Raw genomic sequence first — 121,896 nt, forward strand, 5'->3', positions numbered from 1 at the left:
GAGTAAGTCTAAGGCAATGCTTCTTAAACTTTTCTCTAAGGACAGAAGAAACTGAACCCATCCCCACAGAGCCCATAAGCATAAAATTTCTTTGAAGTCTTTGAATTTTACCTAGAAATTAGTGTGAATATTACATTCTCCATATATCTTCTGTTTAATATAAAAACACTTTTTTATCCAACTCTTCACGTGAAATTGATGACAACTCCATGAGTGTGTGCCATGTTCTGTGACGACAGATTTATCTCTTGGCACATTGCAGCTTATCGCTAACACTTCTATTTGAAAAGCAAAGGTCAGGGGGGATAAAGTAAGCTATTTCTTGATTATTCAAAAACCAATGATGCACACTGAGGATTATTTAACACCAAATGAAATTCAAGTAAGAGTTATTGGCCATAGCCTTATTTTCTAAAATATGAGAACATCCTACTGAAAGCAGGAAAGCAATCCTGACCCACATAGAGGGAGGAAACACCCTTTTCAACATGTCACCACAGTAATAAAGAACCTCTGCCACGGAGTAAAGACGCATCTTAATAGTTTCCATGAGCCTTTTTAAGGCCACTGTAAGGCCCTGGACCTAGACATGCTAAATAGATCATGCAGAAAATTTTAATTAGCCATGTCAATGCTTCATTCTGTTAAAAGGTAATCAACAGATGCCTTAAATTTTTTTCCAAAGTGCTTTCAAATACTTTATTTTGTTCAACTTCAGAGCTCATTCCCAGACTAATACAATAGCAAGTACTATCATCTGGAAATTAAGTCAATAGTAGGGTAAGTAGCTCTTCCAAGATTGCAATCAGTAGCAAAGGGAAACTTAAATCCTAGAAATCTGATTTCCAGCTTACTGAGCTACTGAGGAAAACTGCATCTTTTCATACTTATTTTGCAGCATATATCAAAGCATATCACACACTATTTAGTAAGTAACTAACTGATAAACTCGATTTCACAAACAGAAAAAGAGGCTGAACACAATTATGTAACTAGGAACATAAGATAGTACCCCTGCTCTCTTATGATACATTCCTAGTACTGACTTAAAAAAAAAAAAAAAAAGAAAAAGACAAGAATTAGGAAGTGGGAGGGTGGGAAGAAAACGGGTTAAAATTCCTTCACAAAAAAATTACATATCCATAATGGCATCAAATTCAAGTGTGTGTGTTTTTCCCCTAACAATATACTGTTATGGCTTAATTGGTTGGTCACTAAAATAATTTTTCTTTCCTGTGTGGAAGCAATCTACCCACTGAAACCTAAGGTAAAACTGTTCATTACATTTTCCTCCTAAACGAGACCAAAGAATATGTCATATAAAGAAAAATGGGCTCTTAGGCGTTTCTCCTTTCTAGTAAAATTTCAAGGCAACACGTACCAACACTGGAGACAAAAAAAAATTCTACTTGGATTTACTGTGAAGAAAAGGTTTATAGCATATTAAAGCCTACATGTTAATCTCTGTGCCATTAACTTCTTGAAGCATTCTAAGAAGTCCGCAGCAAAGGGAGGGAAATAAGTGTTAGGATCACAACCTATGAATGCGGGTGGAACAAAGACTTCTCCCTTCATTATGCAGAGAGAACCAAGTTGCCAAAAACACTCTGCTCAGATACCATGCGTGGTTACTGACTGCACCTCTGGGTACAGAAAAGAAAAAAATCAAATGCTGGTCAAAGGCCGCCCCTGCCTGCCCCCGCCCCTTTCACCCAAGGCCTCGTGCCAGAGCTGCAGCCCCAATCTCTTTCTCCCCAACATAAGAAAGCGGCTTAACCCTAAGAGTTCTACAAGCTCCAGTTCCCGTGTCTCCTACGCAGACGCCCCCGGGGCACCGGTCCAACCCGAGTTCCAAATCCAGTCGCTGCCCCCCTCCGCGACCCCGCCCAGACCCCCAAAACCCTGCTGCCACTGACCACTGACGTCAGAAGGGCCAAACCCGGCCCCCGCGGGGCTGCCCCAGCCCCGCAGCGCTCTCCCCTCCTCCCGGCCAAGGCGTGCCCAGAAAGGGACGCGAGCGCGTCCCTCGGCTGTCGCTCGGGCTCGGCAGAGGGGCGAGGAAGGAAGAATCAGCGCAGTCAGCCGCCCTCCCGCCCCGCAGCAGCAGCGAGGTGGGCACCAACCCTGCGCTGGCTTACTGCTCAGGGGCGGGCGGTGCCAGGGCGAGGGCCGTCGCTCGGCCCCCGGAGCCGGGATGGCAGCGAGAGAAAGGTGTGGTTCAGGAGCGGCGGCTTCCCGTCAGGGCCTGGCCCCCATCCGTCGGCGCCGGGGCCTCACCCACGACCCCAGTCGCCACCCAGTCAGCACCCAAACCTACCGAAGACCCTTCTCCGGGGCCGCGAACGCCGCCCTTGGGGGTCGCCACGGTCGCAGCCCTGTCAAGTGGTGACAGGCGGTGACGGGTGACCATGGCAACCCGAGGTGTGCAGCGCGGCCCGACCCCGCCTCCGCCTCCGCCTCCCGAAGTCGCTCACCTGAGGGCTCCGGGACGAGCCCGGAGAAACCGCGGAGGAGAAAGCGGCGCGGAGGCCGGAGGACGGGGCCCCCAAGCGGCGGGCTCTGGGCTGGAAAGGGAGTGTGAGGGCGGCGGTCTGGCCTCGGCGTCGGTCCTGCCTCCAGCCGCCCGCGCGTCAATCCATCAGCTCGTCAGTCTGTCTTTCCTCCCCTCTCCCCCTCCCGGGCCGGCGACCGTCCGCTCTGCCTCTCACACACTGCGGTTGTCAAGCGGCGCTGCAGCCGAGCACCAGCCCCGAGCCGCAGCCAATCGCCGCGCTTCCCCGAGGCGCCTCAGGACCCCGCCGAGCGGGGCGGCCAGGCAGGTGCCTGCGTCGAAGGGAGAGTCGGCTGAGCGGGCGCTATCCCAGGGCACGGTGGGGACTGGTCTGGTGCACCGGCTCACCGCTAGCGCTCCAAGGACCAGCTGGACTCGAAGGAAAAGCCGGTGCGGCGACTGCGTGAGAGACCAGCAGCCGGCACGCAGACCCTTTGGTGGCTGGTGACCCCGCGTCCCGAAATAGGGCGGAGGGGGTTGTCTCCTCCGAATCGAGAGTCGTCTGCGCATTAGAAGTGACTCTTAAGACTCCTCCCTGTTGATCTATTAATAAGGGATAACGAAATAAATCTCACCGCCTTCTCCTCTCTCTGCTTTTCCAGGTCCCACTTCCTCCCTGAAGACTCCAGCAGTTTAATTCCCCCTTCTTGATGCTTGAAGTATTTTTGTTATTTAACACTTAACACATTCACTGTTTTCCATCACCCGTTTTGGTTGTAAGCCCCATGACAGCAAACCTCACTAGTTCCCACCCTATCGGTGCAGCAGCATTCCACAAATATACCTGATGTTCAACCGAGCTGAATTCAGCATTCAGGGGTAAAATCATGTAGAGCTAACGAAAGAATACAGGACACAAACCTGTAAGAACTTGGTCCTCACGAAGGCTAAAAGCCAAGAGTAAGTGGGGCCTCCCAAAGTGAGGGAAATGTAGTAAAAGGGACTGTAATAAACATCAGAAACATTTCTGGAAAGGAAGAATTTGACCAAATTCAAGATAAAAGAAGCTATAGCTTGAGGGAAAGTTTCTAAGAAAAATATTTACAAATTGATGGAAAACAATTTAAGCACAGAAGCTTAACTGCAAAACTTCAATTGCTTAGCCCTGATTAACTCCTGGAAGAAAGTCTTCATTAAGAACGCTCTCAGAGATAAGTGACAGAAAAATAAATGTAAACACAAGTTAATGTTACCCAGGGTCTTGACGTTAAAAACACAGCAACAACAACAAAAACTTTACAGAACATATAAAATGAAAAAGTGGGCAAATATGTCTTGAAAATAAATAGTCTGTTGATTATTTTACCAGTATAGTTTACCTGACAACTCGCTTCTCAATCTTGATTCTCAAACAATAGCAGTTACAAGAACCAGCATCACTTAAATCTTCAACTAAATCTAGAAACAGTTACTAATCAGGAACAATCTGAAAAAATTTGACCACCTAATAGGGGCAGAGTGCTATAAAAAGGAAGAAACTGACCTTCTGGCACTAGATTGGTTTTGGTGTTCACTACCTACAAAACAAAATGCTTTGCCTATATTCTCATTTAAGCCTCACAATCTCCCTTAAAGTGCCTGTTAATTATTACCATTTTAGAGATTAAGGGAAATAAATCACCCAAGGTCAAACAGCTGATAGGTAGCAGAGCCAAGATTCTAACCATTCTGAATCTTATAAAACCTTCTTAATCTACTCCACCTCACTGTGTAATAACTGGAAATTTTAGCTTGAAGAAAATGGACTTTATTCTGACAAGGCAGAGGGAATAAGAGGTCTTGTTCATGTTTACATCCCTCATGCCCTAGGGCATAGTGTTATTTGCATCTAAGTTTTCAGTAAATAGTAATAAGAATTATTGGAAGCAGAAGCACAACCATTATAGTTCCAGAAAAGGGGGATGGGAGGAGGAAAAGAACCAGGCACTGAAATACAAGACATCTGGTACATCTTATCACTTGTACACTGATAAATGCATTGACTATGCATTTGCTTCCTAATGTAACATCAAGTTTTACACTACAACCTTAATAGCTGTTAGTCTAAGATATCACCTTTCCTTCTACACTCAGCCACACTGGTTAAGATTAGATCTTCTTGTCTTTCACTCTAGTTGCTGTAAAGCAGCGAATTGTTCAGAAAGGACAAGCCTTTCTTAGATGAAGGGCTGTCCTCACATCCTGAGGTACTGCCTCAATCACTCACCAAATATATAGAGTGCCTCCTCTGGATCAGTAACTAGGCTAGGTATCATTTGAAAATGCAGGTTCTAACTTGACGGAATGATTCATGGTGCCTTGTGACTCAAATAAGCCTATAGGCTAAGGTGGACCCGTTTTAATCCGATTCTCAAATCTCACTTCCAAAAGGGAGAATAAAAGGTTTTGGTGTTTCCCCAAAAGTAGAAAGGAAGCTGAGTACAAACCTAAGTAAGGAAACCTTGCCTCAAGTTGTTCAGGGGAAGATCAGTGGGTATAAGGGAATTTGTTTTAAAAGCTCCACTGTCATTAGAATGCATACTCATAAATATACACACCAAAGAGCTGTGTGCTTCAGAGCCAGCAGTGCTCTGGCTCTGGGAAAACAAAGTACCACCACGCTGCGTCTCCTTCAAACAGGTTCAAGGATTATGAAGGTAGAATACTGGGTCTACCAGAGCTCCTCTCCACAACCCTAAATAAAAGCTTAAATTCTATGCGGATGGTTGAACCTAGTAAAGAAACATACCTTCTTGTTTCAACATTAAAAAATGTATGATTTTATTTATATTAAGTACATCTCTTAATGTTATATTGAAAACAAAAGTAAAATAAAATACTTGTTTTGGAAAGAAATACTCAACCTATTTAAATTAAGTCATTGAAATAGTTCAACAATTTGTTAAAACTAGAAACTATGTGTTAGGAAATGTTAATAATATGTTGGTAAGGGGGAAATCTCCCCCCTATCCTTCTTGAGTTTTTTTTGGCTGGTCTAATGATTAAATTGACACCAGACAGATTAACAGGAGAAATAAATGAATTTAATTACCTATGTGTGGGAGTCCATAAGAATATGAGGCCCTAAACCAAGTTAGGCAATTGAGGCTTACATGCCATCTGAGAAAAGGAGAAGGGGTTAGGGATTTAGGACTCCAAAGGGGAGGAAAACACTTTACAGTAAGATGGGGAAATGTTTGGTAAACAAATGTTTGCTGGGCTATGCAGAGACAATGGGACACAAAGAAGACACTGGTCTCCAGGCCCTGAAGAGTTCCCCTTACCACTCTTAGTCCATATTCTGTGTAGGTATCTCTGGCAATGGTGCTCTTCCTGGACCAGGCCCTTTATCTAAATTCTTTTAGGCAGTTAGGGGGAGGTAAAAAGAAAGACTTCCTGAGTCTTTTGTTTCTTAAAATAAAATAATGCTCATGCCAAAGAGAAACATTTTAGGGAGGCACATTTTGCTCCCCTACCGTCCCACCTTTAAAACTTCCGCCAAGAAATTTCATAGTCCAGAAGCTGAGTTGGAAGATTGTTTTATCTCACTGAACCAGTCTCTTAGTCCTGACAATAGATTAGTTCAGTTAGACTCATTTTAGGAGAAGGTGATTCAGGTGGGCTCCCCAAAATAGGGCTGTGGTGCAAGCAAACAGGCATTTAGTGAGGCATTTCTATGGGGACAAAATAAAACAATGGTTAAAGACTGGAGCAGACACATAATCCCAGTTCCTGGGATCAGAATGCAGCCAGTGGAGATTTCTAGATGTCCGGCTTAAAGCATATTCAGATGGAATAGGGCAGGCAGTGACAATTTGACAGAATTTCCTGGTTTGTCACTTGAATGTCTTTGGTGATGTCATCAGGTATACCAGTAAACTTTCTGAGTGGCCCACATAGCAAGAGGCACAAAAAAGATTGTCTAAAACATGAGCAACTGTGGTGATTTCTCTGAAGTTTATATCAAGTTTTCTAGTTTTAGTCTGCAGGGCTTCAGGAGAAAAGGCAATTCTCAATAATTCCAAATCAAAAGGATGAGAAAAAGCAGACATTAGTTCAGAGAGTTGTAGCTAGATATGAGGAAACTAGAAGAATTGAGGATCTAGTCCAGTTTATAGGTAGAAAACAAACCTCAAAGACAATGGACAGTATTAGAAGCTAATATCCACAGTGTATTACGGAAATATAAATTTCCTCTCTAAAATCATGTTTTTATACGTTTATTTATTTATTTATTTATTTGGCTGCATTGGGTCTTCGTTGCTGTGCGCGGGCTTTCTCTAGTTGCGGCGAGCAGGGGCTACTCTTTGTTGTGGTGCGCGGGCTTCTCATTGCGGTGGCTTCTCTTGTTATGGAACATGGGCTCTAGGCGTGCATGCTTCAGTAGTTGTGGCACTGGGGCTCAGTAGTTGTGGCTCGATGGCTCTAGAGCACAGGCTCAATAGTTGTGGCACACGGGCTTAGTTGCTCGGCGGCATGTGGGATCTTCCTGGACCAGTACTCAAACCCGTGTCCCCTGCGTTGGCAGGCAGATTCTTAACCACTGTGCCACCAGGGAAGTCCCATCACCCTAATTTTTTACCAAAGGTAGTCAACTTAAGACAAATTTGTTTGTAAAATAAGTTTAGTTTCAATAAACTTGGCCTGTTTATCTACTTAAATACAGCAAGAATTGCAACTGACCATGTAGGCCCTCCTAATCTGCTTTGTTGGAACCTTTCATAAGGAATTTCAGACTGGACTTTTTTTTTTTCAGATTGGACTTTTAAATGCCTCTTGAGGCCAGAAAGTCAAGCCAAGAACTTACCATCACAACTGTCTGTAATACCTATATACTGGGGTGAATTCCTCTCTTCTCAAGGTCCCCCAAATATCCTGAGGTTCCTGCACCTGTCAGGAATTGACCTTCCTTACTCACCTGGTAAGTTTGCTGGGAACCCTGTAAGCAAGGTACCAGTCTGTTTCTCCAAGGGATTTTATTGGCTACATAAAATCAACCTTAGTTCCTTAAAGTGTTCTGGTCATATTTCTGAGTTTATGCATGTCTCTCTCAAATATGACAATCCAATCATAGACTTGGTAATATGACCTATGTGTCTAGGTGTATCCTGTTACAATAAAAAGATTCTTACTGAACTTATGAAAATAACTATTGATACATCGCCATGAAAATAAGAATACTCACTGAGAGTTTCAGAATCCTGGAGGGATCAAGTAGGGAGAAAAATTTAAATGTTTCAATTCTGCTTACAAAGGTATAACTTACCAAGTTGCTCTAAGTCATAGTTAGCTTAAGAAGAAAGGTTTCTTTGTATCTGGGGGAAAAAAGACTAAAGAACCAGCAATATTTCAAATAAAAAGTCATAAAAATTATAATAATAAGTTTATTCAGTCCCATGGAATTAATTCTGGTTCTGTTGATCTTTTGTAAGACAGTTTATGAAGGCATCATTTTCTCCATTAGGGCCCTATAAACTCTTATCCAGTCGGTGGTATGATTTGAAAGTTATCAGAAACTTGATTCTAGAATACTTGTTAGATTCCTTCCCATGAATTTCTCTGAAGGTGAAACACATTTGCAGGAAGGTTTTGTAAAATCACCTGAGGAAAACAATAACTATCTGTAAATGATAAAAGACTTAAAAATTATCATTGTTAGAGTTCATTTGATAAGGCAGTGTAGGTTTTTTTATGATGTACAACATTTAAGATAACAACCAAAATTATGATGACATTATACCAGGACATATCATATTTTTAGGAATATCACATAATTTCTGGAACACATAATATATAACTGTACAGACACAACAAAAAGAAGGGTTAATGTTACTTATTTGACAATGCTTCCCATGCAATTTAACATATCAAATGAGACTAATTAATTTAACATTTCCCTTTTTATAAGGAGAGAGGACAAATCTTTTGAAATGTCCTAGGGTGCCTCTGGAATATTTCAAAGTTAGATTAAGGTCAAAAAGACTTCATTTAGAATTTAATTTCAGGAAGTTTGTCAAGAATACCAAAAGGTTTTAAAACATTTGGTCAAGTAGGATTACAGGTCACTGTGAAACAATACTTAGTTATCCATTTAACAATAGTGACAAAGATTTTGCAGGCAGATATAGAAAATTACACAGTTCTGAACAAAACTTAGTTCTTTTAGTATCGAGAAAACTCAGTTTAGTTAAGTAACCAAAGACCTGATGAACACAGAAAATACAGGAAATTATTTGGAAAAACGCAGATTATTTTTAATTTAATGTGATTATTTTAAATTTAATGTAATTATTTTTAATTTAGGCAGATTATTTTCTTTTTTTAACACCTTTATTGGAGTATAATTGCTTTACAATGGTGTGTTAGTTTCTGCTGTATAACAAAGTGAATCAGCTATACGTATACATATATCCCCATATCTCCAAAGCCTTTTAGAATTTCTTATCAAGAGCAGACCAATAGTCCAATAAAACTTTGTTCTTTTATCAGAGAGAAAACCAAATTCTAATTTTGCACAGGCTTACTTTTGTATTAAAACTCATTTACTTAAATAAATTTATTCCAATCTTAACCAGTCCTGACCACACATAAAATTTCTTCCCAAAGATCCCTTTTTTCACCATTCTTCTATAACTTTCTATGTCTATTTTAGTTTGTCTCTTGTTCTCTTCCTCATTTAGAAATAATCAGTTTTAGGACAAAGGCACTTTCATTTCCCTCAACAAAAATGCATCTCCATATCTCATACCTTTTCTTAACCAAAAATACATCTTCTTTTTCTTGCATACAGAATTGTTTTCCTTATTATTTCTAGCAGCTTTAGTCACACATGTTAATTAGAAACCATAATTTCTAGTGAAAATAAAGAAGTAAACAATTGTGAATGGTATTAGCATTTTGTGACTTGGTGAATTTATAAATACCTTTTATAATTTATAGAAACATGTACCCTTGTATTTATTTTTTAACATCTTTATTGGAATATAATTGCTCTACAATGGTGTGTTAGTTTCTGCTTTATAACAAAGTGAATCAGCCATACATATACATATATCCCCATATCTCCTCCCTCTTGCATCTCCCTCCCACATTCCCTATCCCACCCTTCTAGGTGGTCACAAAGCACCAAGATGGTCTCCCTGTGCTATGTGGCTACTTCCCACTAGCTATCTATTTTACATTTGGTAGTTAATTTTTATTTTTATTTTTATTTTTTGGCTGCATTGGGTCTTGGTTGCTGTGTGCAGCCTTTCTCTAGTTGTGGTAAGTGGGGGCTACTCTTCATTGTGATGTGCAGGCTTCTCATTGTGGTGGCTTCTCTTGTTGCAGAGCACGGGCTCTAGGCGTGTGGGCTCAATAGTTGCGGCAAGCAGGCTCTAGGGCGCCCGGGCTTCAGTAGTTGTGGTGCATGGGCTCAGTAGTTGTGGCGTATGGGCTTAGCTGCCCCTCAGCATGTGGGATCTTCCCAGACTAGGGATCAAACCCATGTCCCCTGCATTGGCAGGCAGACTCTTAACCACTGTGCCACCAGGGAAGTCCTGTACCTTCTTAAATAGTGCAGTCTTTCAATGTGGCACAGGAAGTGGTTATTAATAGACACAAATTTATGTTTACTTTCTCTGCAAGAGGAAGATAAAAGTAGATAGACATATATTCCATAACTAATATTGTATTACTTTATCTTATTTGGAAATGACCTAGATATTCAATGAGTTTCCATCATTTAATTTAACTTAGCAAAACTCTAAGGTTTCAAGTTACCAAAAGAATTCTGTAAAGTACTTTTAAGTACACATACCATGACACATAATTATTGTTAACAAGTTCACCTAAGAACTTTTTATCTTATTTGCATCTATTTAATTTGGCTTAATTATTATACCTAATGCTGATAATGCTAAAGACATGTCTGTTTTAGTTAAACCAATAACCTTAAACTTGCTTTTATTTTCTAAAGATTAATCCTAGATCATGTGAACCTGAAAAATATTTGGTTGAGTTTCTATTATATTTTTGAGAATTTTATATAAGCACTTGTTTAAGCCAACTGAATAGGGCTCCACTGGTATAAAAATATCACACATCTACAACATACATATATAGACTCATACACGAATATATAGACAGATACAAACAATGATCTTATAGCTTTCATTTAAAAAAAAACTTTAGTCATTAAATGGGCACAATGTTACAAAACTTACTAGTTTACAGAAGAACATTTGGATCCAAATTTTGTTTCAGCAGCTAGAAAAAGTTAAGTTTATCTGTAAACTTAAAGGTTTTTTACTAATACTGGTGGAGAAGACACATGAATTTTCATTCATTTAAATTTTCAAATGCCTTTTCCTCTTTTTGTTATTCTTCTGATAAAATGACCTCCCTTAACCCTCCTACACTGTTGGTGGGAATATAAATTGGTGCAGCAACTATAGAAAGCAGTATGGAGGTTTATTAAATAACTAAAAAATTGAGTTACCATATGATCCATCAATCCCACCTCTGGACATATATCCAGAGAAAACTCTAATTCGAAAAGATACATGCAATGTTCTTAGCTGTACTATGTACAATAAGCAAGACACAGAGATGAATGGATAAAGATGTGGTACACACACACACACACACACACACACACAATGCAATACTACACTACTCAGACATAAAAAAAAAAGAGTGAAATAATGCCATTTGCAGTAACATGCATGGACCTAGAGATTATAATACTAAGTGAAATAAATCAGAGAAAGACATATACCATATGATATCACTTATATGTGGAATCTAAAATATGATACAAATGAACTTATTTACAAAACAGAAACAGACTCACAGACATTGAAAAGAAACTTATGGTTACCAAAGGGGAAAGGGGGTGGGAGAGGGATAAATTAGGAGTTTGGGATTAGCAGATACAAAGAACTATATATAAAATATATAAACAACAAGGTCCTACTGTGTAGCACAGGGAATTATATTCAATATCTTATAATAAACCATAATGGAAAAGAATATATATGTGTGTGTATGTGTATGTGTGTATATATATATATATTTGGAACTGAATTACTTTGCTGTACAGCAGAAACTAACACATCATTGTAAATCAACTATACTTCAATTAGAAAAAAGAAAAAAAAGCAGAAAACCTCCCTTAAGTTTCTGGAACATTTACATCCCAAAGGCACAGGAAAGGAATGCAAGTTCTCCAAGGAGTTGATTTCCTAAGGCTGGAATACTTACACACCTTTTGAGATAGATCAGTGAAGTTAGTTGCTTATCATAGCAATGACATGCCCATCAACTTATGTTGGAATGTTTTTCTTTCTATACAGATACATTTAGCTTAGGGGAGAAGGCCTAAAAAAATTTCCTATTATGCTCTGAATTTGAGTTATGGTCACAAGTTCAGTCAGACCGGTGGCCTCCCATCTTATTTTCTGCCTTTTACAACAAATCTTTCAATGAAGGTATTTTGAAATTTGGAGGCCTTTTGGCAGCTCCTGCATACTAATTACAGTAGGTATCCAATTCTGTTTGCTTGATTTGTAAGCCCTTGCTTTTTTTTTTTTTTTTTTTTTTTTAATTTTGGGCTGCATTTGGTCTTCATTGCTGCATGCAGGCTTTCTGTAATTGCCGCGAGCGGGGGCTACTCTTCGTTGTGGTGCACAGGCTTCTCACTGCGGTGGCTTCTCTTGTTGCGGAGTAGAGGCTCTAGGCACATGGGCTTCAGTAGTTGTGGCACACGGGCTCAGTAGTTGTGGTTCGCGGGCTCTAGAGCGTAGGCACAGTAGCTGTGGAGCATGGGCTTCGTTGTTCCACGGCATGTGGGATCTTCCCAGACCAGGGCTCGCACCCCGTGTCCCCTGCATTGGCAGGCGGATTCTTAATCATTGCGCCACCAGGGAAGTCCCAGCCCTTGCTTTTAAGTACACTTTTTAAATGCTCTTATCTAACTGGAACATTCCTCATAATGGCCATTGTCATTCTAGGTTGTAATTTCCTTGAGGACTGGCAGCAGTTTGGTAGGACCCTAGTCACAAATGGAGTGTAACCCACATTTTCTTTCTTTTTTTTTTTTTTTAATATTTTCTTGGCCGCACCATGCTGCATGTGGGATCATAAATAAATAAATAAATATTTTTTAAAGAAAGAAAGCAAAGGCCTTTGTTGTCACAGGTGGTAAGAATGGTGTACTGCAGTGTCTCCAGTTTCTCATGAGAACATGAAATGCCTCCAGTCAAAGACCCACTAATCTGTGACACCTGGCAGGTACTACTGGAATTGGACTTTTCCAGCACTAACAAAACAACGAAGGTTGAGAAGACAAAGGCCCCTTATGGACTGGGACCCTTATGATAAATTCCCCTGAGAGCTGGCACAGTTGGAAAAGAGAAGCCAGTTGCAAGGCTAGATTGTTACCTGGGTTTCTGACCAACAGGCTACAGCTGCTTAGAATCCCAGTCTATTTGATTGACTGACTGCCAAATGCATGCTGATACATGCACCTTCCTGATGGTGGAGACCAGAGAGAATATTCTCACTGGTCATAAAGCTAAGCTCTTAAGACATAGAACAAGACAAACAACACAACAGACAGAGACAAAGAAAAACAGTGACCATCTCTGGGAGGGTAAGGATCAATAAAAACTGAGAGTACGCATTTACCAAATTTTTACCAGAGTTGTTGTGCCCAAGGGACTTGTTCCACAAGCATTTTCTCCTGCTAATCTAAATTTAGAAAGAGAGAAAAGGGGCTCTCACCACTTTTGATTTCACTGGACCCTGCAGACAGAGATCTGGGAGGCTGACATGGTGAGAAATTTTACCTTCTGCTGGCTTTTATCAGACGTCCCAGGATCTCATCTGTAGCAGTTTTGGGAGAAAGTTTCCAGCCAGTGAAGATTATCCTGACTACACCAACTGTTGGGGAGGGGGAAATCTCCCCCCTACCCTTCTTGAGTTCTTTTGGCTGGTCTAATAATTAAATTGACACAAGATAGATTAACAGGAGAAAAAAAAAACCAAATGTAATTACTACATCTGGAGGCTCCATAAGAATAGGAGGCCCAAAACCAAGTTAGGCAATTGAGGCTTATACACCATCTGAGAAAGAGAAGGGGTTAGGGGTTTGGGACTTCAAAGGGAAATAAAACAATTTATAGGAAGATGGGAAATGTTTGGTAAACAAATGTTTGCTGGGCCATGCAGAGACGGTGGGACACAAAGAGAACTTGGGTCTCCAGGCCCTGCAAAGTTCCCGCTACCACGCTGAGCCCATATTCTGTGTAGACATCTCTGGCGATAGTGCTCTTCCTGGACCAGGCCCTTTATCTAAATTCCTCTAGGCAGTTAAGGGGGAGTTAAAAAGAAAGACATCTTGAGTCATTTGTTTCTTAAAAATAATCAGCCTAAAATAATCCTCATGCCAAAGAGATACATTTTAGGGCGGCAAATTTTGCTCCCCTACAAATACATAAAGCACACTAAGCAGCATAATTTCAGATGGGTGTTTCAGGATAAAGTTAGTAAGTTTCTAGTAATAAGCTTGAGAGCATGTTTAGTAAAACTTGCTATAAAAATGGTAGAAAAGCACAGAGATTCACCAAAATCTAGGTAGGTGTCTTATTGTAAGTTCATGTGTCCCCAAAATACCTTAAAAAACCCAATTTCAGGGCTTCCCTGGTGGCGCAGAGGTTGAGAGTCTGCCTGCCAATGCAGGGGACACGGGTTCGTGCCCCGGTCCAGGAAGATCCCACATGCCGCGGAGCAGCTGGGCCCGTGAGCCATGGCCGCTGAGCCTGCGCGTCCGGAGCCTGCGCGTCCGGAGCCTGTGCTCCGCAACGGGGGAGGCCACAACAGTGAGAGGCCCGCATACCGCAAAAACAAACAAACAACAACAACAACAAAAACCCAATTTCAGAAGTATAGTGTAGTATTAGTATTCCTTTTAGAGTGTGGTCAGTAACTAAGTAGGTTCTTTCCTAATAAATTTTTATTTATTTATCAAAAATGGCCATACAAAGGCAAATGACAAAACGATTTATGCTTAAGCTATTGTTCTTCCTGTTCTAAAAGAATACCCCCAAGGATTTCATAACAGTTTACCAGGCTTTCTGTGTTAAGTATAATAAAGCAAACATGTGCATAGAAGTCTCAGAGCTACAAATAACATATGAATTGGGATTTTATACAAAAGTTCAAACTGAAACTCTTATCAATCTACTGGTAACATATAAGAAATCTGCTCCTTACTTTATTTCTATAACTTTAGAATCCCAATTATCCAGATACCATATAGCAAAATAGTATGTGTGCTATGCCTCAAGCATAATAGGTACTTAATAAATACTTGTCTGATATATCAAAACCTTTTCCTTGATCCTATCCCACAACATAACAGTCTGACTAGCTCATGCAGCCATTTACCAGGACTCAGGAAAAGCAGAAGCCTCAACAACGCTTTTAACACCTTGCTCACTGGTCATCCACCCCTCAGTCTCTATTTGTGGTAAGAAGGGAAGCATAGAGACCCTAAGAAAATCAGGCCTAGAGAACTGGGAATGTTTTGGGACACAGGGAGAGCTCTTAAAAAGTTCATTTTCAGGCCCAATGCTCAGTGTTGTCAGTTCTTAGGAGCAACGATGAAGCTTCCCTGAAGAACTTAGAAATAAAATTGCCCTCTTTGAACTACCTCTGAGATGAACATTTAAATGAATTACAGTAGAAACATGCAAAGTCACTTTAAAGCTGACAAACAGACAATGCTTGGATGGGTATTGTCAATGGAAGTGGAAACTCAAGCCAAGTTTCTAGTGACAGTAACAAGGCAGTCTTGAAGGAAGATACCCAGGAAACACACCCCTCTGTATTGCTTCAGGCCCTGGGGAGCCATTTTTCCTCTTTCTGTATCAGCCCTAATCTTATCTTACCTGATGCTCTAGGTAAAGCATTCATGTAATTCCCCAAATTCTGATTTACCCTCATAATTAATGCTTCAGTTTCCCACATGTCTGCCTGGAGAAGGGAAGAATTTGATGCAAGTTTTACTCTACATCTGTAAATTGGCATCCATTTTCATACACTGGTCTCATGAACTTGGTTTCTGTGAGTCCGAGTCACCCCAAGAGATGGATGTGCTCTCCATTTGCTGATGAAATCGGTTTCTGAGCCTGCAATGCTGCAAATCAAACTCTGGACTACAATACATTCTCCCAAGTAATTCAACCTCCTGAGGCCTCTTGGGAAGCAGCCAAACGACTCTCCAGACAACACCTCTCTCCACTGATGAGAGGCCAAGTGAATTATTTCCCCTCATTTAAAAATTTCTACACTTAGAATTAATATTACAGTTTTTACTTAAGAAAACCAGCTTAAATACAGTAAAAAGTTTCAAGTGAGTCTTAGATAGCTATTAGACACTCTGCTTGAGCAACTAATAAACATGCTAGCTAAAAAAAATAGAAGGTATGAATTTCTTCAAAGAAAGAGCTTCACTTTCAACAAAATGGGTGAGGGGAGCTGTTAGAGATTAAAAGAAATTTAGACACACTCACCAAATGCAATGGGCGACACCTTGTTTAGTTCCTGTTACAAACTATGGCAGGCAGAATAACAGCCCCCAAAAGATGTCCATGTCCTAATCCTCAGAACCTGTGAATGTTACCTTACATGGTAAAAGAGACTTTGCTGATGTGACTAAGTTAAGGACCTTGAAATGGGGAGAGTAGCCTGGCCTCTCCAGGTGGGTCCAATATAATCACATGGGTCCTTAAAAGCAGAGAACCTTTCCCAGCTGGGGGTTAGAGGGAGCTATGACTATAGAATAAGCATCAGAGAGATGCAACATTCCTAGCTTTGAAGATGGAAGGGGACCATGAGTCAAGGATTGCAGCCTCTAGAAGCTGGAAAAGGCAAGTAAACAGATTCTCTTCTAAAACATCCAGAAAGGAATGTAGCTATATTGGTACTTCGATTTTAGCTCAGCTAAGACCGTTTCAAACTTCTGACCTAAAAAGCTGGAAAGAATGAATTTGTGTTGTCACTATATTTGCAGTAACTTGTTATAGCAGCAATAGAAAACTAGTACACAAACTCAAAGATATTTTGAGACAAATCAGGAGATTTAAACAGGGATTAGATTAGATGGAATATTGAGGAATTAAGGTTAATTTTTGCTAGGGTATGGTAGTAGTATTTGGGCTTTTTTATCCTTGTAGAGATACATACTGGAGTATTTATAGATGAAATAATACAGTGATATCTGGGATTTGCTTTAAAATAATACTGCCCCTCCCAGCAGGTAAGATACTAAATTAGCAAAAGGTTGGTTAACTGTTGAAGCCTGGGGCTCAAGATACTATTTTACTGTTGTATATACTTGAGATTTTTCATACTAAGTTAAAAAAAAAAGTAAATTAATTTAGGAGAGTGCACCTGAATACTATAGATCAGCAATATCTGAAATTTTCTATAATAATGGAAATGTGTTGGTACTGTTCAGTGCAGTAGCCACTAGCCACAGGGCTACTGAGAACTTGAAATGTAGCTAGTGTAACTGAGGAATTTAATTTCAATTTTATTTTAATTGGCTAAATTTAAATACCCCACATGGCTAGTGGCTACCATATTACACAGTGCAGCTCTAGATATTGGAAAAGAGCCATGCTGCCTTACTGTTAGAATTCAGTTAATAAGTAAGCTCATGAATCGAGTCAGTGTACACCTGTTATTTCTATCTGCCCAGCTTCTCTTTCCCTTTCTTGCTAATAGTAGTACCCAGCTCCCAGCCCCACTCCAAGCCCTTCTTCACCAAAGAGGTGGGGCATGAGACCCAGGCTACAGTACAACTTCTTCCTGGCCCAAGAATAATGACCAGAGCCAGGACAACCACACTCCTTGCTTGGAATCTTCTGTATTAGGAAGTAAAGTAACTCCCTTGATCAGGAGTTGTATGGATGGAACCCTAGAACTGCTAGCCATCATACTCCCTTGACACATGATGAGACTCCTAAGAGAGTAAAACCAAAATAAGGATAAAGATGGGCAGAGTCTTGATTCTCTTCAAGTTCTTAGATCCAGTCAACTGTGGAGTCAACTCCATCTTTTCTTTCCCTTCTTTCAGTTGGAGAAGCCAACAAATTTTTTTTCTTTTTTTTTTTGCTTATGATATTTTTGAGTTAACTTCTAACAATTCCAACTTTACAAAGTTTTAATACAAAGTCCCATAAAAAGCTTCTTAATGCCAGGATCATTAGCAAAATAGTAAGACTAATGGCACTGCTATAAGCTGAACTGTGTCCCCCTAACCCCCATCTGACTATATTGGAGAAACAACTTTTAAGGTGGTGATAAGGTTAAAGGAGGTCATAAGGTGGAACCCTTATCTGACAGAACTGGTGGCCTTGTAAGAGGGAGAAACAACAGAGGTCTCGTTCAGCCATGTGAGGACACAGTGAGAAGGCAGTTATCTGCAATCCAGGAAGAATCCTCACCAGAACCTGACCATGTTGGCACCTGGTCCCAGGCTTCCAGTCTCCAGAACTGTGAAAAAATAAATTTCCATTGTTTAAGACACCCAGTCTGACATTTTTTTATGGCAGCCCAAACTGACTAATACAGGCACCCAGTATAACTTGCCTAGTGGCAGTTACTACCAGGTCCTTCTTCAGGGTGAAGTAGACCCTGACTAGCAAAAATAGTGATATTGATCTTTTGTTATTCCACTCTCAGTCTTGATTTCAGTTTAGACTAAAGTTGCTTTTTAACTGGTTTTTACTTTTTCAAATAAAAAGATCAGCCCAGCTATCTTGAATCTCATTACCAATTCAGAAGCATTACAAGAATAATATGGAAAAAAAAGTTTTTAGTGACATTAAGCAGCTAGAGTTACATTGGGGAGAAAAGCTGATAAATCACATAGTCAAATTCAAGTATTAATCTTTTTAATTTTTCATACTTTATTCCTTATATTGATAGGTTAAGAAAGTAAAATTTTCCTAAGTACTGATTCATAGATAATGTTTAGAAGCAGCACACAAAACATTCAGTTTCACAAACAGTAATATCCAATGATCCCCTTAAATGCAATTTTAAATCCTTACTTCAAGCTAAGTGCAAGAATAATACAATAAGTTAAATACACACAAAACCTGTATATGCTGAACTACAAAAGTGGTTTCCATAGCCACACATGGTCTTAGTCAAGTACACATTTCCACAATGAACAAGTACTAACAAATATGTTAATAAAACACCACCCCAAATGCTTATCCTACCATCAGCTTTTTCAGCAATGCCATTCCTGCTACTGAAAACATTTATATTTAGAAGCTTTAATTTGACCTGGGAAAATGAGTTCTCTTAAAACCTGACAAACAGTATAAGCCCCAAAGATTTAAAATCAAATAGGTCTTCCAACACAGAAGCATTCATAGGAAACTTTTAGTTTCTCAAAGAGTAAAAAATTAAAATCAAAAAAATCACTTGTTATCTAAAGAAAACAGTATTAAAACAAATTATCTTAAGACAAATAAACACTCTTTAAAAAGGCTGTATTTTCTATCATTTTCTCCTTAAAAGAAACACAAACCAGTTCACTTTTTTTTCTTTTTTTTTTTTTTGCGGTACGTGGGCCTCTCACTGTTGTGGCCTCTCCCGTTGCGGAGCACAGGCTCCGGACGCGCAGGCTCAGTGGCCATGGCTCACGGGCCTAGCCGCTCCGCGGCACGTGGGATCTTCCCGGACCGGGGCACGAACCCATGTCCCCTGCATCGGCAGGCGGACTCTCAACCACTGCGCCACCAGGAAAGCCCTCACTATCTTTTAATAACTTAGACCACTGTAATCTAAAAACTTTAGAAACATGAAACACATGTCTTAGCTATCAAAGGTACCATTTAGATTTCACATATTAAACAGCTACAGTACAGCCTACAATGGCACAAAATCAGAAGGAACTGAATGGTTTGCAAGGTACTTTGACTTACATGTGGTCATTAAAATCCAGTAAGTAATTCAAAGTATGGTAATATAATGGCAGGCAATTAAAGGCTCAAATATCACTCTAAAATTGAAGACATGAAAATAGACTGAAAACTTTGTGGTTCTCTATCTTTCATTCACATGGCTAGATATCAGAACCCTACTGTGGAAAATATAGTTATTAAATATGGTTTCCCCAGAAAATAATGAAGCTTCAGAAAGTACAAAAGGTGTCAAGATCCATAGTTTGCTTCATCAAATGCTTTTCTAGCTCGTTTCAATTCTTCATTCATAGTAAGCAAGTCTTTAACCCTAGCAAACTTTCTTGGGTCCTTTCGAATCAAGAAGACGATATCTTCAACTTGTACCCGACCTTGTCTTCCAATTGACATTGCCTTGTGAGTCTATTACAAAAAAACATATTAAATTCAATTAATTTTTAAAAAATCTAACATTTTATTCTTTTAACTTGTGTCTATTTAATGCTGGTGAGTTTGAAACTTTCTCTTCTAATTATTATAGCTATTCACTTATGAATTGTCTTTCTATTAATGTCCTTTGTCTACTTTCTACCATTATTATTATTATTAGCAATGTTTCAGTGCTTTATAGACATTTTAATATTAAGGACATTGCTCTCCCTCTTGCGTCTCCCTCCCACCCTCCCTATCCCACCCCTCTAGGTGGTCACAAATCACTGAGCTGATCTCCCTGTGTCATGCAGCTGCTTCCCACTAGCTATCTATTTTACATTTGGTAGTGTATATATGTCCATGCCACTCTCTCACTTCGTCCCAGCTTACCCTTCCCTGCCCCTCCCGTGTCCTCAAATCCATTCTCTACGTCTGTGTCTTTATTCCTATCCTGTCCCTAGGTTCATCAGAACCTTTTTTTTTTTTAAGATTCCATATATATGTGTTAGCATATGGTATTTGTTTTTCTCTTTCTGATTTACTTCACTTTGTATGACAGACTCTAGGTCCATCCACCTCACTACAAATAACTCAATTTCATTTCTTTTTATGGCTGAGTAATATTCCATTGTATATATGTGCCACATCTTCTTTATCCATTCACACTGATGTTTCTTTCTGTGTGTTTTGATATATGTAGTTTGTCTTCATTTGCATAAAATAATTTTATAATTTCTTTGTAACCACCTGCTTCATTTAAACTTTGTATCCATTTCAGTAGCTGATAAATATTGGTGGGTTTCCTTAAAATCAAATCTCATCCCCTACCATTACATATTCATACTGAAAAAACAAAAATTCATCACAGCATTATTTCTAATGACTGAAAAAGGGAAACTAAATATTTAATAAATTGAACAAATTTGAGCACACCTAGTCAATTAATATTGTGAAGCCATCAAAAATATTAATTATGCGGTGACACAGGGAAAATGTTGTAGACTTACCTAAGTGAAAAAGCAGGTTCTACGACTATATATACTGTATGATTTCAATTTTATAAAGTTTAAAAATATGTGTAAAAAGACAAAAGAATATTCACCAAAATCTCAGCATTAGTTATCTCTAGGTAGAAGGATTACAGATTTTTATTTTTTCCCCTGCACTCTTTAATACTTTCTAAATTTAATCAATATTACTTTCATAAGCAGAAAAATATTTTAAAAAATGCACTCTCTGACACAGTAATTTTACTTCTATTATTCTTTACGAAGGAAATAATCCAAAACACAGGGTAAAAATTCATAAGAACTGAACACAAACAAACAGTATTCCCATCCCTGCAAACATATCCAAAGAAGGGGGAAATTTCATGAATATGGTCATTCAAACTTATCTACTCAGTTAAAAATAATATGTAAATAATTTCAATAGGGAAATGGTTAAGTATATTAGAAAATAATTTGAATGAATTTTATGCAGCTACTAAAATAATTATGATTAGAACATAGGAAATATGTATTAAAAACTTTGAGTAAAAAGAATGTTTACTATGATCAACACTATGTAAAACACTATATCTTTACATAAATACTGGAAAAGGGAAATTTATGTTGGATGTTGGGATTATGGGTAATATTTTACATTTTATTCAAGGATCTTATAATTATGTCCTTATAAATAAAATTCAGAGGAGGGGGTAGAATATATTGTGTGTGTATGTGCGTGTGGGTGTTTGTGTGTGTGGGTGTATACACCCACACACACTTATCTCTATCCTTCATGATAAATAGTAACCAGTAACTTCCACAAAACAGGCACTTAAATGGCACTCAAGCTTATTTCAAAAGGATGCCATAGTTCTAGTCTTATCTAAAAGTTAGAATTTCAAATCTATTCCTTAATTGACTAAGACCAATTACAAAAAAAACCTTACCATTTCAGTGATGAACTCTATGACAAGGTCTTCAAGAATATCTACTGACTCAGTATAAGGATTCTGGTCATCCCCAAACCCATACATCATACACCGTACTGTAAAAAGAACAATCATTTTTGTTTAAACAAACTTGACCAATACTTTTTCAAATTAGAACTGAACTAAGCTATAGAAGATATTGGTATGAAAGTATATTTACGTTGTATTTCGTGTCTCCAAGTATGGATTTTGGTGTAAAAGGTATTAACCACTAGCACATAACCACCTGTTCTTACCTAGCTTTCCCTAGGTAGGAACTCCCCTTCCCTCCCAGCTACTGAACGCCTGATATCAATATTCCTTCCCTAATCTCTATTATCTACTCACCAACAACCCCAGAATACCTTTAAGTAGGAAACTTCATAGCAGGAACAGGATGAATAGCAATGGTTTAGCCTTTACTGGGAGTGCTTTCAGGGGGTGAGGGGGAGGTCTTGGAAAAAAAAAGGCAAAATCCTTTCGGATACTACCATAACGAAGAGGACATGAGAGAAAGTGCTCCAATTACCTTCTTATAGGAAGAAGAGGTTAATCAAAAGGAGAAAGCAAAGGGCTTACTATACAGAATCTTGACATTTTATTCCCTGGATCAAAGCAACTGCCAGCAAAGCCCTTTCAGTCTTCATCTGAAGGAACCATAGAAAATGCAAAAGAGAAGAAATGTCTACAGAGTAATGAAAATAACTGCTAGTAGCTAAAACTTATATAGCCCTTACTACATGCCAGGCACTGTTGTAAGCTCATTTAATCCTCAGGACAATCCTCTGAAGTAGAAACTACTATTATCCCCATTCTACATAGATGAGAAAATGGAGGCACAGAGTTTAAGTGATTTACCCAAGGTCACACAGATAGTGAGATGGAACTTGAATTTGAACCCAGATGATCTGGCTCCAGAGTCTATACTCCTACCCACAACAGTATTACACTTCTTGGTAATTTAGGGCAGATGGGATCCATATGGCTTCTTATGCTATAGCCTATAAACTCCCTATCAGTCCATGGACAAGCTTTGAGAAGTCCTGGAACCCTACTGAAATTCTATGTAAAAATTTTGTACATTATTTGTGTGTGCATTTTTCTGGGAAGAAGAATCAACTCTTAGCAGATTCTCAAAGGGGTATATAAATACTAAGAAACTCTGTCATATGTTAGAAATGTTTTGTATCTTGATCTGACTGGTGGTTACAAGTATATGTATACATGGAAAATTCATCAAGCTGTTCAATGAAGACTAGTGCAATTTATTGTATGTAAGTTTTACATTTAAAAAAAAGGCACGAACTCCTAGAACACTTCTAAAAGTAGGAATGAGTACATTAAGAATAATTTCTATTTAGGAGAAGCAAAAGCAGGCAGAACTAAGAAGACAGTAGACCAGGCCTGCGGAAGAAAAGAAAAGAAACGGGTGACCTGGAAGCCAGACTAGGATAGAGAAGTATCCCTAGGGTTTATTCTGGCAAGAGCTTTTAGGTCCAGATACAGGAGGGAGAAAACAAACACAGGAGCCAATATTTTCTCCCCTCTCTCTTTTTTGGATTCTGAAATTTTTTTTGTTTGTTTGTTTTTTTGGTTTGTTTTTAGATAATTTCAGACTTAGAGAAGAGTTGCAAAAATAGCACAATGTTCCCGAATCCTTATATCCAGTTTCCCCTTATATTAACATCTTACACAACCAAAGACAGTTCTCAAAACTAAGAAATTAACTCTGGTACAAATACAGAACTTATTCAGATTGTACCAGTTTTTCCACTAGTGTATCTTTTCTGTTTCAGGATCCCACAATATTTAGTTGTCATGCCTCCCTAGTTTCCTCTGTTCTGTGACAGTTCCTCAGACTTTCCTTGTCTTTTTTTTTTATTTATCTATTTATTTATTTATTTTTGGCTGCGTTGGGTCTTCGTTGCTGCGCATGGGCTTTCTCTAGTTGTGGTGAGCGGGGGTCACTGTTTGTTGTGGTGCGCAGGCTTCTCATTGCAGTGGCTTCTCTTGTTGAGGAGCACAGGCTCTAGGCGTGCGGGCTTCAGTAGTTGTGGCTCGCGGGCTCTAGAGCGCAGGCTCAGTAGTTGTGGCGCACGGGCTTAGTTGCTCTGCGGCATGTGGGATCTTCCCAGACCAGGGCTTGAACCCGTGTCCCCTGAATTACCAGGTGGATTCTTAACCACTGCGCCACCAGGGAAGCCCTTCTTTGTCTTTTATAACCTTGACACTTCTGAAGAATACTGGTCAGTTATCTTGTAGAATGTCCCTCAATTTGGGTTTGTCTGATGTTTTCTCGTGATTAGGTTGTGGTTATGCATTACAAGAAACGGAATCACAGTGTACCACTTAATGCATCATATCAGGGGTACGTAATGTCAACATATATTACTGGTGATCTTAACTTTGATCACTTGGCTAAAGTAATGTCTGCCAGGATTCTCCACTGTAAACTTAATATTTTTCCTTAAATATTTTGAGGGAGACACCTTGTCATTAACATTCTGATGGGGAGAATTCATCAGTAGGGAAATATACTTCACTGGAAAAGCAAAAACATATTAGACAGGAAGTATGTGAACTGCATTTGGTTAAAGGGTCTGTAAAGACATAAACAAATAGAAGTGAATGCTTTGAAATTTTGTGTTATATTAGAAAAATTTTTTTTAAAAAAGAAGGTCTAGGAGAACAGATCTTGGTCAGTAAGGCATAGGAAGTTTCAGGTAAGACAAGGAAAAGGCTGTGAAGATTCCAAATTCTTGTCATCACTCTGGGATGCTCTGGTGTAGGAATCCCCTTCTTACGCCGACTTAGGTAAAACCATGTACAAATGGAGTAAATAACATCAGAGATGGAATAAGTAGTGGTCAACTTAAGGTGAGAGATTGAGCTACAGGAAGGGATTTGAATGGCAAAAAAAAAAAAAAAAACATTGACTCTGGAGTTTCAAGAGCATTTGGGAACTGCTTACATCGGAACCAGCATAAATAAATCAGGTGATGTGTCGCCTTATCAGGACTGGGAGATGGAGAGCACTTTCTCACGGTGCCTTTCAGGGGCTGGCCTTGATCATCAGTAGTAGCAGCAGCTCTCCCTGCTGCTGCCACAAAAGGTCTACTGAGGGAACAGACTAGACAACCAAAACCTTATAATCTCTATGCCACTGGACTGCCTCACATTGTTCATCATCTTCCTGCCTTGTCCACTGCCTTAGTCCAAAGCCCCAACTTAATTCCTAGCCTCAGCACCTGTTCCAGGATCCAAAAGAACCTTCGGCTTACAGTCAAAGGAGTCCCTGCTCCTACTGCTGAAAGGTAAGGGACAGAGGAGGTAACGGAGGTATGTTCTTAGGCCCTGAATTGAAACACTGATCACATCTCTTTACTTAAAAAAAAAAAAAAGTATGGGTGGGTGTGTGTGTGTGTGTGTGTGTGTGTGTGTACATGCATATATATAAATACATAAATTGGGGTTAGGATTATTACTATCTATGATTCACAGGTTAAACAGAATTTATGCACAAGTCTGAGAATATTGTCCCTACAAGGAAACACATTCAGAACAATAAATCTACTTTGAACCGACATACCCAGAAGTTTTTATCTATAAAAAATCATTGTCAAATACTACTTACATTCTTTAGAAAAAAGTCTCTTTCTTTTACCCTGTCCACCTTCTGCACCTCCTCCAATTTCTTCATTTTCTTCCTCAAACTAGAAGTTAAAATGTATATACAGATACGTCAAGCACTGCTTTTGACTTTTTAATAATTAACATTTTTTTCCATCTTCAACACTGATATCATGTCAGAGAGCCTAAATAAAGCAAGCAGCAAAAAACCATGAAAACTTAGCATTTTAGGGGCCTTACAACTATCCTGTCCAACTTCAGACTCACACAGGAATGGCTTCTACAATGTCCGCAACAACTGTACTGCCTCTCCTGGAACAGTTCCAACGACCATACATTCTTTTTTTTAACCAACAAAGTTGGCCTATTTCTAGACAGTTTTACTATTAAAAGAGTTGATATTGAATCAAAGTAAGCAAAACTAGTATTTACTAAGCACTGCTTACACAGTGCTAAGAACTTTCCTCAAGTAAGACTTAAGCCTATTTTATGACATGAAAACCGAGGCTCAAAGTTAAATAACTTTGCTCACAGAGAACAGAGGTTTTGAAACCCATGTTCCCCGACTTTGAGTCCATTATTTTTCCACTACTTTACAAGAAGTATATAGTTTTGTTAGCAGTTGAATTGTTGGTTCATAATGAGGGATAACAAATACTAGCTTTGTCCTCTGATGATTCTCTAGGTGTTTCAAAGGGTGTCTGGCAAATATGGACCAAAAGCAAAGGGCAGGGGACCACACTCCTACTCTTCCTGCCCCGCGACCTACGATTAATCAGAAGAAAAAGCCTAGCACGGGGTGAAGCCCCCGATTCTCTCGGCTGAATTCACTAAGGAAAACAAACCCGATTCTCGGCCTCCGCTACGATGCCCGAGGGAGTGAATAAAAAAGTGGGTTGGAACAGAGGCGGTCACTCACCGTGGGGTCTTCTTCTTCATCTGCCATCCCAGCAGCCAGCCACCTCCAGAGAGCGCCCGCCTCCCACGGAGCGGGTTTTACTACTTCCGCTGCCTCACTTCCGGTGACGCGAGGAGGCGGGGCGGGGCCTAGTTGGAACCTCGCCTGCGGAAGTGGAGCGTGCGCGTCCTGCCCAGCGGTGGAAACACAACAGTACTAAAGGAGGGAAGGGTGATGTCTTGGCAAGAAGGAATTAAAAATTAGCAACGAAAAGGAAATCACGGGCTAGGTGCCGTGTATCTCGCTGTCACCTTGAACTTGCTTCTGCGTATCAGATCACCGCTTCATTATTCGGGACTGCGAAGCTTTGGATCATTGAGGGGCTAGCCAGGGGTGTATTTAAACAATTTCAACAACTTAGAGTTCCACTATGATTTATTGCCAAGCTTATTCGTTATTGGGGATATTGTACTTCGCTACCAGTTCTCAAGGGAATGTTATCTCCCTTTAGACTGAGGATTTAATTTTTGTGAGATTGTTTGTTGTTTTTTTAATCAGAACAGTGCTTGGGAAAACCAGGGACATTAGAAGGTTAAAGCTAGGGATATAAGGTGTTCTGCAATGCAAGAGATGATGTCACACAAGGAAAGATTGTTCCACAATACACTATTTCTGAATGTCCTAAACATTCCTGTGAGTGAAAAAATCTGTTCATAATTAGCTGGGCCTAGAACATAACTTTGTTAACATATAAACACAAAGCATTTTCCTATGCTTTTAAGGTACATTGAATTTTCTAGGAATGCAACTGTGTGATAGTAGAAAGTATATGTATTGGTCTCTGCTCACCCACCCCACCCCTCTTCCTGGCACAGAGCTCCTAAAACCCTTGTAATTTGCTAAGTGATAAGAGCACTAGGGCATCTTTTGTTCTAATGAGACAACTCTGGGTGGGCTCCTGGATGGCTCCTGGATGGGGGCTGGTCACCAGAAAAACCAAGCCATGATTAGAAGCTTGGAATTTTCAGCCCTCTCCAGAGCAGGGGGAGGAACTAGAAATGGAGTTAGTAATTAATCATGCCTATACAAGGCATAACAATTGCCTTGTATTGCCTACTAATTCCAATAGTAGGAGGTTCAGAGAGCGTTCAGGTTGGGGGGCACATCCGCTTACCTGGAGGGTGATGCACCGCCAACTTCATGGACGCAGAAGCTCTGTGCTCAGGATCCTCTCAGACCTTGCCCTATGTGTCTCTTCATCTGTATCCTTTACCATACCCTTTAATAAACTGGTAAACGTGTTTCCCTGTGTTTTGTGAATTGTTCTAGGAAATAGCCAAATCTAAGGGGGAGGAGGTCATGGAAACCTCTGAATTTTAGCCAAGTCAGACAGAAGTTGTGGGTAACCTGGGGACCTACTACTTTCGGTTGGCATCTAAAGTTGGGAGCAGTCTTGCGGGACTGAGCCTTTGATCAGTGGGATCTAACACTATCTCCAGGTAAATAGTGTCAGTATTGAGTTAAATTGCAGGACACCCAGCTGGTGTCACAGAATTGTTTGGTGTGGAGGTGGGTAGGGGGGACCCACATATTTGGTCATGAGAAGTGTCATAAGTGAAGTGTTCAGTGTGAAAGTAAAGGAGAAAGATACACGAGAAGGAAAAAGCTGAGAGTTTTCCCCCAAACAGTAACTACCCTGAAATTGGAGAGATATAGTACTTTGTTTTATTTGCAACTTACCAAGAGCTGTGAAACATTTCAGGAAACAATGTCATGAAAGGCTGTATCACTTGTAATAGTTTGGATAGCCAAAACTCACTGGAATCAGTCTGCATTTTAGCTCCTGCATTCATGGTGACTCTACATTATAGGTGCAAGCATCTGAAATCATTATACCCCCTAGTGTAGTCATACCTGAGCATTTACATATTGAAACACATATTAGTATAATTTACTGCCTTTATTTTACTTTACATTATAGTTAGGACATTATCTTTTATAGTTATATGGGTAGTTAGGTTAGTTATTTATCACTGTGAAACAAATTATCCCAAAACTTAGTGGTTTAAAACAATGAACATTTATCACACAGTTTCTGTGAGGAATCTGGGTGCAGTTTAGCTGGATGCCTCTGGCTCAAGGTCCCTTATGTTGCAGTCAGGGTGTTGGTTGGGCCTCAGTCTGATCTGAAGTATTGATGGGGAAGGAACCCCTTCCAAAATCACTCACATTGTTGTCAGCAGGATTCAGCTACTTCAGGTTGTTACATTAAGGGCCTCAGTTCTTCACTGGCTATTGGCAGAGGCCTCCCTCCATTCCTCGCCATGTCAACTTCCTAGGGCAGCTGGCTTCTCTCAAAGCAGGTGAGGGAGAGAACCAGGAAGAACACCCAAGAACACAGTTTTTTGGGTAACCTAACCTTGGAAGTGACATCCCATCATTTTTGCCCTACGCTATTCACTAGAAATCAATAAATGCAGCCCACACTCAAGAAGAGGGGATTACACAAGGATGAGAATACCAGGAGGGAGACATCATTGGGGGCTATCTGAGAGGCTGCCTACCATAGTAGGTTATATTATTTGTGAATTTCATTTCAGAATAATAAAGGAGACATTATATTTGTTATTTAAGGAGGCTTGTTGGGTCTGAAAGGTTTGAGAACTGCTATGTTAGGTAGTAATGAAACACTGGCCTTGTCCAGGGAATCAGGTATAAAATATTCACAGTGTCCATTATCAGGGGAATGGATAGGTAAAATGTGCTGGATGTACACCAAGGTGTACTATACAACAATCAGAAGCAATAGACTAGCAACATGGATAGAGCTTAGAAACATAGTGCTAAATTTAAAAAGTAAGAAATATGAGATCTATAACAAAAGACCGTTTATATATATTAAGCACATATACATACAAAAAATACATATTTTACAGGAACATATAAAAAAGCATAGACATCAAATACATTAGGAAGGTTACAGGGTAGGAGACATAAGAATAGGGATAAAGAGAATGCATAAGATACATAACAAGTGAAGGACTTGGGAAGGGTCAGTTACAATAGTATGGCATGAACAGTGGAGTGTGAATAATTCAACATTCTGAGCCTGAGATCCAAAATGTAAAGGGAAAAAAAAAATGCAGTGTTGTGAGCAGAGCAGAAATAAAGCCCAGAGAGTGAAAAGTCATGGTGTGCTTCTAGAGGATGTTTCAGGTGGGTTGCCAGAGTCAAGTTTGGGTGGAGATGCAGAAAATGAGGCTGGAATGAAACTGGAGTTTGAGTTTGTGAAAGGCCTTGAATATTCTCTTCAGAAACTGAACTTCATTCAAAGTGCAGAGGGCCTGGGAGGTCTTTAAGCAGAAGAGTCACATGACCCATCTGAAAAAAAAAAAATCACTTCAGCAGGGAGACCACCTAGGATGAGAGCTGATTAGAACATGAATTAAGACGAAGGAATTTTAGGAGCAGAAATCACAGGACTTTGTGTCTGAATGAATCTGAGAGCTATGGAGAGAGAGGTTTATATCCAGATGGAATGCTATTAATATGAATTGGAAAGTAAAATGGAAAAGCAACTGGGGAGGGAAGGAAATGAGTTCAGTCTGAGTGTGAGAGTCTAGAGGTGTCCTGTAGACAGATGGAGGTGCAGGTCTGGAAATCCAGAGAAATCAGGACTAGAGAAAATGGCATGGGAGACATCAACACAGGGGCAATAGTTTAAACACTGCACAGAAACAAAAGTGAGAGAAGGGAGGCAACGGGCAGATCCTCAGAAACAGTACCTCACGGGACAGAGAGAGAAGAAATGGTCCAAGAGGCAAAAAAAGATAAAAGAAGAAAAAAGAAGAGGAAGTGAGGGAGGAGGAAGGGAAGAATATACAGTTGACTCTTGAACAACACAGGTTTGAACTGTGTAGGTCCACTTATATATGGTTTTTTCTTAATAAATACCTACTACAATAAGCTACTTTTCAGCATTACCTTCATGAACTCTATAATCCAGTTCCACAAGGCCACTTTCAATTATTCATGCAACAAATATTTATCAAGCACCTGAACAGCACTTACTATGGGACTGTTGATAAAATGATAACATAAATACACAGTTCAGGGTTCATAAAGCTTACAATGTAGCAGGGAGACGTGAATAAAATAGATATAGTATGCTTTGGAAGATTATGATGGCGAAAGGGGACCCAAGAAGGTCAGAGAAGACTTCCTTGTGCAAATAACATTTGAGCTGAGACCTGAGAGATGAATGGAGTTAGGCAGTGAAAGAGGAAGGGGAAAGTGGGCTGTGCCCCAAACTTATACCATCTTCAAGCCTATGGTTACACTACTCCTTTCCCATTAGGATACCTTTCTTTTCTGTTGAAATGCTACATGCCTTTCAGGCCCAGCTAACATGTCTGCCCCTCCATCAAGCCTTCCCTGAGTGCCCCAGCTGAAAGCACTTTCTGTCTTACACTCCCACCAGCACTTACTTTTCATTTTCCTTCAACACTTCTTTCTAATGTATTTTCTGATTACTTATACACACAGCTTGTCTCGTACCCTAAATCTTAAAACTTACTAAGAAAAGAGTCTGTTTCTTATTCACCTTTGAGGTCCCAAAGGCTAGCACATTCCTCAGACTCCTGGAACAAATATTTGTAGCATAAATTAATGCTTGTTTGACATCCCTTTTCAAATATGTTGTAATTCAATGAAGCTATTGTTGCAAGCTGTGCCTTTGGGACTGAACTTACTCTTTGGTTAAACCACAATCCCATAGTCATGGTCCCCATGACTGATTAGTGTTTGCCACAGGGACTGCAACAACCCTAACAAACGGGCAACTGTTCTTGACTGACAGGCGTTTGGCAACAACTGCCCATCCTCCAGTGGAGGCTGAAATGAACTGACAAAGGACTGTCGGAATTGAGTCCCCATGCAGTGGGGCTCTATTTATCCCTTGCATTTGGGCTGCAAGAGACAGTGACCCAGGCTTTGGCGTGAGGCTTTGGGACTTTTCAGGACAACAGAAACACTAATGCTTGGAACAAAATCGTCAAAGATCAATATCAATGGACAGAATCCTAATTTGAGGCAGTGTGATAACAAGGGGAAGGGAGCTTTGAAGTCAGACAGACTAGCTCTGTGATCTCACCCATGTGCCTTCTTAGAGCCTCAGATTTCTCACCAAAAAACTATTCTGCAAAACAGTTGTGAAGATCAAAGATAATGTCTTTACACATACAATGCCTGTGCTCTACTAAAATGTGTTTATTCATCTAACTTCGCCAATATAGTTTGTACCCTGAGGGAAGGGACTCATTTTTTGCCTCTACGCCTGCAAAATTTAGCAAAGTGTGTAAATATTTTTTAAACAAATGAACAACAACAGTGATAGCTAAGATTTATGGAGCACTTACTTCATGCCAGATATTGTTGTAAATAGTAATTTATTTAATCCTTCAACAACCCTAGAAAGGAGCAACCATTATGACCCAATTTTACAGAAAGAAAGCAAAGTATAATTTTTAAAAATATGAAATTCTTGGTATAACTAATTTTGAAATAAAAATCTGGTGAGACTCACTTTAATCAATAAAAAAGGTAAAAAAAATTTTTTTTTTTGGCCACGGCACCCGGCTCCCCTCGCCCTTGGCGGTGAAAGCGCAGAGTCCTAACCACTGGACCACCAGGGAATTCCTGGTAAAATACTTTTTAAAACCTGGAAATGAAAAAATACAGTGGAAGGAGAAAGAAGGTAGGAAATAAATGTAAGAATGGGAAGAAAGAGTAGGAAGAAGAAAGAGAGATAGACACATGGAAAAAGAAGAAACAGTAAGATACTGTGGACTATCACTGTCCTTTGAAATAATAAGTAGACAGCTAATCACTCTTCCCAGTTCTTCAACTGTGATTTCTTTATTCTTAAACTCCGAGAGTGACAGGGGATGAAAGACTTATCTTTCAGAGCATGACACAATTGGAGTGGTTTCCATCCAGTGAAAAGACGAGGAGACAAAGTTATCTCCAAAAGAGGATGGCATGAGCAAAATGTGAAAGCAAAGAGTACATTTGAAGAACACTGAACAGTGTTTTCACAGCTAAAGCTTGAAGTCTGCCTATGGGAACAGTGAAAAATTCTGCTGGAAGGCCTTGAATAGCAGGGTAAGTAGTTAGACATATGTTCAGCAGACAGTGGCTGCTGTTAAAGGAAACAGCAGTTGTGGTCTGGAGCAAAATGTTCTAGTTCTGAGTTCAGAAGACCAGAATTATTGTTCCAGTCTGATACTGGTTAGTCCTTACCCTAAACCTTAGATTACCTCTAAAATAGGGGTGATAAGGCAGTTGTAAGGATTAAATAAGATATTATGACAAGGTGTGTTCACTTTAAAAAGTAAAAATGTTATAGAAAAGTAAGTTTTCACTGGACTTCCCTGGTGGCACAGTGGTTAAGAATCCACTTGCCAATGCAGGGGACACCAGTTCAATCCCTGGTCTGGGAAAATACCACATGCTGCAGAGCAACTAAGCCCGCGAGCCACAACTACTGAGCCTGTGCTCTAGAGCCCGTGCTCTGCAACGAGAAGCCACTGCAAAGAGAAGGCCACGTACTGCAACGAAGAGTAGCCACCCCCCCCACTGCAACTAGAGAGAAAAGCCCCCACGCAGCAACGAATACCCAATGCAACCAAAAAATAGAAGAAATAAAAAAATGAATAAATTGAGGCATAATTCAGTTTTAAAAAAAGAAGTTTTCACTGTTGTGAGGATTTAATTGATGCTTGAAGACTGAAATGGTAAAATTAATAAAGTGATGGATGTAGAAATGAAAAGGGGGCAATTGGAACAACATTTTGGAAAAAAGGAGTTAATCGATTCAAAGATAATTTACAAATTCTAAATTCAGTGATTAGGGGAAAAGGAATATTAACCATAGAAATGGAAATCAGAAGTGGGTGAGTTTGGTTTTAAACATTTCAGATATCAGAAGAACATCTGCTAGAAATGTAGGACTGGAGCTTGGGTAGGACATCAACTTAAGACCTCTGCACGGGGAATTCCCTGGCGGTCCAGTGGTTAGGACTCCACCCTTTCACTGTGGAGGGCTCGGCCACTTCGCCAAAAACAAAACCAAAACAAAACTCTTCGTAGAGGTGGTAGTTGAAGCCATGGGACATAATAGGTCACCAAGTAAGGGTTAATAATGAGAAAAAGAGGGTGAGGGTATCTTAGGAACGTCTATGTTTACGTGGAAAAAGAACCTGGGTAAAGAGAACAACGAAATGCGGGTCAGGGAGGATAGCACAGTTCCATAGTATGTAAGAAAGGAGAATTTTTTTAGATGAAGATGAGCTACGTGATTCAGTCTAAATTAGGGAACATGAATTTGTTTAGGACCTGGTTAGAGTAGCTTGGGGCTTTTATTCAGCTTTGGTGCAGGTAATTAACAGTTGCCAGTGATGATACTAGTACTGATACTGTTTTAGATAACTATTGCTGAAAAGTTCAAGGGCCAAGACAATTAGGAATTTTTTATTGTCTCATTTTGTTTTTGAGTAGTCCTTAGCAGTTCTTTTGGGCAGGGGGATTCATCTGTGTATGTATTTGCACACATTTATTTGCTTTGTCTTATTTTGTCCTGTATGTCTTCCCTGTTTTTTGTTTGTTTCTGCATTTAAGCACATTTTCACAAGGAGTCTGTCCTGCATCAGACTTTTTTTGGCTTGTCTTTCTACTCCAGCTCCTAGGAGGCTTTGGTAGCTTTTCTTCTGCGTAACCAAGCAGGCCGCAGCCAGCAGATGGCACTATAGCAAGAGGGGCAGAGGGTCCCTTTAGGACATGACAACAACTGCGGACTAGTAACTTTACAGTTTCAGCATCGGACGACTCAGTTGCACTTTAGACCGGACTCTAATAAAGCAGGTCAAGCTGTGTGCAATTAAGAATTTCAATATACAAAATGCGATCTGCGGCTTTGTCTCCTCCATCCTGCGCCACCATTAAACTGAAGGTATCGTCAGGTTGTGAAAGTGTTGTGAGAAGGGCTGTCCCGATATCGCCGTTTCCTGGTTAAAGTGGCCGAGGTGACCCCACTTTAACTAAATACAGGAGACAATCGAGACTATCCTGATAGTTTAAAGAAAAATTCATACAAATAGGCAATTACCTAAGCGTTTCCCGACAACGTGTAGCTTTAGCATATGAAATTCGCGACTTGTTTTTGTTACAATGTTCCTAATTTCATTTGAAAGTGCAGACACAGCCTCACTATCCAGATTTCCATAAGGAGTAAGAAAGATCCGCTGCAATTCCGGAGACCGCAGGGACGGCCTCTAGACCCCTATTGTCCGGGTTCTCTTACGTGGAAGCTTGAGACGGAGGCCTCTGTTGCAGGTGGGCTGCTCCTTACAGACACACCAAATGCACACACACAAACAGAGCAGCCGCCATAGCGGAAAACAAAGTGCAAATATGCAAGCCTTGGACTTCCCTGGTGGTGCAGTGGTTAAGAATCCGCCTGCCAATGCAGAGGACATGGGTTCGAGCCCTGGTCCGGGAAGATCCCACATGCCACGGAGCAACTAAGCCCGTGCTCCACAACTACTGAGCCTGTGTGCCACAACTACTGAAGCCCGTGTGCCTAGAACCTGTGCTCCACAGCAAGAGAAGCCACCGCAATGAGAAGCCCACGCACTGCAGCGAAGAGTAGCCCCCATTCACCACAACTAGAGAAAGCCCGTGCACAGCAACGAAGACCCAACCAGCCATAAATAAATAAAATAAATTTATTTAAAAAAAAAAACAACTGCAAGCCTTTACCTTTTCAAACACAACAACTCGAGCAGGTCAGGTTACACCCCAACACTAACTCTGCGGGGGCACCAGAAGTGATTGGTTACCATGGCCACGTAGGAAGCCTCCCGGATAGCTCTCTTAGCTTTCTTCTTACACACAGCTACTCACGCGAGCTCCACCCACGCAGGTCCCTAGCTCGGCAATCTGCTAGCCACGCCTGATTGCGTTCTGCGCTCGCCTCTCTGCCCTTGCACCTGCGTACTACGGCGCCTGCCCTTCGCCGCGGCCCGGATCGGGAAGTGTCAAGCGGGAGCTGGGTTCCCCCGCCTTCGCCGTTATCACCGCTGACCCCCGGACCCCAACTCCAGGCCCGGGTCCAGCCGTCATGACGAACGGTGAGAACTAAAGCCCAGAGCCGAGGATGGGAGTGCAGTACGAGTGGAAACCTGGCGGGCGGAGCCGGGACTGACGTGGCCGTTCTCCCCGCCCCCTCCCAGCCCAGTCCCCCTTTGGCCTCTCGGTGCCCCAACTCCTGTCCCCTATACTCCTCCGGGGGTTCCCCCGTTCCGTGCCCATCTAGAACCCCCAGTGCCTCTTGTGCCCACACCCGTCGTTCTTGGTTCCCACACTGTGCCCTTCTCCCTTCCTAGAAGTTCGTTCTGACCCTTACAAGCCACTTCGCGAGGCCAGTCCTGGTTGAACTATTGCTTTAGCACCAGGAAAAAGAGGATCCTCCTCACAGCCCTCTGTGTTCTCAAACTTTTGGATAGTAGGCTCGTTGGGATGACCGATAAATCACACAGGATTTAAAACCCCATACTTCTGGGGGGGGGGGGGGTCGGAGGTGAATGTAGATCCTAAAAAAAAAATGTTCTCCTTGTTTTGTTAAAATGTCGGGAAGCTTTCTCGTATTTGATTCTAAAGTCTTGCCTGGGCGATCCCATCTGGAGACCGTGGCTAGTGTTGCAGGGGTTGGATTTAGACACTGCCTCTTCTAAAGATGATGTGGCAGTTGCCACCCTGTTTATCCTAATTTTCTAGATCTCTTCAAACACTTTATAGACATGATTTCTGAATTCCAGGGAAGGGCAGGAAACGATGACTTTGTGGTCTTTAGAGTCAATCTTATAGGAAAAAAGATGACAAGACCTCTTAGGCAGTATGATTTGAAGGGCATAGGACAGCATTTCTCAAAAGTACCTTCTCTATAAGCCTGGTAAAGTTTCAAATTTCATCTCCTTGTGACTTTTGGCTTTGCAAAAACTTACGGGAGAAAAGACTAGCATGTATTGTTCATCATAAAACTTGGTGTATGTATTAATTTACTGGACCCTTTCCTGTGTGACATCTAGTTGTGAGATAGTTTTACTGGAGGGAGAGAGGGAGATGGAAGTGGCCCAGAACTGGCAGATGCTAGTTGTGTAAAATATCCTTTTGGAGCTTCCTGGGCAGTCAGAGGTCTGAGGTTAGTAGGCACAGTACAAGAAGGGACATCACCCGGAGGAAGAAATAATCTGAACTGAGAAATAAGAGAGCAGTTGGACACATAGTAATTAATAAATAAGTTTTAGTCACCCTTTCCACTTTTGTGTTCTGATTTTTTTTTCCACTTAGGTGATTCTTTGCACTTACAAGACATAGCTTGGTTTACAAATGTAAGAAATAGAACTAATTGTTCAAAGCTTTTTTCCCCACAATTGTTCCACCTTGTCGAAGCCTCAGATCTTTTTTTGCTTGTTTGTTTTCAAGAATCTGTTAACTCAGGCAGAAATTTGGTTTGTAAGTAGAGTATCATGCGTGAAGTGTAAGATAAGCATAGGAAAATTGTAGTCATATGGATTCTAACTCTTGGAATTTCCATTAAGCTTTACTTTTGCCTTAACATATTCTTCACCAACAGATGCAGATCTGAGAGACCTGGCCAAATATCTACCTCTCCTTTATCACATGAGTGATTTATAGGAAGAACATGTTTCATTCTCTCAGCTCAGGCTCGAAGGATTCTTATGCCTCTCTCAACCTATTGCCAACACTGGCCATTCCTGGTAGGCTGATTCCACATAAAGTGATGCACTCTTCTCAGAATTTATACCTCTTGAAAGGAGAGGAAAGGGGGCAGTGAAATCTTTGTAAGGGGGTTGCCTACAAGTGATTTGGGGAACAGAAAGGTAACCTTGTTAGTCCCAGGACCTTGGCTTCCTCTTGTCAGGGCTGGCACTGCAGTTGAGGTTATCATCTTGATATTTTATCACACTCTGTTCTCCAGGGAGATCACCTGTCCCAAGCTGGATTAGCACCAAAGGTTTTCTTCTCTTTCTGTAACAGTGTACTCCTTGGATGGGATTCTGGTGTTTGGTTTGCTCTTTGTTTGCACCTGTGCCTACTTCAAGAAAGTACCTCGTCTCAAAAGCTGGCTGCTCTCAGAGAAGAAGGGAGTTTGGGGTGTGTTTTACAAAGGTAAGATCATATCTGTTCAGGGAGAGGAGATTGCCATCTCTGGACAGTGAGGTGCTGCAAAGTGGGGGTGGGATAGGCTGGAATTGTATGTGGTTCAACTTTTACATAATTGTTTATTTTAACTCCAAGGTAACTTTTGTATTCTCCATGGAGTAAAACTATATAAATTAAACAATTTTAGACTGGACTAGATTTGTTGGAAGGAATATTTTCCCAGTGAAAAGTTTTTTTCTGAATTTCTGGAAAGAATATATTGGAGTCTCTTTTAAGTATTGATGTTATTAACTCAGATGCTTTTTTACTTTTTATTTTGGGCATCTTCATCTGGAATCCTACTTACCTAGATCTTTTTTCAAAATAAGGCAAAATATAAACTAACAATATATTCATCTAGAACCTAGGGCTTAAGGATAGTATTTAAATACATTCCTGGGTGGGTTCTTGAGACCCTTGATAGGTCTCTTCATCTGTGACTAGAGATTTCAAATCTTGAAAGTGAGGACTTATATGAAGGGCAGGGTTTGATTTCTTTTCTCGTTTTATTTTTTCCTGCTAGCTGCTGTGATTGGAACTAGGCTGCATGCTGCTGTAGCAATCGCCTGCATTGTAATGGCCTTCTACGTCCTGTTTATAAAATGAATTCCAAAGCATCCATTTCATCAACTGCCAACAAAGGGGACGAAGGTGAAGAACCTGTCAGGAGCCTGGGCCCAGCGTAGGAGAGTTCAGCTAAAATCATCAAAGTCCCCAGGATGACACCACAGCATCTGCTCCTACCTTATGTGGGGAAAACTCCTCGTGGTTACAAACATTACTTATGCTTCAGGGGACTACAGAAAGCCAGCTTCCTTTGACCTGTGTGTAAATCAGTCCTCAGCAGAGAGCATATAACGCCCAGATAAATTCCACCCCTCAGTGATACGGTTACATACCTCCTGCTTAAAAATCTGTCACCTATTTTGTTCTTCAGCCCCTCATCAGGAACTTTTCACACTGAGGCTTATTAGGGGAGGATATAAACTGTATTCAAACTTCTTGGAAGGAGAGATAATTTTCAAGACTTGACTTTTTTTTTTAGTGTTTGATTTGGATTTGGCAAATTGCAGGGGGCTGGGAGGCTGGGGTGGGGAGCCTGGGTGGGAAATAGGAGTTAAACAATGCCAAGGAATTTTTTGGCTTTGGAAATTTATCTTTCATATACCCATCTGGGAACATAAGAGAGAGGCATGATCCTCATTGCAAAAAGAGAACAGACGAAATAGCTGTGCCATGTGCTGGTAGCCAGAGAGTTTTGCCAAGAGAATCTGGGCCTACATAAGACTTGGAAATTGTCTGTGATGAGACCAGAAAGGAGTAACTTAGACAAGAAACAATGTTCTATTCACCAGTATTCCCAAAAGGAAACTTCACCCCTCAAATGGTATATTGAAACTGTTGCTATTTTCCTAAAGCTTTTTAAATATTTTCTAAATTGCTGAGTGCTAAACACTGTTACTCAGTTTTAAATGCCACCACTAGGGGAAAAAGAAACTACTTAAGAAATAATTTGCAGTTGGGGTAGAAGAAATAAATAAATCTAGTATATTAATTCATATACTAGTAAAGTCATCTAGAATTTATTGTGATGTTAGATGGAAGTTCTGTCATGTTAACCAACATACAAACTTATTCTTTGTTTAAATCTGGGTTATTATGGCAATTTTCAGTCGATTACTTGTGTTTCTTGGCCCACTTTTAATTTTCTTCATATTGTAGTATTCTTTAGCTGTCTCTTGGAAATTATAAGAACATGGGAAATTTGAATGAGAGAAGTTGATGGCATTCATAGGCATGTTTGGACAGTTCATAAAATCCATGAATAAAATGAGAGTGTTTTCTAAAGTAAAGGAAAGCAGAGGTTTGCAATTGAGATTGATGGGCTTTTCCATGGAATATAGGAACTCGTGAGCAAATCATTTTAGATGACTATATTTGAAGGGAAGACTTCTCCATTCCCTCCCCCTTTTATCTGCAAAAGGATCAACTGTTGCATTTATGAAGCCTAGAACTTCTCTATTAAAAAAAAAGAGTTGGTCTAAAATTAAATTATTGTAAAGAGCAAGCAGAGACATAGGTCTACCATTGGAATTGTTCGCTAAAGTAAAACTTGACTGTGGACAAGTTGGCTGTGGTTGACCCCAGTGTGGCAGTAAATTGTCTTTTGTCTTATTCCAAAAGAACAAAAGCTGCTAGGAAGTTTAGGTTCTGAAACATTCAGTTTAGTGCTTTGATGGTTCCTAGAAGTATAGAAAGTCATCACGTAAACACTACATGTCTAATCATCTCAGAGTTACCGCTGTTATCTCTTCAGGAATTGGTCCACAGGGTAAATTTCAATGATTCATATATTTTTCATTGTCACTTCTGATGGTCTTTCACACAAGAGAAAGGAAAGCTGGTGGAACAGAAAGAAGAGTTACACCTTGTGGGTGTGAGTTTGGAACCTGTTGGCCAACGGGAATGTCACTCTCTGGAAATACAGGTTCAGCATGTTTTGCACTTGTTATTTTGTAGCTTTAATGACTTTTGTTTCCTAATAGGGCTAATATCTCTAAGCTTGGTGTTTAGAGCTTCTTCATATTTTAAACTAGTCCCATTTCACAGTTCAGATCAATTTTTACAGCCTCCTGGGTGGGTCATCTTGACCTAAGCTCTTGAACTGTTATATTTTGAGATGTTTTCGTACCAGAATGTACCAAAAAGTACACAGAGTGAAGGTAATTTACAGCAAGAAACAAATACAGCTAATTTCATTTCTTGACTTTAGATAAGCAGAAACTTGTTTAATTCATTACTTTGGTTGATGTGTCATATATTTTTGCCTGAAAATTGTAGGAAGTTGTTCCTCTAAGGGAGTCTTAGGGGTGGAAGAAGGGGGATAGCAGTATTGCCTCAGATTCAAACTGGCGTCACCATAAACCCTGTATGCCAGGGTGGAATGAAGTCAGCTTTTTATAGTTGAAATAAGACTTTTTATTCACCATTGTCTGCACAAATCCTTGAAAATAAAGTTTCTTTCCCTACTGTTTTTGTCCATTTTGTCACATGCATGCTGAATTATTGAACTTTGTTCAATATTCCCCTGGGTTCTGCCCATAGTATACCTTTTTAGTTTATATTAGTGAATATCATCAATCCTGTTAACCCCTTGTGATGGTCACTGAATGTATGATATATGTATGATATAGTTCAGAATCTATGAGGGTATAGCTTTCTCCTTTGAGGGAACTAATTTATATATATACACATTTTGAGGTGTATTAAACAATGTAGATAACATTCTCCAATGCATTTTACCTACTACTACTATTAAAATAAAAGTATCGGGCTTCCCTGGTGGCGCAGTGGTTGAGAATCTGCCTGCCAATGCAGGGGACACGGGTTCGAGCCCTGGTCTGGGAAGATCCCACATGCCGCGGAGCAGCTGGCCACGTGAGCCACAATTACTGAGCCTGTGCGTCTGGAGCCTGTGCTCCGCAACAAGAGAGGATTCGATAGTGAGAGGCCCGCGCACCGCGATGAGGAGTGGCCCCCACTTGCCGCAACTAGAGAAAGCCCTCGCACAGAAATGAAGACCCAACACAGCTATAAATAATTTTAAAAAATAAAATAAAAAAATAAAAGTATCAACTGCCATTACAAGCCATAAACTTCTTCAGTGAAATGAGGTTATCAGGTTACCTAGCCAGATACCTAGAAAATCCTTGGGCTTCTGGTGCATACAATGGACAGTTTTCCCCAATTTGTTTATTCCAAGTACATGGTGGGACTGGCACAAGTACAAATGATAACTTAACAAAATTCTGATTTGTCTTCCCCCCTCATGTATTTCTTGAAAAAGGAGAAAGAAGGAACTGAGACATTCAAATTGTGCTTTGTGATGTGAAAGGAGCTAATTCTAACTTACATAATTATTCCTTTTTTTTTTCTTACACTCATTCTTGAAAGATTTATTTTAGCGGATATGAAAGTAAATGAAGATTCAGCAATATGACTGCCACAGCAAGTTCTGGGTAGCAAGAGGGCTCTGTGGGGACAGGGATATGTCTTCCTACCTTATTATACTACTACTTAGTGTATATTAGGTAGTATATTAGTAGTATATATAGTTACTATATTCTAACTACCTAGTCCTTGGACTTAAGTAATCTATTCTCACCTTTCCCTTTGGTAAAATGATGTTTGCCTTCTCCCATGGGAGAAGGAGCTCCTAGGGAAGCTGATGTTGGTAATGACCAGAATTTGCCTTCTCCCTGGGAAAGAAATCATTCACCTAGAGGTCTCCTGAGATTGAATCATCTTATATCCAGAACTTGGATCAAAAGAAAAACTACAGATACGGATATAAATGTGTAGCTGCACAGAGGTCCAAAGACAATCACGATTCAGTATTGTGGGAATTTGTCCCGCCTTTACCTGGGCCCTTGGTTCCCCTCCGAGCCACGTGGGGGCGGGAAAGTGCGCACTCGGTGAGGGCCTCTGCTTGGTTGTTCTTCCCAGAACCCTCCGGGGCGGAGGAGGGGCGGAGGGCTTTAAAGAAGCTTGCGCACTTCCGCCTTTTCACCGGAGGGAGAGCGGCGTGGGTTGAGGCTGGTTAGAACTGTGGCGAGGTGTTTGGAAGGCGCCTGCGGGCTGAGTGTGTGAGTGGACGCGCGAATGTGTGAGTGCGCGCGTAGTGCGTGCAAGGCGAGTGCATGCGCCTGCCCCCGTTCCCCTCCCCCGGCCTACACCTTGATCTTATTTGATCGGGTTGTGACCCCAGCCCCGCCGGACCAACCCGAAATGAAAAGCTCTCCTCCTGCGAAGCCCCTTCTTCGGGGCGCTGTGCAGCGAGGCCCCTTGGGCGGTGGCAACGCCGCGGTCCCGGAGGTCCCGGAGCTGGTCCTACGAGGCCCGGCGCTCAGAAGTGATGAATTGATCAGATAGACGAGGCTGGGCTTGTCCTGGGCCACTGATTATCGAGGCGATTCTGATCTGAGCCCGGGCCCAGGGCACGGCTGCCCGTGGCGTTGAGGCTAACGTGTCAACGGTCGGCTGCGGGCCCCGGGCGCTGGCGGACGGAGGTTGAATGAGCCGTCGCCCCGCCCGCGGGAGTGGGAGCTGAAAGGATATGGAGGCCTTGTTCCCCGCTGCAGTTTTCTTTTGTAGCCGCCTCCCTTTTTTTCTTTAGACACGACTTGTCACGATGACTCTTTTGTATGGTACCAACACTGGTGCCCCCGGTCTAAAGGCATTATACAGCGCCTGCCGCGAAGGGATATATGTATATATGCATTTCTGTATACGTGTATATATCCGTAAGATTACTTGGAGACCTTATAAGAATTCAGATTCCAGGGCGCACCGGATTTACTGAATTAGGATTAGCGGGGGGGGGGGGTCTAGGAATCTCTATTATTTAAAGCCTCCATGCATGGATCACAGTGATACATTTTTTGATGTTCAGTATCAACCCACATGAGGTGATTATCTCAGAGAGTCAACCCCTCTGCCACTTTCAGCTATTCTAAATAAAGAGAACTGAAAATATTGCCACTTGGCCGCAAACACTATGAACAAATTGGAGTATCTCGGTGGAAGAGGGGCTGTAATAGTTTGGTGGTATTGACCCTGCACCTGAGTACCAGGAAGAAGCCCTTTCATATCTGATTGATTCAACAATGCATATGCTGTCCAATCTTAGAAATGGGAACTTAGTGTACAATATTCTAAAAGGTCTGCCATTTCTTGCTCATTTTAACAGCAGGCTCCTGTGAGTGGCTTGTAATTTTAGAAACCACATTACTGTATCAGTTTTTAGGTACCTTCAGACCCTAGGATCAGATTGTTGAAAGCTGTTTCCAAGAATAGGGGGCTATATATCACAGCACAAATCAAGGCAAAGAAAAAAGAGAATTGACTCCCAGGCAAGGAGACAGTAACAGAGTTAAGAGAATGAACAATGGCAAGGAGCCAGGGAGATGGAGCCCTCATGGAAAAGTAGAGCTCAGCAGATGACTAAATCCAGAAGGTCTGAAATCTAAGCGTGACCTCAGCATAAGTGTTAATGCCACAAAGAGCTACTAAAATTAGTGTTTGTAAGCTCAAGAGAATGGACTATGTCCATTCTTGCTTTCCCAACACTTAGCTCAGTACCTGACACATAAAAGTTGGCAAGAAATGTTGAATGGGTATGGTTGGAATGACTCCAGTTCACAAAACTTGAATACCTGTCTCCTGCCAAAAACAGTTCTGGTCTGTCCTAAATCCGTATCTTTTCAGCAAGATGACTTTCCGAGTTGCAAATATGCTGAACGGGACTAGTTTCTAGAAGCTGAGAAACTTCCGTATTTTAAGAGTAGTCATGTGGCAACTGGTAGTCCATGGGTAACAGATAACTCCAGGCTTCATCTTACACAAATCTATTTAATGGAGGTGGGCGGCAGGATGTTCCACTATGATTAATTAGTCCAGGGGCTTGTCAACACTTAGGTGGAGAAGAAGCCACCATCATTCTTTCGGGAATACCCTCCATTGCTGGCTGCAGTGTGAGGAGACACTGTGGAGAAAAGAGAAGAGGGAGTGGGCTGTGAATTTCAGATCCTTTGCCTTTTCTGGGAACTTGTCGCCCATACATTTATGGGGACAATGGGGAAGGTTCTAATAGTCGAGGAAACTGGCATATAGAGGACCGATGGGAGGTAGCTATAGGTCTTTCGCTCCCCGGTTTCTGCCCTTTGCTGAAAATTTTTGTCCCCTAGACGTAAGGCTGAGGTAGTGGCTCTGAAAAACTGAATTCATTTCCTAGCTCTACAGTCAGCATGTCCCCTGGTTTTAGTATGATATGTGCCAGACTCTCAGTTATCCCTGATGTTCCCTAATAGCCAATCACCTCAACTCCCTGATTCCTGTGACCATTTAGAAAAACTCTTGCACCACCCATCTGCCTCCCACCCCTCGGTCTTCTGACCCTTACCTATGGATCCCTGGATGCTGTGAATAGACTCCTTCTTAGGGTTGATCCAGTGTCTGATGTTAGCTCGGGAAGTGATGGTGGGTGGCTGGGGAGGGGATAAAAATTCTCCAGGGAATTGGATCTTGATTCTAGAAGACGATGTGGGGAAGAACATGGGAGAGTGAAATCAATCAGGAGAAGAAAGGTAAGGAGGGAAAGAGTTGCATGCAACCTTAAAAATAAAGCAGCCGAAGGCCCTTTTTACCCTCTGGAGTTAACCAAAGATTTTGTGCTACAGATGAGCACAATCTTGGAAGATCTCTGTTTATTTTAGAAAATAAAAAAACAGAACTTGTATTACAGAAGTAAAAAATACAGAAATCTATAGAAACAAGAACCTATTGATTGTTATTTCCCAGGTGACACTTTACCTTACTTGATTGGCATTGTCCTTAGGGAGAGGCTCCGCCTCCACCACTTACCCATGGGCATCCTGAATGGTCTCCTGCTGTATCAGTGTCTCACTTTTGCTCTTGAACGTCCCTGTGTGGTGGTTGTACAAGGCTGCTAATCGGAAATCCAGATCATCCTTCGGTATCTACGGAGGAAGCCAACCCCGCCACCCCCAGGGTTAACTTGCCACATTTGCACCTGCTCTAGTCGGGTTCTGTTGGACTCTACTCTTCCCCCAGAGCAGAGTGAACCCCTTTTGGGCCTGAGATCCACCAACTCCCTACATACCAAATTACTATACATGATGACTTCTTAACCCTTGTCCATAATAGAATTGTCTCATGGTTAGGTCTAAGGAGTGGGGAGCTCTCCTGGAGACATGAGAACCACTATATTGTCCTTGACTTGAGCTTAATGGGCCTTACCTCATTCATGGTTATAATGAGAAGTCTGGTGAGAGAATGATTTGCTCCAGATAATCAACTGCAGCAAAACCCAAGCCTTCTGACTTCCCAGAGGAAGTTGATAAGTTGGTATTTGGTTTTAGATTTGGTAGGATCTTGGATTGGGGACAAGATAAAGATGCTAAGGTAGTCAGGGACAGACAACCTTTCAAAATAGGATATTAATTAGTCCTAAGTGGATATAAGGAGAAATAGCATTTCAATGCTAGGTACCTCAGGATCAAAAAAATAAACATCCTGCCTCATGGACGTGATTGTGGGAGTTGAGCTGAGTCGACACCAGGGTTCCTGTTTCTGAGCAAGGTGAGTTGGGTTCTTATATGGCAGTTTCTGCAAAAGAGAAACCACACCCACCCCTGGTTACCGGAGGCCTTGCTGATGTGATAACTTCAGTGACATCCATCCCCTTATCCCATCCCATTTTAATTGAATTGCAGACATCTAAAAGAGAAGAACGAAATGGGGCAAAACTCCCAGGCTTCTGATCCTCCTAAGTTTTCAATCTCAGAACTGACAGAAATGGGCCAGGAATACAGGGAAAGGGGTGAAGTGGGACAGGAGGTGAAGGGTGGGGAGCAGAGAGGCAAGATGAGCTCAGGTTTAGAAGTCCTGAGCTTGAAGAAGAGAGAAGATATCCTAATGCAATTAACAGGTAGGAAATTGGAAGTGTGCAGTTGTTGGAGGAGAGCTCAGAACAAGTAGTAGAGATCTGGGGGTCATCCCCCTGAAGTGGTGGTTGAAGCCTGCAAAAAGGCGTCTGACCAACAAGGAAGAGGCGGTTCATGAGGACTGCACAATACTATAATGGGGGTGGTGGTGGGAGCAGTCTGAGACAAGAGAATCAGGAGAGAGCAATGTCTAGGCAGGTGAGAAAATTTCAGTAAGCAGGGAAGGGTCATTGTGTCTGCAGGAATGTCAAAAAGTTCATTGGATGTTCAGTCCTCTAATTAAAACCCCACAAGTACGAATATGAAAAGCACACAGCTGATTTCTTCATTACATGTAAAATGCCATACTGTTCACCACCGTATCCCCAGTGCCTAACACAGCGACCTAACACATGGTGTTCTAAAATGAAATATTGATTGAATCAATGACTGAATTCCAGTGAGTACAACTACAACCTAGTAGAAATCTCATTCAACCTATCCGATGTAGGAACTCTCCTCCTCCCCTGTATATAACACAGTGCTGTGTGACTCAGCTCAGTTAGGCATTAATTGAATGGTGTGAACCAGGCACTATACTGTCACAAAGAAAGATGAAAAAGGAAATGGGAAAACTACAAATACATATGATGCAAGCACAGGCAGCTCTCTTCCCATTCCTCGAAGGCTGAATAAGCCTCATCTCTATAAGCAGAAGGCTGAGACGGTCTTTCACTGAGAAAGTCAAGGCTGTCAAGCGTGAGTGCCATCTTCACATGCATTTTCCTTCCATCTCAGAGAAAGGGAAGTCCCTTTTATTCAAGAATCACCCTTCCCTGAACCCAGCCCTTCCTGGTGCTTTAGGGCCCTGTGCTATCCTGCCATCCCCTGTACCCAGCTTATCCTCATTCCTTTGTCACTGTCTAGCTAGCACTCCATGACCTTCCCTACCGAGCCAGCCTTCTTAAAGAGTCAACACTTGCCACCTCCACTTCCTCCCTGTTCCCATTCCCTCTTCTGCCCACTGCAGTCTGGCCTCTGCCTCAAGCACCCACTGAAATTACTCTTGCTGGTGATCACCGACCTTTGTGGCTAGGTCAGGTGGATCCTTTCCAGTCCTGACCTTACTGACCTCTGCGGTTTCTGCACCATGACTCTGATTCCACAAAATGTTCTCTCCATCGTATGTGGGTCCAGATCCTCCCGGTTCTCCTCCTGCCTCTGGCTATTACTTCTTAGCTTCCTTCTCAGCTCTGCTTTCTTTCTCTGTCCCTTAGTGGTATTCTCCAGGGGGTTTGTCTCTGCCTTTCTGACTCTCACATTCACTGGATGAGCTCATTCTCTCCTATAGCTTCAACCACCAGATGAATACTGTGGCTTCCAGACATCTTCAACCCACAGCTCTCAACCAGGTTGCCTACTCTTCATCTCTATGGAAATGTCCCACAGGCACCATGAAAACAATAGCTACATAACTGATCTCAACATCTTTCTCCCCAAACCTGCTTTCCCTGGATGTCTCATTCAGTAAATGGTATCAAGTAAGCCCTCAGAAACCTGGGAGCTCTCCCTGGCTCATCCACTCTCTTGAGCCCATATCCAGTCAGCCACAAAGTCCCATCAGTCCTGCCCTTTGCATCTTACCGCCATCCCCTGCATCACTGCTCTACATCCATTACTCCTCCTGGAGATCGCTGCACCAGCCTTGTAGCTGATCCCTCTTGTCGCACTAACATCCTGTCCAATCCACTGCCACTTGTGCTTTCTACAACACCCATCTAGTATGCCACTCCAGTGCTTACAGTCCTGAGATGATTCCCCAGGATGAAAACCTAGCTCACTAGCATTCTGTAAACACACACCCAGCCCAGGAGGGTCACCTCTCCAGCTTCCACGCTCTCCACTCCTCCATTTCACACCAACGCTTCAGCCACTTTGGACTCTTTGGTCCCAAAGAGGCCACCCTCATCCTCCTCTCCATGTATGTGCACCTGCTGCTCCCTTTGCTTTGGATGTCTGGTTCCTGTTTCCTTCCTCCTAACTTACATTCCACCTCCTCCCTCCCCTGGTCCAGCTGACTCATATTTGGATGTCAAAACTCACCTGCTCTGGGAGGCTTTCCTTTAAGCTCCTGTGTCCCATGACACACCACATATAACTGTCACAACACATGTGCTGTTGTGCAAGCATTTTTGCTGTTGCTGTTGTCAGTCTGGCTTTTATACTAGATTTCCCTGAGAACAGGAGCTAATGTGTCTATACATCCTCAGTTTTTAGCAGAGTGCCCAGCATACAGTAAATAATAAATGTTGAATAAACAAAAGGGAGTGCTTTGATTTTGTTATTAAGCCACAATTACCATTTAGTTCACCTTATTTTTCACCACTTCAAACATCTCAAATACTTCTACGAGAAAAGTAGAACCTGGGCCTGGGTAAGCCCCATTATAGCAATCATTGCTTAGGGCTGTGAGTACCTCTTGTTCCTCTGGACTAGAACTCCACTTGCCTCTGCTCAAAAGCACCTGTGAAATGTTGGCAGACCTGAATATGGGGACATGGAGGAAGGCAGAAAACAGACTTCTCCGGTACCTGACTCAGTGTCCTCACCAGAGACCTTTAAGTTACCATCTCTTCCTGTCGCGCCGACAGAAAGAAGAGTGCGGTCGACCCTACTGGGAATCTGTACAAGAAACCTCAGTACCTCGGAAGCCCGCAGTTTTCCAAAGTAGGAATCATCGTTATCCAACGTAGGATTCTGGAAAGGGTCTCGGGTGAGAGCCATGGTAAAATGCCGAGCGAGACACTCTTAAGAGTGATGAGAGGCCCGCGCAGCCGCACACAGTCTTGCACGCGGAGGAGCCGGGCTCCCAATTGTTTGGCACGCCCAATTTCAGTTGCTAGGCAACTACCCCGCTGTCTATGACTGAGGCGAATTCCCTCCGAGAAGGGCGCCACCTGGCGGTCCAACGCGGGAGGCCCCTCGGGAAGAAGCTCCTGGGAACGCAGAGGGAAAGCGCCGCTGAGTGTACCGGGGAGCCCTGGATTTGCACTCGGTGAGACTTCGGTGAAAAACGCCGAACAGGTCTTCTGCAAAAGACTTCAGTTAAAGAAAGAATTCCTAAAAGGTGGGCCAGAAATGTCCTTCCTCCTGGCATCTAACCAAGGGATTTCTCAAAGCGATGAGAGAATGGGAATGTCAAGAGACAGAAGAGCCCAGGTGTCGTGCTTGGAAAGTTGCCGGCTAAGGCAAACTCTCCTTGCTTAAACGAGTCTCGGGGCTTCGCATAGCGCCGGTTGTAAAGGCACAGGTGGATTTGGCTGGGTGGAAGTAAGATCTCCAGAAGAGGCTGTTACAGTAGGTGACACGTACCGGGGTCACTCTTCCAGGCTATAAGCTCTGGAGAAGAGACGGCACCTCAATCATTTTTCTATCGCTTCACACATAGGAGGTGCTTAATAAGTATATATAGAACGCCACGTCTGCAAAATTAGAGGTGCTCATAAGTAGCCGATGGCTAGGAAATAATGAATTTGGTGGCGATGGCTTGGAGGTTGTTTCCACCGCGTTCTTTACACGAGCCCTGTGCGCGCCTGTTGGGACGGTTGCAGACCCTGGGCACTCGCATTCCCACGCCGCGCGCGCCAGTGGCAGCGGCTGCCATGGCGACCGGCAGGTGAGCGGCAGAGGAGCGAGTGGTCCCTTCCCCACCCGCGCGGAGGGAACGAGGAGGCGGTTGCCAAGGCGACACCGTGGGTAGGAGGAGGAGAAGAGGAAGGAGGGAGGAGGAAGGATGGGCGGCCTAGGCGTAGCCGCAGGGAGGTGACTGGAGCGAGCCCAGCCCCTTGCATCCTCCCCCCTGTGAATCTCCCTCCCCTTTTTTTCCTCCTTCTTCCAGCAGTAGCTGCCGCCGCAGCACCTGAACCGCTGCTGCCGCTCGCTCAGAACAACACTATGGCTGAGCCTGGGCACAGCCTCCATCCCTCTGCCAGGCGCAGGGGAAGAACTGAGTCGCGCACACTCCGGCTTCTGCGGCTGCTGCTCTGGGTTGGGACCACCTTCCAGGTGACTCAGGGAGCGGGACCGGAGCTTCACGCCTGCAAAGAGGTACTCTCCTCCCGACCCGACCCCACTTAGGTCAGAAAAATCTTGGGTCCCGGCGGGGATCTTGGGACCCACGCACAGACAGTTTCAGAGGCCACGGAGTTTAGGTTTCTTTGGGGATGGGGGGTGGGGAGGAAGAGGAGTAGACTGGCGTCATAGAGAAGCCAGCCCACTGGAGGACTCACGAAACAGATCAGCCTCACAGCTTGGGCTGCTGAGCTCAGGGGAAAGGTCCCAGCTCCAAGGACCTCAGGAGGGACCTAAGTCCCTGGACTTGGGAATGAAGGAAGGAGAATACATGGGTTGTTTCCCAGCTGGGATGAAATTACCTTAAAAGTGGTTGAAAACAAAAGATTATGTACAGAGGGGCAAAATAGAAAGTGGGAAAAGGGAGAATGGGGTAAGAAAGGAGTTTGGAAGGCCAAAGGAAAATAATAGATCAAAGTGGGAATCCTTGTGATTTTATCATGGCTTCAAGAAAGTATGAAAATGGGAGATCTGCAAGGGGGACTGAAGGATCCCATCACCTCTCTTCCCTTGGTATTAAACATCCAGTTACCTTGTGGGCTGCTAAATGTGGATCCTGTTTATAGTTTGCCTCCCCCAGTGTGCTTTCTTTAGTGTACCTGACAGTGCATGACCCACCTTTGGCCAGACTTTGAGTTCTGTAGTGTCTCACTTTCAGCCAATCTCTACTTTCCTTTTCTGGACTTTTGCTGACATATGTCGTAAGTCTTTTTCAAGGTGTTTCTAAAACGTTGCCAACATAATTCAGAGAATAAGTAGTGAATGTCTTCCAACCAAAAATGCCTTTGAACATTCTTTTGGAGGGATACAAAAAAAGGAGTAACAAAGCTCAGTAGTTTCTATGGTATTGAAATAACAATCATGGGTTGTGTTCTGAGTAACTTTTTCAAAACCATATGGCAGAGGCAGCAGCAACATATTTACAAGAACTTCATGGCGGAAGGCAAATAAAAGTTGTTATCTACGTGAAATGTGAAAGACTTTGTAATACATTAAGAGTCTAGCCCTGTACAATTGATCTGAAATGTCATACTTGGCTAAAGTTTTGAGAGGTTGAAATATTATTTATAAGTTGTCATTGTTAACTACTGATTAGCAACCATAACCCCGTCCCATATGGAAATGTATTATTATGATGGTATTCTAACCATTAGACCATCTATAACAAAACAGATCATGAAGAAGTGAGGGGGGTGGGAAGAGAGAAGAGAATTTTTGTGTGAATAAAGATACTTCACTTCATTCATGAATATGAACAAGTGACCCCAGTCAGTGGAAATTTTTATAACTTGTATCAGTCCCAGCAGTGTCCTGCCCTGGGCCATCCACATTTTCACCCAGCCACTTTATGACCTGTTTTAAAGATGGCTGGGAACAGGATGATTTTGTCAGTGAGTGTTGCTTACTGGCCTTGGTGGCCTGTGGTCTAACCAACCAAGTGAGCTCCATCAAGCAAACTCACTTGCCTAAGAATCCAACATGGGAGTCCCCTGTGTGGAAGGTAGCAGTCTTACAGTTCAACTACCACTTCTTGTTGAGATCTTTGTCCACTATGGAAAATATGAGACGTTTAAGAAATAAAACACTTTGTACCATCTTGCTTGGGAGGAAGGGAAGAATATTGATACTTGAGAGCTCTAACTTGTGTAGAAATTTTGCCTTTAGTCCTTTTTAAATGATTGGCATTTGCCTAAGCAAAAGGCCTTGCCACAGAGCATAAGCTGAGGGCAGTGGAAAGCTGTGGAACTCAACATACCAGGGTTCCAGTCCCTGCCTGTTACTTACCACCCAGTTTTTGGATCTGTAGAATTGGTATTTCAATAACACCTACCTCAAAAAAGATTGCTTTGAGGACTGAAAGAGAAAATACAAATAAAACACAAATTAGAGTTACCTAACTCTCTTTCCTATTCAGCTTCTTCACCTTTAGATCCATACCCCATGCCAGAGTGAAAGTGGCTTAAGAGTCATCTATGTTGGCCACGGGCGTCAGCAAGTCCTGTTTACACTCTTCTTGAGCAAACAGTGGCTAGTGAACACCCTCGACTCCAAAACAATAAGGGAGAGAATAAACCCATTATTATAGTATTCTTTGTTTTGCAGTATGAATTGACCCAATAAGTTTTAGGGGCTTCCAATCCTAAATGGTGAAAAAAACAATTCAGGGTAGACTAACCCTTCCCTGTTCTTACTCTTCATGTGAATTTCTTGTGAGTCTTTGCTGGGTATTAATGGCAGGGAGTCTTATCGGCCAAGGCTGACCCTAATGACAACAATGCTGTTCCTGCCTTGTTTCTGAAATCTGAGGCATCCGTCTGGATTGAATCAGGGAACAAAGAGGTTTAGGGTAAAGCCTAAACTGAGGAGGCAGAGAGCTGGGAGTTCTAGCTAGATTGCTAAACTTGTGCTGGGGCTTGGCGTTCCTTTCACAGTTTTACAATAATCAGGGTCACCAGTGGAACTAAACATCCTGTGTGGTGTTTGTCTTCATGAATCATTTCTTTAGTCCTGTGCTAGCCCACGCTAAGTGCCGACTGAGAGCCAAAGGAGCATTTTCTATAGCACAATGAATCTAAATCAAATGAGAGAGGAAGAGAAAACTGCCTTTCCCAGATCGGTATTACCCTGAGGCTTCAGTGCTAATTGCCCCCAAAGGGACATCCCAATCTATGTTGAAAAGCCCAGAGGGCTTAGGGATCTGGCAGACATGGATTAGAATAAAATTTGGTGAATGAATGATGACTCTGCCACTTAGTAAGGATGCTACTTTGAGCAAGTTAATTAACTTCTGACAGCTTCAGATTCCTGATCTGTAAAATGGGGTGGTAACACCTATCTCACAAGGCTATTGTGAGGATTAAATTAAATTGGATAACACATGTAAAATGCCTAGTATGTATCCTTGACATGTCAGAGGGGCTTCAGAAATATTGGTAGGCAGAAAAGATAAGTCCACAAATAATGACGTACAAATGATGACATAATGTTAACATGTGGTAAGCAATTCGGGAATGGCAATATAGAGGCTGATAGGAAAAGAAGAAAACATATTTGAACAGTTGACACTTGACCTGCTTCTGGAATAATCAGCAGAATTTCAACTGGCAGAGATGGAGGGAGTATGATTTCTAGAGAGAGAGAGGAGACCAAGGAAAAGATCCTGAGAATTGCAAGTAGACCACGTGGCTGAAATGTGGAGTAGGTGTGGGGTACCATAGAAATCAAGATTGGAAAGTGGGAAACTAAGTGGAGAATCTCTGAAGGATTCTTAACAGAGGTAGTGGATTAGCACGAATATAAAGTAAATAAGGTTGAGATAGGCCAAAAGGTGAGAGCAGAGAGATGGGGGCAAGAAGACCAGTTCAAAAGATCTTACAGAGGTCAAGGAGGAGGTTAACAAAGGGACTGCACTGGGATGGTGGCAGTGTGATAAATAGAAAGGCGTGGGTATGAAAAACATGCTGAAGGTAGAAGTTAGAGGATTTGGCAACTGATTGAAGGAGTCAGGTGGATCATTGGGAGAATTAGGCAAGATAATGCTTAAAGTGCTTTGCAAAATGCAGAGCATAGAGTAAGTGCTCAGTAAATATGCTCCTTACTGTTTTATGATCTGCTTTTAGAAAACGTAATGGAACATCATTCTAAGTCATTAGATGGCCTTGCATAACACCATTTTAATGAGGAACCAGATGAACTACCTATCCTGACTAATCCCTAATGCCACCCCTTTCGCTTTGACCATCCACACTGGACCCATCCCTTCTCACCTTCTTCTTCTTTTTTAAAAAATATTTATTTATTTGGCTGCACTGGATCTTAGTTGTGGCACGTGGGATCTGTTTTTTTTGTTTGTTTGTTTTGTTTTGTTTTAGTTGCAACATGTGGGATCTAGTTCCCTGATCAGGGATTGAACCTGGGCCCCCTACACTGAGAGTGTGGAGTGTTACCCACTGGGCCACCAGGGAAGTCCCCCTTCTCACCTTCTTAATGTAGGTCAGCAAGTCTTCCCTCTCTCTGGAGTCATCCATTTTTCCCATCTACTGAATCATTCCTATCAATCTTCAAACATGCTATTATTTCTATCTTAAAAATAGGAAAAAAACTCCAACTCAACAACTTCTCTTGAGTGTCACTTCCCCCTCCAGCTGCCACCCTATTTTACTGCTCCCCTTTGTAGCAAAATCCTTTGAATTCCTGTAACGTCTATGATCACTGTCTCTACATCCACCCTTTCCCTTCTCTTTTGAATCCACTCCAAGCCGACTTTCATCCCCACAACTCTACCAAAACTGCTCTTGCTCAATCAATGGTGATTTCTCAGTCTCAATTACACTTCATCCACCAGCGATTGGTAGAGCAGTGATCACTCTCACCAACTAGGAACACTTTCTTCTCTTGGTTTTCAGGACACCAACTCTCTAATGGGTGGTTTATTTTTTTATGCCCCTGGTGTCCCTTTCTTTGTCCCCTTGATTGATTTTTTTCCCTTCATGTCCCTGAGTTCTAAATCTGGCAGTTCCTCAGGAACATCTATTATCAATCAATCAATCAATCAATCAATCTATCTATCTATCTATCTATCTACCTACCTACCTACCTACCTATCTATCTACTTATCATCTCTCTTTCTCTCTCTTTCTATCCATCGTCTTCTATTTTCATTCCTTTGGTGAGCTCATGCAGTGCCATGGCTTTAAACACCATGTGGACATCAACAACTCCCAAATTCATACCTCCAACCCATATCTCATCCCTGAACTCCAGACTTGTACACATAGCTGCATACATAACTTCTCTATGTACAAATTTGATTGGAAGCTCAGATTTCCCATGTCCAAAACATTTGATTTCTCCATCTCCATCAACAATGTGCTTCCCAGAATCTTCCTCATCTCAGCTAATGGCAACCCCATCCTTCCACTTGCTCAGGCCCCAAATCCTGACCTCCCTCTCTTACTCGCTATATCCAACTCATCAGAAACTCTTGTTAGCTCTACATTCAAAATGTATCCAGAATTTGATTGCTTCTTACACCTCCACTGCTAAACACCCTTCTCGAAGCCACTATCACCTCTCATCCAGAAGATTGCAAAAACTTCCCAACTGGTTTCTTTGCTTCCACCTTGCCCACATATTGTCTAGTGCTCAGCCAGAGTAAACTTACTGAAAATAAGACCGATGTTGCCCCTCCTCTGCTCAAAACCTTCCAAAGGCTTCCTGTCTCAAAGTAGAAACCAACTCCTTACACTGGCCTACAAGGCTGTATGTACAATCTTCACCTCCTCCTCTGCAGTCACACCAGCCTCCTCACTTTTTCTCAGACCTGTGGGGTAACCTGCCCCCTCAGGGTCTTGGCAATTGCTGTTTTCTCTGCTTGGAAGCCTCTTTCCCAGAATATGCAGCTTATTTCTTAATCCCCTTCAAGTTTTTGTTGAAATGTCTTCCCACTTCCTATCCCATTTTCTGTTTTATTTTCTCCAGAGAACCTACCGTTTTCTAACATGCTCTATATTTTATTTATTTTACTTATTTCTGTCTTTTCCCACTAACACATAAGCTCCACACAGGCAGGGCTTTTTGTGTTGCATTTCATGCTGTGTCTCCAACACCCAAAATAATATCTGGCACATTGTGGGCCCTTAATAAATTAATGTAATAGATAAATAATATTCCACTGATGAAATTTATTTAACCCATCCCCCATCATTGAACATATATGTTAGAAACATATGTTAACATATGTTTCTAATTTTTGACTATTATAAACAACGCTAAGATGAGCCTCTTTTCGTGTGTTCTTTCCAACACATCTGTCATTACTTCCTTGGAATAAATTCCTAGAAATAGAATTGCTGGATGAGAGAGTAAGATCATTCAGTTAACTCCTTAAGTTATATTTCTAGAAATGGGGATTCCTTGATCAAAAGTCACATATACCTTATATTGTTCCATATTATGAGATCCTCTTTTGGAGAAATTGCATCAATTTTGCTTCCCATCAACTTTGCATGTTTTCTCACATCCTTGGCAAACTATCAATCCTGGGCTTCCCTGGTGGTGCAGTGGTTAAGAATCCACCTGCCAATGCAGGGGACACAGGTTCGAGCCCTGGTCCAGGAAGATCCCACATGCCGCGGAGCAACTAAGCCTGTGCGCCACAACTACTGAGCCTGTGCTCTAGAGCCCGCAAGCCACAACTACTGAGCCCATGTGCCACAACTGCTGAAGCCCGCATGCCTAGAGCCCATGCTCCGCAACAAGAGAAGCCACCACAATGAGAAACCCGCGCACCGCAACAAAGACCCAACACAGCCAAAAATAAATTAAAACAAACCAATTCTCAATCCTTTCAAACTTTGATAAATCACTAGACAACACACACACACACACACACACACACACCCCTTCATTCTTGCTTGGCTCATAGTGGAGGGACCCTGTGTGTTTCAAGGAGGATCCCATCTAGAGCTCCTAAGTGACCTCAGAGTGTTTTGGGAGGCTCTTACTGTGACTGAGAAGTAAAATGCTTGCTCATTCTATAGCAAACAATATAAAAGTCCCTACAGATCATTCTTATTCTGAATTCCTTCTCAGCTGCTTCCCTCTCCACCTAAACTGGAGTGAGAACTCTGCCCACCCACGCTATGCCTGGCTTCCCCTCTCCTCTCTTTCACATTTCCCCACCTAGGTGGTCACTGGGAAGGAGTTTTTTTGGCTTGAAAAGCAAAGTACATATTCATAAATAACCACCCCAGCTGACCTATGCATTTGGTTAAGTGCTATGAGAGAAAAGGGAAAGATAGGCTGAGAGATTATGAGAGGAGATCTGACTTAGATCAGGGAGGTTGGAGCAGGACCCTCTGAGGAGTGAGTTTAAGCGACAAGCTGAGGATGTGGAGGAGTTTGGTGGGTGAAAATGTGCGGACGAGCTTGCAGACAGGAAAGAGTCTGGTGTTTTAGGGGATGGCGAAAAGGCCAGTGTGGCTGGACCACATGATTTTATACTCATAAATGAAAAAGTATATCCCCATTTCGAAGTTTCAGAAACTACTAAAGAGAGAGGTGAGATTTTAGTCAAAGTTTCCTGGGGGCATGGGTTTGTTTAAAAATTATCATTTACTTTTACATGCTAAAGTAATATATGCTCATAGCAATAATAATAATTCATATTTATTGAGTGTTCTAAGTGACCAACATGCATTAACTCAGTTCCTACAGTTACTCTATGAGGAAGGTCCTATTAATATCCCACCCCACACCATTACCTCTCCTCTTTCCTGTTTTATTTTTCTCCATAACACTCTTTACTATCTGACATATATTTTACATATGTACATATGTGTGCGTATACATACATATATATGTATATTTTAATTGTCTATCTCTTTTGACAAGATTGTGACGTCTACGAGGGCAGGTATTCTTGTTTTTGGTACTATTCTTTTTTTCTTTTTTTAAAATTTATTTATTTATGTTTGACTGCGTTGGGTCTTTGTTGCTGCTTTAGTTGTGGCGAGCGGGGCCTACTCTTCGTTGCAGTGCTCGGGCTTCTCATTGCTGTGGCTTCTCTTTGTTGCGGAGCATGGGCTCTAGGTGCATGGGCTTCAGTAGTTGTGGCACACGGGCTTAGTTGCTCCGCGACATGTGGGATCTTCCCAGACCAGGGATATTCCTGGACCAGGGATCGAACCCTTGTACCCTGCATTGGCAGACGGATTCTTAACCACTGCGGAGGGCAGGTATTCTTGTATGTTTTATTCATTTCTATATTTCCATTGCCTGCCATATAGTAGATAGATACTCAAAAATTGCCCTGAGTGAATCCCCATTTTTATAGATGATGAAACTAAGGCAAAGAGAGATTAGCCTGCCCAGGGTAACTTCGCTGGTAAAAGAGCAGGAACTCAGGCAGCTGAGCTCTTAACCACCATATTTCCTGCCTGTCCATGTTAACAATCCAAATTGTGCAGAGGGTATAAGCTGAAAAGCACAAATTTTCCCTACCGCCTGCAAATCCCCAAAGGCTAACCTCTGTCAACACTTGCTTAAATATATTCTTCTTGAAATGTTTTTTGCCTATACAAGCACATCCGTGTATTCTTTTGCCCTTCCTGTACAAATCAGATCAAAATATTTGTCCTATTCTGTATTTTATTGTTTTCATCACTTAGCTCTACTGCGATTCATTATATATGTGTACCATGATTTATTGAAACAGAAACTTGATGAATAGGTTGATTCTAGCCACTTATATGGTAACATTGCTGCAGTGAATATCCTCCTACAGGAGTACATACTGATGCATACTTATTTGAGTCTATCTGCAGACAAATTTTTAAAAATGGAAATAGTGGGTCAGAGTCTAAGTGTTTAACATTTTGATTGATGTGTGTCAAGTTGGTAGCATGGATTTTCTTTTCTTTCCTTTTTTAATATTTATTTATTTATTTGGCTATGCCAGGCCTTAGTTATGGCAAGTGAGATCTTCGCTGCGGCACATGGGATCTTTAGTTGCCGCATGCAGTATCTTCTTGTTGCGGCGTGCGGGATCTAGTTCCCTGACCAGGGATCGAACCCGGGCCCGCTGTATTGGGAGGGCAGAGTCTTAACCACTGGACCACCAGGGATGTCCCAAGCAGCATGGATTTTCAAAGAGCATTAGTCTTCTCCATCTGCAGTCAATGGAGGAGGAGGGAGGCTTTGGCTGTGAGGATGGCCGTCAGAGTTTACTCTCACCCGGGAATCAAAAAGATCTGGAGGGCCCTGCCGGAGAGACTGTCAGCCTTACCAAGCTTGCCAGCTGGTCCCAGGCAGGGCAGCCGGGCCTGATGTTAATTCTGCCAAATTTTCTGAAAAGAAGTTGGGCAAACTCATAGCTTTTCCTCAGGCTGTACTGTCCCTCTGGTAAGTGATAAAAATTGGGCCATTTGTCACACTTCTTCTTAAGCTTTCCTTCTATGTCATAGCAGATAAAACACAGAACAGATAATTATAGTTAGCACTTGACAGCTGCTGAAAGAAAATATATTTATCGTACTTCCTAGGCTCTCCACTTTTCAAATTCCTTGAAGTCTGAGAAGCCTAATATGAGGTTATCACCTATTTTTCGTCTTTGATTTGTCATGTACCATGAAAGGCATGTAAAAAAAGACCCATAGGGGCCTCCCTGGTGGCGCAGTGGTTGAGAGTCCGCCTGCCGATGCAGGGGACGCGGGTTCGTGCCCCGATCCCGGAGGATCCCACGTGCCGCGGAGCGGCTGGGCCCGCGAGCCATGGCCGCGGGGCCTGTGTGTCCGGAGCCTGTGCTCCGCAACGGGAGAGGCCACAGCAGTGAGAGGCCCGCGTACAGCAAAAAAAAAAAAAAAAAAAAAAAAAAAAGACCCATAGAACTATGCTGAGTGACAAAATAAATAAATTGAGTTTCATAGGCCCAGAATGTGATTGTCCAAGTCTGATTCTTACTGATGATACAAAATAAAAGGCAAAAAAATATATGGACTTTAATAAGCCTGCATGCTAACTGGAGCATCCGTCTTCTCACCCCATGCCAAACAATAAAGGAAAGCTGTTTCTGAACTAGAAGGGAAACTGAAATTGGCTAACTTTCTGCTTGAAATTGATTACTTCAGTCTCCAACTCGAAACATATGACAATAAAAGGGTGGCTAGTAAGCCACTAAGAGAAAAGATAAAGGGAGCATCAGTTATAGCTGTTCATCTGACTTTTTCTGAGAAACCATGCTTATAAGAATTTTAAGGATGGTTCTGACTCAGAATAGCACTTGAGAAAAGTCAGCATGTCAAGCACTGTGCTACACACAGACTAGATGCTCCATACATTTTGAGTTAATGGATCAACTTATTTTCCTTGTAAAGAAATTTTAAAAGATTAGGGCCAGAGCCTCCATTTGCAAATATTAATTCAGCTGTGTAAATCATCTGTAAAAGAAAAGAAGGAGCTGTGCCCAAATATAAAATAAATAACAGGTTAGCAGGACATGAGAAGAAAACAAAGAACTATGGTGGGGGGGAAAAGTCAGATTTTAAAAAGAACATACAGACTTTTAGTCCTGGACTGTCTAAAAGGCCACCCCCTGATTCTTGTATTCACCAGCTTATTTTTCCCATGTAGAGACAGATCATGTATGATTTCTGAGGAATGTGTGATAGTGGCCAGTGCACTTGATTGTCTTTGATGCAGGAATTGCTTATACATTCTTACGTTAGATGATGAGTAGCTGAAGGGCAGGGTCGTGAATGAGTATGAGCAGATAAAGGTGATACCACTGAGAGGATGCAGATAGATTCTCAGGAGCTTCTCTGCAAGAGGAGACATCCTTTTAATTTTCAGAAAACTGAAAATCTAAGGTTTTTAAAAACCTTAGATTGCTATCATCCCAAATTTATTAACTCTTTTTAAAATTGAATTATAGTTGATTTACAGTATTGTGCTAGTTTCAGGTATAAATCTTAATTTGATACTTGCAGAAACTGAGGACCAAGTAGATCCTCAGAGGATGCAAGGAGATCAACAGGTTGGTGCAATCTATGTCATTTAGATATAAAATTGCGACCTTGTAAAGTGCTGGTGTCAGGGTGGATCTCAGTGATCATTCACACCTAAGGCATCTTCACCAGCTCCCTAACATAGCGGAGCGGGTGCCTATCCTCAGGTGGGTTAGGTTGCCTAACAATTACAAATGTTTAAAAAGGAATACTTTGGGGAGTTCCCTGGCCGTCCAGTGGTTAGGACTCGGCGCTTTCACTGCTATGGCTGGGGTTCAATCCCTGGTCTGGGAACTAAAATCCCGCAAGCCACGCAGCGAGGCCAAAACAAAAACAAAAACAAAAACTTTTTACTCTGGGTAGTGAGAAGCTCACTATTTCTAGAGTTAAGCCATATCATTGGGCCACAACGTATTCTTTTTTAAAATTTGTAATTGTTAAGCAGCATAACTGGTTACCTATTATAAATGTCATTATTTCTGACATTTAGTTCCTCCACCCTATACCCTTTCTGTTTTTTGTCTCCCTTAGGAATATTCACAATGCTGTCCATACTGATACCTGGTTCCAGAAAGCAGGTGTCATCACAGTACTCACAGTCTGAAAACATTAGTGACAGATTTCCTCTAGATTGTGGGCTACTGTTACATTTTCTGCACCAAATACTTATTCTTTTCTCTTTTATTTAATTTTCTTAATCCACTGAAATTTAAAATAATTCATTCATCAAGTTTTATTGAACATAATGGACTGAAAGAGACACAAGAATTATATACAAGAAACTAACACTGATGCACATACAGCCTTTAAAAGGACAAGCAGTCACAAATAGAGATCAAGTGCATGATGCAGTGAGGCCAGATAGGAAGGGGCAGTGGGCAGAGCACATGTTCATAGCCCAGGTGAAGTTTTCCTGGCTGTGGGACTCATTTACCAAATGAGCTAATCATATTTAATTTGAAGGATTGTCGTGAAAATGAGGAATGAGAAAGAAGATGTGAACATTAACTAGTTGTGTTAGTTTGCCAGGGCTGCGGTAACAAAGTATCACATGCTGGGTGTTTTAAAGCGGCAGAAATTTATTCTCTCACAGTTCTGGAGGCTAGAAGTCTGAAATCAGAAAGTCAGCAGAGTGCCGTGCTGTCTCTGACGGCTCTAGGGAAGAATCTTGCCTTGCCTCTTTCCAGCTTCTGGTGGTTGCCAGCAATCCTTGGCGTGCCTTGCCTTTGCAGCTGCATCTCTCCAAACTCTGCCTGCATTGCCACATGGCTTTCTCCCTGTGTGTCTCTCTGTGTCTTCACATGGCTTTCTTATAAAGACACCAGTCGTTGAATTTAGGGCCCACCCTAATCCAATACGACCTCATCTTAGCTGATTACATCTACAAAGACGCTATTTCCAAATAAGATTACACATTCTGAGACAAATTTTGGAGGGACACTCTTCAGCCTGGTACACTGGCACATAGTTAGGACTCCATAGGTGGCAGCAATTATAGTTATCAAGTGCCAAAGTATAAAGAGAAAAATTATTTCAGTGTGGGCTGGAGTGGTTAAAGAGAACTTTGCGGGGCTTCCCTGCTGGCGCAGTGGTTGAGAGTCCGCCTGCCGATGCAGGGGACGCGGGTTTGTGCCCCGGTCCGGGAGGATCCCACATGCCGCGGAGCGGCTGGGCCTGTGGGCCATGGCCGCTGAGCCTGCGCGTCCGGAGCCTGTGCTCCGCAACAGGAGAGGCCACGGCAGTGAGAGGCCCGCGTACCGCAAAAAAAAAAAAAAAAAAAAAAAAAAAGAGAACTTTGCAAAAGAAGTGAGAGAGTCAAGCAGGGCTTTAAAGCAGTGGTAAAATTAGGTAAGAACTGAAGACGTAATAGGGTGTATCAGGTGAAGAGAAGAGCATATCAGTATTTTAACATAAGAGTTATTAACCTTGTAAAATCAGGAATCTCCTTTGGTCCAACAAGAATTAAAAACTATACCTTTTTTTTTTTTTGGAATGGATTGTTATCTATTATCTATTAGGTAATAGCCTTATAATAAATTACCCTAAAATTTAGTGATTTAAAATAACAAATTTTTTTTCTCACAGTTTCTGTGGGTCAGGAATTTAGGAGGAGCTTAGCCGGGTGATTCTGGCTCAGAGTCTCTCATGAGGTTACCGGCAAGATGTCAGCCAGGGGACTTCCCTGGTGGCGCAGTGGTTAAGAATCCGCCTGCCAATGCAGGGGACACGGGTTCGATCCCTGGTCCGGGAAGATCTCACATGCCACGGAGCAATTAAGCCCGTGTGCCACAACTACTGAGCCTGCGCTCTAGAGCCCGCGAACCGTGACTACTGAAGCTCGCGCACCTAGAGCCCGTGCTCCGCAACAAGAGAAGCCACCTCAATGAGAAGCCCGCGCACCACACGAAGAGTAGCCCCCGCCCGCTGCAACTAGAGAAAGACGGCGCGCAGCAACGAAGACCCAACACAGCCAAAAATTAAAAAAAAAAAAAAAAAAAGGATGTCGGCCAGGGTTGCAGTCACCCAAGAGCTTGTTTAGAACTTGAGGATCAGCTTCCAAGAGGCTATTGTCAGGAGTCTATTCCTCGCATATGGGTCCCTCCAGAGGGCTGCTTGAGTGTCCTTATGACAAGGCAGCCAGCTTCCTCCAGAGCGGGGAATCAGAGAGAGCAAAGAAGAAGCCACAACACTATTTATAACTTAATATCAAAAGTCACACACCATCACTTTTGCCATATTCTTTTCATTAGAAGCAAGTCACTGAGTCCAGCCTACACTCAGGGGGAGGAGAATTAAGCTCTATTTTCCTCTTGAAGGGAGAAACATCAGAGAATATGTGGACATATTTTAAAACCACCACATCACAGTGTATCATGAAATCATCCATTCCATTAGCTGTTGGACTAGTTTTCCTGAATATGATGTTCCTAAATCTCCATATTATTATTATTACTTATTAATACAGTAATTATTTTGAGCACTCCAAATGTGTCAGGCACTGTGCTTGCAGCTGCAAATGTGGAATGAATTGGCCCAATGCTTGCCCTCAAGGAGTTTACAGTTTAGTGGGGGAGAGGGATTATGTCCATAGAATGCACTTATATAAGAGGTAAAACTGACTATAAACAAAGGGCTTTGGGTTTGCACTATAAGAGGGAAATTGAAGAAATCAGAGAAGGCTTTGGGGGTATACTGGTGGCATCTGAGGGCCTGTCTCAAAGCTTAGTCCTCACCCCAGTATAGAGTAGATCTTGGGCAGGTCACCAGGGAAAGACATTTGAGGCCAGGAGATGGGATTATGCAGGGCTTGTATGGGGGAATTTCAGGTTGTCCAGGGTGGCTTTAGTGGAGGGGAGAGGAAAGGGTATGGGCAGGTGGACTGAGGCCAGTCTTGGAGGCTCTTATAGAATAGACTGTGTTAAGGAGAAAGATTGAACTTGATTCTGAACACACTGGAGAAGTTTTTTTGAGCAGCGTGGTGATATGCTTAGATACATGCTTTGGAAAACTGAAAAAAACTGAACCAGAGAAGCCAGTGTGTATGTATGTATGAACTCAGTCATTCAATTCATTGCCTTTCAACAAATTTTATCACAGACCTACTATGTGCCAGGCATTGTTTATAGAGAACTTATAGTTACATATATATATATATATAGCTGTATTTATATCTGAAATATAAATCATATATATATATATATATAGAGAGAGAGAGAGGGAATGAGGATGTTAGTTTTTATTTATCTTTTTTAAAAATAATTTAAAAATATATTTATTTATTATTTTGTCTTCGTTGCTCTGCACGGGCTTTCTCTAGTGGCGAACGTTGAGGTGCATGGGCTTCTCATTGCGGTGGCTCTAGGCGTGTGGGCTTCAGTAGTTGCAGCTCGTGGGCTCAGTAGTTATGGCGCACAGCCTCAGTAGTTGTGGTGCACGGGCTTAGTGCCCCATGGGCTTACTGGCCCTGCGGTATGTGGGGTCTTCCCGGACCAGGGATCAAACCCTTGTCCCCTGCATTGGCAGGTGGATTCTTAACCACTGCGCCACCAGGGAAGTCCCAAGAATCTTAGTTTTTAAACCAATTTCCTTTGGTCTCAAATTGAAATAGCCAGGAACTTGATGTCTAATTACCATCTATTAATCATTATAGAAGTTGGCACAACTCAGAGTGGGAGAAAAAAACGAGACAGTTTATCAGTAGGTATAAAAATAAAGAAGTGGGAAGATTTGTCCTATCTCCTCCTGTGACTGCTGAAAAAAACAGGAGGATCATCTGAGGTCTTCCTGAAACTTAGAGAGAATGGCATCCTGCCTTAATTTCTTCCACCAAATTTCACTCTTGGGCTCAGGCCATTTCTGCTTTCACAAAGCAAGAGGTGGTGATGTGGATTCTGTTCCCAGTGATGGTGCCCCAGGCTGCCCCAGGGGAGCCTTTGGAAATGACTGTGTGTGGTGGTTGCCAGAGCCTCTGGCACTGTCAGGTGCCTGGCTGTGGGTGGAGGACGTGGAAGGAGCCGGAGGAATGCTGAGACCAATTTTCGTAGCACGTAAAGGAGCATTTCATTTTTCTATCTTGTAGAAGACACCCAAGAAAGTGAACTTAGGCAAATGGCTTGAAGTTGAGCATTCTGCTTTAGATCCTGTTCTTTCTTCCAGCTCCTCTTCCCCCATTGCCACCTCCCCTTTTGACAATGGATGATATTACAGTTTCCCAAAAGAGAACATTGCTGGCGAGTCAGTGGCACAGTTCCCTCCTCTTGCTTTAGCTGCAAAGCCTCCCAACCTTCTCCAGGCTGAGCCCAGTGGCAGAACCCTGGTTTGGGCCTTACGGAAGCCTTCACCTCACAGGGCTCCAGGCCTCTCCCCTCCAACTGCCATCTAGCTGCCACCCTCTTCTGCCATCAAGATCCTTGGGAAGAAAAGTGCCATTCTTTAAGAAACAGGTCATTCTTGCAAACGGTTCCTGAGTCCCAACCCTCCATCCAGTGAACAGCTGGCTTAAGATTTATGACCGTGCCCTGTTGGTTTACAGATGAGAAATGGATATCTGCTCAGCCAGCTGCTGCACCTGCTGCTCTGGTCTCCTCTTTCATGATTGTGTGGATGAAATTCTGCAGAGATGAGTTCATTCCACCTTCAATTACTTCATTCACCTTGGAAGCCCTTTGGCAGCTTTCAAAGCATCTTGCTAACTTTATCCTCGAGAGGACTGTCAGTGTTCTTTTCTGGGTGAAGCTGAAGCTGAACTTGAGAGTTCTCATGGTGTTTTCATCTGAGCTTCTCCCAGGGTGTCTCATCGTTTGCAGCAGAGGAAAGAAACTGGAAGAAAGAGTTCAGATTTGAATACTTACCTCTGGACACTCCTCTCTCTTTCCTCCCTCCTTTCTGAAAATAGTGGGGTAATGTAATCTTTCAGCATCAAAAAATAATAACAATGGTTGGAATAGAAGGTAAGGTTTCTGGAAATCCTGGAACTGCATAGGCAACTCAAAAAAAAAAAAAAAAAAAAAGACCAAGTCAGTCTCTAAGGTCACACCTACTCTCAACTTCTCCCAGTTGCTTCCTGGTTTAGCACAGGGGCTGCCAAACTGCAGGGGGTCACCTGGACGGCTTGCTAAAACCCAGAATGCTGGCCCCATCCAAGAGGTTCTGATTCAGTGGATCGGTGAAGAGGCCTAAGAATTTGTATTTCTTTTTTTTAACTTTTTTTTTTCATACAGCATGGGTAACTTGCAACTTTTTATTTATTATATTTATTTATATTTTTAATTTTTTAAAAAAAATTTTGGCTGTGTTGGGTCTTCATTGCTGCGCACGGGCTTTCTCTAGTTGCAGCGAGTGGGGACTACTCTTCGTTGCAGTGTGCGGGCTTCTCATTGCAGTGGCTTCTCTTGTTGCAGAGCACAGGCTCTAGGCGCACACGCTTCAGTAGTTGTGGCACGTGGACTCAGTAGTTGTGGCACACGGGCTTAGTTGCTCTGTGGCATGTGGGATCTTCCCGGGCCAGGGCTCGAACCCATGTCCCCTGCACTGGCAGGTGGATTCTTAACCACTGCGCCACCAGGGGAATCCCTTTGCATTTCTAACAAGTTCCCAGGCACTGCTGGGGCTGCTGGTCCTGCGAACATACTTCGAGAACCATTGGCTTAAGTGTAATGGAAATGACATGAACTTTGAAGAAAGGCAGGCTTGGGCTTGAGTCCCAAGCCTGCAGCTTCCTTACCAGCTGTGTGACTTTGGGACATGTGTCTGAGCATCTCTGCACTGAGTTCTTCATCCTTAAAATGGAGGAAATAACATCTACACCACAGAGTTCATTGACTCAAAAAATGTTTGTTTTATAACTGTTGCAGCACCAGGTTCTAAGCTACACAGTGGGGATATGACAATGGATGGGACAGTCTTTGATGTCAAGGAATTTTGGGTGGTTGTGAAGACTAAAGAGATGAAATTTGCAAAGTTTGAGGACCATGAAAGATGCATAATAAGCATTAATTTTATTTCCCTCGAAGGAGGCAACATAATTCTGCTTTTACCTTTTTTTTTTTTTTTTGTCCAAAAAGGGAAATTTCTCAAATTTCACAGCATGGAACCTAGAGCTATGAGTCTCTCCTTGTCTAGATGGAAAATCTGAGGCATGGGCACTGTTATGGGTTGAATCGTGCCCTCCAAAAATTCATGTGTACCTTAGAGCACCCCCTGTGTACTCTACCACCTCAGAATGTGACTTATTTGGAAATAGGGTCTTTGCAGATGTAGTCAAGTTCAGATGAGGTCATTAGGGTGGGCCCCAATCCAGTATGACTGGTGTCCTTATAAAAAGGAGAATTTTGGACTCAGACATACACAGGGAAAATGCCATGTGAAGATTGGAGTTATGCTGCTACAAACCTAGGAACGCCAAGGATTGCTCGCTGGAGAGGCATGGAACAGATTCTCCCTCACAGCTTTGGAAGGAATCAACCCTGCTGACACCTTGATTTCAGAGTTTTAGCCTCCAGAACTGTGAAAGAGTGGATTTCTGTTGTTTCAACCACCCAGTTTGTGGTACCTTGTTACAGTAGCCCTAGCAGATTGATGCAGGTCCTGTGATGGATAATATGGCATCATTCATGGGTGCAGTGAGGAGAGGTGAAGGAGGACATTTACTTTTTATCCATACATCTCTCTGTTATTTGAATTTTTATATAAACATGCTGATAATTAAAAGATTTTAAATTAACTTCAAAAAATAAAAAAAGATTTTAGTGTAGGTATAATTACTGCTAAATAATCTGAAGAGTACACTCCTCTGCCTCTAGATCTTTTGAATCTCTCAGTTAACCAACCTCTCTAACCATCCGTCAGGTCACTCAGGGATGTCTGCACCAGGTTGGAGTTTAGATTAGTAGACCTCACTTCAATCTACGATAATATGACATTTTCCAAAATGCCTGGGGAGTGTCTCTTGCAGGCAAAGCACAGTTATTCATTTAGGGGTTGTGACACAGAAATATGAGTCAGAGAATTTACCACCTTATTGGGACCAGGTGAACTGAGAAGTAACAACAGAGCAAGGCAGTTGATGATCATCACGTCATGAGTGGTGTGAAGGATGGAGGTCTCACCTTCTAGAAGGATCGAGACTGTTTCTTGAAGGCCTGGGAAAGGGTGCTTCATGTGGGACTGGAGGGGTGAAGAGGGTTAGGCAGGGCATTCTGTGGGGTCGGAAGAGACAGTGCAATGCTCTCTTCTGACTCTTTTATTTTGGAGATCGGTTGTAAACCCAGGCCACTCTGAAGAAGTAAGTGACAAAGGCAGGGTGATACATTTAAAAAATACTTTATTTTTAAATTTATTTTTTTGAACAGGTAATACAGCCACATGGTAAGCAATTCAAAACATATAAAGGGCACACGAGAAAGATCTGCATTCTCTCCTTCACATGTGTACAGACTTGTCTGATTTCTTAGCTATTTCTAGAATGAAGATTAATTTAACTGAGGCCCAGGATGACTAGATTGCAGCTTTATGGGACAGGGACTGGAGTCTGCTGGTACAGAAACTTGGTCAGCTGCTGGGAGTCATTTCTAAAACCACCTGCCCCAGCACATTTTCAGCTACCCCTGCCCCCAGATCTTGACCCCGGGCTGCAGCCAAGTCTGCTTAAGCAAGAGCCAACATTTTGTTTGCTTTTAGGATCAGGTTGAACAGAGGAGGCCAGACGTTCTAGAGCTGATTCTCCGCTCACCCATCTCCAGGTTCCCCAGTGATGGCAGGAGGCTGGGTCAGAATCTCTGTTGGTGAAATGTGGCAATGACCTAGGGTGAGACTGTCTTAGAGAAGAGCCTGGGATTTTTATTCACAACTTTTGCAAACAATACATCCACAGGTACACCAGTCACCAGCACAGTTTTCATTTTACAGGACAGGAGGCACCTGCCCAGGTGTCTACTCAGCCTCTCTGGTTCTTGCATTCACACACCACACACATCAGTGCCCATAGCTGATAAGATCCCTGGGTGAGACACAGATAAGACATCAAACATCATAAAAGAAACTGTTTCCGTCACCCTCCCTCCACCAGCAGGCTGAGACTTCCTGATTTCCTAACTTTTCCTCTAAAGAACATTTTCCCATGGGTCAGAGAAACACAATGACAATGTCAGCTCCAGCCCAGGTGGTAAAATATGGCTTCAGCCTCCACTGCCAAGTCCTCCCTACACCCCAGCTCTAAGAATCCTGACCAAACAAAACAAAAAAAGCCCCACTTCCCTCTAAGGGAGGCATTGCTTAAGAAAAAAAAAAACTTGATTAAATTTTTTTAGCAGGTAATTCACCCACATGGTCATTCAAAAAGTTTAAAGGGGTACAGAATAAAAAGTAAATGTCCCTCCCACCCTTGTCCCCCACCACCTTGTTCTCCTGCCGGGAAGTGATCCCTGCTGCCTTCAGACTTACTACTGAAGTTAGGTTGCACTCCTGGGGCAGCCTGTAGCACTGGTGGCCCACAGAAGGCATGACGGCAGCACTGACCATAGGCTTCTCTCTCTAGCGGAATAAAATCAGGGGCATGAGAATGCTCATGGACCAACATGCTGGCCACAAAAGCAAGGTATCATGCAGGGTTCCTTTAAATTAATTTTAATTATTCAGAATGGGACCGCATGCCAGATATTATAAACCAGGAGATTATAGACATGGATTGGAGGGAAAAAGATAGCTAGGAAGCATTCAAGAAATCACTTCTTTTTTAGATTCTTAAAGCATGTTTTTTCTCAACTGTCACTTTCTCCCTGAAATTATGCTTCTGTATAGATTTAGAGTAGTCTTACTTTGTTGTATGTATTTTATACACTAGTACCTTAGTAGACTATTATGTGAAGAGCACTCCCTGGGATTGTGCAGTGTCCAACCTATTCAGCTGTACACAGTGGTCCTTATAAATGCCAGGACTGCCTTGATCATATCTGTATCCCCTCACCATATTCTTAGCGAATATTTTTGGTTGAATTACTTTGAGGTAAAAAGGCACCATCTCAAAGTGTTATGGCTTTGGGCATAGAGCAGGAATAAACCGACAGATGGCTGGAGAAGTAAGCAGGGGCCAGGGAGTGAAGGCACTTGTATTTATTTTTATTTATTTGTTTGTTTGTTTGTTTATTTATTTATATATTTTGGGCCACACCGCATGGCATGTGAGATCTTAGTTCCTTGACCAGGGATCGAACCCACACCCCTTGCGTTGGAAGCGCAGAGTCTTAAACACTGGACAGCCAGGGAAGTCCCTGAAGGCACTTGTAGACCTTGCGAGGAGTCTGGTGCCCACCCTGAGGGCAACAGTGGGGCAGTAATTCAATCTGATTTGCGTTTCAGATGAGTCACTCTGGCTGTAGCCTGTAGAGTGTCTTGGAGGAGAGGAGGGAGCAAAGCCTGGGAGAACAATGAGAAGGCTCCTCTAGGCAAGAAGTCACTGTTTTGACTTCATTAGTAGCAGTGGGGGTGGGAGACTGATGCAAGAGATATTTTGGAGGTGGAAAATAGATAGGGTCTCAATGATTATACACAGAGCCTAAGAGAGAAAGGTGTCAAAGACGTGGTTCCTGGCTTGAAGAGATGCTAAATGTAGCAGTCTCAAAACTACAATGAGATATCACCTCACACTGGTCAGAATGGCTATCATCAAAAAATCTACAAACAATAAATGCTGGAGAGGGTGTGGAGAAAAGGGAACCCTCTTGCACTGTTGGTGGGAATGTAAATTGATATAGCCACTATGGAGAACAGTATGGAGGTTCCTTAAAAAACTAAAAACAACTACCATACGACCCAGCAATCCCACTACTGGGCATATATCCTGAGAAAACCATTATTCAGAAAGAGTCATGTACCACAATGTTCATTGCAGCTCTATTTACAATAGCCAGGACATGGAAGCAACCTAAAAGTGTCCATCAACAGATGAATGGATAAAGATGTGGTACACATATACAGTGGAATATTACTCAGCCATAAAAAAGAATGAAATAATGCCATTTGCAGTGACAAGGATGGACCTAGAGATTGTCATACTGAGTGAAGTAAGTCAGACAGAGAAAGACAAATATCATATGATATCACTTATATGTGGAATCTTAAAAAAAGGTACAAATGAACTTATATACAAAATAGAAAGAGTCACAGATATAGAAAACAAACTTATGGTTACCAAGGAGGAAAGCCAGGGAGGGATAAATAGGGAGATTGGGATTGACATATACATACTGCTATACATAAAATAGATAACGAATAAGAATCTACTGTATAGCACAGGGAACTCTGCTCAATACTCTGCAATGACCTATATGAGAAATGAACCTTATAAAAAGTGGATATATATATATATATATATATATATATATATATATATATATAACTGATTCACTTTGCTGTACAGCAGAAACTAACACAACATTGTAAATCAACTATACTACAATAAAAATTAATTTCAAAAACCCCTGAAGACCAGTATGGCCATCACAAAGCGGATGATGACACCATTCAGTTAGATATAGAACAGCAGTGGGGAGAGCAGTTGAGAACTATTTTAAATGTTGGATCTGATGTGTTGAGGCACATCAGGCAGTTACACTAGATAAGGACTGGGAGCTCAAGAGTAAGGGCTGAGCTCCAGATAGAAACTTGGAGTCATCAGTCCATGAAGGCAATTGAAACTCTACATATAAGAGAGTTGAACTGAACCTTAGAAAAGACTAGGATTTTTTTTTTTTTTCTTTTTGCGGTATGTGGGCCTATCACTGTTGTGGCCTCTCCCGTTGCGGAGCACAGGCTCCGGATGCGCAGGCCCAGCGGCCATGGCTCACGGGCCCAGCCGCTCCGCGGCATATGGGATCCTCCCAGACCGGGGCACGAACCCGTATCCCCTGCATCGGCAGGCGGACTCTTAACCACTGCGCCACCAGGGAGGCCCAAGACTAGGATTTTAATTGAACTAGAGGATGTGTAGGGAGAAGGGTGGATTTACAAGCTGAAGAAAAGAGCAAGTCAAAGAAAGCTATGGAGTTTGGAGTAAGTGGATGCTGTTAGTGATGTGCTGATAAATGTTTAACAACTGGCTCTTTAGGGAGGGGAAGGGAAGTCCTACGTTTTAATGTTTGCTGATTTCCATGGTGTGGATACGTCCATCATAGCCAATTTTAAGCTATCAGTGTCGTTGAGCATGGAGTTGGGAAGAGATGAGCACAGTCAGCTCTTGCCAACTCAGACAAGTGAACTCTAGTCCACAGCTGCATGTGGCCCTGATGGAAACAGAGGATTCTGTCAGGCGGTAGTGGAGGATTCATTTAAGAGATAAAGTGGGGCTTCCCTGGTGGCGTAGTGGTTGAGAATCCAGTGCAGGGGACACGGGTTCAAGCCCAGGCCCAGGAGGATCCCACATGCCACAGAGCAGCTAAGCCAGTGCACCACAACTACTGAACCTGTGCTCTAGAGCCTGCAAGCCACAACTACTGAAGCCCACGTGCCTAGAGCCCGTGCTCTGCAACAAGAGAAGCCACCACAATGAGAAGCCTGCGCACCACAACGAAGAGTAGCCCCTGCTCTCCACAACTAGGGAAAACCCACGCACAGCAACGAAGACCCAACGCAGCCAAAAATAAATAAATAAATTTTAAAAAAGGAGAGATAAAGTGGACCACTGGTGCGGCCATAAAGACAGATAATAACAGGTGTTGACAAGGATGTGGAGAAATTGAAACCTTCATACATTGCTGGGGGGAATATTAAATGGTGCAACCACTGTGGAAGACAGTTCAGTAGTTCATCAAAAAGTTAGGCATAGAGTTACCTTTTGACCCAGAAACTCCACTGCGAAGTATATTCCCAAGAGATTGAAAACATGTTCACACAAAAACTTGCATGTGAATATTCATAATAGCATTATTAATAATAGCCCCCAAATAGAAACAACCCAAATGTCCATCAACTGATGAATGGATAAATAAAATGTGGTACATCCGTTCAATGGAACATTAATGAGCCATAATATTAAGTACTGATACATCCTACAACATGGATGAACCTTGAAAACAATGTGCTAAGTAGAAGAAGCCAGATGGAAACAGCCACATATTGTAGGATTCCATTTCTATGAAATGTCCACAATAGGCAAATCCATAAAGACAGAAAGTAGATTTGTGGTATCCAGGGGCTGGGAAGATGGTGAGTGACTGCTAATGAGTAAGCGTTTGATGACTCTTAAACCCCAGTTTGAAAAACAGTGTACTAGGAGATCGTGGCGTTGCAGCTGCTCATGTATATTTGTTCCTTTGGAGTTACGGAAGCCTTGTCTGTTGACTTCGTTCTCTAGGCTAGAAGTCTGTCCTCCAGGTTCAAGTTCTCCATCATAAACAGCTAACACGTCCAAACACTAAGCTATCCTTGGAGAGTTTTGCATAAGCCAGGACCTAGATGGCCTGTTTCTTTCAGGCGTGATTAAAAGCCCAGGTGAAAACATTTAATGGAACATTTTGATCTCATTAAAAACCAAGGAAGGCACATCTTTGAAATACAATCTCATAAAGCCCTGCCTTGTAGACAGATGTGTGTACCAAACTCTCACCTATCAGAAAGGGATTAGAATTTATAAAGGGACATTTTGTTTCCTGGCTACAAAGCCATTTCAATCCTAGGGATATTTACAAGCAATATGAAAAGCCCGCTGCACCTGATGGACTGGCCGCTGTTACCGAGTGTCATAAATGTCAACGACCAGGCTTTCTCTTGGAGAGATTAGCTTTGGGGGAGTTGCTGGGGGAAAAAGGACAGATGTTGTTTCATATGTATGTGAGTAGACTAGGATCAGAGAAGAGGGTGAGTCAGCGTGGGTGGTAAACATCAGGGGAACCGAGGAGGATCGAACTGCTGCTGTCATCTTTGCCGTTAGGGCAGAAATGTCACCTGGCTCCTTTCTCCCTGTCCTATTGCCAGAAAGAGGAGAGAAGGACCTGGGTGACCCCTCCACGTGCCCTCTCTTCTTTAACCAGTAGCTGGCTTCTTCTTCTTCTTTAACCAGTTTACAAAGAGCATTCCTGAACCTAATCTCCTAATTGTCTCGATAGTTTGATGTTAGTCAGTTTAGGGGGAAGGAATCTGTTCATCATCTTAGCAGAGTGTTAGCACTCCTATTCTATGATGAAGGGAACTGAGGTAGGTGGAGATTTAATAACGGGCCCATAATCATATAGTTTGGGGGTGTCAGGCCAAGATGAGAGTCTAGATATTTTGGCTATAATCTGGAGTGTCTGCACAGCTCCAGAGCTACTCTCAAGTCATGACTTTTGCTCACCATTCAGTCACTCAACAAATACTTATTGTTTTACATTTATTTTATTTTTTAAAAAATTTTTGAAGTATGTTGATTTACAATGTTGTGTTAGTTTCTGCTGTACAGCAAAGTGACTATTTACACATATCTATATATTCTTTTTCATATTCTTTTCCATTATGGTTTATCACAGGATATTGAATACATTTCCCTGTGCTATACAGTAGGACCTTGTTAACAAATACTTATTGATAGCTATTGTGTGTCAGGCACTCTTCTGAGCTCTTTGGCTGCATCAGTGAGCAAAAACAAAGATCCCTGTTCTTCTGGAGCTTACATCTGATCTGGAGTGAGGGCAGGGGCAGAACTAGACAATAAATATAATGAATAACTAAGTTATAAAGTGGTTTTGAAGGTGATACGTGCTATGGAAAAAAAAGTCATTCGGGATTTGAGGGTCAGTGGGACTGAGGGGAGTGGATTACAGCTGTAAACAGGGAGGTCAGGGCAGTAGGGATAATAGCAGGGGGGCTTGTGGGACTAAAGGGAAGATGCATGTGAAGTGCCCAGTCCAGAGCCTGGCACATGGGTGGTCATAAGCCCTCATTAGCAGCAGCTGTTATCACGGTACCAGTCCTGTCTCCTAAGAGGCCCCAACCAAGACTGTGCCCAAAATGGACAAGCAGCTTAGTTAACAGACAGGTTAGACCTCAGGGTCAGGGGCCTGTCTGGCCCAGAGCATGGTGCCACAAACTGCCCCAGCTGGGTGTAGAGACCCCGTATCTGCTTTGTGTGTTGTGTCCACGGCCAAACCAGCAGGGCAGGTCCTGCTGGGGACACCAAGCACCATCTCTGCTGTCTTTGATCAGAATGGAATCTGGAATTCCAGAGTAGAATAGAAAATGTGAAAGAAGGGGCAATGTAAGGCCAGGGCTTCCCCATACTCCTGAGATCCCCAGGGCTCCTGACGCCATGTTGCTAGGCAACAGCACACAGATTGAGGACAGCTGTCAGGGGTCAGCCTGCTTGGGGTGTGTCAGCTGGTGCCTGCTCTGGGAGAAGGGGGCATCGCTTGTAGGTAGAGGTAAAGACTGACTAGGTAGGGGGATGAAAGGAAGGCCAAAAAGGCATCCTTAACTCTGTGATTCTGCCTCATGCCTGCAATTTCACCTTTAGGGATTTGCTCTTTCAAGTAAAGATGGGTGTTAAACTTTTTTTGAGTGTGGAACTTTTGATTCAAACAAAACCTAAACTGAGAAGACTAGCATGTTAAACAGATTTTTAAAAACAACCTTGCGCCATTAAAGTGGGGAATCCCCACTCCCCTTTGAAGGGTCTGGCTTTCTAAACCCCTAGACTCTGGAGCAGAATTTGAAAGTGCCTGGGTTAAAATATTTCAGCCCCCTGTTAAAAAAGTGAACAGCCTGTTGTGGGGTAAAAATATTAAGCCACTTAAAAATTATGAATGCATTATTATAGATTTCAATGATTTTCCTGTGTGTGAGGGGATGGATAACAGACTCCTTAGAGGATCTGATGAAAACAGTGCCCAGAAAAATGCATATACCTAAAATTCTGTATCTGGTTGTATGGGGAAAGTGGTCCAGGATCCTAGATTAAAGATCCCTGTCTTGTGTGAGATGTATTTATCTGATTTGCTTCCAAATGGGATAAATATTTAAGTCTTGAGGCATAGAAGAGTGAGTTTTGAAAGAGGGCGGAAGGAGACAAAGATCTAGTGGGGAATCAGAATCTTGGAGGTACAGCCCAGGAATCTGTATTTTTAATGTGGTCTCCAGACGGTGTGATAATCAGACAGATGTAGGCACCAGAGGTTGAGGGCTGGTATGTCTAGGCCTTTAGGGCCCAGGAGACACTGCTACTGAGTCAGCAGTCTTAAAAGTGTGGGAAGGGAGGGAGAGAAGGGAGGAAAGAGGGAGTCTCTCCAGTCTGATGGCTGGCGAACAATAGGAAAGGTCCTGAGAGGTCAAGGTCACTGTGTCTCTGAGCCTCAGCGGACCATCCACCCAAAACCTGAGTGAGGGCACTCCAAAGCCAAAAGAACAAAGAACAGGAGTTTGGGAAACCATCCAGCTAGGGCTGGGCCACAGAGAAAGTCTCTTTGGGACCCTGATGTTCAAATTCTGACATTTCACCATGGTTTTCCATGTTCTGTGCTAAGTAGAGCTCACTCCTCCCTCCCAGCGAAGGGCTGGTCTCTCCTTGACAGTCAGGATTGTTTAATGGGATCTGCTCCCATCTAGGTCAGAGACTTTCCAAGCAAAGTGGCATTTGCAGCTGAACCAACAAATACCTACTGACCCCACTGTACCAGCTCAGGTGTTTGCCTGGTGCACCCGGCCCCCATATTGACATTCTCCCCAAAGGATCTGCCCTTCAGGGATAGTGAGAGGAGAAGGGGCTGAGCCTGCAGCTGGGGAAAGAGCGGGGTGGGGGGGGGCTCCTCCAGACTCCAATGCCTCTAGTCAGAATCCAGGTTTACTTAAGAACCTGTTTCTTGATGCAGGCCCTGTCCCAGCCAAGACAAACCCAAGTTGTGTTGATCGCCTGCTTCCTTGGTGGCTGTGTCTTTGTGCAGCACTGGCTCGGTGACTCTTAAGACTCAGGATCTGAAACTCTGCTTGGCTCTGTCTGTTCTGTCTGTGGGGGAAGGTGGCTAAGGGGTTACCACTCTCCCCAGCAGTCTCTGGGCAGTGATTCTTTGTTTTACTGTCATTGTTTTACTCAAGTGTAGCCATTTATCCAAACTGAACAAGTTAAGATTTGTGCATTTCAATGTATATAAATTTTTGCTAAAAATAAAAAAAAAAAACTAGAAAAAATAACAACTTCCAGTGGGGAGGAGTGGATAGAAGTAAATGAGGACTGCATAGAGGTAGATGAGCAAGAATGGCAGAAACTGATAAGTATGGAGGCTGGGTGATGGGTACGTAGGGGTCATCATATTCTGTCTTTTTAAAATATATATTTGAGGGACTTCCCTGGTGGCACAGTGGTTAAGAATCTGCCTGCCAATGCAGGGGACACGGGTTCGAGTCCTGGTCCGGGAAGATCCCACATGCCACAGAGCAACTAAGCCTGTGTGCCACAACTACTGAGCCTGCATGCCACAAGAAGCCCACGCGCCTAGAGCCTGTGCTCCACAAGAGAAGCCACCGTAATGAGAAGCCCGCGCACAGCAACGAAGACCCAACGCAGCCAAAAATAAATAAATAAATTTATTAAAAAAATAAAAATATATATGAAATTTATTGTAGTAAAAAGTGAAGAAATAAAAAAGACTTAGAAATGTCTGCTTTCTCTTAGAAATATCCCTCCCCAATCAAGAATCTTAAAGAAACTCATACTCTTTACCCTAGTAATCCCACTTCTGGGAATCTCTCCAAAGGAAATAATCAGAGATACACATAAAGCTTCATTGTAGTCCTATTTAAAATAAGGAAAAATTGGACAAAACTCAATGTCTGACAACAGGAAAATGGTTAGAGAAATTATGGTGCAAACTTAAAGACACAGGAGAGTGCTTGTGACCTAAAATGTAAAAAAAAGTCAGAAGAAGAAACCACATACCATATGATCTTCACTTTGTTTTTTATTTATTTATTTTAGGCTGTGTTGGGTCTTTGTTGCAGTGCACAGGCTTCTCATTCTGGTGGCTTCTTTTGCTGTGGAGCACGGGCTCTAGGCGCGCGGCTTCAGTAGTTGTGGCACGTGGGCTCAATAGCTGTGGCTCACGGGCTCTAGAGCTCAGGCTCAGTAGTTGTGGCGCACAGGCTTAGTTGCTCCACGGCATGTGGGATCTTCCCTGACCAGGGATCAAACCCGTGTCCCCTGCACTGGCAGGCAGATTCTCAACCACTGTGTCGCCAGGGAAGCCCCTTCATTTTGTTTTTTAAAATGCATATGCATGTATAGAAAATGAATTTGAAAAAAAATACAATAAAATGTTACAACTAGTGATCTCTGCTTGGTAGGCTTATGGCAGATTTTAATTTTCTTTTTAATTCTAGCCTGTATTTTCAGCTTTTCTACAATTAACATTTATTAGTTCGATAATTATTTTAAAAACTGAGAAGTGCCTTTTTTTTTTTTTTTTTTTTTGCGGTACGCGGGCCTCTCACTGTTGTGGCCTCTCCCGTTGAGGAGCACAGGCTCTGGACGTGCAGGCTCAGCGGCCATGGCTCACAGGCCCAGCCGCTCCGTGGCAGGTGGGATCTTCGCGGACCGGGGCACGAACCCATGTCCCCTGCATCGGCAGGCAGACTCTCAACCACTGCGCCACCAGGGAAGCCCAGAAGTGCCATTTTGAAGGAAGAGGGGAAAAGGTGGAAAGAAGGACAGATTTCCATGCACACACCAACCATAACATAATGAGGTATTGGAACTGGAAGGAATCTTAGAAGCTAGAAATCGCCTAAATCCAACTTCCTCATTTTACAAATGAGAAGACCGAGGCCCAGAGTGTCAAATGCCCAACTAAGCCATTTGTTCTTAGTCTCCCTGACTGCTTGTTTTAGCAGCTCACTGAGCCCTCATGGCCCCAGGAGCTTTGCAGCCTATGCCATACCCACAATGTTAACAACTGGAGGCCCTGTTTGGGAAGGAGCCCTTGGACTCTCCAGTCAGTCTGGGCCACCCGTTGCCAGTGTCCTTGGCCAGCTGGGCTGGAGAAATGCCCTGGCAGGAAGAAGGCCACTGGAACTCTAGACCTCACTGCCACCCAATCACCAGTGCTTGTCCCTCGGACAGTCGTAGCTGGCCATCTCTGTCTTCTCAGCTCTGCTGTGGCAGAGGTTACGTCTAGGCAGCTAGGCTATTTTTTTGTCAGGTCTGGCTTGTCATGACTTTCAAACCATCATGAGTTGAAAAAGAAACAGTGTGGGTCAATGGTTCGTGTCAAGCTGGAGTCAGAGACATGTTGCGGTCTTTGCCAGAGTCCCTAGACACTGTCTTCATCTGTTCAGACTGCTAAAACCGAATACGATAGACTGGGTGGCTTAAAACGTGAACAGTTTATTTCTCACAGTTCTGGAAAGTTCACAGTTCTGGGAAGTCCAAGATCAAGGTGCTGGCAGATCCAGTATCTGGTGAGAGCATTCTTGCTGGTTTGCAGACAGCCGTCTTCATGCTATATCCTTACCAGTCCTGAGAGAGGGCTAGCTCGGCTTCTCTTCTTCTAAGGGCAGTACTCCCTTCATGGGAGCTCCACCCTCATGACTAAATTTTCTCCCAAAGGCTCCACCTACAAATACCATCATTTTAGCGCTTCAGCATCTGAATTTCGGGAGGGACACAAACACACAGTTCATAACAGACATCAAGATCCTTCTCTGGAGAAAGCGGGGCCAGCAAGAGTGTACAATGACAAATAATTGTAGAGAACGGTGGAATACCGGAAATTAGCACGTGCATAAGTATTTATAGTCTGTCTCCTCCCCAGTGAATCCCTGCCCCACCTTCCCTGCCTCATACACATCTACGCTCCTTGAGAGCTGTGACTTTGTCTCAGATGCCACTGCTTCACTAGAACCTAGCACACAATAGGCCCTCAGTAAACACTTGTTGAACATGGAATGAGTGAACATCATTTTCCTAGAACGTAGAAGACCTGACATGTTCCAAGTTAACAGTATTTCCAGGATTTAAATATTTTAATTCCAAAAGAGCAGAATGTTTGGAAAAAAGTAGTTTTTAGCATTAATATTTACTTGCACAACTGCAATGCAATGCTTTCAAAGAGTTGTCAATGGCAAACACCTAAGCATCAGGGAACCACCATGGGCATCTCCAGGGAGACTGTCATGATGTCCACTCCAGTCTGTTGTCTTCCACTCCTTCCTCCACTCCTCCCTCTTGAACTTGGCCATCCAATTAGCTGACATACATAATCTTATTTGGGGGATATTTCTTAAATTTAGACTACCAGGTGATCCTGCTTCTACTCTCTGGGGGACTTATTAGGATAAGTCAGAGGTTGGGCATGTTCCTGTAGCATAACTTTTTTTAAAACTTGTGATAAAATACACATAACATAAAATGTACCATCCTAATCATTTTTAAGTGTACAGTTCAGGCATTAAGGACATTCACATTGTTGTGCTAATAGCATCGCCACCATCCATCAACAGAATTATTTTCATCTTGCAAAACTGAAACTCTGGGCCTCCCTGGTGGCGCAAGTGGTTGAGAGTCCGCCTGCCGATGCAGGGGATACGGGTTCGTGCCCCGGTCTGGGAGGATCCCATGTGCCGCGGAGCGGCTGGGCCCGTGAGCCATGGCCGCTGAGCCTGCGCGTCCAGAGCCTGTGCTCCGCAACGGGGGAGGCCACAACAGTGAGAGGCCCGCATACCGCAAAAAAAAAAAAAAAAAAAAACTGAAACTCTGTACTCAGGCGCCCAGCTGCTGGCAACCACTGTTCTGCTTTCTCTTTTCCTGAACTTGACTACTCTGCGCACCTATACGCGGACTCAGACAGCATTTGTTCGTTTGTGACTGGCTTATTTCACCTGGCATAATTTTCAGCTTTATGACTGCTGTGGATTTTGGCTGGGGAGGGGCACCAACGCCAGCCCTAGGTAGAGCTGAGAAGTAAGGAGGGGCTTATCCCCAGCTAGCCCACTTTCCTGCCTCATACTTCCCTGAGTTCCCACCGACTTCAGGTCCCTACTCACAGCGAAGTGGCCTCACCCCCTCATCCCATCTCCTGCTTACATGGAGACAGCCTCTGATTTGCTTTGTGTGGGCCGTGTGTCCATGCCTTGGCAGAGGACAGATAGCCACCTCATCTGACAATCCCGCCTAGATGGAATAGAATAAGGAGGGGATGTATCCTTCAAAGAGGCTCTGCTGCATGGGAGGGAGCTGTGGATAGTGGGCAGGCAGGAACCACATGCGTCCCTGACGGGGAGGTCCTCCAACCAGGTTTAAGTGCCTTTCAGCCTTCCCATTCCACATGGCGCCAGGCTTGACTGTTTCCCCTTTGGGCCCTGTTCACAAAGGTTTTGATGCCTTGGCTTTTGTTGCAAAGTTTTCAGCAGCTTGAGTGCCAGTGCCGGGCCCCAGACACACTTTCACTGAGTGTGACTGTAGCCCACACAGGCTGCCCTCAAACACCAGCAGCCTGGAACACAGGCTACAGACTCAGATTGCCTGGGTTCGGTCCTAGCTTGGCAACCTCCAGGCTATGTGGCCTTGAGCAGGTAACTTCACTTCTTGATGCCTCAGTTTTCCCATCAGTAAAATGGCAAAATAATAATACCTACTCCATTAAGATGTTTTGAAGATTGAAAAACCTACTGCTGTAAGTGCTTGACCTGTATCATCTTATTTATGATCACAACCAACCTACTACCCGTGGGAAAAAGGCACCCCCTTTCTTGGCACACTGCCTAGCATGAAGAACTTGAGCTAGATTTCAACTTTACTCACACTCTGAGTTGGGCAGCCTTCTGGAGAGCCTATATACACTGTACACAGCAGCCTTGCCACGAGGCAGGCACTTGTGTGTCCTCATTTTCCAGATGAGGCAGCCGTGGCTGAGAGAAGTTGAGCCCCATGTGGTGATGGGGTGTGGAATCCCTTCTAGCTTTTGCCTATTTACTTAGTGCGTGTGCCAAAGCAGCTAAGCACCACCTGTGCCGTGGACCACATCCCTTTGGCACCAGCTCATCAGCTTACACCTTGTGCATCTTCCACAGTAGATAGCGACCACATGCCTCTCTAGCACTTAATCTGTAGACCGGTGATACCAATCTCTAGTCTTTAATCTATTGCTTTGACAATCATTTAAAAAACGAAGACATGTTATTTGCAAGAAGGGGGAAAGGTGGAAAGAAGCACACATTTGCATCCAGGCACCATCCTGGCTTGGTGATTCTTTTTTCATTTCAGCAGTCCACTCATTGCCCAGACAGCAAGGACCCCAAACATTGTGGGTCTGAGTGAATCCTTCTTCTGGAGCTGAAAGATCAGCGTTACCAATATTTGGCAAAGCAGATTCCAGCTTTGGGGGTTTTCCCTCTAATTTCTTGTGTTCCCTAGGAGCATTACATGTGGCTGGGTGATTGGGGGGGGGCAGATTAAGTAAGATGCCCACCCCTCATTTTCAAACCCTTCCCTTCTTTCCCCGATGAACAGGCAGCAGCCACTGCTTCCTGTGCCCCATTTACAACTGTGATTTGTGTCATATCTTTGTGAATGGGGAGAACAAGGAATTGTATGCTGGACATATGAATTAAATCTATTCGTGTGTCTCCTTTGTGAATCTGTATATTATGCAGACCGTATGCTCTCAAAGACAGATCACTGGTTAAACTGAGGTACTGTGGGGGAATTGATTTGTTCACAGAACTCTGAATATAATTGAGAAGCGCTGCCAGTTATGTCTCTGATTTAACTGTCTGTCTAAGCCTATGTCTTGGATGGTGAGATCGCAAAGTATAGTTCAGATTTGAAACAGCTGCAGCAGAGCCAGCCACATTGGGTGGTGTAAATATCCCCACGTGACATGAAGTAAAGTAGCACATATTGAAAGGGAGACTTTCTAAGGTTCGGAACCAGCATTTTCCCGGCAAACCTCCCACCAGAGCGGGACCCAGGGGACACCAAATGAAAGACGATGCAAAGAGAAGCAGGCTTGGCCCATGTGTCTCCGAGAGGCCAAATGCAGTCAGAGTGACTTAAATGATCTGCTCGAACAGATTAGATGTTTTAACACCAATTCTCAGGCCTCAGAAGCGAACCTGGCTGCTGGCAGACAACCAACACTGCCTTGCTTAATTTTTAGATTTGGCTGTTAAATTTCTCCCAGTGTGAGTTTGTGTTTGATGGGACTTATGAGGGTGGAAGATTCCTGGTAGCAAAGCCTGAGTTCTAGCTCAGTGACTTACCAGCTGTGTGACCTTGGACAAGCCATTTCACCCCATGGAGAGTGTTTACTCATCTGTGCAATGGAGGAAACACCCCCTGCTCTGCTTGCCTTCTGGGGAGTTTAAAGATCAAATAAGATGGTGTTTGGGAATGTAAAAGCACTGTGCAGATGACAGGCATAATTACGTTCGTGGGCAGAACATTGAATTCGTTCTGCCTGATTCACTCAATTCTCCATTTAATTTACATACTGTGGATTTTACCCCTCTTTCTTGCAGCAAAACCCTTTAGAGAGTATCATTTATAGACCTGAATTGATATATATGTAGTTGCCTTATTTATCCTCAGAGTCCTCTGGGATGAAGAAAATAATGGAATTAAGAGGAAAAGTAGATCCAGAGTGATGGTAGCTCAAGGGCACAAAGAATTCCCACCCAGATGTTCTTTCTTTCCTAGATGACACTGACATCTAATCTAAAGCCAAAGCTTCTCATCAAAAGTTAGGCTCGGGCTTCCCTGGTGGCGCAGTGGTTGAGAGTCCGCCTGCCGATGCAGGGGACGCGGGTTCGTGCCCCGGTCCGCAAAGATCCCACATGCCACAGAGCGGCTGGGCCCATGAGCCATGGCTGCTGAGCCTGCGCGTCCGGAGCCTGTGCTCCGCAACGGGAGAGGCCACAGCGGTGAGAGGCCCGCGTACCGCAAAAAAAAAAAAAAAAAAAAAAAGGGGGGGGGTGGTTTCTAGGGACTAGACCATGGCCGGTGGAGAGGAATGATCCAATAACCGTAGCTCCTGTACGTGTTTGATAACGATCATTTGGTTCCATGATGCCTTGTTCCCTGCCGGGGTCCCAGGGCCCGTTACTGTGATGATGAGTGTCAGTAGCCATCGTGCTGGGCAGGAAGTGGGTAGGAAGCTGTTAATGTTTGACCACTACTAATGCACATTTTGCCCACTCTTCTCTCATCTGCAGTCTGAGTACCACTATGAGTACACTGCGTGTGACAGCTTGGGTTCCAGGTGGAGGGTCGCCGTGCCGCATACTCCGGGCCTGTGCACCAGCCTCCCTGACCCCGTCAAGGGCACCGAGTGCTGTAAGCAGCCCTGCCTCTCAGCTTTGGCCTCTGCCCCAAGCCTCCTGCCGTCCAAGTTAGGCACTTCCTGACAGTGTGGCTGCCTTAAGGAATCAGATCTCACCCCGCCCCCCTCCCACCCGGTCAGTCCTCATCCCCAGACCTCCTGAGATTTGGTGCAGAAGTGTTATTTCGTGGATGCAAACTGGGTATCTCAATTTACTTTTGTTTTATTTTCAGATTTAAATCCCATGAGGGTATAAAGTAAAAATAATTCCGGCTGTGTGCCACTTAGATATTTTCTCTGTTTGCATACATTTTCTTTTTTTGGCTGTGCATTTCTCTCCAACCTACACTCACCAGCCACAGTCACTCACTTAGGAAAGATTGTGATTTGCAGTCATTCTTGAAAAAGAAGCCAGAGAAGATAACTTTCTGCAGAGACAGACCTTTAAAATGCACTGGGCATTACTTCAGGGAACAAGAATCTTCCCTGACTGTGGAGCTGACTGTGCAGCCGGAAAGGCAGTGACTTCCCTGCAGCTCCCACCTCACCTCTGGGACTCTGCAGCTACAACTTTGCTACCACTGACAGCTATTTCCCCTGAGCTGTTCTTTTTAGATATACAAAGGGGGGCAGTGGATAACAATAAAAATCAGGAACTAGAATCAAGGAATACTTGAAAATACTTGGAAAGGAGATTGAGGGCATTTAAAATCTAAAATAAGCTTAGCCTAGTGCCTGGTTCAGTAGGTGAGCAAATAAATACTTGTTAAATTTGCAAATGGATATTGCTAAGATCTGAGTAAAACTGAGGTGTGACTAATGGAAACAAATGAGCCATCTTCAGTAAACTTGGACAGCGTTCTTGATCACTATGTGCACCTGCTATGTGAACCACAAAGATAAATAAGGCACAGTCTCCGCCTTCAGAAACGTACAGTCTGGTGGACGGAGCAGACACCTGTTCATCCATTCATTTTTTCAGCAAACCTTTATGTAGCCCCTGCTATGTCTGTGCCAGTCGCTGAGCCACCATCCCTAGAGGAGCTCAGAGCCTAGTGGGAGGCACACATCAATATGATGTGTTGTATGAGGTGAAAAGAACGGGAGTTATGGATGCTTAGGGATCAGGAACCGCTGGGAGAACCACTCGAGCAAAAGCTTGGAGGTGGGAGAACATCAGACACATTCAGAGAAGAGCATGTGGGCTGGGGTGGAGGCAACACAGGGAGGGGATGGATGGGAGTAGGGTGGAGAAAGGTCTGTAGTGGGGGATCAAGCCGGAAAGTTAGGTTGGGGGAAAATTGGGGAAGAATTTGAATGCCAGGCTGAGAGCTTAATTCTATAACCAAAAGTGGGGATGGTGCCTGATTATTTTTTAAATAACAGAAATAATAGTACATATGAGTGTTTTGGAAAGATACTTCTGACCACCGAATGAGCAAAGACAAGAAACAGGGAACTAGTTAGGAGGACATTGCAATGGTTGAACTAACAGGTCACAAGAAATCCCAACTAGTACGGTGGCAGTGGGACCAGAAAGGAGAAGACAGAGGCCAGAAACTCAAGGGGGAAGTTCAAGGCTGAAGGGCTAGGTGCCATTCAGAGGGGTCAGCGCGAGAGACCATGCTCTTCACTGGAGAGCTCTCAGAATGGCTGAGGCTACCCCTTAGACCCCTTAGGAAACGAGACTGACAGGGACAAACCCAAAGTCCTGCAACAAGGCCCTAAATCTTTTTTTTTTTTTTTTTAAATAGCAGCTTTAGGAATTCCCTGACAGTCCAGTGGTTAGGACTCGGCATTTTCACTGCCGTGGTCCAGGTTCAATCCCCTGTCAGGGAATTAAGATCCTTTAAGACATGTGGTGTGGCCAATAAATAAATAAATAAACAGATAGATAGAATAAATAGGATAAAATAACAGCTTTATTGAGATATAATTTACATCAGAAGAGTCAGCCCTGTAAGTTATAAAGCTCAGTGGCTTTAGAATATTCACACAGTTGCATAACTATTACCACTATCTAATTGCAGAACATTTTTGTCACCCCAAAAAGAAACATATCCATTAGCAGTCTCTCCCCATGCCCCCTCCCCCAAGTCCCTGGTGCCACAAATCTCCATTCTGTCTCTATGGATTTGCCTACTCTGGACATTCCATGGAAGTGGAATCATACAAGATGCGCCATGGCTCCAAATCTTAGTGGGGGAAACTCCCAGGTCTCCATCCTCTGCTCCTCCCCCCAGGATGCACACAACCCACCCGCTTCTCCTGCGTGGCAGCAGCCTCACCACCCACCCTTGTCCCCACTCTGTGTTCCAGCCTTCTCTTGCAAAGCCGGGGAGTTTCTGGACATGAAGGACCAGTCGTGTAAGCCGTGTGCTGAGGGCCGCTACTCCCTTGGCACAGGCATCCGTTTTGACGAGTGGGATGGGCTGCCCCATGGCTTTGCCAGCCTCTCAACCAACCTGGAGATCGAGGACAGCACCACAGATTCCACTGAGAACTGCACTTCGTGAGTCGCCCCTCTCCCCACACTCCACGCCCACCCCCTTAGCCCCACGCCCCCCCTTACCTCCCTGCTCCCCATATTGGGGAAGGGGCTGCAGGGAGCACTCCACAGCCTCCTCTCCTGCTCCTCGGGGTGAGGGCTAGAGCAGGCCCCCACTGGACTGCTGGACATGACATCCGCATCAGCCCAACCTTACTGACCTAAGCTTACCAGTGACTGACAGGTATTTGTGACAGGTGAAAAACACGGGGAAATAGAGACAGGTGGACAAGATCAGCAAGGGTTAAATGGCCCAGTCCCTTTAAAACAAAATCCAATTGGATTCCACTATGGAATTTTGGATCAGCCAGTAAACTTCCTCAACTTGATTGCAACACCATGTGCAAAGCCTTGGGTATCTTCCTGGCTTTGGTGCTAGCTTCTAAAACTGGTCTGAGTTTATGGGTTTGGGAGGATAAAGTGGGACCAGAGCTTTGGTCAGTGATGGCTGAGATCTTCCAAACCCTTTGAGACCCTGATGACCAGAAAATTCTCCAGCTCAGAAGGAAATCTTTTCAGTAATTGAAAGGCTCAGCCCAGGGTGCTTACAGAACGGGTGAGCTATCCTTATCAAATCTCTGGATATTTAATTCCTGGGATGGGAGTATCCTATCCCTGGAATTAAATGATGTGCCTTCTATAGTTCAGGCACTATTCTGGATGCTTTACGTATATTATTTTCTCTAATCCTCACAAGAACCCTTGTGACAGTGAAATAGGTATTATTGTTCCCATTACACAGATGAGGAACTGGAGGCTCAGTGAGGTTCAGTGACTTGTCCTTCATTACCTAGCTTACAACTGGGGAGACTGGAATTCACACCTGGTCCAGGCTTTCCACTGCCCCATGCTGCCACCTTCAAATAACATTTAGTTATTTGAAGGCAACATGCAAGGAAATATCCAGTCCTAGAGAGGAAAAGTAGGGGGATGCATAGATATAAAAGACAATTGTCCACTGCTCTCTGTTAAATATTGACAAAGAATACAGGAGAAAAGTACATGAAAGTTTCTCTTATACCCAAGCAATCAAAAGGATAACGAAGGATTAATTGTATTACACCTGGATTCCTAAAGGTGGGAGCAATGTCTCCCTTTCCTATACTTAAAGCTCCTAGAAGCACCATTGTCTGAGCCAGGCAGGAGGCCTCTAACAGTCCAATTTTAATGTTATTTTAGAGTTCAATATCATGAGTCAAAATCATTAGCATGACAATGTTGTCAGCAGAAATAAAGCTGGAGAGGATTCAAGCTGGAAGGAGAGGGAATGTGTGGGTTAAGACAAGCAACCCCCATCTTAGTCCTAACAGAGAATGTGACTGTCCCTGGACAAGATGCAGGCCTGGCTCAGTCGCCACGCGCGTGAAAGCAGGGTTTTCTCCCTGTCTGGGGAAGCAGTGAAAGTCCAGAAATCATTCTCTCTCAGCGAGGCCGGATGTGGGTCTGTTCAAAACGACTTGGGTTTCCACAGCACAGACTGCTTCAGGGCCTGGATCTTAAGGCATCCCACAACATTCCCGGGAGGGGGAAAAAGGAGAAATGGAGAGGAAATGGCCACCTAGAGAGGGTTTGTGATTTCCCCACCGTGCCCCAGAAAGGCAATAACAGCTGCTATCAGGTCACCAAGTGTCTGGCTTTCCTGCTCCATTGTGTATTTACCTGAATCCAAGCCCACTGCCCCCAAACTAACCCCGCCAGTGATGCCTCCCACCTGCTCTGCCTCTAGCGCCTCCCAGCTGGTCTCCGCTTCCACCCCCAGCTTCCTGCAGGCCACCGTCCACTCAGCAGCCAGACTGATCTTCTTAAACACAAGTCCAATCACAGTACTTTGCTGCTCAAAACTCTGGATTCTGTGGATTCCCACTGGAATAAAATCCAATACGTTGTCACAGCCTGCAGGACCTCTGCCCCCTGCCCCTTCTTCCAGCCTCTCTCCAGTGCCTCTCCTCCTGCTTATAGAGCTCCAGCCATCCTGGCCACCATGCTCCCGCCCTCCTGGCGCCTTTAACACGCTCTTCTCCAACTCTTCCCCCAGCTGACTCCTGCTTCACCCTCGGGTCTCTGCCTAAAAGTGACTGCCTCACAGAAGCCATCCCTGACCCCACAGGCCCCTGTTACACACACATACATCATCTTGTATTTCTCCTTATGGCACTTACCATAGTTATTACTATGTTATTAACTGCTTGACAAGTTTCTGTCTCCTCCACTAGAAACAGAATGCAAGCTCCAAGAGGGAGGGGGTCAGGGCTGTCTTGTGCTTTGCTGTGTCTCCAGTATCTAACACCTGGCACAAAGCAGACACAAAATAAATAATTGGAAACAAAACAGGCCAACTGAATGGCGTTTCCATGGCAGGTTCCTGAGCCTTCAAGGGATCATCCTTGGTTCCTGGGTAAATGTCCCAGGACTAAGGTGATGGAAACAGTCCTCAGATCCAAAACTGGGATAAGCAAAAGGGAATAAGAGTGAAAAGGGAGTCGTGGAAAGGATGCTGTACGTTCACGGAAGAGAAAGAACAGAACACCAAATACTGTGAAGGTGAAACAAGAATGAGAGAAAGCATTAAAAAGGGTCTCAAACTTTGGAAGCTTCTAAGTTTTTCTGTACAGTTTCTTCTTTCTAACCTGAATTTATAAACAGTGCTACCCAGCGTGAGCTTGGCAGTGTGTCTGGGTGGCCACCGTGTGAGAATTCCTCTTTGAAAACTTGCCTCCCTTTTCCCCAGGGCCATGGCAAAACAAAGCAGGTATAAGCAGATCACAGCTAAATGACCGAGGGCAGGTTCCTAATCTCTTCCATGCCTAGGTGTCCTCATTCTAAGAACCAGTGATAAAAATAGGACTCTTCTTAGAGGCTGTGGTAAGGATGAAATGAAATGATACTTGTAAAGATTTGGAGCGATGCCTCGCATTTGAAATCAATCAAGACATGTTATTATTGAACGTGAAACGATCTTCACCAGGGACAGCTCTGACAAAAGTCAGAACTGTGATGCATTTTGCAAATGAAATCCACTTATGGCTCCTTTTAATTATTCATTCACCTTCAGGAGTTATTTATAGCTGATGCTATGGAGCACATCAGCTTTAAGTACTGTCTCTTTTAACAAGGAGAAATCAGTACCGTTAGGTTAGCTGGGTATCTTGGATGAGCTCAGCTTAGGTATTTTGGATATGCTTCCATTTGAGAATAACACTAACTGTTGAAGAGCTGGAAGTACCGTGTTATTCTCACAAACACAGGGGGAAAACAGTGGACTAATCTGAGGTCCCCTGAACTGACCATTATTAATCACTGGAGACTTGGGCTGGTCTCAGGCACAGCAGTGAAATAGTGGGATTGTCTTTGATCACCCATTTCCCACATTCATCTGTTTAATGCCCTGAGTCCCTCTTATGTGCCAGGTCCAGGGCTTAGTGCTAGGGACACAGAAGTGAGCAAGTTAAGTTTGGTCTCTGCCCTCACAGCATCGACAAGCCAGGCAGGAAGACAAGCAATTCAAGAAGAATTAAAGTATGACCAGAAGAGGAAACCAAACTGCAAATAAACTAAGAAAAGATGCTCAACCTCACTAATAGTTAAGGAAGTAAGATTTAAAGCTCACTGAGACACTCTGTCCTACCGTATTGTATTGGCAACAATTTTAATGTCTGACCATTCCAGATGTGGGGAGGGTGTGGAGCAAGAACAGCTGTCTTTCGCTGCGGGTGGGTGTAGCTGACAGCAGCCACTCTGGAGCACAACGTGGCCATAGCTGGTAAAGTTGGTGGTTCACATACCCTGTGACCCAGCAGTTCTACCCCCAGGCTTTCCACTCAAATATGCGTAGAAGGAGTCTTGCGAGAATGTTCCTAACAAGAATGCGCACAATAGCAAAAAATTGGAAACAATCTAGATGTCCATCCACAAGTCATGCATAAATAAATATGGGCGAACCATAGAAAGCAATCTTATATACTCGTAAAAGTGAAAGAAGAGCTTTTATTCACGTGTGACTATGGATATGGAGGAATCCCACAATCATTATACGTGTTGAGGGAAAAAAAGCAAGTTTCAGAATCCGTGAGCACATAAGCTATAAAAACATGCAGGGCCTCCCTGGTGGCGCAGTGGTTGAGAGTCCGCCTGCCGATGCGGGGGATACGGGTTCGTGCCCCGGTCTGGGAGGACCCCATATGCCGCGGAGCGGCTGGGCCCGTGAGCCGTGGCCGCTGGGCCTGCGCATCCGGAGCCTGCGCGTCCGGAGCCTGTGCTCCGCAACGGGGGAGGCCACAACAGTGAGAGGCCCGCATATCGCAAAAAGAAAAAAAAAAAAAAAAAAAAAAAAAAAAACATGCAAAATGCTGTCATACAGTATATTGTTTAGAAATACATACATAATTAGTGAAGGGCAGAGAACCACATGGGGACGTCAAGCACCAAATTCAGGAAAGTGGTTACTTGACAGTGGGGAAAGGTGTGTGTGATGCGGAGGGGGTTGAGATTAGCCAGGGGTACACCAAGACTTCTGCTGTGTTGCATTTCATAAGCAGGGTGGCGGGTCTTAAATATTTCATAACACGTTTAAATGAAATACAGGAGGCGTGTGATTATGAGAAAGGGAACAGTGAGAGCTGAGGGCACACGTAGCAGAGGCAGGTAAAGGAGTCAAGGAGGACTTCTCAGATTAGGTGACGTTTGCTCTAAGACACGAGTAGGAATTAAATAGATGGAGGGAGGAGGAAGTTTGTTCCAGGAAGAGAGAACAGTGTGTGGGAAGACCCAGAGGTGAGAGAAAGTTCGGCAGAAGAATTGAAAGAAATGCTGTAGGGCTGGAGCATAGACAGTGGGTTAGGAGTTCGTACCCCATCCTAAGGGCAACAGGGAGTCAGAGTTTCAAGCAGGGAAGTGACAGGGTCAGATTTTTGTTCTGGAGGCTCTCTCCAGCCACACTGTGGACAAGGGATTGGAGGAAGCAGGACTGGATGCAGGGAGGCGAGTTGGGGCTGATTCAGAGCTGAGGGACATGCGGGGAGGAGAAGGAAGAGCCCTTGGGTAGGGTAGACACAGTAGAGGTATTTAGAAAACAAAATCAATATGCCTTCTCCCTTCCCCCTTCCCATAAAAACCAGTTCCTAGTAGCATCTAAAAGTGGACATTTCAAAACAAAAACAAAAAACAAAAAACAAAAAAAATGGGTGGGTCTTCCCTGGTGGAGCAGTGGTTGAGATTCTGCCTGCCAATGCAGGGGACACGGGTTCGTGCCCCAGTCCGGGAAGATCCCACATGCCGCGGAGCCTGTGCTCCGCAACGGGAGAGGCCACAACAGTGAGAGGCCTGCGTACCGCAAAAAAAAAAAAAAAAAAGGGTGGATTAGACTGGTTGGACTTCTGAGTTCTGAAGAATAGCTTTTCTACTAACTTTCTTTGACAGCTTTGAGTTTGGCAAACCTGGGTTTGAATCTCAGCCCTGTCACTTGCTGGCTGTGTTATACTGGGCAAGGCACTCAACAAGCCTCCGTTTTATCATCCATTAAATGGGGACAAAATTGCATTTCCTCTTACTGATAGCAAGAAATCATGAATGTAGAATATGTAGTTCATCATCTGGGAGATAGTAAGCAACCAATAAATATTATCTACCTCCCCCTATCCACAACCTTACCTGCCGTCTATCTTCTGGGTAGTTCTGCATGATGTGGAGGTACACCTACCTGTCCTCCTCTTGGCTGTACCTCCAGGCTCCTTGACTTGGAGGTCATTCCTCACTGAGCGTTTTCAGGTGTAAGCTTCCACTTGTGAATCACAAGTCTGGAATTCTGCAGAGACCTAGCAGGACATGAGACCTGCATATTGCACAAGCCCTGGTGGGCTGGGGTCCTGACTGTGAACTTGGCTCCTGTTCCCTCACAGGTCCAAGTGGGTTCCTCTGGGTGACTATATCTCCTCCAACACGGATGAGTGCACGGCCACGCTGATGTACGCCGTGAACCTGAAGCAGTCTGGCACTGTTAACTTTGAATACTACTACCCAGACTCCAGCATCATCTTCGAGTTTTTTGTAAGCCCCTGGCTGAGGGGGAAGGTGGGAGGTAAAGACCCTCCGAGGCTCAGATTCATTTACAGGAATCACACGCATAGTCCTGCTCGGGAAGTTTTCACAGTTGTCTTCCCTCTGGAGAGAACTGTGGTCAAAGTGAGCTGAGGTTTCAAAAGGCAAAGAGAAAGGCAGAAGTCAAAGGACCCTGGGGGGAAGAGTAGATAGAGTCTGGGAGATTCGTAGGTGTTCTGCCCCGTTCAGACGTGAAAACAGCACGTAACAGCTCTGAGTTAATGCATAATTTCTTTAGTGTCCACGTACTGACATTTTGTGTGTGTAACTAGCTCCTGCCATACTTCAAATCTCATGACTTCTGAGCTCGGTCCTTCTCCCATAAGAAGGGCCCTCTGAAGGGCTGGGGCATCGTGGGGTAAGCAACTTGTTTCCTTAGAAAGCTGAGAGGCTCTAATCTCAAATTCCTGCTGCCTCAGGTTCAGAATGACCAGTGCCAGCCCAATGCAGATGACTCGAGGTGGATGAAAACCACAGAGAAAGGATGGGAATTCCACAGTGTGAGTATCAGAGCAGTCTTCTCCCTGGAGATTCCAGAAAAGGGACCAAGGGCCTTTCCTCCAAAGAGTGCTTCCTCCCCATCTGGGCCTCCACTCTTCTCTCCCTAGAGGGCAGTTGTCTGACAACATGAGGATGCTGTAGTTTCTCTCCTCTTGAGTTGACATGATATGGATGTGAACTGACTCGCTCCTCTGGCTTGACCCCAAGGACCAGCAGCTTTCTAGCTTTAAAGGCCCAGTCTTCTGGGGCTGGGGCATGGATTCATAGGACCAGAGAAGAATGAGGGAGTTTCAGCCACCCTGTTGTCAGTACCTTCAGGTCCCTTCATTGGTCTCAACATAGAAGTGCTCATGGTATATGTGACTGAGGGAGAAGTGGGAGAGGGCATGAGAGGGTTGTAAGAGGAGCCTTAGAAGGAGAGAGGAGGGCTCCCCTTGTGGCGCAGTGGTTAAGAATCCACCTGCCAATGCAGGGGACTGGGTTCAATCCCTGGTCCGGGAAGATCCCACATGCCATGGAGCAACTGAGCTTGTGCGCCACAACTACTGAGCCTGCACACCACAGCTACTGAAGCCCGCGCACCTAGAGCCCGTGTTCCGCAACAAGAGAAGCCACCGCAATGAGAAGCCTGTGCACCACAACGAAGAGTAGCCCCTGCTTGCCGCAACTAGAGAAAAGCCCGCGCACAGCAACGAAGACCCGATGCAGCCAAAAATAAATAAATAATTTATAAAAAGAAAAAAAGAAGGAGAGAGGAGCTGAGCCAAGCTGGGAGGAAGGGCAAGTCTGAGGAAGTTGAGGGAGAGGAGCAGAATAGGCACTGCCATGCAGGCTGCAAGAGGAGGGATCCCAACAGGAGGCTAATGCAATGGATTAGCAATACCTGTCTCTATGCCTGAACTAACTCCTCCTGTTTGTGGTTTTTAGGTTGAACTAAATCGAGGCAATAACGTCCTCTACTGGAGAACCACAGCTTTCTCAGTGTGGTCCAAAGTTTCTAAGCCTGTGCTGGTGAGAAACATCGTCATAACAGGTATGGAGAACAGAGAATGGGGTTGGGTCTGGGGTCTGATGCTGACTTCAGCAGGGAGGGTGTGGGTTAGTCCTCATGGGGCTCAGTCTCTAGGCTCAATTCTTGCTTTCCTATGTCGTTCTTCCATCCTAGGAGTGGCCTACACTTCAGAATGCTTCCCCTGCAAACCAGGCACATATGCAGACCAGAAGGGTTCCTCTTACTGCAAACTTTGCCCAGCTAACTCTTATTCCAATAAGGGAGAGACTTCTTGCCACCAATGTGACCCTGACAAATATTCAGGTGATGTTTCTGAGGGTGGGAAGAGTTTGGTGGGGGGGTACCAACATATACACAGGGACAGACAGGAAGTGGAGCCATCCTTTTGGCCAAGCTGAAGACGATTCTTCTTAAGCACTTGCTTTCTGGGCCCTGGAAGAGCCCAGCTAATCCGCCAATCACTCCTGAAATGCAATCATTCAGTAAGTATTTATCAGGCCTCTACTATCTGCCAGGCCTTTACTCTAGGTGTTTGGAATACATCAGTGAAAAAAATAGACAAGGGTCCCTGTCTTCATGGAATTTACATTCTGGAATGTAAATGGGATACATAATAACTATAATAACTACATAATAAATATATAGTAAATTATATAGTGTATTAGATAGCAAAAAGTGCAGGGCACCATGGCAAAAAGCAAAAGCAGCTCAGAATTAGAGGAATTAGGAAAGCTATGGAAAGGGGTTGCAATCGTTTTTTAATGAAACCTTAATTAAGATAATAATTATAAATAATGTATACAGTAGATAAAAGAGGTATAAATTTATATTTTAATTTATAACAATTAATATCAAAGTTAATTTTTTTTTTTTTTTTTTTGCGGTACGCGGGCCTCTCACTATTGTGGCCTCTCCCATTGCGGAGCACAGGCTCCGGACGCGCAGGCCCAGCGGCCATGGCTCACGGGCCCAGCCGCTCCACGGCATGTGGGATCTTCCTGGACCAGGGCACGAACCCGTGTCCCCTGCATCGGCAGGCGGACTCTCAACCACTGTGCCACCAGGGAAGCCCTATCAAAGTTAATTTAGAAGAGCCATGAGGTCGTATTGTTACGCAAAACATTTTGATAGCGAGAAGCTATAATCTTTTATCCACTGAATTCAAAGCATCCATTTAATTCAAAGCAGGCCTTGTCAGGAAATCCAGGGTTCCTTGGAACACAGCTGGAAAACCACTGCTCTAAGGGAAAATAAGAGGACAGTGGGAAGCAGCCTATTTCTGCAGTCCCTGGATAATTTCCTGAAACAGCCCAACTTGAGAAATGGGACCTGGTTATTTGAGAGGATCTCGGCAGCAGCAGGGCTCTGGTGTAAGATGGGTAGTGTCCCCAGAGGGCCCTGTGCTTAGACAGTCCAATGACTGGCACAGCGACCAATCTCCAAGACAGGTTCTGAAACAAAACAGGTAGGGAGAGAGAAAGAGTCCCCTCCCTTCCCCTGCAAATGCCCATAACTATTCCATTTTTCCTTTTTTACACAGAACTATATACAAACCCGGCTCAAGGCCCTCTCTTAATTAGACACCCCCATCCCTACACAGACACACCCACCCTTCACACAGGTGTCACAGTACGTGTTTGCTCAGCCAAGACCCGCCACTGACCCTGTGAGCTGCTTATTTCTACACCATTCCTAAAATAGAAGTTCTATTTATCTACACAGATCTTGCCAAATGAGTGTAGCTTTCAGGAAGAACAGAGATTTTTAGATCTTGGGGGAAGTTTTTTTTTTTTTTTTTTTTTTTTTCCGGTACGCGGGCCTCTCACTGTTGTGGCCTCTCCCGTTGCGGAGCACAGGCTCCGGACGCGCAGGCTCAGTGGCCATGGCTCACGGGCCCAGCCGCTCCGCGGCATGTGAGATCTTACCGGACCGGGGAACAAACCCGCGTTCCCTGCATTGGCAGGCGGACTCTCAACCACTGTGCCACCAGGGAAGCCCTTGGGGGAAGTTCTTACCTATAAGTCTAAATTCCTGTTTTTCCACTTGAATTTCGTATTCCTCTTCCCTGCTCTATCAATAGCGGCCTTTGTTAGTCTTTTTCTCCAGCTCCCTTTCCAGCCCCACTGTGGTACAGGGTTTAAATGACAAGGTGGTTCTAGAAGAACTGCCTACAGAGTGTTTTGACCAATGCTATGTAAATTGATTTCTATCCAGAGACCGGTTATGAAGGTATTAGTTTGGGAGTCTGAATTCTTGGAGTCTATTCTCCTTTTGCCACTGATTTCTCCATCCACTTCTTTAAATGGAAAGTGAAATTTTACTATGAAGAATATGTTCAGCTTGGGATACAAAGAGTATCACGTTTCTTTGGGACTTGATTGTTCCAGAATACAGGGTCAGTGGGAGACTGGGAAAATGCAGAGAGAGTCTGATGAGAGCCTATGATGGAATGTACATAAAGGGAGTGGCAGGAGGCCCTGTGACCATTTAGTCTTTCATTTGTAAATATATTCTGAGTGGCCACTGGGTGCCAGGGCTTAGGCTTGATGCTAGGGTTACAGCTGGTGCTGCCCTCCAGCTTATGTCAAAAGTGGAAATGTGGTTATAGAAACACCAAGTGTAATAACTCCACGGTACAGGAGGTGCTAGGATAGGAGTACTGAGTGTAATGTGCGGTGGAAGCAAAAGAGGGAAGCGGTCAGTCCTCTCTGGGGAGGGAGGAAAGGCTGCACTAGCTGTGGTCTTGAAAGATAAGCTATCTTGAAAGATGAGTTGGTGATTTGATGGGGGCAGGATATTCTGGAAGAAGTGTGAGCCAAGGCCAGAAGGCTCAGGGATCCAGGAGTAACTCAGCATTGCTGGAGCTTACTTAGAGAGAATTAGCATCCAAGGCTAAGAGGTGGGCAGGGAACAGGTTACGGTTAAACCCTTCTGTGCCATTGCTACAGAATTGGGATTTGATCCTATCAGCATTTGAAGCCATTAAAGAATGTGAAACTGGGAATGACATGATCTGGCTTGTGTCTCTGAAAGACCATTCTGGTTGCCATTTGGAAAATGGATGAGGAAAGGAAGAGCTGGAGGCAGAAGCTACAGTCAGAAGATTTTGCATCAGGTGCCATTGCCCGTATCCAGGACCTAGACTAACGAGGAGCTGATGCACATGTGGATGTCAGGGACAAAGGCTTGACTGAAAGCATCTTTCTCATTGAGAGATTAAATTTGATCATTAGGATTAATTCCTTTGTGTTATGTTTAATATTAGGGATTCATTTCCTAATAGAACAGCACAGGGTTTAAGGGCATGGACTCCAGAATAAAATCACTGCGGTTCAAATACTTGCTCCACCACTTCCTAGCTGCGCCACCTTGGGCAAGTCACTTGTCTGTGCCTCAGTTTTCTCATCTCTAGAATGGGAATGACAATGATTGTATCTGCCTCATAGCATCATTGTGTGCACTGATTAAAACAGGTAAAGTGTCTGGCATGTAGTAAGCACTAATTTTATTTATTCATTTACAATAAGGCCTGTCCCAGCAGTCTTCTTGTGGTCTGAAACCACTCTGGGCATAGGTAACAATAATAAGTCACTTGTACAGTACTTTACAGTTTACAAAACATTTTCTCATTATTCGTAGCATAGTGCAGGGGTGATATCCCCATTACAAATGAATTAGGAGACACTCACAGAGGTTAAGGGATTTGCCCAGAGTCTGTGGTGGTGTCGGAGCTGGGCATTGGGTTCATTCGGTACTTAAATCTTCAGGGGAAATGTTTTCCTTGGATAAAAAGGATCAGAACAAGAATGTTGTATTTCCGGAGGCAGGGGGAAGATACGGAAAGGAGGAGGAAGGTGCAGAAAGAGCAGGTGGAGCCCCCAAGATAAACTTTATCTTCAAACAGTTTTACCCAGGGCCAGTCCTACAGGAATCACTTTTCATTTCCTCAACAAATATCTAGGCCAATCCTTCAAACATGACTAGTCTCCAGCTTCAACACCTTGATGAAACCTGAGCTGGGAAAGTGAGGTCTGGCTCAGCATTTGCGTTAATCATTTATTAAAACCAGTTTAGAAGTTGTCAGTGTGTAAACAGCTGGACCCTTTTTGCTGGGGTGTCAGGTTGAACAAATATTTGACAAGCAGAGAAAGGTCCTTGTGTGGAATGCACTTTCTAACACATAGCTTGCAATTTGCTAGATCCAGTATGCAAGGGCCTGGGAACTGGCTTATTTTCAGCATCTCCCCCCAAATTTCTCCTGGCCAAGTCTGTCAAAACCAGGAGTCCCTGGATCCCTCTATGTTGAAATAGGCCTTTGTTTGTTAACCAAGTGAATGATCTGAGAGACCCCAGCTGTTTCTCAGCCAGTAGTTCCCTCTTGCCTACGCTAATTAAGATGGGGACAGAAGAGGCATGGAAATATGTGATTGAGGGAACTCCCCAGTGCAGGCCAACAAGGCGGTAACTAGGAGATTCTCTGATCTAGCAACTCATTTGGTGCCTTGGGAAGAAGAAGGGACCAGTTGAGAAATAAGCCTTAACTGGAAGAGAAAGGAAACTTCTAATCCTTATTAAAAATCCCATGACAGGGCTTCCCTGGTGGTGCAGTGGTTGGGAGTCCACCTGCCAATGGGGGACACGGGTTCGTGCCCCGGTCTGGGAAGATCCCACATGCTGCGGAGTGGCTGGGCCTGTGAGCCATGGCCGCTGAGCCTGCGCGTCCGGAGCCTGTGCTCTGCAATGGGAGAGGCCACAACAGCGAGAGGCCCACGTACCACACACACACAGAAAAATCCCATGACAGTTACCAAATAAAAATAATTCCCACAAACCCAGGTGATAATGGTTACCAGCACTTAGCAAATTCTTACTTACAATGTGTCAGCTATGTGCTGGCTCCAGTAAGTAGGTGTTATTATTCCTGCTCTACAGGTGAAAGCACAAAGGCTCAGAGAGGTCAAGTAACTTGCTGAAAGTGACACAGCTACTAAATGATTAAGCAGCATCCAAACCCAGATCTGTCTGACTTAAAACTCTTATTCCATTCTACCAAACTGCCTGTCAGGTAACAGAGAGAGAGAAGAGGTCTCACCATTATCACCTGCTTACCTGCAGGTAACACAGCAGTCATATTAGAAATAGTGGTGACAGTAGTAGTAGGCAGTATTGCGCTGGCACTCTGTAAAGCAGTGGGTTTTATTCTGGAGAAAGTAAATCTCCTGGAAATTAAAAAAAATTATTTGCATGAAGTATGTATATTTTTCAGGCTACAGGAAACAGGTCTTTTTTTCAAATTCTTGAAAGCGTTTGTAATTCAAAAAAGGTGAAATCCATTGCTTTAAAGAGGGATTCATTGAACTAGTTCTTGCTCTCCAGGGGTTCATAGGGTTAAAGCAGAACTAAACTGGGCATAAGAAGAATATACAGAGGGGCTTCCCTGGTGGCACAGTGGATAAGACTCCACACTCCCAATGCAGGGGGCCTGGGTTCGATCCCTGGTCAGGGAACTAGATCCCACATGCATGCTGCAACTACGAGTTCTCATGCCGCAACTACGAGTTTGCATTCCGCAACTAAGAAGCCCACGTGCTGCAACTAAACGTGCCGCAACTAAGACCTGGCACGGCCGAAATAAATAAATAAATAAATATTTTTTTTAAAAAGAACATACAGAGAGTAAAGTAAGTAAAAATGATAATAACATTTTTCATTAAGTTCAGGTCAAGGCTTAGAGATAGTGCTGTGAGGCCTGGGGGTGGGGAAAGTGGAAAGAGGTGGATTAAACCGTCACCTTATTTGCGTAGGATCATTGCATGGAGAAGGGGAAATACAGAGGTGGAAGGCCTTCATTCTAGGCATATATTAAGAGACAATTCAGAGACAGAATTGGAGTAAGAGGATGAAGCACTGTCCTAGCTTTCCTATGTTTTGCTTCAACCCTTCAGGAGTAGAAAAACCACCTGCACAGTCAGGGTTCTGAGGCACCTGGAAGATGGCGAGTTCCAGGGAATTGGTGGTAAACCTGCAAGATGCTCCTTCTGGCTACCTCCCTCCTTGCTGGCCCTTTGGCCAGTCCACCTCTCCGTGCCCTGCTCCACAGGGCAGGCCCAGTGGTTTCTCATCAGCACCAGGGAGAGGCGCAAAGGGTGTATCTGAGCAGAGCTTTAGGGACCAAAAATGATGCCGCTCAGGCAAAGGGAAGGTGGGCGTGCAGGATTGTCTACTTTCTGCAGTGTCTGTGTTGTGCCTCACCCCAAGGTCTTGGGCGTTATAGCATCGTGAGCAAGTGGTCAAGAGCTCTGCTTTTTTAACTTCAAATATTTGTCCTTGCATCTGCCATTTAGAAAAAGGATCCTCCACCTGCAAAGTGCGGCCAGCCTGCACAGACAAAGATTACTTCTACACTCACACGGCCTGTGATGCCAGTGGAGAGGTGGGTAGCACGGTCATGGGGCCCCTTTGCCTGCTCCTTGGGCTTTGCCAGATCCGGACCTCCAGTGGCCAGTGAAGCTGGCACCCAAGAAAACCCCACAGACCTCTGCAGTGACCCTGGGGCCAGTGGGGAAGCAAAATGAGATGACCTCATTTATTTTCAGGTCAGAAGCTGTTTTTGCCACATTTGTTCCACTGCTTATTCACATATGCTCTGTTTCAAAAAACACCTTCATTTTCTTTTCCTTGGTTTCTTCCATTTGCTTCGCCCCCTGGGCAATGGCTGCCTGTCCACGCGTACTTATTTCTTCACAGAACTCATCAGACTTGTCCCCTCGGCGCTGCTCTTGTGGGCTGGCAAAGGGGATGATTCCTACTTCCTGGCTCACTGGAGAATGGCCTGACTTGTTCCGTCTCTGCTGGCTCCCTCTTTCCCCCCAGGCTTTCTGCCTCAGAAAGACTTTCCTCTGTAGTCTGCTCTGCCATTGAGTCAACAGGCATTTTTTGAGCATCAGCTGTTGTGCCTGGCACTGTGCTCCAGCTGGGGAATCAGAGATGAGCAAGACGGGCTCCTGCCCTCAGAGGCTCACCGTCCTGTGGGGGAGGGCAGGGACAAGGAAGATGGGCCTGACGGTGTGCAGGGCGCTGGGAGAACCCAGAAGAGGAGCGACCAGGATGGGGGGTGGCGGGCAGGGAAGGTGTTTCAGAGGAGGTCATTTGTTCACACGTACAACCAGCCACTGTGCTGGGCGCTAGGGGTGCAGCAGCTCACAAAACCAAGGGAACGTCTACTCTCGTGGGGCTTAATTCCTGTTGGGGAGCAAGTGGAGGGAGAGACAACAGATAGACAACTAATGGGTGTATAATAATACATCAGATGGTAGTAAGTGGTAGGAAGAAAAACATAAAACAGGATTGGGAGATAAAGAATGACAGAGCTGTTTTAGAGAGGTAAGGATGACCTCTCTGAGGAGGTGACATTTGAGCAGAGATCTGAGTGAGGTGAAGGGGAGCTCTCCAGGCAGGGGGCCCATAGCAGGTGTAGAGGGGGCAGGTGTGTGCCTGATGACTTCGAGGTACAACAGTAAATGAGGAGGGATGGCTCAAGGGCACAAGTGGAGGAATCTGTCTCAGATTAGACATTCTGAATGAACTGCCTATATCCCTAAATCAGAGCCTCTCAAGAAATAGGAGTGGGGAATTCTGCATCATTCAGCACTAAGCATATGCTTGGATATTAGGATGTATAAATGTTTCCTGGCTGGCTGGCTGGCCAAATCCTCTTTTTGCTAATTAAGCAAGGGATAAAGTCCAATCCTTTACGGTGATTGTTTCTATAGTCATCTCTTACTGCCCCCCCACCCCCGCACTGCCCCACCCCACCCTCATGTTTCGAGCAAAATCCCCTTCCCTAGCAACCAGGCGAAATGATATATCTTGTCAGTTGCACCTTAGACCCGGTTCTATAGTGTCTGGTGTTCTGCATGACCTTGTAAAACTTATTGTCCTTTCCTTGGCCTCAGTTGACCCACTAATTACATGAGGACAATCCTGCTCCTCTTCCCCCTCCAGGCATAACATGTGGCCGATTGTGGCTGTCTTTGCTTCCTTCTGCCCCACTCTTTCCCCTCCCGGCTTAGACCAAGGCATTCTAGATCCATAGTGTGCTCTGATGCCTGCAAGCCTGGGTGCCTGCCCTCCCCTGATCACCTTGAGGATCTTTAGATGCTGAGTGGGGCCAGAGCCAGTGCTCCCACCTTGCAGCCCCGCCAAAGCACAGCTCAGGTAGGAGCCCTGGAGTATACATGGTAAGGAGTGCACAGGAATATGCAGTCACCAGGAGTGCTTTACAGAAGCCTCAGCCCTCAGGCCCACACTGGTCCTGCTCGGGATTTTGTTTTCTAAGCTGTATTTTAAAATCAAGGGACTCCTATTATTGCCTTTATGGCCTTTGCTGTGTCTCAGTGCTTTCTCAGGGACCAGGATGGCCGATCCACTGGGGCTGCTGAGTGTGCTGCTCCAAGAGATGGTCTAAATCAGTCTACCAGCTCCCCAGACCTTTCTCTCTATGAGACTCAAGGAGACAAGCCAGGTGAGATAAGGTTAGAGCGCTAGTCCAGGTCTCTGGTCACTGGCTGCTCTTCACAGGGAGAAAGGCTGAGCTGAGCAGGGAGAAGAGTTGTCTGTCTCAGGGCTCACCTCCAATGAAGGCAGCATGGGACCCTTTTAAGACCCTGCCATTTCTTATCCTTAATAAAATGGACCGATGCTTTATTCACCCACCTTTTCACATGTATGGTATGCTACACAGAGCATTTGCATCATCACCTCAATGCAATCCTTTTGTTTCTGACTTGCCCTAGGGCCACATGGGAAGCTTCACACTGCCCAACCTCACCCCTGATTCACCAAGGCCTCCTGTAATTCATCTCCTCTTCTCAATCCAATTTCTCCATCAAAAGACTAGGGACGACCCTAATAAGTGACAGATACAATGCTTCTCTTGTCCACTGACTTGGTGGCTGACCGTTCCTCTTGCCTTCTTCCCCTGGTTTTTTTGAGATATAACTGACACATAACATTGTGTGCGTTTAAGGTGTACAATGTATTGATTTTATACACTTACATACTGCAAGATGATGACCACCATAGAGCTAGCTAAAAGCTCCATCAGGTCACATAATTGCCATTTCTTTTTTGTGGTGAGAACGTTTAATAGCTACTCTCTTAGCAGCTCTCAAGTATATAATACAGTATTATTAACTCTAATCACCTGTACCTTAGATACCCAGAACTTACTGGTCTTATAACTGGAAGTTTGTGTTCTTTAACCAACATCGTTCCTCTTGCCTGGATGTCCCAGAGAACGTAGTGTCCATACCCCCATGGGGATTGTTATTATGTGCTTGGTGCCCTTGCTAGACGGTGAGCTCCTTGAGGGCAGGGGCCACGTCATTCGTCTCTGAGTCACATAGATGTATTAGACTTGCTATAGATGCCTACTGAATAAGTGAAAAAGCAAAGAAAACACTTGGAAGACAAACTGGGACACCTCAGCCAACCTCTCTTCCCCCCAGGGGTTACATAAGCCACCTCTACTCCATGCCTTTTCATGTTCTGGGATTTTCACCAGCGGCTTTTCCTGTGACATTGGTAGTAATAAGATTCTACACTGGAATCAGAGCTTTCTCTGGAGGCAACTGGTCCCCCCATTCCATCCGACACACGAGTCCTCATTAAGTCTATCCCTCTTCACCCAGTCAACATTCATTCAGCAGATATTTATTGAGCATGACCATGTGCCAGGCACTACGCGACGGGCCTGGGATATACCCGTGACCAAAACAAAGTGCCCCACCATGGTGGAGCTTTCACTGGAGCCCAGAATACCCCCACTCTCAAGGTAAATTCCTGAAGATAATCCCACACAGGCAGGCTGAGTCATGCTTTGTTTCTGCAGACACAGCTCATGTACAAATGGGCCCAGCCGAAAATCTGCGGTGAGGACCTGGAGGGGGCAGTGAAGCTGCCCGCCTCTGGCGTGAAGACCCGCTGCCCACCTTGCAACCCTGGTTTCTTCAAGACCAACAGCAGCACCTGCGAGCCCTGCCCTTATGGCTCTTATTCCAATGGCTCCGGTAACCCCTCCCCCGCCCCACTCCCTGCCTCGCGTCTGTTCCCACACCACCCACATGGGTGGGCCATGTGGGCACTCCCAGTGTCAGCTGAACACGGGCTCTGTCCTTCCAAGGGAGGCAGGAAGGGCCAGGCCACCTCTGAGGACTATGCTCGGGAGAAGAGAGGTCAGGGTGGGCCCTGTTTGTAGGTCCGAGTCATACTTGAGAACTGCTGGCCTTCCTCCTCATTCCAACTTTGAATGTGACTCAGGCCTGAAGGGACCCAATCCTCACATCAGAGGCTTCCAGCATGTGGCAGGGATGCTACCTAGAAGGTTTAGGGAGCTGGGATGGCCACATTGACACAATCAGAATTTGTAAGCCACTCTGCAAAAAAGGAGTTGGGGGGATTTGTATACCTATAAATGTGAAGGCATTTGAGGATAACAATGTGACAAATAATATTAACTATATATATCAGACCAGAGGATATGTTTAAGCTTTAAAATGAATAATTTGATGGGCCAGTAGCCTAACTGGAATATGAGAATGAAGGGTCAGTGTTGACACCCTGAGTTTGTTAAATACATTGTCAGAATGCTTTCAAGTCAGCTTGATGTCACTGGGCAACGGTGCTCAGCACCACTCTTGTTGGGCTGCCCACCCCTGTTGCCACTTGTCTGTGTGACAGCAGCTCCAGTAAGGGTGGCCGTGGCCTTCCTGCTGAATGCGTGGATCTTACGGCTCCCCCAGATTGTAGCCACTGCCCAGCGGGGACCGAACCAGCCGTGGGATTCGAATACAAATGGTGGAACACGCTGCCCACGAACATGGAAACGACTGTCCTCAGTGGGATCAACTTTGAGTACAAGGGCATGACAGGTAACTGCCTCCCTCCTGACTGTGAGCTTTCAGCTCACTGCACTGCCACAGGGGTTTTTCCCACCTCACGTTTCTTCATAATAGGGATGTCTGGAGAAAAATGAGCTAATCATGCCATGCACTCCCTTGCGTGCTCCACTGCCCATGGACATATAATATATATACTGGCAAGCCTTTGTTTTAGAGACAGAAACAGAACTAGAAACAATGTGTACGCACTCCAAAGGCCATGCTCTGAGAGTTTCAGAGACTTTGACCAAAGTAGCCAGACAAGTAACATGGTTTGTTTGGCAGTGATTCTGAACGCCTCAAAGGATGGTGTTATCTCTCTTCCAGAGTGTCATCAGGGTGCACATTTGCCCTGCACCCAAGACCACTGGGCATTAACTCTTCCCTCTCCTTTTCCAGGCTGGGAGGTGGCTGGTGATCACATTTATACAGCTGTTGGAGCCTCAGACAATGACTTCATGATTCTCACTCTGGTTGTGCCAGGATTTAGGTGAGGAGTACAAAGCTAAAGGGAAGCCCACACCACCCTTGGCCACATCCAAGTCTCACATAGCTAGGAGTGTTGTAGAGGAGAGGGCTTCTGGCTTGTGGAAGTGTCAGTTCAGAACAGAGATCATGGTTATGGTCTGATAAAGTTAACCTGAATGCTAACACTCATTCTTAGTTGCTGCCCATGCTGATTACCTACTGCTCTCTCATCCCGTCTAGCTTCTCCCATCATTTGGCCACATGCAACTTGAATTCCTCCTCCTCGCAGCATCAGATAAGATTTTAAAAACCTGTAAAAAAAATAGGGCCACAGGTGACCATAGACATTTCATCTTTATTTGGGGCAAGAAGATTGGGAGGGGGCTTCCCTGGTGGCGCAGTGGTTGAGAGTCCGCCTGCCGATGCAGGGGACATGGTTTGTGCCCCGGTCCGGGAAGATCCCACATGCCGCGGAGCGGCTGGGCCCGTGAGCCATGGCTGCTGGGCCTGCGCGTCCGGAGCCTGTGCTCCGCAATGGGAGAGGCCACAACAGTGAGAGGCCCGCGTACCGCAAAAAAAAAGAAGATTGGGCGGGATTGTTCTTATATTTATCCCATATCCCAAGAAGACCTAGGATAATAAGCAATTTGCTTGCCATTAAAAAAAATACAGGCAGGGTGGTACGGTGCAAAGAACACGGGACTGGGAGATAGGGCACTTGAGCTTTGCCACTTACCGGCTAGGTGAACTTGGGAAAACCATTGTGCCCCTATAGGCTTTAGGCTCCTTGTCTGTACAACAAGAGGGATTGACAGTCTGTGATTTTAAACTAACTCAGATTGAGATGATTCTTCTAGCCCAATCGGTTAGCACCACTGTGTAGGGAGGAGCTGGGAACTGGAGGTCCTCAGAATTCAAGCAAATGGCCAAAGCCAAAAGAAAAGCCGTAAATGGATTTCCAAAGCCAAAGTGAACTCTTCTGCATATATGTGCTTTAGAGGTCAGGGGGAACCACTGAATCGGTGTCCCAGTTGCAAATTTGGCTTCTCCATTCCCTCCTCAAGCTCCCTCCTTTCCATCCCTGGCACAGTGCTCAGCCACAGCGGTTGCTCAAAAGGTTTCCCTTCCCTTAATTTACATTACTCAGAGCCGAACAGCTATATCCCATGTTTATGAGGTAAGCAAACTTTTTAGACTTTTGGGAGGTAACACTCCCCTAAGTACTTTTCAATTTGCAAATATGATTATAGCAGTAAAGCACTTCCTCACCCCACTTATCCCCCCCCACCATCCCCACCCATCGGGCATGGCTGTCTTTCTCCAAAGAAGGACCAGCCTGAGAACCTTGTTAAAGAAACAAGTTGAAGTACCTGCTAATTCGATCCAGGCAAAACCCCCACTATCCCTGGGAGAGAGCTGCTGAGCGAATGCAGACAATTGACATCTTATGATAGTGATGCTTCTCAAACTTTAACGTGCATATGAATCACCTGGGAATCATGTTAATGCACAGATTCTGATTCAGTGGGTCTGGAGACCACATCTGCTTGTGAGGCTATACAGCATTTTACAAAGCACTTCCACATCTGTTATGCCTTCGGATCTTACCACAATGATGGGAGGTAAATAAGAAATATTATTACCTCCGTTTTACAGATGAGGAAACTATAGTTTGTCTAGGTCAAGTTCACACAGCTAGGATGGCAGAATTGGACTTAGTCTATGCTCTTTCCAACATACTCAGAACTTAATCCTGTCCCCCAGCAGACCCTTTGCTGCCATCTGGGCTCTTCAATAAGCACTGTCTGCCTCTGGAACCGACTTTTGATTTCTGCCCCACAGACCTCCACAGTCCATGATGGCAGACACAGAGAATAAAGAGGTGGCCAGGATCACATTTGTCTTTGAGACCATCTGTTCTGTGAACTGCGAGCTCTACTTCATGGTGGTACGTTTTCCTTTCTTTGCCTGCTTTGAGGCTTCCAGGGACTATTGGGAGGGTTGGTCCCTCTGCCGTGTCGGGGTATCAACATAACTGACACCCTTGCTTACAGTGATTTCGCAGAGGAAGGGCCTGTTTGTCAGGAACTGCACCGTTTAATATGGGTCTAACCCACTGTGATGGCCCCCAGGATGGCAGCGGTATGGGCATCCTCTCCCCACCAGCCACCCAGCCATCATGCCTTCTTCACTTATCTGTCTTGGGTTCAGGGTATGAATTCTAGGACCAACAGTCCTGTGGAGACGTGGAGAGGTTCCAGAGGCAAACAGTCCTATACCTACATCATTGAGGAGAATGCTACCATGAGCTTCACCTGGGCCTTCCAGAGAACCTCTTTTCATGAGACAGTAAGCTCCACCCCTTACTCAGGTGCTCAGCACCCAGAAGAGACCTCTGAACCTGGAAGGATTCCTACATTAGCTTAAGTATGAGGTTGAGCTTCAGAATCCAGGGGTTAGAAGACTCCTAGGAGTCAAGCAAAGAATGCCTATTCCAGCCCCTGAGGAGCACCTAGCCTTGTCCAAATGACTTCCAGGGGAAAATGACACTGTAAACTCCTAAAATTACCCGTCCCTCCTCAGCAGACCTGCCCTGAGGACATGTGTGGTTCCTGACCTGGTATACCCTGTTCAGTCCTGCTCTTGTTTTTAATAATAATAACTCTGGTTTTGTGTATTTTCTTAACTCAAAATAATGTAGGTTCACTGCAAGAAACCTTAAAAGATAGAAATAAGCAAAAAGAAGAAAATCCCCCATAATCCTACTACCCAGAGATAACCCAGTTAACATATGAAGTATCTCCTATACAGTCTTTATTTCTCTACAAATACTTTTTTTTTCTTTTTTTTTTCTTTTTTTTTTTTCTTTTTTGCGGTATGCGGGCCTCTCACTGTTGTGGCCTCTCCCATTGCGGAGCACAGGCTCCGGATGCGCAGGCCCAGCGGCCATGGCTCACGGGCCCAGCCGCTCCGCGGCATATGGGATCCTCCCAGACCGGGGCACGAACCCGTATCCCCTGCATCGGCAGGCGGACTCTTAACCACTGCGCCACCAGGGAGGCCCTTTTTTTTTCTTTTATAAGGAAAAAAAAACTGCTTTTTATAAAAAATATGAGCATCTACTGCATATTTCCCCACGGTACTTAATATTTTTATATGTCATTTAAACTGTTCAGTCTTATTTTAAAATGACACAAAATGTACATAAAGAGTTACTGTTAAGTGAGTAAAAAGAATAAGATGTTTCTAAAGATTTTTCTCAAGTATCATTGGATAAAAAATATTAAGTCATACTCTACTACTTCCAGAGCACTCAATTGCTACTGCTCAGGACTTGGCCCACTCTTGTCTCTGTTTCCAGGGAAGAAAGTACACCAATGACATCGCCAAGATCTACTCCATCAATGTCACCAACGCTATGGATGGTGTGGCTTCCTACTGCCGTCCTTGTGCCCTGGAAACCTCTGACATAGGCTCCTCCTGCACGTCTTGTCCTGCTGGCTACTATATTGATCGGGATTCAGGAACCTGCCACTCCTGCCCCCCTAACACAATCCTGAAAGCACACCAGCCTTATGGCGCCCAGGCCTGCATGACCTGCGGTCCAGGAACCAAGAGCAACAAGGTGCCAGCAGTTGGCCGTGCATCCTAACCTTGGCCCTCTGAATGGACCACCTCAGAGGGTGCCGGGTCCTGGGTGGGGTTCTTGAGGGGCTGATACCCAAGGACTCCCCCAGTATACTCCCAGGTTGGCGTCCTAGAGGACACCCATCCAGGCTATGACCATAGATGGAGAGTTCCTAGCTGTAGTGGTTGGTTTTCAGGGTCTGGGCCTCAGTCATGAGTGAGTCTCATCTTCAGGGGATGGGTAAGGGAGATCTGTGACCATCTGGTCCAGAGGGTTATTTGACATCTGTGAAGAGACCTGAAGGGAAGGAGTAGTGGGACTTGTGGCTCAAATTCAGCCTACTTCAGTCCAGCCTGTTATCATGGGAATTTGCCTCCTCTTTGTGGGGAGGGTAACCCACCTTTGCTGGGACATATGGTTAATTGGCATATTGCTGTCTCCTTTCCCAGGGGTTTCTTCTAAAGTGGAGCAGCGGTGCTGTTTCCCCCATGCACTTCCTGAATCTAAGAAAATACTGTGACCAAAAGCTCTTAGTTATTCATTAATGCTTTTAAGTGAACTTGAATTTTACTAATCACAACCACATGGACACACATTTGTAAGACATTGTTTACACAGTCTGCAGATGCTGCTCAGTTTAGCTGTGCAATAAGTGCATCAATTCTGCAGACCCCTGGCAACCTCTCTGGGGCACCCTGGACTTTTGCCACAAAATTCCTCCCTCAGGGCTCCCTCTGCTGCTGTGGGAGGGATTGACAGTTGTGTAAGGTCGCTGCTGCCTGGAGACCTTAAAATGAGCAAGAAAGGGGTTTATGGCTCAGTTTCCTACAGAGAGCCTGGGAAAAGTAATCTGGGGTTCAGTGAGTTTTAAATGGGGGAGGGGGACCAGGCTTGTAGCTTCTCTTCTGCCATCTTGGACACCCTTCTTCCAGTTAGCACCTTGTTGTCTTTTGCTTGAAAGTAAGAAGGGCTATCTTGTGTCTTGAGAGAGTTTTATAATCTAGGCATAGGAACAAGGCTACAGAATCTGACTCAACTACCTACTGAAAAATAAGAGGTTTGGGTTTGTACATCATATATGTGCTAATAATTGAATGGCAAGATGTACATAAACCACACTAGCCCTTGTTTTGCATCTTTTAATGCCCACCCCTAATCCATACTTCCTCTTCTCTCACCCTGCGTGGGCTGGACCAGGCTGGGGAGAGTGCCTGCCACTCTCCGTGGGGCCTCCTCGTGGCCCTGCCTGCGCAGCCGGCCTGACGTACCCCTTTCCCCTCAGATCCACTCCCTGTGCTACAATGACTGTACCTTCTCAGTCAGCACTCCAACCAGGACTTTTGACTACAACTTCTTGGCTTTGGAAAACACCGTCTCTCTGGCTGGAGGACCAAGCTTCACTTCCAAAGGGCTGAAATATTTCCACCACTTTACCCTCAGTCTCTGTGGAAATCAGGTAAGCTGTGCAGGTACTGACCATGTGAGAACGGAAAGGGGGTGCCAGCGGATCAGAGGCCAGAGGACACGGGAGGTTCAGATCGCAGAGGACTGGGGAGATTCAAAAGTTTTTTAATGATTAATATTCTCCCTGAGGACCTTCTCCTCTAAAATCAAATCATCTGGATTATAAACATTTAGGAAAACAAACGTGTTTAAAATAAGGTGTAGGGAATTCCCTGGCGGTCCAGTGGTTAGGACTCCATGCTTTCACTGCCAGGGCCCAGGTTCCATCCCTGGCTGGGGAACTAAAATCCCACAAGCCGTGTGGTGCAGCCGAAAAAATTTTAAAAAAATTTTTAATTAAAATAAAATAAAATAAGGTGTACATTTACTCCTCCCTGACCTTTATTCTCTCAAAATGATTATATAAAAACTATGCACAGGGCTTCCCTGGTGGCGCAGTGGTTGAGAGTCCGCCTGCCGATGCAGGGGACACAGGTTCGTGCCCCGGTTCGGGAAGATCCCACATGCCACAGAGCGGCTGGGCCCGTGAGCCATGGCTGCTGAACCTGCACGTCCGGAGCCTGTGCTCTGCAATGGGAGAGGCCACAACAGTGAGAGGCCCGCGTACCGCAAAAAAAAAAAAAAAAAAAAAAAAACAACTATGCACATACATCAACTATACTTCAATTAAAAAAAAACTATGCAGGAGAAAGACTTTTTCTCCTTAAAAAAGCAGTCTTCAGTAATCATGACACTTGCCTTTCATTTTCTAGAGGCTGAATAAAATAAATGACTCTTTATTTCATCTACATGTATCTTTGCTGACAGTACATGTTACCATCAGCATTTCAGACTGCTGCAAATATTTTGGATGCAAAATTCAAAGGCAGAAATGTAAAGGGTAATCACACCACCACTGCACTTGACTAAATTACAAACAAGCCAAGATTAGCGGTTGGAAAGTTAATTTCAAATGTTGCAAAATAAAACACGTCTTGAGCATTTAGTCTGTGACTGCGTGTGGAGGTTAGGCCTTTATACCACACAGCTTCTACCCATCTTCTGAACCAGCAAAAAAGTTGATTTGTGTTTATAGAGAGAACATGCCAAGAAATAAACTAATCTGTGAAAGATTAGAGACAGATGTCTCAATCTTGTTTTTAAGACGTCTTTGAAGAAGTTAAAGCCTCAGAAGTGACAGTGATAACTCAGGAATTGAGACTGATTAAAACAAGCCCCATGCAGCAAAAGTTTCAGTCAGTGAGTTAGGAGAGAGAAGATGGGAATTTGGAGAGTCTGTGAGTTTTCTTTTCTTTGCTCCCTTATTCTTATATAATCTAAAGGTTCCTTTCTGTTCTCATGTTCTTTACCTATTTCTTACAATCTTGAAAATAAACTGAGATACCAGATTTAGCAACTTAGCTCTATTTGTAATAAAATTTATCATATTGAAAATCCTACATTCTAAATGCTTGGTCCACTTAAATTTAAAATATTGAACAAATGATCTTATATTAGCAAACATGTTATATATTCATATTCCATAAATTTGAAGATTTATTTATTTATTTTTTTGGCTGTGTTGGGTCTTCATTTCTGTGCAAGGGCTTTCTCTAGTTGCGGCGAGCGGGAGCCACTCTTCATTGCGGTGCGCGGGCCTCTCACTGTCGCGGCCTCTCGTTGCGGAGCACAGGCTCCAGATGTGCAGGCTCAGTAGCTGTGGCTCACGGGCCCAGTTGCTCCAAGGCATGTGGGATCTTCCCAGACCAGGGCTTGAACCCGTGTCCCCTGCACTGGCAGGCAGATTCTCAACCACTGCGCCACCAGGGAAGCCCAAATTTGGAGAATTTTTAAAGGAACAGTATCTCAATATCTCTTCTATTACAAAATCTCGAGGAAGGAGTTTCAATTCCCTCCATCTTCCAGAGTTCTATTCTATACCGTATGGGTTGTTAAAGACTGGAGGAGAAGCAATCTTTCTTCTGTTGATAAATATTTTTAAATGGAATAGGGTCCAGTAGATCCTAAGATGTCCTACCTCAAGGCAGGGAGAGGGCTGGTTATGGGGTCTGTTTTAACCCCCCAGGACGCTCTGGAAGGTGCTTCCACAGTAAGTATGGTAGAATCACAGCTCCAAGGAAGACACAGAAAGGGAATGGGAAGCAGGCCAGAGGTCCAGATAAATTTCATGGGATTAGTTACACATTTCAGTATCTGCCTAGAAAACTGACTAGGATAAGGAAGGCCCTTAACTGGTGGGCTGGTAGATTAGATCTCCAAATCAGTTGCCACCTTCACAATGCTGCTTATATAGGGCTCCCAGGTGACTCCAAGGAAACAAAAGACTGGGGATCCCTGAGCCAGAGTTCCGGAAACTAGGACACCTAGGCCTTATTCTTAACTTTTTTATCTTTTAAAATCTGTCTTGTAATTAGAACTGGAATGAATCATTCCACTGCAACACACTCTTAGAAGGTTGAAATTTTAGACACGGAGAAACTGTTCCCTGTTCCCTTTTGGGAGTTATTCTGTGATCACTCATTTCTTCCCACTTCCTCCCTACACCCCCCTGCCCAGGGTAAGAAAATGTCCGTGTGCACCGACAATGTCACTGACCTCCGGACTCCTGAGGGTGAGTCAGGTTTCTCCAAATCCATCACAGCCTACGTGTGCCAGGCGGTCATCATTCCCCCGGAGGTGACAGGCTACAAGGCCGGAGTGTCCTCGCAGCCTGTTAGCCTCGCAGATCGGCTTATCGGTGAGTAACACAGTTGCTCTCGCCTGTCTGAGCGTGTCTGTAAGAGAGAGTGAGCCTACCAGGCTCTGAGGTAAAAGGCCCCAGGTGAGGGGCCCAACCTCCGGACCTCTGTTTCCTATTCCATCCTGGGGTACGAAATGCCCCTGGGGCCACTGACAAACCTTTGGTTCACCCTTTCATGAGCCACTCAAGGATGTGATGAGATGAAGGAAGGTGGGATGTGGACAGGTATTGAAAGAACAGAAGTGGTTGCCAGCTAAATGCTACTAGTGAGGACTAATTAGGAGCTCTAATTTGGCAGGGGTGACAACAGATATGACTCTGGACGGAATCACCTCCCCAGCTGAACTTTTCCACCCGGAGCCCTTGGGAATACCGGACGTGATCTTCTTTTATAGGTGAAAATGAGAGGCCAGGCTAATGCAAGTGAAACCCAGGGCTCCTCCGCAATCTCTGTGGTGTACCTCCCTCTCTAGCCACCTACTACTTATCAAGCCAGACCACTTCCAAGGTCTAGCAGACCTGCCCAGCAATGAGCACTAAAAGCTGGGATTTCCCCATCCTAGCTTCTTGGGTATTCCTGGGGCAGGTCTGCCCCTGGTGGCAGGGAGGAATACTGGATGACCTGTGGCGGACTACCCTTCCTGCCTAAGGGAGGCTCCAGTGTTGTGCATCTGCTAGCCTTTCCTAGACCAGTGCACTTCCCCTTGACCAGATCTCCCTGACCCCAACACTCTCCTGTGTGTCAGGCCACAGCCCAAGTCCAGACTTCCCCAGTGAGGGAACTGTTCCATGTTGACTTTACTTAGTGGCTCTCCAATGACACAGATGAGTGACTCGTTCCCCCATGGGGGCTGCTTTCTCTGCAGGTCCAATGATGTGACCCAGTCCTGCAGTTCTGGGAGATCAACCACCATCCGCGTCAGATGCAATCTGCTGAAACGTGGTCCTGGAAGTCTGTCGCTGCCAAGGTAAAGGGATGTAACAAAGTCTCACTCCCTTGGCCTCATAACGTCCCAAGGACCAAACAAGAGTACTGCAAAAGAGCAAAAGAGAAAACCATGTGAGATCCATTAATGGGTTCTTGGGGACACAGTCATGGCTCCAAACCCTCAGTCTTTAGATGTCAAGAATGGAGCAGAAGGAAGAGTCAAAGCTACCCTCACACTCCCAGACCATTATGGGAGCAGCTGCCTTGCAAAGTGACAAACTGCTGGGGCTGAGAGCCAGATTCAATTCCCCTCCTCCACTTACCAGCTCTGTTATGGATACAGTTCTTATCTTCTCTAGGCCTCTTCTTCCTTCTTTGTAAAATGGGGATAGTAATAAATTCCCTCAGGGGGCTGTTATAAGAATTAAATGAGATAATGAGACGTGAGGACTTCCCCAGATGTCTTCCCCAGATGTGGTTACTTCCTATTATCATTTGGATTAGTAAAGGCAAGGGAATCCTAGGAATCTCTCTATAACTGGAAGACCCTATTCTGAGTTTAATAGCTGAGGGCACTAAATTGAGGACTCCTGAACTAATTTGATTACAGTACCCTTCCCCCACCAACCTTCCTTTTTTTCACATAACACGAACATCTTGAGGGGTACCAGTCTTGAGGAAGATGGTTTGGGAAATGCTGCTCCTAGACAACTGATCAGGGAGATGGGGAGCCAAGCAGCACATTTTGACCCAGCAGTGGTGTCAAAATGTAAGATCACTATTCTTGTTGCAAACGTTACAGTAAAGTACACTGTGGATAGCAGTGACCTGAAGTTTATTCCTGAACCCTGCCCCCCACCTCCACCCTCTGCAGGAAGCTGCATGTGACTTTTGCAAAATGTCACATGTCCATGGGTTGGACAGGAGCTTCTGAGGGGTTAGTTGGGCAGCCATGCTAGAGCTCAGACAGCTTACATTAGTTCTCATCGGATGTCAGCAGAAACAAACGGGCAGAGGGTGGGAGCCCTGGTGAAGGCCGGAAAGGCCTCTTATCATCCGGGAAATCGGAGAGCAAAACCTGGGTTAAGGACTAGTTGGAAGGATCCTGATGGAGCTAACAGTTTGGCAAGGAGAGGACAGATCCGGCAAGTTATGAGATGACAGGACTCCAGCCAGATCTTCCCAGCAGTCTTGCGAGTGTGTGCTCATGTCTCCTTTCTGCTCTGCTAGCACATGTTCCGATGGGACCTGTGATGGCTGTAACTTCCACTTCCTGTGGGAGAGCGAGGCCGCTTGCCCACTCTGCTTGGCTGCTGACTACCACGCTATCGTCAGCAGCTGCGTGGCCGGGATCCAGGTAGGTGTCTCTGCTTGGGGACTTCCCAGGAGACAAGGGAATGTGATATCTGAGCTCCTTGTTTTTCTCCCCGATAGAAGACTACTTATGTGTGGCGAGAACCAAAGCTGTGCTTGAATGGCATCTCCCTGCCTGAGCAGAGAGTCACCATCTGCAAAACAATAGACTTCTGGCTGAAAGTGGGCATCTCTGCAGGCACCTGCACTGCTATCCTGCTCACCGTCTTGACCTGTTACTTTTGGAAAAAGAATCAAAAGTACATGATGGGGTATTGCAGTTTGGGGATGGCCAGGATTGGATCATTGAGCTGGAAGAGAATATCTGAGAGTATAAATTCATGGGGCTATTCTCTGGCATTGGCCACAGTCCCTGTGACTCTGGCCAGAGACGTGTTGAGCCACTTATCCAGTGTATGCCTTGGTTATCCTGACTCCTAAACAGGGATGGTATCGCACGGCAGTCTGTGAAGGGCTGTTAGATTCTCAAAAGAAAAGCAAAGAGAATTCTTAATTTGTTATTATTAATGATAAAAATAATGACTTTACAATTCCATTATTTCTATTAAGCTTTGCGATCACAGAAACACCTATACTTGAGGAAAAAGATCCCTGACTTGGGAGTCCGATTCCTTAGCTGTATGCCCAGCCCAACACCATTTTGCTATGCTTCAGTTCCATTACCCATGGTATGGGAATATCTCTCTGCAGCCCAGCCTTTCTCCCTCTTTCCCTTGTATTCCACATTTTGGTGTCTTGTCTTTCCCATCCCCTTGTTTCATAGGCTAGAGTACAAATACTCCAAACTGGTGATGAATGCTACCCTCAAGGACTGTGACCTGCCAGCCGCCGACAGCTGTGCCATCATGGAAGGCGAGGATGTGGAGGATGACCTCATCTTTACCAGCAGGCAGTCACTCTTTGGGACGATCATATCATTCACCACCAAGGTAGGGAGCCTGGCCAGTGCACTGAGGTCAGCCTGGAGGGCTGGAGAAGATACCAGTCCTAGGATACTGAATGACCCCACACTGTTCAGGGACCACTACTCTGCTCCCCATCCTCCATACTATTCTATCCCCCCACCCTGTGAACCCTGGCTTCTGCCTTCTCTATTTCCACACCAATACTCTTTCCCCTGGGGCCCAAGGCTGCTATTGACTAGGCTCCCTCTCTCCCGACATGCACTCCAGTGGATGGACTGTTTGGGCCTTTTAACTTCCAGAAGTATTGAACCACCCATGTTGTAAAATTCATGACCCCCTCCCCCCTGCCCTTTTTTTTTTTTTCTTTTTTCTTTTTTTGGAGGGAGGGGAATAGGTGATCTCTAGGAGCAACTTCCGATAGAAGTGCGGCTCTCCTCTGGCCATTGGAGGGTGCTGTCCCACGGATGTCTGGGCCTGGGCCTGGAGCAAGCAGAGACTATTCAAGCAACTCTTCCAGGGCCGCTGCCCTCTGCAGCCCCACTCTGCCAGTGCCCACAGCTCACTGCTGCCCTGAACCAGTTCATCCAAACGGGGTGGGGAGGGATGGCGAGGAAAGGAAGGTGGGGAGGTGTTTACTTGGCTGAATCTCATTCCCTTTGTGCTGATCTTCCAGGGTGATTCCCTTGGCCTCCTTAGACCTTGAATTTTTTTTTTTTTTTTTTTAACCAATGGGAGAACAATTTATCCTGGGACGCTTGAGTCTTTCTGGAACTTCTAGAATTCAACACAGATGCAGAGGAAGGGGTTTTAAAGATATTTCTTACCCTCTGACTGGCTGAAGGGAGCAAGAAAAATAGAGGATATCTTAGGTCCATGTTTCCACAAAGCCACTGAAAGCAGGAATTTCATGAGGGTTCCTTCTGTCACCTATTTTCCATTTCTCTCCTTTGTTCCCCAAACTTGCCCACATGCAGCAGCCAGCTCCTGTCACCATCTCTCTTTCAGAGGACTCCTGATGGATTTGACTTGGTGCCACTGAAGACATCCTCAGGAGGCCCAGACGTGGGCATGTGAGGGGCGCTGCCCTGCCTCACCTGCCACCTCACCTGGGCACATCACCTTGCAAGCCTGTGGCAACGTGGGTACCAGTTTCCTGCAACACCCACTGCTGGAAATCTCTTCGTTGTGGCCTTATCAGAAGAAGTCTGAATTTCAGATCTTTGTTTTTTTTATAGAGTACCCAAACCCTCCTTTCTGCTTGCCTCAAACTTGCCAAATATACCCACGCTTTGTTTATATATTACTCCCTCGCTTGCATCTTGTTTCCCAAAATGGACCAGGCATTGGAGCCTTAGCTTCATCTGCTCATATTTCTTATAGGTCTGGAACAAAAGTATTTCTCTCTTTTTAAGTATAGAAACTCCTTCCCCTGTCCTCTTACTTAAGGGCACAAGCAGCTGGGAGTCTCCCTGATCATACGCCCTCAGCTCATGATCTCTTTAGGAGAGAGGCTGGGTGAGGAGGGTACTGGCATCCCCTGATGAACCATCTTCATGGTCGCCTGGATTCACCTCTCCTGGATAACCAACGCAAACTGGTATAGTGGATAGGCTGAGGGCCAGATGAGTAAGCCCTGGGTAAGAAAGGGCTTGATAAGCACAAAGAGGCAATAAAGGAAGGTTTTGTTTTTTTTGTGGTACGCGGGCCTCTCACTGTTGTGGCCTCTCCCGTTGTGGAGCACAGGCTCCGGACGTGCAGGCTCAGCAGCCATGGCTCACGGGCCCGGCCGCTCCGGGGCACGAACCTGCGTCCCCTGCATCGGCAGGCGGACTCTCAACCACTGCGCCACCAGGGAAGCCCAAGGAAGGTTTTATTTTGTTTTCTAAACTGGGTACTTCATTCCCTTTTCTTGAGTAAGCTACAACTATTCTCACTGGAGCCAAAGGAAAAAGTTCATTGAGAAAATGGGGAAAGCCCTGATGGATCTGTTCTCCCCCCATCCCCCTGCCTTTTTTTTTTTTTTTTTTTTTTTTTTTTTTACCTCCCACCATCTCCCTATGACACTAAAGGGAACCAGGTAAGCCCCAATCCCAGATGTTCTAGATTTATTCTCTATTTGCTTCTACCCAGAAATGACAAACATTGCCAGTGAGGAAAATTCCTCATCCTTGAGTGCCCCATTTCTAGAGGCTTGGGCCCTATTAGGGAACAGGTGTGTCATATTTTGAAAGAACACAAGGAAGTCAAGATTTTAATGGGGCCCTACTAGAGAGCCAGCCCACAATGGGATGGACCTGAGGGGGCCATGATGTCTGCTTCTAAACTTAATTCATCTGCTCAGCCGCAGAATAAACAACCTCAAGGCTGGCCAAGAAAGGCATGGACTTGTAGCCCATGCCCCAGCAGTAAGTAGATCCAGATCAGTCTTCAAGGAGGAAACACTAGGGGAGTTGGACAAGGTGTTCACCAAACTGGGAACCCTTGCACTTTCATGCCCCTGTCCTTCCCTTCTTCCTGTTCTCATTTCCTTTGTGTGCTGAAAAACTAAAAAGACTTCCAGCCCCACCTTCTGGCAGCATCTGTTTTGAAAGGTGAGTAAAGTGAATGTCCTCTGTGCCCCTTTTCTCCACTTTCACAACAAGTATAACTGATGAACTTTAAGTAACTAGAAATGGTAAAACCAGAGCAAGAGTTTAAATTCTCTTTTTCTTTCTACTAATGGCTATTCTCCTTCCCTCACTGTCAGGCTAGAATGACCATCCTTGTTCAAGGGCCCTGTTGCCCATGGTTTGTGCCTGTCTCCTTTCTCAAGTGACCATTGGTGACCAGATGGTAGGTAAAGAATGGAGACGGCACTTGTAAGTGGTTTGTCTGCCACATGATGGTTTGCTGATGTGATTGGCCACTGCTGCCTTGGCAATGGTCTTATAAAAGGGTCAGTGAGAATTGGAACCCTGCTGTGACTTCTGGCCAACAACAGCATCACTGAAGACAGGCAGTCCCTTTGGTTCAACAAATCTAGAAGCTTTTCTTTGGTATCTAAATTCTCCCTCCTCTTGTGGGACACAGGCTCTCAGAACCTGTGGCCATGCTGGAATTTCTCCCAGTGGATGCAGATAGCCAGCTTCCAAGCTCCAGCCTGAAGTTTTCTGTAGCCTCAGCAATACCCCGGGCAACTGCCTTTCCACCAAATAAATTTCTTTTGTGACAAAGGCCATGGAAGATTCATAGACTATTCTAGAATCACTCAGAAAAAGTACATACCCCATTGAATTCTTTATTCTGACATCATGAATCTGAGTGCCCCTAGAGCAAACTCAAACTCTATTGACTTAGTCATAATATTTTAAGGATCTCCTTTCTACACCCCTTAGTGTACGGACGTCTGCAGATCTTCCCTGCATCCTGCCAGGAACTCCTGAGTTATGCTATCGGGGTCACCTGTTGCTCCCCTAGCAACTTAGACACATGTTAGATATTTTTTAATAGCTCTATTGAAGTGTAATTCAAATACCATACAAGTCACTCATTTAAAATGTACAATTCAATAAATTTTAGTATACTCACAGAATTGTACACCCATTACCACAATCAAGTTTAGAACAGACACATGTTATTTTATATGGGAAAAGCTTTTAGCAAACTAAGGCTATAGCATTTTGCAGAAGCTATTGGAGGAGAGAGTGTGGGCTCAGGAGACAAAATACTTAAATCCCATTTGGTTATTTAGAGTCCGAGAACACACGTGTGACTCTCATCATGTAGGTGTCACCTGTATTTGGCTGGGAGTACAAATGCAGATTGTGGTGTATTCAAGGACAATGATTTCTTATGCCAACAAAACTTTTTTTTTTTTTTGGTCTCACGCTACATTAAAGATAAGACTGAGGGGCTTCCCTGGTGGCGCAGTGGTTGAAAGTCCGTCTGCCGATGCAGGGGACACGGGGTTGAGCCCCGGTCCGGGAAGATCCCACATGCTGCGGAGCGGCTGGGCCCGTGAGCCATGGCCGCTGAGCCTGCGTGTCCGGAGACTGCGTGTCCAGAGCCTGTGCTCCTCAACGGGAGAGGCCACAACAGTGAGAGGCCCGCGTACAGAAAAAAAAAAAAAAAAAAAAAAAGATAAGACCGACTATATTTATACAACAGAGACTTTGTAATGGATTTTTCAGCTTTGTGAAATCAAGTTTTTGTCTCATCAGGACAGGTTGGATTTCCTTTTTACTCTGTATTCCAAGAGTTTGTAGATTGTTAGGGGATGGGTATCGCATGTCACACTTTTTTGTGAAATAAAAACATACCTTTCAGCTGTTTTTCTTGAACATAGGTTGGATGGCTGGATGGGTGAGTGAGAAGTGGTAAATGTCCTTGAAGCTTAAACTGAAGAGGAGGATTCTGGAAGCCCAGAGTGACAGAGAAAAGAGCATACTTGGGAGCAATAGGGACCTATGCTAGAAGCCTCTCACCACCTGCTGCAGAATCAGCCATCAATCAAAGCCTCAGTTTCCACAATAATAAAACACACCTGATGATGCCTTACCTCCCAAGATTGGGTGAGGATCTAAAAGGAGAACACATAAAACACTTGGAATGTCAGTTCCATTCCGTTCCAGTTCAATTTTCCCTTGGGTGGCACTGGGGACAGCCACATAACAATGTGCCTTCAAAGACAGGTAAAATTAGCTTATTTGGG

General features: G+C 44.2%; 5 protein-coding genes and 1 non-coding gene across 11 annotated transcripts in view; 3 read left to right on the plus strand and 3 right to left on the minus strand.

Moving 5' to 3' along the window:
* The window catches only part of WDR47 (WD repeat domain 47), a 56,785-nt gene extending 54,065 nt beyond the window's left edge, over positions 1-2,720 (minus strand). Inside the window, exon 1 of one of the 2 annotated variants that reach the window (XM_060090214.1) lies at positions 2,475-2,720. Coding sequence is in view for 1 of the 2 variants with exons in the window: in XM_060090213.1 (XP_059946196.1) it covers positions 2,318-2,410 (93 nt within the window). In the remaining variant the exon portion in view is untranslated. Of the gene's footprint in view, positions 1-2,317; positions 2,426-2,474 lie in introns of those variants that run through there. The other variant, XM_060090213.1, reaches the window with a different exon arrangement.
* A 16,938-nt stretch (positions 2,721-19,658) lies between these two features.
* On the minus strand, positions 19,659-26,504 carry TAF13 (TATA-box binding protein associated factor 13). The gene is made up of 4 exons (XM_060086030.1): positions 26,433-26,504; positions 25,518-25,596; positions 21,863-21,960; positions 19,659-19,917 (listed from the first exon to the last, which is right to left on the minus strand). Exons 1-4 carry the CDS (start codon positions 26,457-26,459, stop codon positions 19,747-19,749), a joined length of 375 nt encoding a protein of 124 aa, XP_059942013.1. The 5' UTR covers positions 26,460-26,504; the 3' UTR covers positions 19,659-19,746.
* Positions 26,505-35,447: 8,943 nt separating this feature from the next.
* Positions 35,448-38,385, plus strand: TMEM167B (transmembrane protein 167B). The gene is made up of 3 exons (XM_060090215.1): positions 35,448-35,599; positions 37,530-37,661; positions 38,218-38,385. Exons 1-3 carry the CDS (start codon positions 35,590-35,592, stop codon positions 38,298-38,300), a joined length of 225 nt encoding a protein of 74 aa, XP_059946198.1. The 5' UTR covers positions 35,448-35,589; the 3' UTR covers positions 38,301-38,385.
* Positions 38,386-42,258: 3,873 nt separating this feature from the next.
* LOC132484821 (small Cajal body-specific RNA 2) lies at positions 42,259-42,678 on the plus strand. The gene has a single exon (XR_009531367.1). It is a non-coding gene; the product is annotated as a small Cajal body-specific RNA 2 (non-coding RNA).
* Positions 42,679-44,115: 1,437 nt separating this feature from the next.
* CFAP276 (cilia and flagella associated protein 276) lies at positions 44,116-48,998 on the minus strand. Of its 2 annotated transcripts, XM_060086042.1 has the most exons (6): positions 48,902-48,998; positions 48,675-48,722; positions 45,765-45,881; positions 45,117-45,232; positions 44,656-44,783; positions 44,116-44,238 (listed from the first exon to the last, which is right to left on the minus strand). In XM_060086042.1, the coding sequence occupies exons 1-6, from the start codon at positions 48,980-48,982 to the stop codon at positions 44,168-44,170; spliced, it is 561 nt and encodes a 186-aa protein (XP_059942025.1). In that variant the 5' UTR covers positions 48,983-48,998; the 3' UTR covers positions 44,116-44,167. The 2 variants fall into 2 exon arrangements, with proteins under 2 accessions (XP_059942025.1, XP_059942033.1); XM_060086050.1 differs by lacking the exon at positions 48,675-48,722.
* Positions 48,999-50,152: 1,154 nt separating this feature from the next.
* ELAPOR1 (endosome-lysosome associated apoptosis and autophagy regulator 1) lies at positions 50,153-118,280 on the plus strand. Of its 4 annotated transcripts, XM_060086065.1 has the most exons (22): positions 50,153-50,305; positions 84,499-84,619; positions 86,925-87,117; positions 93,048-93,195; positions 93,666-93,746; positions 94,675-94,780; positions 94,913-95,062; positions 101,104-101,192; positions 104,652-104,829; positions 105,562-105,690; positions 106,099-106,189; positions 108,010-108,115; positions 108,379-108,516; positions 109,529-109,792; positions 111,078-111,251; positions 113,816-113,996; positions 114,298-114,394; positions 114,866-114,967; positions 116,158-116,284; positions 116,362-116,540; positions 117,065-117,230; positions 118,212-118,280. In XM_060086065.1, exons 1-22 carry the CDS (start codon positions 50,153-50,155, stop codon positions 118,278-118,280), a joined length of 3,042 nt encoding a protein of 1,013 aa, XP_059942048.1. The 4 variants fall into 4 exon arrangements, with proteins under 4 accessions (XP_059942048.1, XP_059942055.1, XP_059942066.1 ...); XM_060086072.1 differs by lacking the exon at positions 93,048-93,195 and having other exon boundaries at positions 86,925-87,080; positions 93,673-93,746; XM_060086087.1 differs by lacking the exon at positions 84,499-84,619 and having other exon boundaries at positions 50,236-50,305; positions 118,181-118,222.
* The last annotated feature ends 3,616 nt before the right edge of the window (positions 118,281-121,896 follow it).

The sequence above is a fragment of the Mesoplodon densirostris genome, chromosome 2 (genome assembly GCF_025265405.1).
Source record: "Mesoplodon densirostris isolate mMesDen1 chromosome 2, mMesDen1 primary haplotype, whole genome shotgun sequence".
Lineage (NCBI taxonomy): Eukaryota > Metazoa > Chordata > Mammalia > Artiodactyla > Ziphiidae > Mesoplodon > Mesoplodon densirostris.

What these genes read in the sequence shown, in the direction of transcription:
- TMEM167B (XM_060090215.1), top strand. An exon ending in TTGGGGTGTGTTTTACAAAG is followed by an intron (nt 37,662 to 38,217) that starts GTAAGATCATAT and finishes TTTTCCTGCTAG; the next exon opens with CTGCTGTGATTGGAACTAGG.
- CFAP276 (XM_060086042.1), bottom strand. Translation starts at nt 48,982, where the DNA reads ATGGCTCTCACCCGAGACCCTTTCCAGAATCCTACGTTGGATAACGAT. An exon ending in CTAGTCCAGAGGAACAAGAG is followed by an intron (nt 45,882 to 48,674) that starts GTACTCACAGCC and finishes TCTCTTTTGCAG; the next exon opens with AAACTGCCATATAAGAACCC. An exon ending in CAGCATCCAGGGATCCATAG is followed by an intron (nt 44,239 to 44,655) that starts GTAAGGGTCAGA and finishes TTTTCTCCACAG; the next exon opens with TGTCTCCTCACACTGCAGCC.
- ELAPOR1 (XM_060086065.1), top strand. Translation starts at nt 50,153, where the DNA reads ATGGCTGAGCCTGGGCACAGCCTCCATCCCTCTGCCAGGCGCAGGGGA. An exon ending in CTGGTTGTGCCAGGATTTAG is followed by an intron (nt 106,190 to 108,009) that starts GTGAGGAGTACA and finishes TCTGCCCCACAG; the next exon opens with ACCTCCACAGTCCATGATGG. An exon ending in CCTCGCAGATCGGCTTATCG is followed by an intron (nt 113,997 to 114,297) that starts GTGAGTAACACA and finishes CTAATTTGGCAG; the next exon opens with GGGTGACAACAGATATGACT.
- TAF13 (XM_060086030.1), bottom strand. Translation starts at nt 26,459, where the DNA reads ATGGCAGATGAAGAAGAAGACCCCACG. An exon ending in ATGAAGAAGAAGACCCCACG is followed by an intron (nt 25,597 to 26,432) that starts GTGAGTGACCGC and finishes TTTAACTTCTAG; the next exon opens with TTTGAGGAAGAAAATGAAGA. An exon ending in TAGAGTTCATCACTGAAATG is followed by an intron (nt 19,918 to 21,862) that starts GTAAGGTTTTTT and finishes TTTTTGTAATAG; the next exon opens with ACTCACAAGGCAATGTCAAT.